Source organism: Rattus norvegicus, chromosome 20, assembly GCF_036323735.1.
Source record: "Rattus norvegicus strain BN/NHsdMcwi chromosome 20, GRCr8, whole genome shotgun sequence".
NCBI lineage: Eukaryota > Metazoa > Chordata > Mammalia > Rodentia > Muridae > Rattus > Rattus norvegicus.
The window spans coordinates 55,401,722-55,545,900 of NC_086038.1; the positions used below are offsets into that span (position 1 = coordinate 55,401,722).

General features: G+C 40.2%; 1 protein-coding gene and 1 pseudogene across 2 annotated transcripts; both read left to right on the top strand.

Moving 5' to 3' along the window:
- The first annotated feature begins 8,092 nt into the window (after window positions 1-8,092).
- Window positions 8,093-87,729, top strand: Sim1 (SIM bHLH transcription factor 1). Of its 2 annotated transcripts, XM_006256604.4 has the most exons (12): window positions 8,093-8,374; window positions 8,856-9,460; window positions 18,308-18,390; window positions 21,444-21,533; window positions 22,007-22,115; window positions 22,250-22,335; window positions 22,893-23,092; window positions 23,295-23,401; window positions 24,016-24,163; window positions 50,769-50,937; window positions 79,737-80,136; window positions 82,054-87,729. In XM_006256604.4, the coding sequence occupies exons 2-12, from the start codon at window positions 9,286-9,288 to the stop codon at window positions 82,782-82,784; spliced, it is 2,298 nt and encodes a 765-aa protein (XP_006256666.1). In that variant the 5' UTR covers window positions 8,093-8,374; window positions 8,856-9,285; the 3' UTR covers window positions 82,785-87,729.
- A 48,281-nt stretch (window positions 87,730-136,010) lies between these two features.
- On the top strand, window positions 136,011-137,552 carry Lypla1-ps2 (lysophospholipase 1, pseudogene 2; annotated as a pseudogene).
- The last annotated feature ends 6,627 nt before the right edge of the window (window positions 137,553-144,179 follow it).

The window sequence follows — 144,179 nt, forward strand, 5'->3', positions numbered from 1 at the left end:
GAGAGAAAATAAATATAAAAGCAGATCTAAGCCTTGATAGGCTGCACATTTGCCGTGCACGTGTCTTCTTCTCTTCTCTCCTATGTATCATTTTTATTTAGATCCTTAACCAAGCCATGATGGCTTTTCTTCGGGTAAAACTGCTTGATAGGATGAGGCTATCCCCTTGTTTCCTCCGTGTCCTCCGTTCCAATCATGAGAATCGACAGCGTACCATATGCTGATCCTTGAGTTATTTTTATGATGAGGTCCCCATGTGTTTTGCAAGTAAAATACAGAAATAGGTTGATCAAATGTCCACTTGGGACAGCTGAATTTCAAAACACACAGAATCTATCTAGAAATTAGGAAGTATGTTAGCATATGTACGATACAATTGACTACAATTAGTCAGAAGATCTGCTGGATGAAGAAACGCTGAAATTATGTTTGCATATTTAGCTCACTCTGTGTTTTGCCTTAAAGGATGTTGAGTGCATTGCACTTAGAAAAAAAGAAAGAAAGAAAGAAAGGAAGGAAGGAAGGAAGAAAGAAAGAAAGAAAGAAAGAAAGAAAGAAAGAAAGAAAGAGAGAAGTGGGTTGATGACTCCTGAACTTTGAACCTGCCTTCCTGTGTCTACTTGTCATTGTCACTGGCAAGCATTCCTGCCATGTATTCAAACACCTTTGTCTCAATTTAAAGCTAGGTCCTCTCTCTCTCTCTCTCTCTCTCTCTCTCTCTCTCTCTCTCTCTCGACTATGGTCCACCTAAGAACCAAGAAGCCAGCATACTTCCCTGTTTCTGAGGTGACAGTTCACAGGAGACAAACTCAAAGAGCTCTTAGACTGAATCTCTCTAGCAAATGCTGACTGATGTTTTTCATTTGCCAGACAGGAAAGAGTTAAAAAGTGGCTCATTCCAGGGTTGTGCCACTTCATTGCCCAGTGGGAGTGTCAATTAGGACAACATTCCTGGAGAGCAAGTTAGCAATGTTGATCACAGGCACAAATCTGTGTGCCCTTTGACCCTGCCCCTGTACTTTGAAAAAACTGTAGCTAGGTGAATGGTATGGCCCAGTACTGCTCATGGCAATATTGTGATAACCTGAGAAGACAAATCTGAATGCCTTGGTGGGCTACACATTAAATGATTTTTACTTATACATATCCTTAACATGAATCTATGTGGATGTTTTTTGTTTTTTTGTTTGTTTGTTTGTTTGTTTGTTTTTTGTTTTCGGAGCTGGGGACCGAACCCAGGGCCTTGCGCTTCCTAGGCAAGTGCTCTACCACTGAGCTAAACCCCCAACCCCTATGTGGATGTTTATAAAGGAAAGAATGAGGAAACTCTCTGAACACTGTCCTGGAAGGTGAAAATTTAAGGTCTAGAATGATGTATCACAATCAATCCTAATGTTTTCTTGAATATACATAAGGAAACTCCAACATTAAGAGGTTAAGTGGTTGCTTAACATCTGACACAAACTGGCAGTCTAAAGCTGCATTTGCTGGTATGCATTTTGCTTTAAATGTCATCTAATAATCTGAATTTCCAGGTAGGCTAGGTGTAAAGCAATGATTCTGGTAACCTAGTTGTCTGGATTTTCCACTCAGCTTTAGAGTGAGTGGACATTATAGGAGCACTGAGGGGCAGACAGGTTCTATCCCAGGAGGGGAGCTCTGGCTTCTGAACAAATAACCTTACCCTAGATCTCTCTAGAGGAGCCCTAAAAAGGATCAGAAGGCACAATGTGAACTGTTACTTCTTTTAAAATCTGAGGAAAAAATAAACAGAAGAATAGTAATTATATCATAATGCATCTACCCTAAATTGTACCAATCTTTGCATCAATACAATTATAAAATATAACTTTTATTTTATTTTACTTTTTTATTTTATTTAATTGGTTTTTTAAGATTAGGTTACTCTGTGTAACCCTGGCTGTCCTGTAACTTAGGCTGGCCTCAAACTCAAAGATCTATCTGTCTTGGCCTCCCGAGTGCTGGGATTAAAAGTGCGTGCCACCACTACCTGGTGTACTGTGTGTGTGTGTGTGTGTGTGTGTGTGTGTGTGTGTGTGTGTGTGTGTATGCTAGGTCCTGTCTTTCTCTCTCTCTCTCTCTCTCTCTCTCTCTCTCTCTCTCTCTCTCTCTCCCTCACCTAGGGGACTATGGTCCACCTGAGAACCAAGAAGCCAACATCCTTCCCTGTTTCTGAGGTGACAGTTCACAGGAGACAAACTCAAAAAGCTCTTAGACTGAATCTCTCTAGCAAATGCTGACTGATGTTTTTCATTTGCCAGAGAGGAAAATGAAAAAATTCCAGGGCTATACTCTCTCTACATATATCTATATATCTATATCTATATATAATGTGTGTAATATATTCTATATATGTTAATATATTCTATATATATGTAATATATACTTCAGACACACCAGAAGAGGTTATCGGATCCCATTACAGATGTTTGCGAGCCACCCTGTGGCTGCTGGGAATGGAACTTAACCACTGAGCCATCTCACCAGCCTGTAAAATATATTTTGTAACATATTTCTTAACGTCATGATGTGACAGTTGTCTTAATGTGATCTGAGATGAGACGATTACAGCCACTCCAGAGGAGATGTGAAGCCCGTGCACCAAGGCAGCACTGCTTCCTCTAGTAACAATTCCCTGCTTATAATACCATACCTGAGTAAACTTCACGGTTTATTTTCCCTTAAAATGTAGGGAAGGGGCTGGGGTTGGTAGAGTGCTTTTCTTGAATGCATGAAGTCCTGGGTTTAATTTCCTGTACTGCAAAACCTGGGCAAACAAACAAAAACAAAAACTGCTGGACAGAGGACATAGGAGCCAGCTGCTCAGCCTGCAGATCTGAGTTCAATAGCAAGACCCTAGGGGATGGAAAAAGATAGAAGTTACTCCCATAAGTTGCCCTCTAACATTTACCTGTGCACCCACCCACCCATGTACAAGAAATAAAACCATGAAGAAAAAAAAAGGAAAGAAATGAGGTCGTCCAGAGGAACAATGGCCAACTGCTATCTCTCCAGTGTACTTCGGATGGGCCTGCCTCACATTCTCTGTCTTCCTTGTGGCATGGCTGAGAATCCTGAACTCTGGGACATTCTGATGAAACCTTGAGCATACCCCTGTTTTCCTAACACCAAAGTCCCCACAGAGGAGTGATCTGGCCTGGAGTTGTGGTGCAGGCTTCGAATCCCTGAACTTTGGAGGCACAGGCAGGTGATCTCTGTGAGTTTGACATCTACATGGTGAATTCTATAGTAAGACCCTGTCAGAAAGGAAGGAAGGGAGGAACTGGGGGGGGCATGATCTGCATGGATGATGGTTTGGTACTTTTTTGCCCTTGTTTTGGGGCTTGCCTCCTTTCTGAGGACACAGTGGCCACCATCTGCAGAGCCATCTGCAGAGAATCTCTCCTTGCTCAAGGGCCTCACCAAGACAGCCATGTCATTATCCCTCAAAAAAAAAGCACCATCATTCCAAACCCTGATCCCTTATAGCTTCTCAGGAGACTAGGACAAGGAGTTCCCAATGGTGGTTCCTTTGCTAGTCATAGCAGCAGTACTTGGTAAGTGACAGTAACTTTGGAAGTGGTCTTGGCATTTAGTATTTTAGTTAAACTGTCTAGAGACTTTCAGAGATGGCACTCTCATGGTAGAGGCAGAAAGGGGGTCCCTATCTAGGAGGCACCCACTCTCAGCCCTATGTCAGCAGTGAGGTGCTTATCCCTGGAGGTCTATCTGAGGTTCCTGTCCTAAAGCAGCACACTAGTTAGGTTAAGTAATGACAGTCTCTTAGTATCCACACTGGTCCCAGTGGCCCTAAATGTGGGGATGGAACTGGTGCCCCTAGTTAAAGTCATCACTATTTCATGAGACTTACAGGGGGTCTGTATTACATTGCTTGCCATAAAATTTTATATTCTTCAATCTGTTCCCAGCTCTACCACAGGTTACCCAGAAGATTGATTAGGTCTGGAAGTAAGCCATTACTTTACTTACCATACCAAAATTCCTTACCCACACTTTCTAAAGAGCTCAGGGCTAGGCTGGCAACATAGTTTGAGGTGTGCACTGGCGCTAGCAGATAAAAGAAAAAACTGGGGCTTAGAGTAGGAGAAAACCTAGAAAGCTAGTCCAAAGACACTCAAAGCCCTGAGACGCTGACATTGAAGTTTTAGAGCTGCCTAACCTCAGGACCTCTCACCCTTTCTCAGGTTACTGACCAGGCTCAGTCTGTCCTACCTCTGAAAGTACTAGCCTGTCTCAGCCAGCTTATTTAGAGGTCTTACAATTAAGAAGAGGGTTAGGAGTCACTTCTCTAGCTTCCTGGTGTATGTATCAGTCCTAGTTCCATTTCTGTAAAGAAAGCAAGGTGAGATGTATCTGCTCCCTAAGCAGTGGGCTCCCAACAGCTTACAGCTTCAGAGCACACAGAATCCATTCACTGTGCCGCTATAGCTTTTTAAACACATTTCCTTTTAAAGCATAAAAGTGGTGCCTGCCTAGACAATGATAAACAATAGAAGCAGCACTCATTGTTCAGTAGTCGATTCAACGTTTCAAACTGTGAATGGAAAAGTACCCAGCATATTAAGAGAAACAGCACAAAAAAAAAAAAAAATCCTTACTTGCGTCCATCATTCTGGTTTTTCAAGTTGGTGTTATTTTCCAGGTTTTAGTCAGTGTACTAAACAGTTTTCTGATGTTTTAAAGGTCAATTAAGGCAGATACCTGGGTAACAACTCAGGAAACTATATCTCCATTTCTAGCTCTCTGCTGTTTTCCCCTTCTAACTTCCCAGTCCACCTTCAATGATTCCTGGTAGAGAAGCAACATTTACTGTAATTTCTAAAATATTAATGATTACTCCTTTTGGAGGTTTCTTTCTTCATATATTCTCTCTCTCTCTCTCTCTCTCTCTCTCTCTCTCTCTCTCTCTCTCTCTCATAGGCTTGTCTCATGGGAGGGACAAAGCCTTCAACAACACAGCAACTTCACCAGTGCTGTTAAAACCTACCGGTATGAGATAGAATTAAAATCACCATGAGTCTGTGAAAGGAAAATGTTACCCTTTCTAAAGACCTTAGTATTTTCCTAAATTGTTCCGTGGTGGATGGTTGAGCCCTGCCTATAACACAATCTGCTTCCTGTGGCCATCTCCAGGTGTTATATCGATCATAAGTATGCCTTTCGTCATAATCTTGCCGTTAATTAAAATCCATATCTATGTTCTTTGTACATTTGGGAAGATGGGACCTGTGAGTGTGTAACAGTGCATGTGTATCTCTGGCGGTTTGACAGGAATCCTAGGATTTAGTTCTAGGGTGCCCAAATGACTGTGGCGCTAAGGCTTAGGGGGAGGCATGAAAGAGCAAGGGTTAGCACTTCAGTGCAGGTCTGGACTGCTGCACTGAAATCCATCTCGGTCACTTGTTCTGGGATTCCCTCCTGCGTTCACTTCTTGTGCACTCTCAGATTTGGCATCTCTACTATGGACTTTTCCTGAGATCGAGAAAGGTTAGCCCGCCCTCCATGTCCAGGCTCCTCCCCGGCTTTCTGCACTTGGTTGGCAGCACAGACTCAATTTCTGAATCCACCGGGGGATCCTACTGTGCCCACACAGTCACAGCCCTAGGTGTCTGCTAACACAGCCAGAGAGCCCGCCAAGCCCCCCTTGCCACGGGCCAGCCAGCATCCCGACGACCCTGGAGAGAGGGACTCCCAGAAGAAGACTGCTAGTCATCTTGGGTCAGGGAAAGAGGGGATTAGTGCCTTTTGACTTTGAGATGGATGCTCCTGAAGTCTCTGTGCTCTGGGAGGCCACTAGACGGCTTGGCATTGGTGGCTCCTGTTTGCCGGATTCTTTCCTCTTGGAAAAGTAGTTAGGATTAGCCCTCAGACTCAGGAAACTTGTTTAAGATTTCCCAAGCCGGAGGCAAGCGTGAGCCGGTGGGTAACATGGGAGGTTCCAGTTCTCAGCTGGTGTCCCAGGCTGTGGTGTTTCGTTGCCTGGCTAATTCGGTCTTTCAGTAAACAAGGCTCTGCTAGTTATCTGTGAAGATTTAGCGAGGGGCTGTCACCTCTGGGCCGGGCATTAACTATATTAAAGAAGGTCTCCTGGCTGGGTGAACAGCTGAGCTTCTGGGGGAGGAACTAGTCGGGATCCTCAGTACAGACGTTTTGCCGTCAAGACTCCCACCCTCATTTTGTCCCTCCTGCACTGAGGCAAAATACCCAGTGCCTCTTCAAAGGCGTCGGTTGGAAAAGCCTGGTTTGCAAGACAGACTCCTCCACCAACCCCCACAGAGGGTAGGGTCAGGTTTCAGATCCCAGAGAGGCACTTCCACAGCCTGCGCTTCGTTTGAAGTAGAGATGGGGTGTGAAGCAAAGGCAAGCTGCACAAATCCTGTCCAGGGTACAGTCGGAACAGAAAACCACTACTTAACCTTAAGGTACCTACCACTGTTTAGTTTGGTGATTGCTCCCGTCCAGAGTTCTGTGCAGGTTACTGGAAAAGGGAGTCGCGAAAGGTTTTTCATACATCGCTGCTGCTGCCGCCGCTGCCACCGCCGCCACCACTACTACCCCAGTAAGAAACTTGACCATTATCCGGTCTTTCTGGAATCTTGGTGAAAGCCACAGGGTATCTGTACCTCCCATTGACAGTGTATCATTAGATGGATTCAGAACCCACCTAGAGTTAGGCCTCTAAGTGGCCACAGCCTTTCCGGATTATAACCCTGGTAGGTGGTTCCAGTTTTGAAACACCTACACAGTCTTAGTTCAGTTCTTTTCCTTTCCTCTTTCCAGGTGTCGCTCAGATGTGTAATTACTCCCCATACCCCCAGAAGGTTTCCCATTGTCCTAGGAGCACCCAGTGTCCTTACTGCCATTGGGAGGCGGGGGACAAGGAGGCGACAGATGTCTTTATTTTTCAATGAACACTCTTAAAGGCGAGCCAAGCATCAGGATGGCACACGACTCTTCAAAGAATTTATTTTCGCAGAGGAAAAAGGAGGAGCAGAGCGCACGGTTTCTGGTGCACTGCTGATTTCTAAGGCGGGTGAAGCCCGGTATGAAATCTGTGAGCTTTCATTGTCTTAAGGGAAACTTAGCCTTTTTTTCATTGCGATCTGTTTCCTCTGATGAGATGACTGAAAAAGAAGGCACTTAAAACAGGAGGGTCTCTAAACTACAGTAGAAACAGTACTTTGAGAACAGTTCGTTTGAGAACTGATGGGGAGCTGTACACCTTTCAAGTTCACTCAGTTATTCGGTGTCCTCTCTAGAAGGAATATTCGTGCTGGTCTTTTGTTTCTCGAAATAAAACCCGCAGAGTTGCCCAACAGTTTAGAAAATAACTCTGTGAGACGTCTATATATACATCAGTTGTTCCAACACTCTGGGTTTCTTCTATCACATTCTTCTTCTGACTACCCACTCTCTGGTTCCCATAGGAAACTGCCCAGCAGACCTTGAATCAGTCACAAACCCGAATCACTTCGAAAAAGTTGCCCTTTTTGGAATTAAAGGCAGGTATTTATTTCATCTGGCAATGGATTTTGTCACAGTGGTGTCAGAGTAAAATAAAAGTCCAGCGTCGGTCTCCCTCACCCGGTCCTGCAGGCATGAGGCGCGCAACCCTAGGGAAATCCTGGCCACTGTCTTGGACGCTATTGCATCCATTCCTGGAGCCCCGGCGAGCCAGCCCCGGCAAGGCCGCACGCTGTGCGCAGACACCCGAGTCTAGGGAGCGCGAGTGTCACGCGGCACGCGGAAGACCTCAGGGTTTGGAGCGGCGGCGGCAGCAGGGCAGCGGCGACCCCGTGCCCGGGGCTCATTAGGAGCGGAGCTGCCAGGCGCACTGTAGGACCCGAGCCTCGAGCCCAGTCGCCTGGGGGGGAGGCGGGAGGTGCAGGAAGCATTCGCGTCACTCAGCTGGAGTGGCCAGTGAGCGCCGCGCCTTGGGTGCCTCTGGCCAATAGGAAGAGGGAAAATTTGTGAGTGGCATTTGAGAAGGGAGGGAGAAAGGGAACCTGGGAGCGAAGTTGAAGCTAAACCGGGTAAGCTATAAAGAAGTTACAGGGGGGCGCTTTGGGCTCCCAATTAGGAACAGTACGGGCTCCCAACTACTACGGAGGATTCGGACTCCGAAAACACCTCGCCTGTCCCCAACCTGTGTCCTCCTCCCGCTGCTACCTCCCCCTCCCCCACTCGTGTCCATGGGAAGGCGGCCCAGGCACAGTCTGCGGGCTGCGGGTGATAGGCAGGAGGCTGCCGCCGAGGCTCCGCCAGCGCGCAGGCTTGAGAGCAGTTAGGGGGCGGGAGCCGCAGCAGCCTCCGCGGCTCTCGAGGACTTAAGGTAGGTGAGGAGCCAAGAGCACCAGGTGATACCCACGAGGGGCTGTCGCGCGTGCCACCTGTTAACCCTGCGCTGCGCTGCCCTGCGTGCGACTGCGGGACTCCCCGGGGGTTTGATGCGTAAGCCGCTCTTCTCAAGGAACCCCTTAGACGTGAGCCCCGCGGGGGTGAGGCAGTCGGAGTCAGGGGCAGTGGAGGAATTCTGCACGGCGGAATCCCGCTTCCACGGCCGGAGAGCCTGGCTTGGCGCGCGCGGCCCGCCGACCTCTCTGCAGACTCGCGTTTAGCCGTCGGTGCTACCTCCCGGAGGCGGCGAGCGCAACCCCAGCCTGTCCCGGGGCCGACTTCTCCAAGTTTTAAATGCCCCGGGTTGCGACTTGCAGAGGATGGGTGCGAAGGCCCTTTGGGGCCGGTTTGCCGAATTGCAGTGGGTGTGAGTCTAGCCCCAGATCTCTTATTCCCTGGTGTTCTTGTCTTCGTAGTGATCCGAAAGAAGTTACCGGCGATTCCTGTTCTCTACAAACCGGCTCAGAACCAGAGGGGCTGAAAAGCAAACGTCGGGTGTTATTATGTCGATTTCCCAAGGACCGGGGTTCCCGCCGCGGATCAGATGAAAAGGTTGGCTCCTCCGGAGTCCTTCCAGCATTTTATGCGTAGAGTCCCAAAGGATTGCCCGGATTTGCTGTGAACCAGAGCTCTCTTTTATGCTTACACCTCACATTTTCAAGAAAGCATTTTGTTTGCCGTGTTGTCCTGTTCCTAGCATCATTCGGGTCTCCTCCGAGCAAATCACAGCCTCCTCGTTTAAAGTTATGTTTCTACCGAGTGTGATCTCTAATTGAAAGTTAACTTTTTGGTTTTGGATGAGTCTGTGGAGTTTACGTTGTAAGAAGAAAGGGAGCCTGAGACACGATGAAAGAGAAGTCTAAAAATGCTGCCCGGACGAGGAGGGAGAAAGAAAACAGTGAATTTTACGAACTGGCTAAATTACTGCCGTTACCCTCAGCCATCACCTCGCAACTGGACAAAGCCTCGATCATCAGACTCACGACCAGCTATCTCAAAATGAGAGTGGTCTTTCCGGAAGGTAAGCAGCTCTGCCTGGATTGAATTTCAAAAGAGTAAGCCTATCCCAGCAGCACAGAAATGTACGCGTGTTTGCCTTCGTGGGCTACGTTCTCTGAAAATGGAAATTTACGAACCTATTTGACCAGTCAGCGCCAAAGGGCTTCCCTGCCTTTCCTAGTCTTTCTCTTCTTCCCCATATTTCCCCTCCAGCCCATTCGATATGTTTTGTTGGGAAACAACCCAGTGGTGCTTTTTATCAACATTTGGCTCAGTTGACAGTAGTGCTAATCCCAACATGACTTTTCTTTTTATTCCTCTCGTCAGAGATGTATCCAGTAGAAAGCAGGAGTGCTGCCTGATTACTGATTTTTGCTAGGTATAGATTAGACGGATAAGCATGGTGCTAGGTAAGCTCAACAATAATTTATCAAAAGGGCCACAATTCTGCGAGGGCGGGCATGTGTGCAAACAGTATGCCTTGGCTTCACTAGATTCGTGGCTGTTTATAGTAAATGGGTTCTCGATTTTAAAGATGTCAGAGATTCCTAAACTGAAGCTTGGTGAGTTGTATTTCTGGCCTTGGCGTTATCTGTAAGATCATAAGCTTGTCTCAAAATAGTCAAGGTTTGAGGAAAGCAGAGCAGACAGAAATGAATCCTCAGTGGTGGATGACAAAGTCTCATAGGGCCTAGAAGTCAGAACGACAGCAGCGGATATGATTATAAATGGGAATTTCAGTTACCAAGACTCATTGTGAGAGCAGAGCAGCCTGAAATCATTTCTACATAGTAGGAAAAGTTAATACTCGCCCGGGAAGGAACGCTTTGATCCTCCATTTGCTCACCCCTACTCTCCCAAATAACAAACAGAATAGAAAAATATTTTGTTAGGGGAGGAAGTTTTAAGAATGTAAAAGAATGATTACTAGACAAACAAAACTTCTGGAGAAAGAAGTTTGTTTATTTTCACACTAGACAAATGACAGCTTCTTTTTGGCCCGTTGTTGGTTTTGGGTGTTTGGGGGTGTTATTTTTAACGAGGGGGGTTAGTTATTACTGGAAATGAAGTTTCTCTTCACTTGGTGTTTGTTTACAAGCTTGCGAAAGGGCTGCACACTTGTCGGCCACCACACAAACCTTCTAAACAGTTTGTTTCTATCCTCAAACCCATCAGTAGTTAGGTCCTTGAACATCTCTTTTCACTCTGAAATCCAGGGAGGAGAGAAATTACAGTTTGGAATATCTAAAAGTTTTTGGGTTTGTTGGGGTTTTTTTTTGTTTGTTTGTTTTTTGTTTTGTTTTTTTTTAAGAAGAAAGGAGAAAGGCTGTAAAAACTAAAAAAAAAAAAATCATACTTCAGATCCAAACTGTACTGAGCTACACCATTATACTGCACTGCCTTCTGGTTAAAAAAGAGATCTCCCTGTCTTTTATACTGTCAGCGCCTACTTTATAAAAATAAAGCTATTTCGAACTCCGCTGCTGCGCTGTTCCTAACAGGATTATTAGCAGTGATTTGTCAGCTACTGCGGTCTCAGTGGGCTCCCTTTCTGCGTGATTTCTAGTGGGTCTCGTCAATTATCGGTGCCGAAGTCCCTCGCTGTTTGATCAGAAGCAGCATATGGTGCTGCTAGTGGGGCAGCGAATAGCCGCTGGAGAAGAATAGAGGGCTGGTTTCCCCAGCAGTCACTCAACAGAGAACCAACAGGCCAGAGGCCCTAGTCTGCTCAGTGCAGACCCGGGGTAGGCTCTGAAAGGATCCGGCTGAATATTTCTGTTTGTTTTATTTCTGCATTTTAAGAGGAGAAGCTTTCCTCTGAAGGCACTAACCCTGAAAAATTAAAAATCGCGTTATAAAGAAATAGAAGGACTCAAAGTAAATTCTCATTATGAGGTCCTCTTGACGGCTAGCTAGGCCATCTCCTTTGGCTCCTTTAACAGACAACTGTGCTTTCTACAGTCCTCTCTCACCGATCTCTGGCCCCTCCCACCCCTCCTCTCTTCTACGGATGAGTGTGAGTTTATGAGGGGCGGGGATGGACGATGTGTGAACTCTGGGCACATCATTTATTTCGCCAGCTTCTGTGGAGTTCATAACTCACCCGCAGCCTCCACTCGATGAGTTAGACAGGATCGTCAGAACAGCTGGCTCGTAAGAATGAGGTTTTAATTTCGAGATTGTTTGAGCTTCAGAAACACTAACTCGAAGTGTAGCTCTTTACTACATTAACGAAAACAACAACGGCAAACAATTACAAAACTCTGCGGTCTTCAAAGGAGCAAAATAGTGGCAAGCCGCAAAACCAGGCACTACCTGCAGGTGGTGCCAAATTTGGGTTTAGCCTTTACTTAGGGTTCAATCTAAACATGGGGGTGAACTGAACACTTTGCATCTCTGTAGTCTTTTTAGTGATGCTAAATAGAATTTGAAATTATTTTACGTGTCTTGAAGCTCTCCCAGCACATACCATCAATAAAGTTTTGTTTTAAGAATAAGCTTAGCTGTTTTATCATGGTAAATATCATTTTCACATTTAACGTGGAATTTATAAAGTATCTGATTTCAAATGGTTACATATTTGATGGCATAGTTATAAGTGTAACAATGTTGTAAAACTTGGTTTTTGTACATATCACACTTCAATTATACTACTGTGTAATGCCCAATAGTTATATGATAAGTGAACCAAAAAATTATTCCACACTCATCTAAAGGTGTGTGTGTGTGTGTATGTGTGTGTGTGTGTGTGTGTGTGAGTATAGAAAGTAAGTTGTTTCCTGTACATTTTTCCACCTTATCATTGTAGTAGCTGTTGTCTGGGCCCATGTTTTAGCATTAGTATGTTTTTTCAGAATAGGTAATACTGAGAGAAATGGGGGGAGGGGGGAAGGGAGGGGGAGGACATGAAGATGATGATACAGGCATTTGGAATAATCAAGCATTTAGTATAAAACTGGGTGTGGTACTGCACACCTGCAATCCTTGCTCTTAGAAATGGAGGCTCAAAGCAGAAGTAGATGTGGCGGTGTTGGTGGAGGAAGATGGGGAAGGAGAAGGAACAAGCACTGGATCAGCATTAGAGATTAATTTTTTTTTTTTTTTTAGAAAAAGGAAAATCAAAGAAGAGCACTGTGGGATCATTGAAAATGCATATCTTCTGTTTAATCATATTCAATCTAAAAGTAGTCTTAGAACCTTGGAACGGAAAAAATGCAGAATGTAAAAGTGTACAAATCTTGGTTGTTACCAAAACCAGAAAGATGATATTAAGGTATTAAAAAAAACCAACAACATAACTTTATTTATATGCAAATCAGGACAATTCAACTTTCAAAGAAGTACATATTTTTACCCACTTCTGCTGTAGTTTTGGCCAAGGGCATTTTGTCATGCAGAATAAGCTGGAAGATCAGATATGGCTTCAAATCTTCAACTGTTTTTAATCTTAGTAGTATCATTACTCTTCACTGTCAAAATGTCTAAGAAAAATAAAAACAACCACAAGAGTTGAAATCGGTAAACATTTATAAACAAAATTCCCAAGACCTACAACATTCATTTAAAACCTGAAATCCTTAATCATTAGTTTTAACTCAAAAAAGAAAAAGAAAAAAAAACCCAAAAAATAAAAAGAGCCCAGATTCCCACGTGGGTGTGTGATTTAAGGCTGTTTTTCTTGCTGCTCAAGGGAAATGATTGAGCATTGGGTTTCCATGTTTATTTTCTAACATAAGTTTTTCTCATTTAAAGCCTCCTTTAAACACAGTTTATGCTCAAATCTGGTTTTCTCTGCTTCCTTCCACTTTTGATGTCCGTTTTAAGTGGGTGCAGAATTAAACTGTGTGCAAGGCAGATTTATGACTAGAACGTGTAGATTCCATCAATGATTTTTTTTAAAAGAAAATGGATGTATCACAAATTAAAAATAAATAACAAACGGAACATCGTAAGCTCTGGTGGTATGCTTTCAAATGGGGCACAATCATCCATCTAAGATTAAAACCTAAACATATAAGGGTAGATCTTATTTTTAGGGAGGTTGTTTTTTTTTTTTTTTTTTCATTTCAGGGGGCGGGGCTAATGGGCGAATCTTGGTATCTTTGAATTTTTGCAATCAGATGTAAGTCCCGAACGCAAACTCCTGGATTCTTGCGGTATTCCCTTGTCAGCTTAGGTATTTCTCAAGAGAAAGAGACGGACAGTAACAACAGTATTTAGTATAGAGTATTTAGGTGGGACACTTTGCCAGTATCTTGGACCGTCAGTTGTTTAGGATCAGCCCGGTTACTCCGAAGGTGCCAACAGAATGGGTAGAATGGGGTAAAGTTTTTTCACAGGTTTGACACGCTGGCAGGTTTGACACCCTGATGATTCTGTTCAGACTCCGGCTCGCTTTTTATCTGCGACCTTGCCACACTTTTTTCCACCGGAGAAAGCTCCTCTCAACCCAGTAGGTACAAGTGATATGTCGGGCGCTCCTTTTGTATCATCTCTTCTTGAAGTCTGGACAGTTTCCAAACTGACCGGGTCTTAAGTTCTCAGAGAATTGGCGACGTCTCAACCCCTACCTAAAGGTCAGACTTGCTAGATACCAGAGTGTGACATATTCTTTGTGCTGCACAAAGCACTACCATCCTTTAGAGAAGTTATGCGCGTAAAAGCAGACCAGTCTTTCCCTTACTCCTGGGAGGGCGGGATCCGTAGATGGCCAGGTGAGGGGCTGCCTCGCTTTGGAGGCTAGGGTCTTCTACGGAGGTGGCAAGCCAGGGAATTTCTGAAGACTAAACTCCATTGCGACGACACCTTCAGCTTCCATGCAGGACAGCTGTCCCCGGTTTTAGGTTAAACCTGAGGAAATCCCAATTTCTTGTTCTGTTGGGTAATGCGCAGCGGGTGTAGGGTGTGTTATAAAGCCCGGTTGGCAGCTACGTTCCCCAACCAGAAGCGCGGGCACTGGGGTGGGATAAAGCTGGAGAAACTAGTGACCCGCGGCCTTCAGCTGCGAATGACACACACAAACACTAGAAGATTCCTGGTACAGCCATCGCTGCTCTGGCCCAGGAGAGGAGCGCAGGCAAGGGCACACACTCCGTCCATGCAGCGGTGCAGAGGTCCATGCGGACGTTGCGGAGGTGGATCGCCTGAGCCTTTGAGAGCCCTGTCTCAAGCAGTGACCTGGGACAGTTACTAGCGCGCTAGCGGAGACACTGATGCGCCTCGTTGTTGGACAAAGTGCTCTGCCCAGGAACTACACCGAGAGTTGGTCCGAGGCAAAGCACCCATTCCCTGTCCCTCTCTTCCCCAGAGAGCTCCTGTTGACCCGCGACAAACCAGTACCCAGAGGGTGCTTGATGTCACAGCCCCAGGAATGCCAGGGCAGGACTTTCAGCCCTTTGCACACACACGTGGTATTTGGGGTTTGGGGTTTTCTTCTTCACTCACTCTGCCTAAGTAGCAACCACTAGCCTCTGGGGACCTGAAGTTAGAAGGATGTGGAGGACTTGTATCACCTCTGTCCCCGGTTGTAGACGGGTCACAGAAGACCTTCCTATTGCCTCAGAGACATGCTAGGCATTGTGGGGAGGACACATTTTTATGGAGAAAATGCTAATAAGGGAGAAAGGGAAAAAAAGGGAGCCACTAAACAAGCTCTTCTCTTTCCGGACAGCAAAGGAGGCGGTGATGCCTGGCCTGTAATCTGTATTTTGTCAAGGGCATGAAATTCATTCGAAGAAAAAGCGCGATCAATTTATTTTTGCTGCCTGCAATAACACAGCTGGATGATGCTTTGAGCGCGCGCTAGACTGGGGCTCATCATTCATTCACCAAGAACGGGCCTAAATGGTGCCTGTGGGATTAGGTCAATTTTAGTGGATCTACTTCGCCTCATTTGGTTACTAATTGGTTTCTTGTTTTATAAATCGAAATCTCATTTTCAGGAAATTACAAAACCCGCGCAGTCAGTCCATTGAGGTAATCCTTGGGTCAGGGGGTATTTAAATGGAAATGGCTCAACCGTGCACCAAGGGTAAAGCAACAGTGAAACTTGCTTGGGTTCTCACATGAAATGTGAGCTAGCCCTTTCGATTCATAATAAATACACCCCTTCTAATACTACTTATGTAAATACGATAAACCAGATTTTAAGGAAAGTGAGGGGCCTGAGAGAAGCAAAATTTATCTGCCGAGGTTAATGTGGCATATCTTGGAAATCTTCCAAAATAGATTATGTTTTCCTTTGTCTTCAGCCACTTTAGCTGGGGAAAATCCTTTTGTCTGAAACCTGATTTAGTTCTCGCCTCCCTCACAGAGAGCCTTTTCTCCTCTGCAAAACCCTGTTCCCTCTGCCTCACCGAGTTACAAGGGAATCTTTAGATCCTGTTCTCACTGTAATCCCGCCGCAAAAGGAGCTGGTTCCTCCTCATTTTAAACAGACAATCAAAGGATTTGCGAATTTTCTGCGGTAGGTCAAGTGCAGAAACGAAATCTCGGCTACCCCCTTGCCAACTGAAGCTGGGTGCTGGGGAGCTTCACGGAAGGAAAGAGGGGAGAGGGTCCGCGGCAGCACTTTAAGACTTTGGGAAATGGGAACCTTAATCTGGTTTGGGGAGGTGTCCTCTACACTTTGGACAGTGAGCTCTTCCCTTGGTGAAATCCATCGGTAGAGCGGGGCAGTCAGTTCTTCATAAAACATTAACCCAGACTCAACCTTGTGACAAGTTTCCTCTGCCTACAAAAGGGAACGCAGCCTCTGTGAAAACAAGTTTCCTCCCAGGTGTGAGGGGGGCGCAGAGCGGGGAGAGAGACTCCCCTGTTAGCTCGCACCCGCTCCCGCACCCGCTCGGGCTGCTTATTAACCTGTGGGCAAGTCTTGTTTTCCCTTGTAGGCTCATGCTAATGAGGGCACAACCCCACAAAGCAAAACAGGCGTCTAGAGTTCTTAGGCAGGATCTTTTTACACGCCCCAGCCAACCTCCAACCCTGCGACCCCACCCGGTGATTTGGAGGCGGCTTCAGAGGACCCTCAAATTTTTCTATTAAAGACGTTTGTTTGCCTAAAACGCAGGTTTCGCTTGTTTGAGGGACTACAAGGACTAGTCCCAGACAATCGTGGTCTCAGATCTCTAGAGGACCAGCGGGAGCGTCCTGCCCTCTGATCCCAAGAAGCTTCTGGTTTTCTGGGCTCTGCGGGGCCCAAGGTCGACGTCAACCTAGTACTCCGCACTCTCAGCAAGGTCCTTTTTCTTTTTCTTAGTGTGGTCAATTCCAGCTACTTCTTCTGGATTGGAGACGAAATTCAGGAGGATGAGTTGGGAGGAGAGAAAGGGAGGTGGCAACATGAAGGGGTTGCGCGTATAGGTGGGCGAGACCCGACCCGTCAGTACTTACTAGCTCACCGGGATAACTGGGGCCAGAATCAAGGAGTCACTCGGGGAGGGGAGCTGGGCTGCTGGGGCGTCCAGAAGGATCACGCGGCGCTATGGAGGGAGGGGCAGTCGTAGGAGTGGAGCCGCAGTATTTGCAGAGCAGTGCGGAAATCGTTAGATTTATTTAGGTGTGCAAACACCCAGAAAGACCCCATTTGAGCCTAAGGGGCGATAACTGTTACTCGTTGTCAGGGTTTTTAATTACTTGCTTAGGAAACAGGTCCTAGCTAACACCTTAAAAAAAAAAAAAACTAACCGAATAATGTTTTATTGTGAAAACCCCCTTTTCCACATTACAAATCCGGCATGATTGTCATGGTGTATGTTTTAGAGTATTGGTTCCTAACGGAATAGATCACTTTTAAAAACATCTAAGTCTTGTTTGTGATGTAAAAACGTAAGATTTAACTAGTGAAGTAATTTTATCAGCAACAGTTAAAAGATAGCAACAAATACTTTAACCTGCCTTTACATTTCTTTTGGGTCATTTTTACTTCTTTCTTAATACGGGTAGACCATATTATATATGACTATATAAGAAGCCTTATATAACTATTTCTTTTTTTTTTTTTTTTTTTTGGTTCATTTTTTCGGAGCTGGGGACCGAACCCAGGGCCTTGCGCTTCCTAGGTAAGCGCTCTACCACTGAGCTAAATCCCCAGCCCCCTATATAACTATTTCTTAAAGCATATTAGGAAAGGTTTGTGCAAAAGGCTTGAAAGGTTAACGTGCTAAGACAAAGGGGAAGGATGGCTTGGCTTTGTTGACAGACGGTACTAGAGCGGTAGAAAAACCAATTCTACAGATTCAGAATAGAGCGAAAATAGCCAGGAAAGTCCTTGGTGTTCTTTTGGGAGGGAGATAAGGGTATGGGGTAAGGCCTGAACTCCTAGGGAAACGGAGAGGATTGCCTAGGGATTCTGTTGCAAGAGAAGCAGGAAGTTAACCACGAACAGGTTTCTCCAAGCATATTCAGGTCAAGCTGAGGGGAACCGACGTCTAGAAAGCCCCACAGCCAATCAGAAAGACTGCCAGAGGCTGAACCTAATGCGACCAGTGGCCTCTTTTTTTTTTTTTGGGGGGGGGGGTGGTGGTGACAACACACTTTGCGTGGACAAAGGGTGAGCAATCTCTCCGTCTGCTTAAAAGGACGTGGTTGAAGTCTTGGGACCAAAGATAACCCCCTCCAGAGCTAAACGGAACAAGAACCCACTCTAAGACAGCGCTGGGACTGTCCAGGGCCGGAGCCACTAGAACTTCTGCTGGGCAAGTGCTGCCAGCTGACCCAGTTCCCCATCCCCGCAGATCGGATCCAGAAGTGGGTGGTGGTGGTGGTAACCCATGCTGCTCCGGCTCCCAGGGCGAGACAATCCGCTCTGTAGCACCCCGACTGCCTACAAGGCCCAGGTTCTCTGGCTAACATTTGTGTGTCTCCACAGGGCTTGGCGAGGCGTGGGGTCACACCAGTCGAACCAGCCCTCTGGATAACGTTGGTCGCGAACTCGGCTCTCATCTACTCCAGGTACAGACGCAAGACTCCTGGCCGACCCGGCACTATCCGGGCTTTTGTTTTTCAGAGTAAAAGAAAAAGCAGCAGAGGGGGTATCCCAATAGCTCTCCTTAAATCTAGCTGGATGAGGCACTGGTGCCTGCTTAGCAAGGCAAGGAGATAACCAAGACTTTTTTGAGTTTGCAAATCAGTCTGGTAAGGTCCCAGCGGGGCTCTGTCCAGAGAAGGGGGTTCCGTTTGTCGCTTTTCGGCTAAGAAAACTGAAATGCCCTGCTCCAGGCCTGGGAGGCAGGGCTCTGGAAGCATCTGAAATGAAGAATTTGCAAAGGAAATAACCGGAATCTGCAGTAAATGCCCTCAGTGCTTTAAGCCGGCACATTCCAGATCCAGCTGCGTCTGCAACTCATTTTGTCTCTTCCCAGTAGTTCCCAGGCTTCCTCCCTTTGCCAGCGCTCCTCACTTTAGGCTGGTCCAAGCTCTGTGCAAATTCAACACACACACACACACACACACACACACACGCACGCACACACGTGCGTGCAATGAGTTTATACAATATGAGATGACCATTACTTTGTTATTTGTAGTACACAGGGGTTTTAACTGTCCATTGGCCGCTTAAGTCCCAGAAAAAGTATTTTAAATAATAACTCCCAGTGGCAGTTTCAGGTGTGACACTTGTCTTCCACCCTACATCCTCTATTATTTTCAGGTCCACTGGGGTCTTCTAGAGTGGTAGCCTGGAACTATGAAGTCTAGGGGAACCAGCCAGCAGTAAGCCAGTGGCTGGGTCCTTCACTTCCCATTGCTACTTTCCCTCTGTCTCCTAGACACCAAATAGATTTCAGTTTTAATGAACAAAGAGAGAACTTGGGTGGATATTTCCCCACTGATATGGCCTCCATTTTGAATTTATCTAGAAAAGCCCCTGGCTCTCTTCACAGAAACGTCTTACCTCAGAATAGGTACCTGGGTCTCCAATGCCATCTCTCCTTGTTCCTATTTTCCCCCTAGCCATACGCAGGGAAACAGCTTTTGATGTTTGTCCTGGGTGGGACAATTCCTATGTTATATTTTCTTTGCCTTTCCTCACTGAGCTTCCAGTAGTTCTTCCTTACAGCTCTGAAGTTCAGGGGTTCTTCACTCCCCTCCTCCTTGGCATCACTTCCCTACAGTCTGCTTTTCCCTACTGGGCTTCTCACAGGTTCCACACATCAAGGTTTCACCTGGTTTTGTTCACCCAACAGACACTGGAAGATCAACTTGTGTGCCACACAAAAAGCCCTGCCCTCCTGATAATTACATTCTTAGATGTGTCCTTTTTAGTGGTGCTGTGGAGTTTCTGGTGGTGTAGACGTTACAGAGAAAGACAAGTTAGGGAAAGAGGGGGGCTCCTTTCAAAATTGGAATGGACCAAAGTAGAGAATGCTCAGCAGCACAAGTGTCTTTTGGGTAAAGACCAGAAGGAGGTGACACTGATGTCAACTGTCTAGATGGCCCCATGTTTCTACAATAACATAACTTCCTCAATTTATCTTTTCTCCTTCCTTGTCTCTTTTCGAAACACTTTATGCCACTGGCTGTGATGTGATTTGAATAAAGTCCCAACTCTGTTTCTTCTCTCAGCGTCTGGAAGGATCTAAATTAGCACATCACCTGTACTGTTTAGCCCCTATGATCCTAGCTGGTCTCTAGACCACATCTTGACCAACTTTTGTTTCCTACTGCCAACTAGACACATTTATGACAAGAATGTCTTCTCTCCCTTTCCTGACTTCTAGTTGCACAACATCTGGATTTTCAATTGGAGAGATGAGAGGGATTCACATCAAAATCTCAATTTCTCAAAGCTTTTAGCCTTGGTAAATGGCGCTCTCTTCTGCTTAGTATCTTTACTGAAACCAGGAAGTCAACCTTACTTTCTCTGTCTGCCACAAAATTAGCATAAAATTTCCACTCAACATCATCATTAAATTAGACTCTTCCCTTTCTTAGATCTGATTTTAGTGTGTGCTACATGGACTCCTCACCCTGACTCCTGTCAGCCATTCTGCTAGGAAGGGGAAACATAAAAATATCTATTATTCTCTTGGTTAGAACGTCTGTTGCAATCACAATGTCTTCAGGAACAATTGCAGGGTCCCACTGACATTTCAAACTCTAAAACTCAACTGAGTATGGACTTATGTAGCCCTATCTCAGACCAGTTTCACCCCTTCTTAACATGTCACATCAACCCACCCCTCCGTCATTGTATCATGGCATCATGTCTTCTGCTTGAGGTGCCCTTCTCTTCAGACCCTCTTCAAGGGTCTGCTGGAACTCCAAAGTTTTCTGAGACCTCTGTCATGCTTAGTTTCTGGCTGTCTTGCCTGTTTAGCACCATCTACTAATTAATTGTGTGGTCAACACATTAATTTATGTTCCCTGAGAGCAGTCTGAGTTCTCCTAGGTCTCTGTTGCCTTCTTCACGGAGATGAGGGGGCAGGGACAGTCTAGGAAGTTTCTTTATAAAGAGCCTGCCGGCTTGATGCATCTGTGTAAACATATACAAACGCACACACTGTAACACTCCTTTACAGACTGGCTGCTCAGAAAAGCCTCTCATCTCCTAAATCCCCCCTCTTCTGACTTTGTCCAGAGTCTTCACCAGCTTGCTTCTGTCTATAACTTCAAATTGCCAGTCCTCCCTTGTCAACCGGTGTTTGTGGCCCTGGATCTCTTCTGTGCTGACCTCTGCCACTATGGAACGCTTCAACACTGACACAGGTTCTTATAGAAACTGCTGTCCTCAGGGCTGAACCTGTTTGCTGTTGAAGGCTGAGCTTCCTAGTCCCCTCCCCAGAGCTTTCGTGTGCATCTGCCACAGATTTCTTTTTCCATTTCGGGGTGTTAGCCTTGTCCATAGGCTCACTCTGAACTGTCAGTGTGCTGGATGCTCAAAGACCTGGGAGGTTCAAAAGAGGAGATTGTTCTCCTCCCTGTTTCTGGACCTCACCTCTCTGTACTGACTGTTCTCCTCCCTTCATTTCTTCAGATCTCTCACTCTGTTTCTGCCTCCCCAGACTCTGGATGGCTTCATCTTTGTGGTGGCCCCAGATGGGAAGATCATGTACATCTCAGAGACAGCTTCAGTTCACCTGGGCCTTTCTCAGGTAGGTGAGTGGTTCCCCAGTCTGGCCAGCACTGCTCACAGCTGGAATTGTGGGGGAGGGGGGCTTCCCCAACCATTTTATATCTGCATTTGGGCACTGAAAACAGACAGACAGGATGACTCAATAGCTCCACTCCCAGACTACCTCATCAGTTAGCATCTATCACAGGCTCAAACAATCACAACGTTTTGGTATTCTTACCATAAGCCAGACATGGCAGGAATTTGCATACTTACATTGTTTTACCACACCTTACAAGGGATGGGACTGTAATGACCTTTGTTCTCATCAATGCTGATACTTATGATTATTTTCCAGATAAGGAAGCTAAGTGACAGATAAGGTGCACCAGGTAGCAAATAACAAGAGCCCATTCCTCCTTCATGGTCCCACTGACCCCTTGCTCCAACTTTCCAGCTTCTTTTAGGGGTGTTTGCACCACTACAGAGATAGTGACATTCTCCTCTTTACAGGTAGAACTGACTGGGAACAGCATCTATGAATATATCCACCCGGCTGATCATGATGAGATGACAGCAGTGCTCACAGCCCATCAACCCTACCACTCTCACTTTGTACAGGGTAAGGCGGACAGGCCTTAAGCTTCCGCTCATGCCAGTCAACTTGGGGCTTTTCCCTGATTTAGCTTTCTCACTGGGACTGGTGCTTGAGGGCTGCCCCTCTCTCCTCCTGAGCCTTCCTCTTCTTTCTCACAGAGTACGAGATCGAACGCTCCTTCTTTCTAAGGATGAAGTGTGTTTTGGCCAAGCGGAATGCTGGCCTCACCTGCGGTGGCTACAAGGTGTGTGGCACAGATTGGAGGTGCAGTCCGAGGGTGGCCAGGCAGGGCGAGGTTTCTGGGGCAGGAAGGGTTGGTTTCTGGCCCAGGGACCAAAATTGTGTGTCCAAGACTTCCTACCGAGGAGGCCCTTAAAACTTCACTATAGTCTTTAAGCTTTGTGGGAACCTGGGGGACACTTAAGACTAAGTCTCTACAGGGCCAGGAAAGTTTTTGAACCCCTCAGCTATTGGGCTTCCATGGAAGGAAGTTAAGGACCAAAGCCTTAGCTGTAGGGTGGGGGGGTTCTCTAGTTGAATGCCAGCATCGTTGGAGAGCAGGATCCCACTGTGGTTCACCTGTGGTAGTTTGGTGGGAACCATGCATCTCTGTCTTTATTTTCTTTCTTTACAAGACTTCATCATGGCTGTGCAGCCACTTTTTGGGGGGGGTGGGGGCCGGGGGCGGGGAGGGAGCACCTAAGCTTTTGTGGCCAAGTGGAATCTTACCGCTTGCATTTTGATTCCCAGCTTCAGTTAGGGAGCTCTTCCCGATCTCTTGCCCCTCCCCCTCCAACACAGGTCATTCACTGTAGCGGCTACCTGAAGATCCGCCAGTACAGCCTGGATATGTCTCCCTTTGATGGGTGCTACCAAAATGTGGGTTTGGTGGCTGTGGGTCACTCCCTGCCTCCGAGCGCTGTGACAGAGATCAAACTACACAGCAACATGTTCATGTTCCGAGCCAGTCTGGACATGAAACTCATTTTCCTGGACTCCAGGTGAGTAGGCAGCCGAGGAGGAGACTGAACAACGGCAGCACTAAACAACTGTAGCATTCACAGAGGGAGAGCCGTCCTGGATCTTGGTAGCCGATTTTGCGGGTGGGGCATCTAACAAGGTTTGGAGAAATTGGAGCAAGAACCCATGTAAAGGGTGGTGGGAAGTCCTGCATTCATCCCTAGGGTGTTTTCTCCCCTCCAGGGTAGCAGAGCTGACTGGGTATGAACCTCAGGACTTGATTGAGAAGACCCTGTACCATCACGTGCACGGCTGTGACACCTTCCACCTACGCTGTGCACACCATTTACGTAAGTACCCACACTACTCTCCAAAGAGCGGCATGGGGCTGAAGTCCAAGCAGATTGCTGACAGTTCTCCCTAGAGGGGTAGAGTGGTAGCAGTAAAGAGACTCCGAAAAGGACTACTATGTCCCTGTCTGGTGATTCTGACTTAATGGAACTGCTAATACGAACGCAGATGGGGCGAGGGGTGTGGTCCCCTAGTGGGATTTTATTCTTCACCTGCAAACATCACTAAAGATGAGAACTGTTTAAACAACCCAGGCTAAGTTTCTCATGCGCATTAACTCACCTGGCTTTTATCTCCCTGGACGAGGGTTGAGGGCTGGGAAAGTCAGGAAAAGCCAGTCTGTGAAAACCCTTAACTTTTAGTGTTTTCCCTGTTGCTGGTGTGGAAGATAGGAGCTCCAGGGAGGGACCATACCAGCAATTAGCATATAATAGGTATCTGTGCTGCTCCGGACTCAACGCGGTTTAACCAGTCAATCGACTGGGATTTTGTCCCCTAATCTCTCCCGCCTGCACTGGCGCAGTTACTGCAGCACAGACCCGGTTTGCACTCAAACCACCCTGAGATGTGTCCGGACAGGTCAAGTTCATCATCCTCTGCCTCTGTCTTCCAGTGTTGGTGAAGGGTCAGGTGACCACCAAGTACTACAGGTTCTTGGCAAAACACGGCGGCTGGGTCTGGGTGCAGAGTTACGCCACCATCGTACACAACAGCCGCTCCTCCAGGCCGCACTGCATCGTCAGCGTTAACTACGTCCTCACGTGAGTGCCCTAAGCGTCCTAAGTCCCTGGCTGGGACTACCCTCTCTCACAGACAGCGTGTATTTTTGTGTGCACGTGCAGGCTATGGTTTGTTGCTGGTTGTTCTGCACAGCCGCAGGTCAAAGACTTTGAAGTCCCCCCTTCGTTGTTTTCTAAGAAAAGATTTAGGAGCGCCCCCCCCCACCCCCAATACTGTCCGTATTTGCTTTCTTTTCTTTTTTTCTCTCTTAACCTTTTCAAGCGAACCCTGTATTAAACAAAATTTAATGCGACAGAAAGAAAAGAGAGGGAGAGAGGAAAGGATCCGACGTACGGAGCCATTTACTGTTAACAAACTGGACATCTGTTTCACTTTTTCAGATCTGGGGTTTGAAGTGCTTAATTTTAAACAGAGTCTCCAATCAAAGTTAGAATTCCGAGAGAGTATTTTTCCCCTTGAACCACAAAGGGGGCCTGACTGACCAAGACAGTATAACTTTAACTTCTAGAAAGCAAAGGCTACAGGTTAAGCTACAAGAATTTGTGAGTGCATCCTCACTGGATCTGCGGGGCGTGACATTCAGGGCAGCTGCTGCAGTTGCATTGGATTCTTGTTCTTTACAGAACCACGCCTCGAAGCTGATCACGTGGTCTAATATGCGCCTGCTGAAGAAAGCATATTCTGTATAATGTTTGTGAAAGTCAAGTTGCATAGGGTTGAACTCTTTATAAGGAACTCTTTTGTGTGTACAGTTTATTTTTGAAAGGGATTGAAACCTTTTGATTTTATGGGACCTCAGAAATTCTTTACTTTGGAAGCACTGACACATCAGACACTTAGCAGAAATGCTATCTTGACCTTAGGAAGCTGGGTAAAGGATGATCTTTGGGATAGGATAGGATAGGCTTGGATTCATTCCATATTGCTTTAAATCGTCACATAAAAATAGTTGCTGGAAATATACTTAACAATGACACTCAGTGCTTTGTTTGAGAAGAAAATCTAATCCAGTAGACTCAACAAATGAATTTAGTTTAAGTAAGTATTGCTATTTAAGAATAATAGATGAAAAAAGAATAAATGGCTACTTATGTTTTAATTGTTCACTTTTTTAGTAAACCATGTTAAAAGCAATATTTGATGTTTGCAATAGCAAAAAGGTAGTATATTTTAATACAGAATACATACAATTATTTTGGGTATCATGAAATAAACCATCTATCTAATGGCCACAGTTTCTAATATTATTAAAATAAACATAAGAAATTGTCAAGGCATAATTAATAGGATGAACTTGTGAAACAGAAGTAGCAAAGGGTGAAAAATTAGGTTGGCTTACCATGGAAGAGAAAGAAAGAGCACTTTAAAGAAAGTGCTTTGTACGTCTGAGACATCACAAGAATTTTATATAACCTCTGTTCTCGGTGATGCCTGTGGCTCATACTCATTCTTTATCAAACAGCAGGGTGTGTAGTCACACAGACCCCTATAAAAGACCCAAATGCAAGTTCTACCTCCTAATGGGTAAACCTGATTTGTTAGGAGCCATTTTGAAATGTTCTGTTCTGTTTTCCAGCGGATAAGTGTTCCTTTTCTCTTCTATTGTCCATGTCATTCTTCACATAATTCCTGAGAGCTGTAGAATTAGACTCTAAACTTTACATCTGATCAAAAGGATGTAATAAGCACAAATACATGATTTATGGAAGGGAAACTAGTGAGGCACACATTTGCTGAACATTTTTTTTTACCTCAACTGAAAATAGAAGGGAGCACACAGAAGTGTATATGCACAGGCACCCAAGAGAGAAAGCGGAAGTCAGTTATCCCCCTTTTAAAAAAACGAGTCTGGCTCCAAATTCTTGTATAAAAATCCTCAGAACGATTTTTATAGCTGCAAACGGAGAAAATACCTCAAGTGAAATGTCATCAGGTGGCTCTGTGTGTGTTGACAGAATTTCCATAACGAACAGGTTGCTATATTGTTTGATGTATATATCACACATCTGGCTGGAAGTTACCAATTTACATTGTCTTGGCAAATTAAATAGATGGCTATTGATTCTTTATGATAGTGAATCACCACATTTGCTCTTAGGGCTCCTTCTCCATGAAGCCAGAGACTGGTAAAGTGAATCCTTTCCAAACACACTACCTCAAAGTGCCCTTAAACACTAAGCAAGCTCTGAAATAACTTGACACTCCAGATGTTTTCCAAATGTAAACATTTATATAGTGTACACTTTGAAGTGATTTTCAGGATATGAAAGTAGAGGGAAAGTTTAAGTAACCAATGATCAAATGAGAGTGTGATATTTTGGGTGGAAGCTATGTTTGTGAGAAGTTTCTTTTTCTAATTTCCTGATGGCAAATGTATCGTTAAAATATACTTAGGAAAATCAGTCGTCATTATTGAATAAAATCGCCAATGAACAGAAATCTCCCTATCCTCTCTTTAATAATCACCTGCAATAAGTGCTTGTAGAAAAGGGCAAATGATTTTAGAAAAGTTATTGTTTATTATCTGCCTTACTGGCCTCTATATGAACACTGTATTTTGAAGATCTGGAGACAAAGATGCAAAGACACCATAGCTACAATTATTCTTGGGTTTTTCCAGTGCCCGAGGTTCAATGGAACAACAATAGTGTTTTTGTAACATTGCCCCATGATAAGACAAAACCACAACCGGGTTCGTGATTTTTATAAGACATGCATAATCTGAGAGAGTTCTCTGCAAAACCTTATGCAATGAGTGCTCACAGCTTTAAAATGTATGCTAAGTTCTAGAGAAACCCTGTTCTTAGTATTAGGAGAGTAGATAAATTGAGAAAGTAACTAGTTACAGTGCCTGCTGGGGAGAGGCCTGAGAGAGTAAAGTACAAAAGGGATGTACATTATATGAAGACTCCAGTTTGGGATTCATACGTAATTCAGTTTAATTGGTGGTAGTAACTCCTCATAACTACTTCAGATGGAAAACATTAGTATTTAATGCGAAGAAAATCGAAAATGTGAAACACCCAATAAACTATGAAAAGTAATCTAAAGGAAAATGGAAAATTCTGGTTCTCTTTATAATTACAGACTTCGTATATTTTAAAATTCAAAAAGTACTCCTCTACCTTTAAGATAAATCTTAAAATAGTACAATGTTTTCTCCAGACTTAGATGTTGAAAGAATAGTACACTACTGATACCTGCCACTCTTCTCTTGTGTTTCATACATGGTTGATTTTTTTTAAATGTATACATTTCCTACTGAATAATTTCAAATAAGGTCATGGACATTGTGGTTATTACAGCCTTACATGTCCTGCATAGCCACTGTACCACCTATGAGGCCACATTTTTAGTATTGGAATTACTGCTTGTGGAAGCTAGCAAAAGTATAGATTAGCATTAGTTCATGCATGTCATTAAAATCAGCCTACTGCTAATATATTCCTAGTGTTCACTGATAGATGACCTTAGCAAGGCTGATAGAGAGGCAGTATTTTCAGTGTTTTGTGATGGCTTCTGTAGCCCCAAAGAGTAAAATATTTTAAACTCAATTTTTTAAAAAAGATTTATTTATTTATTTCATGTATGTGAGTACACTGTCGCTGTCTTCAGACGCACCAGAAGAGGGTATCAGATCCCATTAGAGATGGTTGTGAGCCACCATGTGCTTGCTGGGATTTGAACTCAGGACCTCTGGAAGAGCAGTCAGTGCTCTTCCACTGAGCCATCTCTCCAGCCCTTAAACTCAATTTCTAATAAGAATTATAGATTACTGCTATTCTGATATCATGCTTGGAAAATAAAAGAAAATTCGATTTTGAATGATCCGACAGACTTAATATTTTCAGCAGCCTCCTTTTTTATTGCTGGTAGAGAGGTTCTCACTTCTTCTTTACTACATTTAAACTTCACAGCACCATTTTTAGTGGACAAGTAGTGTTGCCAAGTAATTTATACATCGTATAGAAGTAAGTAGTTTTCAACTTTAAAAACTTCAATCTCGGGGTTGGGGATTTAGCTCAGCGGTAGAGCGCTTGCCTAGCGAGCACAAGGCCCTGGGTTCGGTCCCTAGCTCCGAAAAAAACAAACAAACAAACAAAAAAAACAAAAACAAAACAAAAAAAAACAAAACAAAAAAAAAACCAAACCAAAACAAAACAAAACAAAAAACCCAACCAACCAAACAAACAAAAAAAAAAACCTTCAAATGGAGACAATCCGGATTAGTGGCTAAACATCCCTTTGAGTTCATAGAGAAGTTGGCTAATGCTGAAGGAAGAGACACTTCGCATCAGAGAAAAACGTGCTCCACATTGTTCTTAGTGTCCATCCCAAGCCTCTTGTTCTTGTTCTCAGTTAAATACTGTGAGACGCCTCACAATTTTCATAATTAAAAAGGATTTTAAAAATGTTAATTTATCAGCGGGTAGAAAACTAGACATCCTTACTTTAACCAGTGAACGTTAAAAAAAAAAGCCCCCAAATTCATTTGTTCGTTCAGACAGTTCAATGGGGCTGAATTAATTTCAGTGTTAAGATTCAGATTTGTTTAAATTTATTTGAGGACCAGCGATATTCCTATCACTGATACAGTTCAGGAAATAACATTTCAAACCTGGTGAACAATACAACCATCAAAAGTTTCTCCTCTTTTCCACTGCCTGATGAAGGAAGACCTTGCTGACCTACTGACCTACAGTGAATATCAGAGAGTTTTCTCTTACGTGTCGGATTTGTGGAGTACTTACAGATTTAACCTTTTTGATGGCTCAAAACAGTCACCGTGCACTCATGCATACCTGTGAGATAGATTCCATGGTTAATTGTATTTAATATCTATCACAATACTATGGAACATTTTAATAATAATAATATCGAAATTGTTCGCAGATGATCTTTTTGAACTTTGATAGAGAAACAGATTGAAGTCCCATTGGTATTAATAGTAGTTTATAACTAACAAAACATTCTATTAAAAAGAAGACCTGAAAAAGCACCAGAGCTGTGAGATTTAGGTTTTTTTTAATGTACATAGTGCTACTATTACTTTAATCTAATTAAAATTATCTCTCTTTTTTGTTGTTGTTGTGGTTGAGTTTTTTCCTTATTGTTTTGTTTGTTTCTTTTCGCACCCCTGCCTGTCCTGGAAATTTGCTCTGTAAACCAAGCTGTCCTTGAACTGGGAGATCTTCCTACCTCTGCTTCCAGAGTGCTGGGATTAATGGGTGCAGAACCACACTCTGCTATTTGTTTTTTAACCTTTGAAAGGTAGCCCTCAAACACCCAATCTGAGTATTTCAACCTCCGGAATGCTGGACTATCAACGTGATCCTAGCCACCTTTGCTTTGAATTCACCTTTTTTTTTTTTTTAAACTTGCTTGATCTTAGCTGATTGACTTGTTTCTTGAGAGTTCTATGTAGTGGTTGAACCAGAGATCTCACTTCTCATTTGCTAAGTGAGGAAATTAAGGTTCACATATGGTAAGTGATGGAGCTAGAGATCTTTTAATCTTTAAAATTATACTAGTATTATTGTATTATCATGCACCATGTGCATGCAGTGCTCTTGTGGGCCAGAAGAGGGCACTGCTTTCCCTGGGACTGGAGCTTGTAAACTGCTATGGGAGGGTTGGGAATCATACTCGGATCCTCTGGAAGAACTATGACTTTGCTCCAGCCCTCAAAATCCAAGAAATAAAAAAGAATTTGCATTCTTTGACAATTTCTTTGATCATATTCACCCCCATTTCCCCAACTCCCCAAATCTATCCTACAATCTTAGGGTTTCTGTGTTAACTGTCACCTACTACAAGAGGAAACTTCTCAGATAAGGGTTGAGAAATGCTCTGATCTGTGGGTAGAACAATAAGTAATCAGGAGTCATTTTAATAGTAAGCCTGTTTAGCAGAATAAGGCCATTAGTTTTTTTCCCTAGGGCTTATGACTCACCTTGCCAAAAGTTCTTAGCTTTTATAACAAGGACAGATATGGGTTCCATCTCTTGGAGTAAGCCATAGATTCAATTAGAAAGTAGTTGGTTATTCCTGTAACATTTGTGCCACAACTCCACTAGTTAGAATATCTTATCAGACCAGCCATTATTGTAGCCCTCAGAGCTCTTAGCTAGATGAGCCATCTATTACCTAAAATATTCATTCTTTTTCTTTGCCATGGCAACATTAAAAATCCTATCTTAAAGAGATTTTGAAATATCAAACATATTGTTGTTAACTGTGACTATCCTATCATGTAATTGAACATCAGAATTTATTATTCCTATCTAATTATAACTTTATGCCCATAGAGCAATCTGTCCTCATTCCTCTTTTCCACCTGAAGCTAGAATTAAAGGGTCTTTGCTGGTGACAGCATCTGTACTGGCTGGTTTTGTGTGTCAACTTGACACAAGCTGGAGTTATCACAGAGAAAGGAACCCCCCCCCTTTGAGGAAATGCCTCCATGAGGTCCAGCTGTAAGGCATTTTCTCAATTAGTGGTCAAGGGTGGGAGGGGCCGATGTGGGTGGTGCCATCCCTGGGTGGGTAGTCCTGGGTTCTATAACACAACAAGCTGAGTAAGCCTGGAGAAGCGATCCAGTAAGCAGCACCCCTCCATGGCTTCTGTGTCAGCTCCTGCCTCCTAGTTCCTGCCCTGTGTGAGTTCCGGTTCTGACTTCCTTTGGTGATGAACCAGTGTGGAAATGTAAGCTGAATAAACCCTTTCCTCCCCAACTTGCTTCTTGGTCATGATGTTTTGTGCAGGAATGCAAACTCTGACTAAGACAGCATCCTGCCTTCCTCTATATGAGTATGAAGGTTGAGTTGATTTAGGGGAGAAAAAGTCAGAAGGGGAGAGTTGAGTTTCGGTGAGGAAGGCCTGTGGTGGTCAGCCCATCCAAGTTCAAAATGGGGTTTAATGTGAATTCATAATGGAAAATTAGAAAGCTGTCTTGACTTCACTTTTTCAGAACTGTCTGTTCAGATATTAGTATTTTGCTTCTAAAGCACAGTGATGGCATTTTATCAGAGATATTTAATTAACAACATATAATCTTCCCTTTAAGCCTTTTAAAAGGCATTTACAATATTATCGTAATAATGTAAGTCCAATATTTTTTCTGATTTCTTGAATCTTTCTTGATTACAGAGATGTTATTACTGCTCCTCATTTCATTTCTACTACCAGGTTTTACATTTATGTTTTTATAAAACAAAAGTGTTAAATTGTATGTTAGAGAATTGGTAGAAAACAAGTCGTCCTGTTTATCCGATTTTATACAAATTACCTTTTGTGTTGGGATATTTCTAGATTGTGTGTGTGTGTCTGTGTGTGTGTTTGTGTGTGTGTTGTGGTGTGTGTCTGTGTGTTGTGTGTCTGTGTGTGTCGCTCTGTGTGTGTCGCTCTGTGTCGGATGTATTGTGTGTGTGTGTGGTATGTGTGTGCTGTGGTGTGTGTGTGTTGTGTGTATGTGTGTGTTGTGTGTGTTGTGGTGTGTGTGTTGTATGTATGTGTGTGTGGTGTGTGTGTGTGGTGTGTGTGTGTGGTGTGTTGTGTATGTTGTGTGTGTGTGTATGTTGTGGTATGTGTGTGTGTGTGTGTGTGTGTGTGTGTGGTGTGTGTGTGTGTGTGTTCCCATTTCTTCCTTTGAGAGGAATGGAGATATGTAGTGACAGCAATGTGGAAGTGTAAGCTGAATAAACCCTTTCCTCCCCTCTGAGAGCTGGAACTTCCACGAATTCCTTCAGTGTCTGTGCTATCCTCTGACCTCTTGGAACCGCCTGTTTCCTCCTTCCCTTCTGAGTTCACTCCTCCCATTATTGCTGCTGTGATGTGAAGGATATAGACATATAGGATCTTCCTCTTCTTTTCTGGACAACGACTACTCTGTTATCTATTGGGTGATGTCTAGCCTCATCTCTCCTCTGGCTTTCTTGTCTTTTGACAGGAAGGGGTTCTAATCTTTGAGTCATATAATAGGAAATCACGTAGCATTGCCTTATTTGGAGGCTGAGACAGGCAAAAGTGGTTCAGAAATCAAAAGGATCTTTATTTCAACTGTAGGGAAGCCTGACCCTGAGTGTGTAGCTGGAGCTGGCGATCCAAGCCTGCAGCCATAGCTAGCCTAGAAGCTCAGGCAGGAACAAGTTCAAGGCCTGTCTTGGCTACAGGATGAATTCAAGTTCATCCCTGATAATTTAGAGATAACTTTTGAGATAATCATACCCCTAAATAAAGTACATCCCAGTAGTAAAGTGCTTGCCTTATATGCCTGAGGCCCGGGTTCAACCCTCAGTGTGTGGCTATGCACACATACCTTAATAATTTACTGAAAGGCACTCCTGCTGTTCTTAGTGTTTCTCCCTGTACTTTTCTCCCATTGGCTTAGGATATTTGATGTCTTTCCAGATAAGCAGGTGGTGATAGAAAATTCACTGGGTTAAAGTGCTGTCTGTGTTTATGTTATTATGCGAGGATGACTTGGCTGGGGTTTAAATGAAATGTGGAAATGCCTGATGAATACGTATAATGAAGAACCTGCCCATTCCGTTTTGGTTGAAGGAGTAGCCACCTTTCTCCATTTCCTGTCATTTGTGCATCCCAAGGACCAAGAATCTGGAAAGGAAAGGGATTGTCTATGGTGACGGCGAAGCTGAGAGCAATGACGGGGAATTATTTTTGTAGGACACTGACATTGTTTAGGGTCTGTCTGGCTTTTCAATTTTCAAGTCCCTAAAGCCACAAATTTGGGTATTTACAAACATCTCCACACTATAAAGGTTGTGCTCCATGTACGTGACTTCCACCATTCCTTTAGGCTCAGGTACTGTTCTCCTCAGGTATTCTACAGGCAGGAGAGATACCTGCTTGGAGAGAGGGAAGCCAGAATTTACTCAGTACCTCCTTTGTGCCAAGATGTCTGAGAGTAGCTGGTAGACGTTATTTTCCCAGAGAGAAAGAACATTTAGAGGAACCCAGCTCCTACTGGGTCTCTCATTGAATTCGAACCAGTAGTGTCTTGTGAGTAGCTATAACTTACTGATGTTACCTACTATAATGTCAAGTGTGTAGAACATTAATTTTTGCCTCTTTGATGGTATTTGGTGGGTCTTCTTGTCCTCGCTGATCTGTATGGCCTGTATAGCCATATGTGATAGAACATTCTGGGCATCACTCAAGCGCAAACAGTCTATAGTTGACTTAACCAAACAGAAGACACCAACCAGTTTGAGATGGAGCTAGGAACATAGATTGCAAGGGAACACAAGGTGAGAGGGAAGCTCCAGGGAAAGGGATGGGATTTAAAGGGTTGGAAACAGGATTAGGCTCTTTTGACCTGGGCCAGCGACTCCTTTCATTTGCAGCATGGCTTTTTTTCTCCACAGTAAGTATTTGGAAACTGATTACTTTACTGCGATTGCTGGAAGTGAGGTTTTTCTGCCATTCTTTGCTCTGAACTGTTTCACTGAAGCTGGGCCTTCGCTATCAGAATTGAAAGCTGTTCTCAAGGATCTTGCTTTTTCCAAATTATTAGCAGCGATATACCTTCAACATGGTCTTAGTAATAACTTTTGGATCTATGCACAGAACATAGGCTTGGAAGTCTGAGATATCAGTATTCTAAGTCAAATGTAAGTGCTGTTGGAAAGAATGTATAGCACTGCCATGTATAGTAGTTTTACATTGAAGTTACTTGTCAGAAAGAAAATGTGAGGTGTATGTTAGGACAGGGAAGTGAAAGGTCGCTGTATGACTTGATCTGGATTTGCAGGGCTGCATTTGCTTCTCTAATTCTGTTCTTATGAGACTGTGGTGCAGTCTAACCACTAGGCTTCCTATTAGGATGTTTCAAACCCTGGAAATTCCTGACAAGGCATTTGAAAAATGTGTTACAAAATGAGCTATCATTACTTATTATCATACGAGATAACACAGTAGCCAAGAGCCTAGCGGTTATTTTCAGTGCTGTCACTCACTAGTGTGAACTGGCAAACTGCTCAACTCTACTGTTTGCATTTTTAATATGTAAAATGTGGACAGTTTACCTTCTAGAGTCATTCTGACTATTAAACGAAATAATGTGTGCACATTTTGGCACTGTGCTCAATCCAAAGTAACATCGAGAAAGTGTCTATTAGTAGGGTGTTTATTTTAGTGAAATGAAAAGTATTTTTTTTTTAGCACACTAATAAACCACAAACAAACACCTGTGAGGCTCTGGTCTTTGAAAGAGGAAAGCATGAGTTTTAGGAAGGCAGGAGTTTTCTTAAGAATAATAAATCAGTAGTCATTTTGATTCATTGTTAGGTCCTTCAGCTGCTTAGAAGTCTTCATAAATGACAAATTATAAAATGTTATGAAAGATTTACTGAGCACCCATATATGACAGGTGCTAATGCCAAGTCTGAGGGACACAAAAATGAGTGGCAAATGTCTGAGGGGGCTGGGTTGGAAAGGAAAAGTTTAGGTACAAGCACTTGTTCTTGTCTAACCTCCCTGTAGGCCTGCTGCGGATGAGGTGGTTTTCTGCTATGAAAGGAGAGAACCAAAGTGCACAGGTTGGTTCATCCCTGGTGAGCACCTGGGGTGGTTAAAGTCCTTCCTGACCAGGTGAGGGGAGGAAGAACAGGTAGTGCTAGGAGTTGGGTCTATTTGGAGGTCTTTCTTATTCCTTAGACCCCCGATGATTTCTCTGCCTCTGCCTCTGCCTCTGCCTCTGCCTCTGCCTCTGCCTCTGCCTCTGCCTCTGCCTCTGCCTCTGCCTCCCCTCCTCATCCCCTCCTCTCCCCTCTCCACTCCTCTCCCTTTTCCCCTTCCCTCCTTCCCTCCCTCTCCCCCCATATGAGAGAGGAGGAGGAGGAGGAGGAGGAGGAGGAGGAGGAGGAGGAGGAGGAGGAGGAGGAGGAGGAGGAAAGGAATCGATAAAATTAAAAATTACAGATTGCTACAGACACCCTGGCAACAAGCTAGGGAGTTCAAGCCTAATTCTCACAGGGGTATTGTGGCCCATTTGTATCTCATTACTTTGGGAAAAGAAAGTCACTGTACCTGAGTTGATTTTTGTCCTTCTGGACTGTTAAGCTGATTTTTTTCTTTTAAGTGGAATTTCTCACTATTTTGTGTTTGATACGTTGGGATTATAAAAATCAATGCAAATTTTTACGTTGAAAAAAACCACTCTAGATTATCTTTGTAGATTTGTTGCATTTTCAGAATACTGTCAATTATTTTAGGTTCCTGTAATTGTTTTTCACCCTCCCCCTTTACTGGACAGGATCTTTCTAAATAGCCTTGCTTGTGCTAGAACTTGCTCAGTGGAACACGCTGCCCTCCAAACTTAGATCTGCCTGCCTCTGCCAAGCTCAGGAAGATTGAAAGGGAAAATGAAACTCTTACGGGAGTCCATGGCTGGTGCAAGGGGCTCAGTGAGACCAGCTGACCCAGTCAGTGCTTTCTAACTAACCATGGACGCTGTATACTGCCTTAGACCCTGGACTGCACTAGATGGCACTTTTGGTAGGCTTAAAAAGAACAGTGATGTATTAGGGTGAGCAAAATGCAATTGCTATTTCTACATTTAAAAGTCTAACAACTGACCTTTTATGAAGTAACTGATGATATCTTGCAGATGTCTTACCAAGGTCTATAGAATTTCTCCTTCTTTTTAGTTTAGGGTCTCTACAAAGTGAGTTATTTGGACATAATTTGTATGACCTGGGAACTAATCAGCTCCCATTCAATACAATAAAACCCTAGACCCAGTCCAATCACCAGTTTATCGACTTTAGCATCAGAAGTAATGATCTTTTAAAAATATCAGTTGATAAATGTCTCCCATTTAATATCCCTTTATTTAGAACATCTAAAATTTATCAGGATTCCATGGTAGCTGCTGTCTTTGCCAGAAGGATGTTTTCCCTTTGATTGGTTGTAAAATGGATAGAGCCCTCAGAAGGATCGTTCTTTCTTAGGGATTTCTTGTTCAAACAGAAGTTGTATCCACATCAGTAAAGCTGTGCTAACACAGACTTCTGGCCAGGTCTTGGGAATAGCTTCATTATACCGAACTGGATATAATAAAGGTATCCATTAAGGTAGGAATCTCTCAGTGTTTGTACTTTTAAACCCAAGTCCCCTGCCACTTTTTACATTCCATCAGCAATATTATCGTTCTCTGGTAATGTATCCTCAGACAGCGTGACTCTCATAGGTCTCCTTCTGAGCACTGCCAACAGGAATCTGTGGCTTGCTACCATTCAGTTACTTTACTTTCTGGGTTTGTGGTGACTGACTATAAGGTGTTCTGGTGATCAAAGGGTAAAAGTCCAGGCTATTTACTTCCTCCAGCTAACCATGTAGTTACTATCGCTGTCCAAATATGTGGCAGGTAAAGGACTTCCTTTTTCCCTCTCTAAAATATAATGATTCAACCTTCATTTTAAAATTTCCAAGCTATGAGGAAACTCACAATGTTGGAAGTCTGAGTGTTTAGCTCACTGTAGAAATCACACCGCAGTCCTGCCAAAATGAAGCATTGATTGTGTTGTCTTTGGATTCTGGCCTCAATGGGGCTCAGGAATGCTGGATGAATGAGGCAAGTTGATTCTACCCCTTCAATTAGAGCACTCGTTGCACTAGCAGAGGGTAGAGAAGTGTTCTATTGTCAAAGCTAATTGCAGAGTGGAGGAAATATTAGAGACAACACAGGGTATCTTACAATTTAATTTCTTTTCTGTTAGTGTGTTTTCTCAGTTGACTCAATAGGAATTTTAAATTTCTGTCCTAAGAATCTGCTTAATTTCTGTTGTGATAATTAAGGGGATGATAGGGGTGTTTTAGACTGAAGTGCTGTCTAAGGCAAGCCGGGGATGGTATAAACACTCAGCAAATATTTTCCCAGTGCCTGCTGCACGCCAAGCTCTATGGATGGTTCAAGTCTCAGTGTCTGTTATAGGTAGACCAGAAGGAGCTCTCAGAAATATTAGATACAGTGTGATAAAAGGAGAGAAATCAAGAACACCTAAGGCTTCAGTCTGTGCTCTGTGGACCATGTGGGATAAAGCAGTTTCTCAAGCAGTGGCAGCAAGCCCAGTTGTGCGTTGGGGGTTTCTAACTTGGAGGTGCCTCAAGAAGTCACTTAGTATGGTAGGCTGGAAAGCTCTTAGATAGTGATTGGAGATCATCCAGGTATGGAACGTAAGGTCAGTGTGGAACAAGATCACCCGTGACTAGATGACAGCAAAGGAGAGAAGATCCTTGGGGACAGAGCAGGAGCTTTGCAGAGAGGAACAAAGGTCCAGGTTCTCAGAAAGTATCTCAGAGCTCCCTTCTTGGGTACTGGCTTTCCATCTTTCTGCAGTCCCCTTTCACCTGATTGCTTTCTTTACCTTTCTTCTTTTTTTCTCCCTCTGCTCTCCTCTCCTCTCCTCTCCTCTGCTCTCCTCTCCTCTCCTCTCCTCTCCTCTGCTCTCCTCTCCTCTCCTCTCCTCTCCTCTGCTCTCCTCTCCTCTGCTCTCCTCTCCTCTCCTCTCCTCTCCTCTCCTCTCCTCTGCTCTCCTCTCCTCTCCTCTCCTCTGCTCTCCTCTCCTCTCCTCTCCTCTCCTCTCCTCTGCTCTCCTCTCCTCTCCTCTCCTCTCCTCTCCCTCTCCCTCTCCCTCTCCCTTCTCTCTCTCTCTCTCTCTCTCTCTCTCTCTCTCTCTCTCTCTCTCTCTCTCTCCAATAACAACTGGTATGGTTTTCAGAGTATTCTCCCCCTCCCAGCATCAGCACCACTGGGGAATGAGTGAAAATGCACATTTCTGGATTGCATCTTAACCTGTAAATAAATGAAAAAGGTCGAGTCCAGCAGGTTAGGTGCTTTCTGAGGAATGCTCAAAGTTTGGAGGCTACTGTGTTCAGGGGAGGAATCAAAAGCTGAATCAAACAAAATAGCAGATGGGAAATACTCTACCATCTCTTTCTGGGACAAATATCTAAGGCTAAGGAAATAACTGTATTTTAACTTTAACCACTTCTGAAACACTGTCAGGAAAGTCTCTCAAATCTTGTAAATTATAACAATAATCAACTACCTATTTATCTATTGATTGCTACATATTTTGTGTAGCATTGTAATGACTGCCTTCAACTAGACAAAATGAAAGTAAGTCATTTCAGTGGGCAGCTCAAGTTTTCCACCAATGAGTGAAACCTTTATTTAACACAAGATCCTGGCCAGACAATTTAAAACGATGCCTGAGGCACGCATTTGATGAATTATGAATTTTATTCATAAAATACATCTCAAATTTATTTTAGCTGTTTAAATAATGGAGCTTAATGTATATTTAGTCAAGCATTACAGTAGTAAGGGCTTAAGGAGATTAGAAATAAATGAATCCAATTAAAGAACATGTCCCTGAGATTTGATATGTCATCGACAGGAGTGAACTGTTTGCACAGCTACTGTAAAGAAATCATTAATGATTAACTATCTAGAAGAGGGTTAATCAAGAGTAAATGTCATAAAAGAATGACATTCTTTAAAATATTTAAGTAAAACAAACAACAACTTGTGTATCATAGCACAGCACATCATGCCATCATTTCTGCTGTCCTTCCTGCAGAGTACGAAGTTTGAGGCTTTGTAATACGCAAACTCCAGTTTTGTACTATACAGAGCAGGGAGAACCCTCCAACAGTCCCATGCACTAAGCCTCTTGGGTCTCCTCACATGATGTTGTGGGGCTAGAATTTGGAGACCCTGCAGCCTTGAATATGGGATCAAGCTTCTCAGGGTGTTGGGAAGATTATGGTCTTTTGACTAGAGGTATTTTTTTTCTTTCCTTTTCTGGAGTCAAAAATAGCTGTGCTACTTTTATGTGCTCTACTGGAGGGTACTTTTAGGGTTTAGAACTAGATAAGAAAAGGTACCTATTAGAATAGAGACTAAGCGAAATTTAAGAGGTTAGGTGATGGGGATCGTTAACTAAAACAAAGTAACTCTCACTTCAAGGGGAATAAGATATAGTTTATTTTGGAGCTAAATTTGAGCGGCCATGACTCAGAAATACAGATTTAGATTGCTCAAAATTCTGCATTCCAGTATAGTAACAATTCCATGAAGTCTTAAAGTAGCAGAACAAAGAGATACTTTTTAAATACATGTGGTATGCAGATTGCAGCAAACCAGGGGAATCTCAGCTATAGGTCATAAAATGCTACCTTCATAGCCTTCTGGTTGGTGGAAACTAGGGTCTGTTTGTGCATTCTACAGGGTTTGTTTACCTAACAATTACTAATATGTAGGTCACATTCAGAGGTGGATAACAAGCTACTACTTGAGGGTAGATTGGCCATTTGACTCAAGATAATTTGGCTTTGGATTTGCAACATTCAAATATCTCTGTACAAATTAGTTCATCAGTCTTGTAGAAGGCTCAGTGTAAGGTACACTTTCCCCAATAACTTTCATTAACAGATTTCTATTGGCCCTCTCTAACTTGGTTATGTTAATAATCTTTTTCATTTTGGCCTCAAATTCATTATCCCCCTGCCTTAGCCTTCCCAGTGTTGGAACTCAAGGCATATGTCTCCATACTTGGCTATCTTTATTTATGTTTGACTTCTTCCTAGAAGTCGATTAAATTAGGAGTTAAGGACTGAGGATATAGGTCTGTTGGGAGATGACTTGCCTACCATGCCTGAAGTGTTGAGTTTGATCCCAGTGCCACATATGCCAGTCATGGTGGTACATGCCTATCATCCCATCACAGAGGAGGCAGAGAGAGGAGGACGAGAAGTTCAAGGTCATCCTCATCCTCAGCTACATATTGAGTTGAAGACAAACTGTGTTACACCACATTTTGCTCTAAAAACAAAACAAAACAAAACAAACAAACAAAAACAAAAACAACAAATAAATTAGCAGTTACGGCAGTGAAAGGGGAGATTCTCAAGTTTTAATTTACTTCATTTTTGAAACAGGCTGTAGATATTGTGTTTAATTTGCTTTGATCTTTCTTATAAAAATCAAAGCCCTCCTTGTCTTCTAAGAAAGTAAGAAACAGAAAAGGGTCAATAGAATGTAGATATTAAACCTAACGGATGAATAGCTATACTTGAGCTTTGAAATAGGGAATGCTTTTCTGAACACAAAATAAAAATTTCTTGTAGCGAGAAATGTGCCCCCCAAATTATAGATAATTCTATAAAGTGGCAAGAATGGAAAATGTATCAGAAGAGAACAGAAGTGTTGAGACACTAAGAAAATGTGAGTATTTGGACATTTAAAAATCATAAGTGGCATTTCTAAGACGTTGAACCTATAAAAAAATAAAATTCAATAGTGTTTCATCTTTTGTATGTAAAATGTGCAAATACAAAATCTTGGAAATACAAAAATTGGAGAACTACTAATTGTATGGTAAGAATAATTGAAACTTGCCTCAATTAGTGTTTTATAAAGTATTTGTTCTGATTACAAAAGCCAAACATGCTCATTATAGAAAAATTATGATAGTAGAGAACTATAAAATGATTAAAGATATTTTGATATGTTTTCTAGGTATCTGCACTCAACATTTTAGTTTATTTTCTCTCGTTATGAATACATAGTACTTGCTAACTTAAGAAAAATATTCAGTTTATTGTATATTTCACAATCGAAGTCACATCATTTAAAGGTTATATAAAATTTTATCACAAGGTTATACCATAATTTAGTAATTCCTCTAGGTTTGGTTACTTCATACTCCTAAGTAAATAAAAGAAATTATGTCAATAAACATCTTGTATAGATACATGATGCTTATTTTTGATTATTTTCTATTTTTTATAACATATTTATATGGCTACAGGTGAAATTGCTGGACTTAAGATATGAGAATTCTCAAGACTCGTGACAGATGTGGCTGGTTTACTCTCTTACCAGTAATAATGTGAATGTCACTGGGATTTGTCATTAGAAATACCTCTGCCAAATTAAAAACAAAATTATTATGTTGCTGGATTTAATGTAGTATATAGATTCTTAAGACTAACCCTTTGAAATATTTTTAAACAATTTGTGCATTCTTTTCTTACTTTCCTATTGTGAAGATAGTGCATTCATTATTGGGTTGCAGAATTTATTCCTTTGGGGACTTAAATGTTTATTTTTCTTATTTCCTTTCATATAACTGTGTTAGAAAAAATAGTTTAGGATGAAATGACTTTAGTATTCTAGTTTTCCTAAATATTATATATAGTTGAATTACAATTTGATAAGATAATTTATTACAAGAATAAAATAGGAGTTGTCTCTTTGACTTAGTATCTCAGAGGATTGCTGAGTCATCATTATTAATTCTAACCTGGGAATTTTAAAAGGTCTCACATAAACTAATTTACTTAATAGATAGCTTGCATTTATTTAAAAAGGTAAAATAGTATTTTTGAATTTTTGATCAATTTGATTTGAGGCGAGTTGATTACAATGAGATATGTTACTAGGGTCTGTTGGTTTGGAAAAGGTTGTTGTGTGAGAAGGGAGTTAGTAGTTCATTGCCAAGATATGATATTCACCACACAGAGACACAAACTGAAGGAAGTGCCAAGGGTGATTGAGACAGTGATGGGTCTGTGAACTAAGAAGGAAAAGGAGAAAGCTCTGTGGCCTGCAGGGGTAAGAAGACAAATCCAGTGTGACGGCCGGCAGTCCTCCTCTTAACACTGCTTCAGCATGCTCCACGGATTAATTCAAAATACCAAATGTATGATCCGAAGGTGATCACTTCTCTGTGTGTTACAGCTTTTCCTGTCCCTTTTGCTTGGTATTGTTTGCCTACTGGTCATATTCATAGCTTTATTGAAATAAAAAAACAACAACAACAGCATACTTCGTTCTCAAGCATTGTCCTCCCCTTGTGTTAACATCTACTCTGCAGAGTGTTAGGTGGAACCTTCAGAGTGGTGGAGAAAGGGGTTTTAGGAAAAAGCACTGTTTGTAAAAGCAGAGTTTGGGGGAGTGACAATGGAATAAACATGAATGCACTTATTTGTATGAGACTATTTCATTTCCAATGGTGCCTCAGCCTAATTTTCAAGCAGCTTGCCTTTGTATTTGAGCTTCTCAGTACGGTATCCTCCTTATCATCTCTTTCTGTTGGACTCTGTAGGAGCCCGAATATGAAATTTAAAGCACATCTCTCTGCTGCCAAGACCTACTGGTGGCCAGGCAGCAACTCTACCGGAATACAAAGAAGGTCATGCACTATGGGTAAGAGTGACTCTAGGATTCAATTAAAAAGTTTAGTATAGGCACAGCCATCCCCACTTAACCTGATCACAATTTAATGCAGTCCCCTGCTTACTTCAACCGGTGCCTTTGGAACCAAATCAGTTGTGTGTCTCTGTTTCCACGTTTTGCCTGGGTAATTTGATCAATTTCAGCTGTTTAAAAAAAATAGCTCAGTCAGGAAATCTGGCAACGTCTTTTTAGAATTGCCTTGAAGCATAATGTCCCCAAAGAATCTCCAGGATGACCTGCAGGATGATCCAAACTTGTTGTCTCAGAGGCAAAAGTTCAGTTTTCTAAAAAGAAGATTGGGGACAGTGAGGTGTTAGGGAGAAAAATGTTTTGTAAAGAATCTAGAAACGACCTCAGTGATGATGTTGACCTTCTTTGTACACAGATTGCAAGGTTGTGACTTTTAGGTACAGCGTCTTGGCTGCAATGATAGAAATGTTGCTAATGTATTTCTCTGAGGTGGAAAGTTCCTTCCTTCCTTCCTTCCTTCCTTCCTTCCTTCCTTCCTTCCTTCCTCCCTTCCTTCCTTTCTCCCTTCCTTCCTTCCTTTCTTTCTTTAACATTTTTTATTGGATTTTTTAAATTTACATTTCAAATGTTATCCCCTTTTCTGGTTTCCTGTCCATAAACCCCCTATCCCATTTCCCCTCCCCCTTCTTCTATGCAGGTGTTCCCCCATCCATCCACCCACCCCACCCTGACATTCCCCTACACTGGGAGGTCCAGCCTTGGCAGGACCAAGGGCTTCTCCTCCCATTGGTGCCCAACAAGGCCATCCTCTGCTACATATGCAGCTGGAGCCATGGGTGTGTCCATGTGTACTCTTTGGGCAGTGGTTTAGTCCCTGGGAGCTCTGGTTGGTTGGTATTGTTCTTATGGGGCTGCAAACCCCTTCAGCTCTTCAATCCTTTCTCTAACTCCTCCAATGGGGACCCTGTTCTCAGTTCAATGGTTGGCTGTTAGCATTCGCCTCTGTATTTGTCATGCTGTGGCAGAGCCTCTCAGGAGATAGTTATATCAGGCTCCTGCCAGCGTGTACTTCTTGGCATCAGCATTGTCTGAGTTTGGTCATTGTATATGGGCTGGATACCCATGTGGGGCAGGTTCTGGATGGCCTTTCCTTCAGTCTCTGTTCCAAACTTTGTCTCCGTATCTCCTCCTGTGAATATTTTTGTTCCCACTTCTAAGAAGGACTGAAGCATCAGCACTTTAATCATGCTTCTTCTTGAGCTTCATTTGGTCATTGGATTGTATTGGGTAATCTGAGCTTTTAGGCTAATATCCACTTATCAGTGGAAAGTTTCTTTCATTAGCTTTACAAGGGTTTCAGAGTGAGCTTTTCACATGACAAGTTGGCATTGATTTCATGAATGGTTGGGGTGCATTGTGGAGGGATGGCTGAGGAAGGTCAGGTCCCATTTTTTTCTACTGAAATTTAAATTAATCCAAACATGTTCATGGTTATTATAAAGTTTAAAGTAGATTGGATGACTAGTTCTGAACATTGAATGATTTTTTTGACTGTCTATAATGGAATAAGAGGATTATTTTGGTCTGCAAACATGGGTGAGATTGACAGCTACAAGTCCAAATGACTGTGTGTTACTAATCTGGCAATGCTTTTGGAGTGTGGTACCCAAGGATGTCTATAGCTGGTGCACAAATCATTAAGAGAAGAGAAAATCAAATATGAATCATTCTCCCCAGTAGTTCTTTTTTTCCAGTATACCATTTGTGTTGGAGGTCAGTATGAGTAACTTTTACCTTAAAAAGATAAATTGTGGTGCCCCAATTATGTAGTAGTCCTCAAGAAAGTTTGAAGAACAGGAACATGTCTTTTTGTTGTTGTAAAAAAAATCACCTAACTCATATTCGTCACCAAACTCCTTGCTCTTTGGAATTTAATGTCCGTGAAGCTGAGGTATTTATTTTCTTATTTATTTATTTCCTTATTTATTTATCTATTTATTTATTGTCCTACATCAGGAAGGAAGTGTTAAATAAATGGTTGCACTAAGCACACATGTAATCTTGAGTACATGTGTGTTACCAGATTTGCCTCACTAGAGGGCAAGGAGAGAAGTAGAGCCAGACTTCTTTCGGAGCCCGAGTTTGGAGGAGGGAACTGGGACTTGCAATTCCGGTGAACAGCTATCCCTTTAAGCGGTACAAATGAAATTCTCAATTTAATAGAAGTCTAAAAGTAAAACAAATGCTTTGTTCTTCCGAAATCTGCAATTCAGAGCTACTCTTGGCAGCACATCAACCACACTGGAAACGTCTTTAAGTGGGTATTTTTTTATTATGCTTTTCATCCTAACATATCTATGGAGCTGTTGGGGTTTTGAATAGAGAAACAGGAAGGTTGAGTTACACTGGATGACTGTGTTGCTCTAACGATTCCATGTGCTTACTTAGCAATAAAGAGCTTACCTTAGTGTTTTGGCTGCATGCAGTAGAACTTAAAGACAGAAACATAGCAGACCAAACTAAAATGCGTTTGGGATGAAAAGCAAAGAGATGCAATGTAAGAAGCATTCGTTCTTTTTTAAAATTAAAACATTTTTTTTACTTATTCTTTGGGCCATATATCTTGATTATGTTTTTAAAACTCCTCCCAGACCCTCCCCATCTTCCTACACACTCACCTTTGTTGTTACTCCCCCATGTTTACAATCTAAAGCGAGGTAGAGTGGTGTGGTGAGAAGTTAAGAGATAACGCTGATGGAGTTTTTGCTGTTCCAGGCAGGGTTTTCACTCATGATTTTCCATAAATCTCATGATGTCTCTATGAATCACAGACTAGAAATGGAAGCCTCGACGGCAGGATGTTAGTAGGAGACAGAGGATGGTCTGCTTAGTTCTGTGCTCTCCGGCTAAGTCTGAGCAATTATTATTATTACTGTCTTTAAAATTTAAAAATAATTTTAAATTTTACGTGTGAGAGTGTTTGCTTCTTGTACATCTGCATACCATATGCATGCCTTGTATCTACAGAAGCCAGAGAGGGCATTAGGAGATGGTCATGAGCTAAACTGTCAGTGCTGGGAACCAAACTTGTGGATTTAAACTGCTGAGTTACCCCTTCATCCCCTGGAAATTTGTTTGTTTGTTTGTTTGTTTGTTTATATTGAGTATCAGACCATTTTTCAGTTAAATCGTCAACCGTATGTAATCCTTACATTTGACAATTATATGATTGTGCACAATTAAACTATATATTGGATTTAAAATGTTACTTAGATTTATTTAATTTGCAGTATTTCTGTTTTTGAAAGCTATGCAAGCTGAATGTGGCGCTGCATGACTTTAGGTGATTTCTGTGAGTTTGAGACTCACTTAATCTATGGAGGGAGTTCTAGGACAACCAGAACTACATAGCGAGACTCTGTTCCAAAACAAATAAACAAACAAAAAGTTTTAGAAAGACAAAAACATTTTAATTCTTCCATAAATATATGATGATTATAGACATTTATGGGTTATATCCTGATATTTCAACACATGTATGCAATGCGCAATGTAATTAAAATTTCTTTTTCTTTTCTTTTTTATATATTTGGAGCTTTTCATCTCTCTTTTTAGTTCATCATAAACATATAATGGGGTATAAACAATAGTTAGTTACTTCCCACTAGAAGTTATTTAATACCAAATTTCCAACTTCTCGTCCCCCCTCCCACACCCTTCTAGACTCAAGTAGTAGTTGTATTCTGTTCTACTCTGAGAACTTACATGTGTGGGGAGAACATGTGGTTTTTGTCTTTCTCTATCTGGATTTTTTTTAAAAAGTCTATTGTATAGCCTAGGTTGGCTTAAACTTGACATGTACCCAAGGATGATGTTAAACTTCTGCTTCTCCTTCCTCTCATCTTCCAAGTGATGGATTACAGGAATGGCCACTGTGGTTAGTTTATGTGGTATTAGGGATCCAACCAGGACCTGGCACCTGGTAGACAAGAACTCTATCCACTAAGCTACATCCCTGGCCCTGCCATTCTGAGTGTTCACTTGACGTAATGTCTCTCAGTTCCACCCGTGTTGCTTCAAATTACAGGATTTCCTTCTATATTATGGCAATAGAATACTCAGGCCAGAGTCAGAATTTAGGAATCACTTTCAAAGCCAATTTCAAGGGACCTAGTATTAATATTCTCCTGTCCAAAAGGTTCAACGATCTCCAAAACAATATCATGGTTGGGGGACCAGTTATTCAAACACATGAGCCAAGGCTGTAATTTTCACATTTAAACTATAAATCTGATTATGAATCCTATAACTTTACTGAATCTATTTATTAGTCCTATCAGTCTTCACATGGGGTCTTCATGTTTGATGTGGTCTGCGAACTGGGATAATTTGATTTTTGTTCTCCTTACTCATACGCCTTTTCTTTCTTTCCTTCCCTTGTTCTCTTGTTTTGGCTGAAATTTCCAATACTATGTTAAATAAGAGTAATGGAGGTGGATAATCTTTTTTTGTTTCCTGTCATCTACACATGAGCTAGGGCAATTGAGAAGAGGGGACCTAAACTGAGGTGATGAGGCCTCTGTAGGACTGGCAGGCTTGAGTAAGGTTGAGTAAGAAAGCTGGCTGAGAAAGTCTTGAGGAGAAAGCCAGTAAGTGGTGTTATTTCATGGCTTCTGTGTCAGTTCTTGCCTTGAGTTCCTTTGACAGTGGACTGTGAAGTAGAATTGTTAGTGAGATAAATGCTTTACTCCACAAGTTGCTTTTGGTGTTCTACTATAGCAATAGAGACCCTGTTTTTCTTTTTTAGATCTTAGGGGAAATGTGTTCAGCTTTCTCCCAGAAGTAAGTCTGACTATGTGTTTGTTATATGATTATGTTGAGAAACACTCCTTCTATACTTAATTAGTTGAAAGTATATAAATGAAATGGTGTTTAATTTCTTTAAATTCATTTTCTGCTTCTATTCAGGTGCTCATATAGCTTTTGTCTTTCATTATTTTGGTGGAACGCACTACAATTATTGATTTATGTATGCCAAACTAACTCTGCACTCTTAGACTAGTTCATGGTGTGTACTACTTTTTACTTTTTGTGTTTTTGAGATGAAGTCTCATTTTTATGTAGCCTTGGCTCTCCTGGATTTCCCTGTGTAGATGACACTGGCTTTGAATTCACAGAGATCCACCCGCTTCTGCTTCTTGAGGGCTGGGATTAAAGATGTATGCCACCAGGCCTGATTTAATTTTTTTCTTATATTTATTATCATTGTGCAAGAGAACATGTGCCAAAGCATATGTACAGAGGCCAGACAACATTTTGGGGTTAGTTCCCCACTTCCATCGTTATGTGGGTTCTGGGTTTGAGCTTAGGTTTTCATAGTTGGTATCTTCACCTGCCACACCATCTTGCCCACTCCCAAGTTTGATCTCTCTGTTATGTTGTTAGCTTGGGGTTGCTGGTATTTCATTGAAGAATTTTAGGTTTATATTCATCAGGGATCAGGGGCAGTGGTGTGTAGGGTGTGTGTGTGTGTGTGTGTGTGTGTGTGTGTGTGTGTGTGTGTGTTATTGCTGTGTCTTTGATTTGAATATCAGGTTAATGCTGGGAACACAGAATGAGTTTGGGAGAGTTCCTTTATTCAGAGAGACCTTGTATAATTTGATAGTGAAAATATCAAATTTCTTTATTCCTTACACACACACACACACACACACACACACACACACACACACACACACATCCTGTATTGAAATAGGCCATATTTGCAATGGTGGGTATTTTTTCTGTTTATGTATGTGATACAAGACAGGGACTGAATGGAATTTCTGTATCTGGTGAACAGAAGTGCACTGGACACAGTGGTCAAGAGTGGGAGCTCCACTTTCTGTCAGAATCCAGTGTGACTGTTTTCTAAAGAAAGGCAGGCCACTCAGTTCATAACCCATCAGTGTCTTCCTCCCATTGAGAAAAGTCTTCCTAAAGTTGTGTCTTTGTCTTTCTCTTCCAGTTATGTGATATACTGCACATTTGCTTTCATATTGCAGCAAAGTATCTCTTTGCTTATGTCTTCCTGAACTTTAGAGTTTACTGGGGGAAATCATAATCATTTGAAAATGATTATGCTATTATTAATGTTAGCGTAGGACATTTTTTCCTGGCCTCCTCTGTACTTCCCTCAGAATCAGCCCTGCTGCTGAGATAGAGTCTTCTGTTCATTGATTTCTACAAACCCTCTAGAGCAGAGCCCCCACTCAGTAAATATAAAATGTATGATCAGAAGGCGGGAACAGCTTTGTAGGAACAAATGTATGATGTTGCGGAAAAGAGAAAGCCCAGAAGTCAAAAACTTAGTTTAGGAACCATTGTTTAGATAAAGTGAGGGGCTGAAGATGGAGAACTTCAATATATTAGAAGAAAAACAAATCAGGAGTTGTATTGTGGACCATTTTGCATTTCTGACTGAGGCGTACCCATGGTCTACACTGTCTTTACAAGGAGATGATTAGAGAAATACTGACAGTAATGGGGAAGTCAAGGTGTTTGACTTCTTTCTGAATTTTTGTTGTTCTTGTAGAATAATATTTTTATTCTTATTGAATGATTTGAACATTGTCAGATTTCAAAGGGTTCTAGGATTTTCCTATAGATACCCAAGTCTATGAAGTCCTTTATATCAAATGGAGTATTTTTATATACTCTACATACAATTTCTTGTATGCCTTAATCTTTTCTAGATACTTAAAATTCCTAAAATAATATAAATGCTGTATAAACAGTTATTGTACCTTATTGTCTATGGAAAAATGGGGGGGGGCTGTCTATCAGGACAGATGCAATTAAAACTAATCTCAATGCAATGTTATTTGGCTCCACAGATGTGTAACTTGCAGACAAAGTTGCTGACCGTGACTGATGGCATGCTATTGTAGTTTGCTGATATATGTTACTGCACTTCCCAGGATAATACTGAGAATGGTTTAGTTGGTTTCTGTTCTTACTCGGAAAACTCTTGACCCGAATAATGAATTTTGCCTTTTTTGAATTGATAAGTAAATTTCATATATTTATAGCACATGGCAGGGTTCTTGATGTATATATACATTGTGCAGTGGCTAGATCAAGCATACTTTGCATATCTACTAGCTCACATACTTACACTGTATGTTTTTCATAGTAAGGACTCTTAAGAATCATATCCCACAGTAAGTATACTTTTCTGTTTACCTGATTTTGCCAGTCTCTTAAAAAGAGAAAATAATCATAGGATAATAACTATTTGCTTACTCATGGAACATGCCTGACCCATTATTGAATGTACTAAGATATATATATATATATGTATATATATATATGAATAAACAAACAAACAAATAAATAAAAAAAGGTTACAGTGTTCTAGAGAGTAAAAACAATTAGTTACCTTGGTTCATTCCAGTTAGTTCTTGAATTCATAAGAAATTTCTTTCACAAGTAGTGATAAAGAAGACTATTTGAAAAAGTTATTTTGAAGGACTAGTGGGACATAGATATTCTCTGAACAAAATTAGAAGTTTCATGTGACATCTGATGGTATTTGGAAGACTGACCAAGCAGACTTCATAACACAGCTCCTTGATCCCTTCATATCGGTCTGCAGTCAGTATGTATGGTTTTCTCCTGGAATTTAAGGAACTACACGTTATAGTTATCATCTTCGTTCTCATGGTTCTACCTAGTGCAAAATCTGGTTTACCTGGAACACAATAAGCGTTTATTAGATGAACGGAGGAATGGAAAAAAAAACCTGGTAGTAAAATGTACTCTGAGAAGGCTGATTTAGCTTGTTGAAAGGGACTTTTAGCTACTTCCAAGCTAGCTAGCTATAAGAACATTTAGACTTTTTATCACAATGATATTGTTGCTGATGATCTTGTATCACCAGTTGCTTATTGAGTTCACTCACATGGAAACCTTTAGCACAAGTTAAATAATTCATATCTCACAATCCAGGGCACAAAAACTCACTTTACCACTAACACCTACCTTTTTCAGGAGTAGGGCTGCCAGACTCGAGGCTTACTGGGGTAACTTAGCAGATTTCTCTTGGGCTGCTAGAAAGCCAAAGGGCTTTCTGAGTCACTATACTTACTGTTTAGGTTTTTAACTAAAAATACTTAACTGAGTCATTAAATGAGAAGTTTTTTCCTCTATTTAATAAAATTAATGGATGACAACCACATTCACACCCATTTGTTAAATGTGAATTTTTTTCTAGAATAATATAGCTGTTTGGTGACTAACTTGCTTTCTTTTTTATGTATAGAGAAAGTACTGTCTCTCCTGACGAGAGAACACATGCATATATTCCTTGTGGTGGCTGACTAAAGACTTTGTTCTTCACCTTGCAGAGACACAGAATACAAAGGGCTGCAGCTCTCTCTGGACCAGATATCACCCTCTAAGCCCACTTTCTCCTATACCAGCAGTTCCACACCCACCATCACTGACAACAGGAAGGGGGCCAAGTCAAGGCTCTCTAGTAGCAAGTCAAAATCCAGGACCTCCCCATATCCCCAGGTAAGTACTTGGATGTTTTACAATTCTTTTTCCCTTGTGACTTGGTTTGATCTTGACATGAAAGAGGTATAAAACCAAACTATTCATGCGTTGTTGATAGATTAAAACTGTTAAGAGGAATTGTGAGTTGATTTTGCTGTTTGCTGTGTTCACGAGAGTTTGGTTTTCATCATCAAAATTTCTTTGCTATTTCAATTGATTGCACTTCCTCCTTTCCCTGACTTCCAACAATGATTAACTTGGAAGATTTAGCCAACATAATAAAATATAGGAAATAAGGGCTCAACAAAAAAACTTAAAAAAGAAAAACAGTAAAGAGGTTAAAGCTAAGAATAAAAAATGACTTCAGCATGAGATTTGCCAACAGATTGCATATGGGAGAAATGGGACAGATAGAATCTTCCAGATGACCGGGTGGAAACAAGTCTCTCTACAAGGTAGTGAGAAATGGTGACACACAAAGGAGGTAATAATTAAGAGAAATGTCTTTTGGAGGGAAAGAAATATTTTTTTGACTACTGTGTGGTAAATAGAAACTAGGTTTTGGTTAGGTGTGCAGCATACAGCTTCCTGCCTTTGGAAATAGCACAGGATTGATGCTTCCCTACTCCCTGTATTCTGCAGCCACTTGACCTCCATTCCTTTCTGGAGGTGGACTGTTAGACTTCTTGTACTGGGGGTAAATCAGAAAATTATTCTTGGGCTAGTAGGAAATTAAAGGACTTTCTGAGGCACTATACAAAATTATTATTATTAAAAATGCCAATCTGGAGGCTACTGAAATGGTTATTTTTGTTCTTTTTAGAGCTTTTATTTTTGTCAATATGTATAATTGTGGACTATTTGAAGGAATGTTTCTCATTGACTCAGTCATTAAAAAGATACTATTTGCTAGATTATTTTAATGTCTGGATAATGAAGATGAGATGACCGTGACTTCTGACCAAAAGATTTAGGTCACATGGCTTGAAATCTTTCACAGAAGATGAGGTTTCTTTACTCAGACAAATGGGTGTGGTCTACATGTTTTTCAGTGCACAACTTCTTTCAGGATAGCTGAGTACTTTACTTGTGAGTCATAAAATAAGATAACCAAAGACACCGCCAATGAGACCTGCTGCTTTCTCTAGAGATTCTGTGAGGAGTTTTTTATATTGCCATCTGGTGCTTTGGAAAGTGAGTTTTATTGCTTCCCTTTAGAAATGGATTTTCCTCTGGGTAGTCCTTTTCTCAAATATACGTGAATGTTGGACACACAGATGAAAGAAGAATTTAAGTTAAGAAATACTAAATTAAGGAGTTTGTTCTTTTTTACATAGGAATTAACACACATGTGGACACACACACACACACACACACACACACACACACACACACACACACAGTCCGCTTGTTGCATGTTCTAAACTTCATTGCATGGTTTGATTTCCTTCATGCTCATCTCTTAATCTTTAAAATTTCTATCAGTTCACTCTCATGGTAGATGCTCTTCCATTAGATGACTTCTTGTGTATGATTAGCTGATGAGGAATTAATTTGAAAGTTAAACATATTATGTAGTTAAAAACGTAAATTTCCTCTTCATTATTTTCTTTAGAATTGTATATTCTTAAATGATGTTTTGTAATGTGTGAAGTCACACACAAAGACAAAGCAGAAAATCACGCACCTTTTTTTAAAGACAGGCTTTCTTTGCGTATTAATACTTGGATAAATCCAGTACTTAGAATTTTGGCTGCATGCCTTCGACTATAAACTAAGTTTACCTACTATGTATGTGCCTAGGAACACAGTATTTCTACTTTCTTTTTTAAAAAGTACTTTAATTAATGTATTTTTATTTTATGTGCATTGGTGTTTTGCCTGCATGAATGCCTATGTGAGAGTCTCAGACTCCTGGAACTGGGGTTACAGGTAGTTGTGAGCTGTCATGTGGGAGCAGGAAATTTAACCTGACTCCTCAGGAAAAGCAGCCAGTGTTCTTAACCATCCCTCTAACCCTCCACTCTTTCTACTTTCAAGGAGCCATTGGTGCAGGGTGACAATAACAGGCATTTGCCATTAATGTTTTGATATAAGAGTATGTTTCAGGAACACATTGGGAAAGTGTGACAATCAGAGGCAACTCATTATTGTTTGTGCTGGAAGAAAGCAACTTCAAAACCAGCCTATCTTAGATACGTCTAAATCCTCAGAAATCTTAAAGAAAAAATATTTAACCCCCAATTTTTTAAAAATTACATATATATACACACACACACACATATATATATATATATATATATATATATATATATATATATATATATATATATATATGAACACCCTGTTTTCAGACCCACCAGAAGAGAGCATCAGATCCCATTACAGATAGTTGGAAGAGACCATGTAGTTGCTGGGAATTGAACTCAGGACCCCAGAAGAGCAGTCAGTGCTCTTAACTGCCAAGCCATCTTTCCAGCCCTTCAAAATTATTTTTTAGGACTAGCTAGTCTGCAAGTTTTATGCAGCACTGTTCTTATAGGGTTTCCCAGTTCTTACAGTGTGTGAGAGCTGAGGATCTGTTTCAGAAAGATGCTGTGATGATCATTGTGAGATCTGGGGGGGGGGGATGGACTGGGTGAAATATAAACAAGTGGTATAACATATTCTTAAAGTTTTCAGTAAAGTTGAAGTAGTAAATTATACAACAGAGTCAGAAGTGTAATGAGAGGTGTATAGAGGGGTTTGTGAATCATGTCTGAAAAGTATGGATGATCTAACTTTGGGGGTAGAATCAGGCTTATGGAAGTGAAAAAGCAGGATGACAAATCAGACCAAGATTAAGAGAGGGAGATTGGTGTTTCTGAATGAGCGAGTGAATGTGGTTGAAATAATAGATTGGTGCCAATATATGGTAAGCCACAAAGTTTAAGTATTTTTTGGAGAAGAAGTAAAGGTTTTAGGTAGGATGTGATATTGATATGTTAAAGCCAGTCAAATTGTTCAGGGGACTAATTCACACAGTTCTGATGAGAGTTGATAAAGACCTTTTAAAGTTATAAGAATGGTTAAATTTCTTTATTCTTGCTTCTGTATCCCTTCTTGTTATAGATATATATTTGCCATATTTATATTATTGTTTGAGAATTTACTTTTACAGCTTGTTTTACATTTTTCAGTCAAATTTACTGAACTCCTCCATGTGCACTTATAAATGAATAATGGTAATGGGGCCATGGCTTGAATTACATTTTAGAAACGTCTGCCCACTTTTGTTACTTTTTACTTTAGTGTTTTATTAAAACCTTAATGCAAAGAACTTGCAAATAAAAATACCACATGCTCGTTTTTCAAAGTATTCTTTTTTCCTTTGTTCTGCAAATTCTCATTTGATGTTTCAGAAGTCTGATTGCAGAGCAAAATGGGACCTACACTGTAATAGCTTAGGCGTCATATTAGGTTAACGAAGATTTAATGATTCTATATCATTTGTTGCCCCCTTTTATTGATGTATATTATGCATATTAAAACATTCTAGCAGACGTCTAATGGAAAGCAGCAAAGCTTTCTTGAAGTATTTACATACTCTTCTATGGACAGTCAGTATATGCACAAATTATAATTCACTCCCAGCCCCTAGATTGGGTGCAGGAGTAGATGAACCCTCAGGTCCCTCTTTGGAATTAGAAACCCTTGGGAATGATTTCAGACTTGATTACACTATGACTGCTTAATGAATGACTCAATCACCCTTGCACCTCTGTGTATTACTTGAGTTGGGAAAGGTCAAAATAGAATTGCTTTTAAATGGTTTTTAGAAAAACTGTGATAGGAAGTATTATGGTGAATTTCCTGAGATTCTCTACATAGACTCAGGACTGCCGTGTGGCCAAACTCCCGTCGTGGCACTGTAGTAACCGAACATTACTGGTTTTATATATGTAAAAATAACAATGCAGTGTTTATAGCTCTTTTGAATCAGAGCTATGGAATTTACAGAATTTATTTTCAGACTTTATGTGTTATGCATTGCTATTACACTTTTCACATTCTTTTGGTAACTAATCCTGTCTACTCTAATACTAGTTGAACGTTATCTGGCCGTGGTTTACCATTTCAGCCATCAGTAAATTGCCTCCCGACTTCAGAGCTTCCTTTCAAACTTTTTATACGGGGAGGCTGATGGCTGTGATTAATACAGTCAGTGCGTGCCAGCTGTTCTCTTCTCACCTTTTCTCTAATCAGTAGTAACCAATGCAAGTGTCATCCCTAATAAGAATGTATGTATTACACCATGGATGCTTCTGAAATCTGAAAGCGTTTAATCATTTGCTATGGACACACTGTAACACTTGCAAGTTTTATTTGACATCTGTTCCTTTAAACAATTTCACAGAACCCTCTTAATTTTCATGGCCAGCAGTCTGGATTCCTTTTGGTGAAGGTAGAAACTCTCTTGGAAACAGAGTTTCTGGCCCCAACAATACTCTGGTGACTACTGCACTGGAAATCTGACATTTTACATCACAGGAAAAAAAAGTACCAATGATTTTGTAAGAAAGTAATTCCATTACATATAGCACTTTCATCATTACTATTTAGAGATTCTTCATTTGATGTTTTATGTATCACATGAAAACATGGAAATCTTTACTATTTCTGAAAAATACTAATTTATTTGTATAAAATGAAACTATCTTTACAGAATGTCTTGTCCGACAAATTTAGGACTTGTTTTCTGTAGAAATACCAGGAGATTATTATACCAATTTTGATTCTTTTATATTTTTTCATATATGAGATTATCATCATCATCATTGTTTTAGGGGAGAAAAAATTTATTCAGCTTACAGTCCGCCATTACAGAAAAGTCAAGGCAGGAACTCAGCTGTGAAGCTGGTCACTTCATATCCAAAAGCAGAGAGAGAATAAATGTACCTATGAAGAAAGCTTAATTAACTTTTCAAGTTGATAATTAAATCTAACAAGGGGCAGGGAGGGACTTACTCCCTAAAGCCCATGTTCTCAGACACACATTTAAAGCATTCAGGCCCAACTAAATCACAACCAGAACCCTCCTCTGGGGTTGGCATGAAAATTTCTAAGGCTGATATCACCACCTCACTGGAACAAAAATAAATCACAGGTGATCTCATTGGCTTTTCATGACACCAAGTCCAGTCCCAAGTGACCTCCTCTATAAGTCCCGAGTGTCCCAACAACTACCAAATCTGGCTGTTTATGTTACAGATGCTATTTTAACTCAAGACGCAACAAGGAAAACTGGCCTAATGTTTTTTTGCATTTTATTATTATTTGCCATTCACTGGAGCCAAATGTATGCTCAGAATTTCTATGATGGACTCTGAAAACAAGGTTAGGAATTGATAAGGATAGTGTAATGCCAGTGACAATAACAGAATTAAAGGTTGTAGTTAAGCCACAATGACAACCTGTACAATCTTATATATATTGCTGAATGTACACACAGATATACCTATGTACACAGCAGTGAGGTGATGTGGAAATCACAGTTACAAATGCACTATGATGGTTTGAATATGCTTGTCCCAGGGAGTGGCACTATTAGGAGGTGTGGTCTTGTTGGAGTAGGTGTGGCTTTGTTGAAGTAAGGATGTCACTGTGAGTGTGGGCTTTGAGACCTTCCTCCTACCTGTCTGGAAGTCAGTCTTCTCCTGTTTCCCTCGGAACTCTCATGTTGAACTCTCAGCTCCTCCTGTGCCATGCCTGCCTAGATGCTGCCATGTTTCTTGCCTTGATGATAATGGACAGAACCTCTGAACCTGTAAGCCAGCCCCAATTAAATATTGTCCTTATAAGAGTTGCCTTGGTCATGGTATCTGTTCACAGGAGTAAAACCCTAACTAAGACATGTACCCACATACAAACAGAAGGCATCTACTGTGTGTGGCCAAAGGCAAAAATTTGCCCCTTCTGTTGCAATGCATGTGTGCACACTGTCCTATTCTAAGAGAAACTATAAGACTCACATGCCATCAGATCCAGCTTGTGTCAGGCTGTGAAGGATTCCTTTGTCACAAACACTAAATATGGTAGAGTTTAAATTTAAAATCTGTGTGTTACTTAGAACACCTAGCAAAACAAGAAAAAAAACCCAGACTAAAATGAAGATCATTTTATGAACCTAAAGATGTTTATATGGCTGAATCAGAAACCTATAAGTCCATATACACTATAAAAGACATTCCACAATGGAGAATATTGCTTCTTGATACACAGTATTTACTATGTACTCTATATAAGCAAGAGATAAGCATAGAAACAAGGAAATAACAAATTTAGATATGTTCTTTTTTTTTTTTTTATTAACTTGAGTATTTCTTATATACATTTCGAGTGTTATTCCCTTTCCCGGTTTCCGGGCAAACATCCCCCTCCCCCCTCCCGTTCCTTATGGGTGTTCCCCTCCCAACCCTCCCCCCATTGCCGCCCTCCCCCCATAGTCTAGTTCACTGGGGGTTCAGTCTTAGCAGGACCCAGGGCTTCCCCTTCCACTGGTGCTCTTACTAAGATGTTCATTGCTACCTATGAGGTCAGAGTCCAGGGTCAGTCCATGTATAGTCTTTAGGTAGTGGCTTAGTCCCTGGAAGCTCTGGTTGCTTGGCATTGTTGTTCATAAGGGGTCTCGAGCCCCTTCAAGCTCTTCCAGTTCTTTCTCTGATTCCTTCAATAGGGGACCTATTCTCAGTTCAGTGGTTTGCTGCTGGCATTCGCCTCTGTATTTGCTGTATTCTGGCTGTGTCTCTCAGGAGCGATCTACATCCGGCTCCTGTCGGTCTGCACTTCTTTGCTTCATCCATCTTGTCTAATTGGGTGGCTGTATATGTATGGGCCACCTGTGGGGCAGGCTCTGAATGGGTGTTCCTTCAGTCTCTGTTTTAATCTTTGCCTCTCTATTCCCTGCCAGGGGTATTCTTTTTCCTCATTTAAAGAAGGAGTGAAGCATTCACATTTTGATCATCCGTCTTGAGTTTCGTTTGTTCTAGGGATCTAGGGTAATTCAAGCATTTGGGCTAATAGCCACTTATCAATGAGTGCATACCATGTATGTCTTTCTGTGATTGGGTTAGCTCACTCAGGATGATATTTTCCAGTTCCAACCATTTGCCTACGAATTTTAGATATGTTCTTTATTCTCAAGGCAATTTCTAGAGAACAACCCATCACTCAATAATACTGAATTTGCTCTCAACATTGAGCTCAACTATTTGTTAATCTATCTAGTTTCTCCAGAAAGAAATAAGACTGCTACCTCTTTGGTATCAGAGAAATTCAAATCAGAACTACCTTAAGACTACATCAGCAAACCTTTTGTTCCCAGGAAAAGGACTAGAGCTAAAGATCACTGTTTTAAACAAAATAAGCCATACTCAGAAAGACAGGTTTCTTGGGTCTTCTCTCAGTAGGATCTAGAAGAAAAAAAGTCACGGAGGCCACTAGAAAGGGGTGTGAGGGAATAGGAGTGGGACAGCAGGAGAAGGGAAGCACAAGTAAGAGAAAGGAGAAGGGGTAAAATGCAAGTACCTTATGAATACCTTATGAAAATGACATACTGTTGCTTGCAACCTCAACCAAGACCCTTGGGGCTGGGTAAGAAGGCACAGAGTCAATGACAGAGACTCCAGGAGTCAGGTAAGTAGCAAAAGCAGTTTCCTTTACTTCAGGAACTGGGCAAACTGTTATACTCCCCTCACAGCATCTCATTGGCTCTCAGGTAGCCAGGATTCTCTTTCTCTCTTTCACATTTGCTCATTCCTTAGCCTGGTCCAGCTTCAGCTGGTCTCTAGCCATGCCAGCAGATTCTAGGTTGGTTCAGGGAGGAAGTATCAGTCATTGGGCCTGCTTGGGTAAGTTCCTCCTACAACATACTGAAACACACCATCTTGTTAAAAAAATAGGACACAGCAAAATAGAGGTTTCTAAATTATTTGTCCCCATGTGCTATTTACTGAATCGTCAGAATTCAAGGAGGTTTGGCTACTAGAGGAATGACTTAGCTGTTAAGAGCACTCACTGGTTGCCCTTCCAGAGGACCCAGGTTCCACTTTGAGTACCCACCTAGCAGCTAATAACTGTCTGTAACTATTCTAGGAGATCCAAAGACTTCATCTGGCCTCCATGAGTACCAGACATGTATACACGGCACACAGATATATGTGCAGGAAAAAGCCTATACCCTTAAACTAATACAGTATTTTAAAGTGTTTTTAAATTTCAATCTGAGATGTCTGAAGTCCACATTGAGTTCTCACAGTGGTTCAGATCTCCCTTTCACCTCCTGCACATCTCTGTTGCACATCTGCTAGAGAGAAGCAACTGGCACATTTCCTGTTTTCACTGGGCTGAATATTTGATCTAACATAGACTAAGGAGAGACTTACATGAATATTGTTTGGATCATCTTAAATGCTGATTAAAGAATAGAATGTCTTCATGTGCAACAAAAAAGCAATAGCCTAATATGTGTGAGGCCAGTTGGGATTACAGGGAGACTACTTATGCTTACACTGGGCCTAGTGGGCATGAGGTCCCCCCTTTGCCTCTGTGGCCCTCTTTTCCTCTCTTTCACTATAATATAGAGTACTCCATTTCTCCTGCCTTATACATGCTGTCTCTATTAATATAACAAAATATGACAAGCTAGGTAACATATAAGGACCAGTATTATTTTAGAAAATACTTTTTCAGTATGCTGAGCCCTATGCACTTTGAGTTTCTACTTTGTTTTCTGTCAAGTTCTTTGTTTACTTAAGTAGGCAATAAAGTGCTAAAGGTGAGTGCGTCAGAAACTACGTCTATGGTACAGGTGGGTAGAGAAAACTAGCTGTTAGCAATTAAAAGATGTGGTCATTCGTGGGTTCTCAACGTTGAAGCTTCTGCCTTCTCATTCCCTTGGTAACTAACTGTCTGGCAGAGAGGAAGAGAGTTGTATTCAGGAATATTGGCCTCTGCCCGTTCTTCCCTTAATTCATTCAAGAAGCTTGGAATCATATCAAGTATCTTTTCTGACCACAATGATATCAAACAAAAAAATCAATAGCTGGAAGAAAATTGAAAAATTCACAAATATGTGAAAATTAAATAACATTCCTGAGCAGGAAGACAAAGGCTAAGAGAAATCTTGAAACAGATGAAAGTGGAAAAGAGTCCCAGTAAGCTTTACCAGATCGAGCAAGAAAAAATAAGTACGAAGAGTTTGGTATAAAAGAATGAGACTCTGGAGTGTAGCTCAAGGCAGAGTGTTGGCCAATGGGCCTATTACGCAGCCCCACAAAGCCCCAAACCAACAGAAACAAAAGGGATGATTTCAGTTTATTTTTATACCTAAAGATGAAGTTCACAGAAAGAAGTGAAGATTACAAGTAAATAAAACAGGGAAAACCATAGTTAAACTAGCCAAACTGAGAAATCTTTTTATTTTTAAATTTGATTCTATACAATATATTTGGATCATATTCTTTACCCCAAACTCTCCCAGATTTTTCCAACCTCACCCGAGTTCGTGTCCATTTTTTCACTTTCTAAAAAAAAAACAAACAAAAAACCAAAAAACAATGACACAGAAATACTCAAACAAAACAAGACATAAAACCCAAAACCCATGAAGTCTGTTTTGTGTTGGCCGACTATATATGAGCACGGGGCCTACCATGAAGTCTGGAGAAAACTGAATTTCCCTTTACCATAAGGTATTACTTGCACATAGTTTCATGGGTTTTGCTCATTTTCCCCTTCTTTGCATGAGGATTCTAAGGCTTGAATTCTTGTAGGTCTTGTATATGCTGTAGTAGTCATTGTGAGTTTCAGTCCTGTTGGATCTACAAAGCACTGTTGCCTTAGAATCTTCTATCACCTCTGGTTCTCAGAATCTTACTACTTCTTCTTCCCTGAACTTTGTTGAGAGAAGCTAAATATAGATATCTCATTAAGGGTTGAATATTCCAAAGTCTCACTCTTTGCATATTGTTTAGCTTTGGTTTTCTATGTTAATTGCCATCTACTGTAAGCTTCTCTGATGAGGACTGAGTGATGCTCTGGTCTATGGGCATAGCAGCATGTCATTAAGAGTCATTTTGTTGCTGTGGTCTTTTAGGAAAATAATCATAGTAGGTTTTTCCTTAGGGCCCATGACCTGTGTAGTCTTAGGTTCTTGGTCACTTTATAGCAGTGTTAGGTACAGTTGTCATCTTCATGAACTGGGCCAATTTTAAAATGTTGGTTGGTAACTCCCATAATATTTTTGCTGCTGTTGCACTAGTATATTTCATATGCAGGTTATTATTGTAGGTCTCAGGAGTTGTAGCTGGGTGATATTGATGATTATTTTTCTTCTCTGGTAGTACGCAGAGTACCTCCAAGCACCATGGTTGCCAGTCTTCAGCACCAGCTCTACTTCTCCATGTGCAATTATATAAGTGGTGTCTTTGTCAGCAGAGCCTTCCCAAACTGACAAATCATTAGCTGGATGAATACAGGAAATAAGACAAATAAGATTTAAATGAAATGAGATATTTCAATCAGATATTCATAAATTTATGGAAATGTCGAATACGTGAAAAGTTGCCTAACTTAGAATAAATGGATACACTTCTAGAAGACAAAACCTACCCAGAATGAGTCATTAAGAAGTAGATAATCTATGGAAGTAAGGAGATTGAATCAGCATTTTTAAAAACAATCCTGAAGGGCTAAAGAGATGGCTTAGCAGTTAGGAGTACTTATTCCACTTCTAAAGGACAAGAGTTTGGTTCCTACCACCCACATGTAGTGATTCACAACTACCTACAATCCGGGGGATCCAGTGCCCTCTACTGGTTTCTGTGGGCATACATTCTCACAAAGAGTACATACACAAACCAAATACAACGCCCCCGCCCCCCATCTCCCAAGGAAGACAAGTGTATGATTTTCTTACAGAAGAATTAGATGCGAATCAATTTAATGTTGTCTAAAAAATTGAAGACAAATTTTCAAACTACTTTGGCAGGCCAGATTCTTTCTTTACCTATGTCACAGCCAGAAAAAGACACCTCGAGAAGATGGAATTGTCAGCTCTGCTAACATACTACGTTGATGAGCAATGATAAAAGGGTCATACATGACCAGGTGGGACAAATTAGTGAATGTGATACATGGTGGAGCTTAGAATTTATATGATTATCAAAATAAGGGCAACGAAGCAATTTAGTAAGATTTAACATTTTTTTTATAAAAAAATTCTAAAAAAAAAATGGTTACAGAACAAATGTACTTCAGTATAACAAAGACAACAAACAAACTTGATAAGGCCACACCTAACGTGAAAAACCAAAAAGTTTATATATATATATATATATGTATATATACATATATATATAATCAAAGTACATGTATGAAAGTGTCATAATGAAACCCATTATTTTGTACAATTAATGCATAGGAATAAAATGTAAAAAGATAAGTATCAAGACAAGATATAAGATGAGAAACTTAGTGCTGAGCTGGGGTCACTAAAGCAAGGGCAAGCATCACACGGAGAAAGAATAGCCCAGCTAGAGGCATCATGCTTCCTGATTTCAAACTATATTACAAAGTTACAGTAACCAAAACTTTATGTCAGCATGAAACAGAGCCAAGAAATAAAATTATGTCTACCTAATTAGCTAATATTTGACTAGTATGCCAAAAGTACACACTCAGGAAAGGCCAGTGTCTTCAGTAAGAAATGTTTGAAAAACTGGATTTTGGATATCAAATTTTTTTAATTGATATCAAAACAATGCATTGGACTTCGGTTCTATCAAATACAGAAATAGCTTGACTTAAATGAAAAATCATAGACCACAAAGTGTGTAGGAGAAGTGATAGAAAACGTTGAAGACATGACTCAAAACAAAGTACCTACTGTGTGTGCCCCTAGCAGAATGCAAATTAGGACAGTTAATTTGGAAGACAGTCTAGGAGTTCTTTAAAAAACAAAATTGGAGCAACCACATCCTCTAGTAATCCCATTTCCTGGTTCTATGTATGGAAAAGTAAATCAGTGTCGCAAACTGTAATGAAACATTATTTACAATAGTGAAGAAATGGAATTGACCCAAGTGTCTACTGATGTATGAATGGCTAAAGAAATGTATATATAACCTAATATCACAGTGTAAAAAGAAGGAAGTCTTGCCATTTATGAAATATAGCAGATTATGAAAAATACTGTGTGTTTTCACTTGCATGTGGAATATAAAATAGTCATATTTATTGGAGTAGAATGGTGGCTGCCAGATGCTGAAGGGTGGGCACTGTTGGTTAAAGAGTGTAAAGTTTCAGTTCGAAGATGAATATGTCTGGGATTATAATCTAAATACGATGATTATAGATTAGAGTGTGTGCTTGATATTTGTTGAAAGAAAATTTAAGTTGTCATAACAGACACCAATAACCAAGAGAATTGACGGTTGTATTAACAGACTTTTCTTGTGGCAATAATTTTACAATGTGCACTTACCTTGTTATGTGCCTTAAATATATGATGCTCAACTAAGGTATTGAAAAGACCAATACATATTGTTTGATATCTCATCTTTACCACTTGAGTTTTCTTTACTTTTCTACATTTAGAAGAAGAAATCGTAAGCCTGCCGTTCTGCTTAAGTCTACAGTGTGGAATGAGTTAACTCGGCAGAGGGCTTTCAAACTTTAATTTCTCTTCACAAAGCTACAGAATAAGTAGAGAGTGCACAAGCTTTTGATGCCTTACCAACCTATCAGCATAGCTGTAGGGCACAGCCGAGAGTAGGTTGGACAATGCTTCCTTTCGCTAGATCCAGAATAAAGCAGAAAATACCAAGCAAAGCTTCCTTAAGGAGCTGGAGCAGGTGGTACAATCTGTATGCATCTAATTCAAATCCAACTAATCTGCCACCTACATGTGGAAGACCTGAGAGTGAGTCAGCACACGTTGTTATTCCGGCTGTCATATCCTTTACTTTCATAATTACCATTCAAATTCAAATTAATGCTAGTGGTTCTGGCAAGCCAGGATTTACTCATTGGGCTAGAACTACTTCACATTACCAGAGCAAATTGGTACAGCCTTGATCTTTACAGCTGGAGTTTATTTGATTTAAAGGCTTTAGTTAGATGTTGATTTCATGTTTATTCCTACCTGTTTAAAATTATCTGCGCAGTGAAAATGCCCATAAGTCCATAGGAATTTGTCTTTGAATTTACAAAAGGGATGGATTACAGATCTCATGTTTGGGAATAGCTCTGTACCTGATGGGAGATGCTTTATACAAAGACATTGGGGAAACAGCCTGGCATGCTGATTCCTTTCCAGGTACATATCCGGGACAGCTGACGGGTCAGCTGTTATGGCTGTTATGGTCACTTTTCTGGGACAAAGGAGTAAATGAAATCCCAGGAACAGTTTCTGTCTCTGGGGGTGGATTATGGGAAGGGCCGTGCTTGAGTGTGTGTTTCTAGTGCTTTTTTCCCCCAGTTCTTTTTCTGTTTATTTTGTCCTATTCTGGTTTCTTTATTTTTACTTTATTGTATTTTGTTTTTTCTAGATGTCTGCTTGTTTCCTAATGAGAGAGGGCCAGAAAAGATGTGGATTTGGTGGTGAGGAAGTGGGAAGGATGTGAGAGGAGTTGGGCGAGGGAAAACTGCTATGGGAATATATCGTATAAAAAATTCTATGTCTATGACATTTCACAGAGTTAAGGCATATTATAAAAAAATTGCTCTGTTTGTATTACATGGGCTGTATCCGAGAACTTACAGGTTCCTGCTGGCATTGTTTTTGAGATGAATATAAATAAAATATGGTTTAAAGTTTTTTTTTAAAAAAATCAAACAACAACAACAACAATAATAATAATAGATTATATTAGAAGTGGATCATATAATTAAATAATGAGTGAAATTTTTGTTAGGCCATTCCTAAACACTGATTTGGGGAAGTTGATAATATCTCTTTCTAAAATGAAGAAAGAAATAACCCAAACAATTAGTTTCTAATAATTTAATTTTAATTTAGTATTAGGTTTCCAATTACTTGTATCACAAATGGGTGTATTTACTTCAAATTCAAAACTCTTTTCCTTTAAAATATTTTCTCTGGACTGGTGATACACATCTCAATGGTAGAATGTTTGTCTAGCATGAGCAATGATCTGAATTCCATACCTAGCATCACATTAAAACCTTGGGGAAGGAGGGAGGGGAGGAACATAGGAGGGGTGGAGGGAGGGAGAATGCTTCTTCTTCTTATTTTTTTTATTACTTTTGACTTTTTTATAATCCAGTTGTTGCCCCCCCTCCTGGACCCCGCCCAACAGTTCCTCATCACATTCCTCCTACCCACTCTCTCCAAGAAGATGTCTCCAACATCCCCACACCCCTCCCCCCATACATAGGTAGATCTATTTCCAGTTTTCAGGGGAACCTCCAGATTGATATCCAGAATGTTTGTACCAGTTTGCAACCCCACTGGCATTGCAGGAGTGTTCCTGTTTCCCCACATCCTCACCAGCATGTGCTGTGAACTGAGTTTTTGACCTTAGTCATTCTGCTTGGTGTGAGGTGGAATCTCAGGGTCGTTTTGATTTACATTTACATTTACCTGATGACTAAGGACTTTGAATATTTCTTTAGGCACTTCTCAGCCATTTGAGATTCCTGTGCTGTGAATTCTCTGTTTAGCTCTATACACAATTCTTTGATTGGTCTGTTTGTATTTTTGGAGGTTAGCTTCTTGAGTTCTTTATGTATTTTGGATATAACCCCTCTATCAGATGTGGTGTTAATGAAGATTTTTTTTCCCAATCTGTAGGTTGCTGATTTATCCTATTGACAGCGCCCTTTGCCTTACAGAAGCTTTTCAGTTTCATGAGGTCCCATTTGTCAATTTTTGATTTTAAAGCCTTAGCCATTAGAGTTTTATTTAGGAAATTTTCCCCCATGCCAATGAGTTTGAGATTCTTTGTCACTTTCTCTTCTATTAGATTCAGTGTATCTGGTTTTATGTGAAGGTCCTTGATCCACTTGGACTTGAGCTTTGTGCAAGGTGACAAATATGAATCTATTTTCATTTTTCTATATAAAGGCTGCCAGTTGGCCCGCACCATAATTTGAAGATGCTTTCTTTTTTCCATTGTATATCTTTGGCATCTTTGTCAAAGATCAAGTGACTATAAATATGTGGTTTTATTTCTGGTTTCAATTCTATTCCATTGATCAACCTGTCTGTCTCTGTATCAATACCATACAGTTTTTATCACTGTTGCTCTGTAGTACAGCTTCAAATCAGGGATGGTGATTCCCCCAGAAGTTCTTTTATTATTGAGAATCGTTTCACTATCCTGGGTTTTTGTTTTTCCATATGAGATTGAGAATTGCTCTTTCTATGTCTGTGAAGAATTGTGTTGGAATTGTGCTGGGGATTGCTGTAAATGTGTAGATCTCTTGATAGAATGGCCATTTTTACTATGTCAATTCTACCAATCCATGAGCATGGAAGATCTCTTCATTTCCTGAGATCTTCTTCACTTTCTTTTTTGAGAGACTTGAAGTTCTTTTCATACAGATCTTTTACTTGTTTGATTAGAGTTACACCAAGATATTTTATATTATTCATGACTATTGGGAAGTGTGTTACTTCCCTATTTTCTTTTGCTGCCCATTTATAATTTATATAAAGAAAGGCTATTGATTTGTTTGAGTTAGTTTTATACCCAGCCACTTTGGTGAAGTTGTTTATCAGCTGTAGAACTTCTCTAGTAGAATTATTGGGTCTCTTATGTATACAATCATATCATCTGCACATCGTAATATATTGACTTCTTCTTTGCCAATTTGTATCCCCTTGATTTCCTTTTGTTGTCTTATTGCTCTAGCTAGAACATCAAGAACTATTTTGAATAGATATGGGGAGAGTGGGCAGCCTTGTTGTTAGTGGGATTGCTTCAAGTATCTCTCCATTTAATTTGGTATTGGCTGTCAGTTTGCTGTATATTGCTTTTATTATGCTTAGGTATGGGCCTTGAATTCCTGATCTCTCTAATACTTTTAACATGAAGGGGTGTTGTATTTTGTCAAATGCTTCTTCAGTATCTAATGAGATGATCATGTGAATTTTTTCTTTGAGTTTGTTTATATAGTATATTATGTTAATGGATTTTAGTATGTTGAACTAACCTTGCATCCCTGGAACGAAGCCTACTTGATGGTGGAGAATGGTGGCTTTGATGTGTTCTTGGATTTGGTTTGCTAGAAGTTTATTGAGAATTTTTGCATCAATATTCATAAGCGAGATTGGTCTGAAGCTTTCTTACTTTGTTGTGTGTTTGTGTGGTTTAGATATGAGAGTAACTGTGGCTAGTTTCTTGGGACCATTTGTTTGGAAGACTTTTTTCCAACCTTTAACTCTGAGGTAGTGTCTGTCTTTGTTATTGAGGTGTGTTTCTTGTGTGCAGCAAAATGTTGGATCCTGCTTGCATATCCAGTCTGTTAGCTTATGTCTGTTTATTGGGGAATTGAGACTGTTGATACTGAGAGATACTAAAGACAGATAATTGTTAGTTCCTCTTATGATTGTTGTTATAGATAGTATTATGTGTTTGTGATTATCTCCTTTTGGTTTTGTTGTGAGATGATTCATTTCTTGTTTTTCTCTTTGGTGTATATACCCTCTTTGTTTTGAATTTTTTCTATTAGAATCCTCTTTAGGGATGGTTTGGTAGATGGATATTGTTTAAATTTTGTTTTGTCAAGGACTATTTTGGGTTTTCCATCTATGATGACTGAGAATTTTGCAGGGTATAGTAGCCTGGCATTTGTGTTCTCTTAGGGTCTGCATGTCCTCTGTCTAGGCTCTTCTGACTTTTAGGGTCTCTGTTGAGAAGTATGGTATAATTCTTATAGGTCTTTCTTTATATGTTACCTGGCCTTTTCCCCTTGCAGCTTTTAATATTCTTTCTTTGTTCTGTGCATTTAGTGTTTTAATTATTATGTGATAAGAAGAATTTCATTTCTGGTTCAATATGTTCAGCATTCTGTAGGCTTCTTGTACATTTACGGCCATTTCTTTCTTTAGGTTGGGGAAGTTTTATTCTATGATTTTGTTCAAAACTGTATCTGGTCCTTTGAGCTGGGAATCTTTGCTTTCCTCTATTCATATTCTTCTTAGGTTTGGTTGTTTCATTGTGTCTTTGCTTTCCTGGATGTTTTGGGTTAGAGTTTTTAATCTTTTCAATTTTCTTTGACTGTTGTGCCATTATCTTCTTAGGTATCTTTTATGCCTGAGATTTTCTTCTCTCTCTTGTATTCTGTTGTTGATGCTTGCATCTGTAGCTCCTGACCTCTTTCCAAGGTTTTCCATTTTTAGGGTGGCCTCCATTTATGATTTTTTTTATTGTTTCTACTTCCAGTTTTAGGTCTTCAACCTCTGGTCAATTCCTTTACCTGTTTGATTGTGCTTTATTGTATTTCTTTAAGGGATTTGTCTTCTCTTTAAGGGATTCTACATGTTTACCTGTGTTTTCCTGTATTTTTTCAGTCAGTTATCTATATCTTCCTTAAAGGAGTCTATTATCTTCATGAGATAGGATTTTAGATCAGCATCATGGTTTTCAGGTGTATTGGGGTATCTAGGGCTTGCTGTGATGGGAGAACTAGATTCTGATGATGCTTCTGTTGCTTATGGTCTTGTGTTTGACTCTCACCATGTGGTTATTTCTGGTGTTAAATGGCCTGTGTATCTCTGTCTGAAGTCTGCCTCCTGTGTCCCTGGGTTGCTTCAAGTCTCCTGGGATACCTATTGCCCTGGCTGCAGCAAATCTCCTGGGAGGCCCTCAACCTTTGGGGTTCTTTTCCCTGCCTGAAGCAGATCTCCTGGGATGCCTTCAGACTGTGGGCTCTTCAGAGGGGCAGACACGCTGATAATCTGCCCTGGTAGAAGGCTCAGGCCAGAAGGGAGATGGAGTTCGAGTGGAGTGGATTGGTCAGTAGTCTGCTGAGTTCTTCAGGGGTTCCAACTGCTGTAGTCATTTTTGAAGGGTCCCTTATCTATTGCCCTGGGTGCAGCATATATCCTAGGAGGCCTTTCAGACTGTAGGAACATCAGTGGGGTAGACACACTGATTACCTTCCCCAGTATTTAAATATTAAAAAATATTTTTGTAACCATATGATAAGTTACATAATTTCTCAGAGGAATATTTCCAAAGCTAAATATTCGTAACATTTATATAGCAATGACATTACACCTAACCTTTCTATGTATATACTTTTGCAGAATTCTTCTGGTTTATTCTTATGACAATGATTTGTTGTTGAAGCAGTGGTATCAAGATTTGTCTAGGATATCAGGAATGTAGAAAGTGATGTACACTTAGTATTCTCACAATTACAGTTATGTTTTGGAGCCCTATGTTCTTTCAAGTTAGAAAAGTACTCCATGGTTTGCCTGTTGTAGAGTTATGTGATCTGGGCACATGAATTCAGTCAGCCTCAAATGAATAACTTGCATTATTTTCATTTTAAAAATTGTTTGTTCTTCATCCCAGAGAAAGCCTGTAGCATTCCCTATCTGTGAAAGCCACAGCCTTTCCTGAGAGTAAACAGGACTCTTGACTAAGAAGCATCCCAAGCAGCGGGCTTATTCTAAGTACATGCTGTACCACTTTAATCTAACTCTTTCACCATCTGTTCTTCCCATAACAGTGAGTGAAAAAAATTACATATTTTATATTTCAGGGTTACATTAGTAAAAGTAAGATAAAAGTGATTTAAAAGCATGCATATGTTCCCAATACAATGCAGTCTGCATCTGTGATTCCCCCCCCCCTCTCTCATGATTCAGACACAAATCAAGAAGAAAGCTGCTTATGCTTGATAGCGTGAAAGTTTTTCATGGAAAACAGAACTTCACCATCAGAGGGTCTCTTAATACGTTTTACAGCTAAGAATGATAAAACCTCAATGAGTTGCCAGAATAAGAATAGATCACAGTAACGTCTGTTGTTGGACCACCTGGCATTTTTTTCCTGGGCTGGGTTGCAGAGCACTTGTTTGGAAGATGCTGTGGAAGCTGACTGCAGTTTAGTACTGACTGTACAGAAAGAAACATCTATGGGTGTAACTTTTTGAGAGTGTTAGTGATGGTGGGACACCACCCAAGGAGCGTGAGGATCACTTAGTAGGGTGTACCAGTTGGAAATAGACCCTTTTGTATAAACATTAAAGGAAGGGCGTTGTTACTTTTTTCTTTTTTAATCTCCGTGTATCAAAGCGGGTAGTGGACAGATAGAGGATTTTGGGATTTCTCCTTCCCTTTTAAACTTCATAATCATGTCACTTGGGCATATATTAATTGTTCAAGCCATATTTCTATGACAATGCATTGATTAATAATACTGTAATTATTAGTAGCTATTGTAATGGGCATCAGTAAACACATGCAAATCAGAGTATGTGGTCTCTAAATCAAAGTTCATTTACCTACTGCAGCAACTCAAAGTATCAAAGGAGAAGCTATGGTTCCCTTTTTGTTTAAACTCATTTTCTCTCTATTTGGGTGCTTATCATTATCACGTATTAAGGTTATTGTCTGCATCATTGTGTTTATACTAATGTAAGCACTTTGAAGAGGGAAGGGTGACTCTTTTCCATATGAACTAGCAGACTTTATTGTAAACAGTTTTCACTGGATGCACCCAAGACTAGACTGATAACTTGGACCTTTAACCTTCTGAGATACAGTCTCTCCTGGAAGAAATAATTCTTTCTTGAGCTGAATCCCAAAGGGGAGCTGGTGGTGGCATATGGTTTCCTGTTTTAAGAGAACAAGGGTTTTTTTTCATCTGATTAGTTTACATGGGAAAATATGAATGCTTGTTTTGAAAATTAAAAAGTCTGGGGTTAATTAAGATGTAATGTACCCAGAATGACAATATGTTTTGTAAGAAATGAAAATAGACATTCCAGCAGAATTAACCCAAAATCAATTCTCAGTGAACTTTTTCTGATTGATGTAAACTAATTAAAATAGGAAATTCAGTCATTTAGATTCTCAGATTTGTGTTAAAAGAGGACATAGTGCTGCTCTTCAAACAAGAGTAGATAGATGCCCAATAGCTCATAAATCATACTTCTACTTGACAATGTATAGATACCAAGAATGGCTAGAGGAACCATCCACAAGCTGGCATGCGACCCCATGAATGTATGCTTCTCAATCCTTACTCTCTTAGTCACTGTTCTATTGCTGTGAAGAGACACCATGACCAAGGCAACTCTTACAAAGGAAAACATTTAATTGGGGGCCAACTTACAATTTCAGAGATTTAGTCCTTCATCACAGGAAATATGACAATATATAGGCAGTCCTGTTGCAGCTTTACATCCTTATCCACAGGAATCAAGCAGAGAGAGAGAGAGAGAGACAGAGAGACAGAGAGACAGAGAGACTGACTCTGAGTGGGCTTTTGAAATCTCAAAGTCTTAGTGACATACCTTCTCCAATAAGGCCACACCCACTTTAACAAGGCCACACCTCCTAATCCTTCCTTGACTGCTCATCAACTGGGGGCTAAGCATGCAAATGGAATAAGCAGGCCAATATGATTCAAACCACTACATATGCTATGTCTCTTCTCTATGTTTGCAATGTGTCTCTAGGCTTTTATCAGTGTGTAAGCTGAGAAACATTGGGAGCAAAGTACACTGTGGCAAGAAAAGTAGGTGTATGTGAAAGAAGACTGTGTAGGGGATTGGGTAGTAGTCTGATTTCTTTTCGCAGTTGGAAATGCATGTTTTAATCTTTTATATGTCTGTAATGTTCTTAGTGCAATGAAAATACACTGGATACTGCACTTTTTCAGGACAATATTGGTTGTTTGTTTTAGACCTAGCTGACCTGGAACTTACAGACCAGACACTTACAGAGATTTTTTATTTTACCTCTGCTTCCAGATTGCTGTGGTTAAAGGCATAATCCTTCGTTGTTTTTCTTTTAGATTTATTTATTTTATTTATGTGAGTACACTGTAGCTCTCAGACACACCAGAAGAGAGCATTAAATCCCATTACAGATGGTTGAACTCAGGACCTCTGGAAGAGCTGTCAGTGCTCTTAACTGCTGAGCCATCTCTACAGCTCCTTAAATTGTCTTTTTATGATCAAAGATCATAGCCATTATTGAGAAAGAAGGTATTTAAGCAATTAAGTTTAAGATTTGTTAGAACAAGTTTCTAGTCAAGAAAAAAATGTATTTTTACAAAGGACTTTGTTTCAAGTCATTTTATAAAGATAAGACATAAGATTTTTTTTGCATTTTCAAATATTTATTTTGAAATTACTGCATATGTAAAGAAAACCGACAGTGCTATTATAGTTTATCCACACACACAGTTTACATTCCCAATACCCAATTGTCTCTTCAATTTTCTCTGTCACGATTCATTCCTTTCTCTCATTTTATATTTTTTCTGGATCTTTGAGAGTAGATATATACATGATGGCATCTTGGTATTTGTGTATTTCATCTGGACACAGACATTCTTCCAGCTAACTTCAGTATAAACATCAGTCTGAGGACACTCACAGTAGTAAAATACTTAGCCTCGGCACCGTTGTTTGTCACAATGTCTGCAGTTTCCTGGCAGTGCATAATCCCATCCAGGAGCGTGTAGATGTTGCACATTACAGTTTTTTTTTTTAATTTAAGTAGATCCTTGTTTTTGCTACTTTTCTTCTGTGTTGTCAGTTTTAGAAAATAAAGCAGAATTATTTTATGTATTTTTTTTTTGAGTTTGTGCTGCAGCTCCATTGTTCACTTGGATTACCTGTTACCTCTGAAGTAGTCCCATGAGTACTCTCACCGGAGTATGTTCACTTAGAGGCCTCCAACAGCCATCTGAGTTGTTTGAAGATGCCAATGCTTATCACCTGGCCAAAGTGTAATCTGCTTTCTCTACTACATAACCACTTTTTATCTTTTTCAAATGAAAGGGAACTTTTTGGATGGACTCATAAAGACCCTAAAAGTTGTTTATTCCTCATAAAACTCTCTTGATACCTCATCTGTAATCATTTAAGGTTAAAGAAATCCTTGTTAGGTTGGTTACAAATATATTTTCTAACCTAAATACTCCTTCCCCAATAGCTGATTGTCCCTATCCTGGGGGAAGGCCCTGCTCACCACTGGTTAGCCATTTATTTGCTCATCATAAGTTCATTACTGTTTGGCGTACTGAAATCTTTTGTTACTGCATTTATGTGCCTTTGCTTAAATCTTCTCTATTTTGACAGTGGAAATTCTTTAAAATTGGCTTCTATATCTTTTTGACACATCGCCAGAATTTTATTTTTTGAGCACATTCTTACTTTACGCCTTTCCAAGGTATTTCAGACTCTCCTCCTACCTGCCCTAATTCTGGAAGGAACAATTTCTCCAACGGTCTCTGTTTCTTTAGAGAAGAATAATATTTAGAAACAAAAACACACATACTTAGTGTGATTGTTCCCTGGGAGCGTATGAGTGCTGCTAGGACATTTCAGCAGATAGTGCTGGGACTCAGCTTCTTATTTCCCTTCTGTCAGTCCTTCTTCTCCTTCCTGGTAGGAACCACTTTTCTTGTTGTTTGGTTTATACATCTTGTGTTTCTTTATGCAAAAATTAGAAGATATACATGTTTTACTTCTATGTTTACATGAAAGGTAGCATTATATATTATATACATATACATATAATCTAATATATATACAAGAATCTAATAAGAATCTAATATATATATTAATGTAATATATATTTGCATTACAGATGCTGGGTGGCATATTTTCTTATCTTTTTCTGATTTATTTTATAACTATTTTAATTAAAATTTAATTTTGATACAAATATACATTTTATAAAATTGAAGCATGTAATTGATATATGTATGTATGTATATATATACATATATTAGATTCACTTTTTGCATGTATTTCTTTTTTTTAATTCTTTGTTATTTTGTCTTTTTTTTTTTTAACCCGGAGCTGAGGACTGAACCCAGGGCCTTGTGCTTGCTAGGCAAGCGCTCTACCACTGAGCTAAATCCCCAACTCCTTAGATTCGCTTTTTAAAAGATTTATTTATTTTATATATCTGAGTACCACTGTTGCTGTCTTCAGACACACCAGAAGAGGGCATCAGATCCCATTACAGATGGTTGTGAGTCACTATGTGGTTTCTGGGAATTGAATTCAGGACCTCTGAAAGAACAGTCAGTGCTCTCAACCTCTGAGTCATCTCTTCAGCCCTATAAATGTGTGTGTGTGTGTGTGTGTGTGTGTGTGTGTGTGTGTGTGTGTGTGTGGTAGTGTGGTATATGTGGTGTGTGGCATATGGCAAATGCATATATGTACATGAATGTATACTCATGCACACAAAAAAGGTCACAGTAGTGGTTTTGGTTTCCTATTCTGTTACTCTTTCTTATTCTCTTGAGTCTCTCTCTGAACCTGGAGCAAGGCTGATGGCCAAGAACTCCCAGTGACTTACAGGCACACAGGATCAGGCCCAACTTTTATATCAGTTATGGGATTTGAATTCCAATTTTCACATTTGCACAACATGCTTTGTTTCCAGTACATGAAATATTGTCTATCATCATCATAGATTGATGTTTCGTTCTGGGAATTCAATTTAAAAATCTCATTTCTTATTTGTGATGTAAGCTGATTTAAACTTATTGTCACCATTGATATATTTTTCAACACTGTCATATTTTACATTACAGATGCTAGGTGGTGTATTTACTTATATTTTTCTGATTTATTTTATAGCTATTTTAATTAAAATTTAACTTTGATACAAATATACATTTGTATGAAATTGAAGCATGTGATTGATAAAATTGTAGATATATGTGTTATTTTAGCAGAATTGTCACAATACTAAAAGTGGTAACATCTCACTAAACTGCAGTATGTTATTGTAACTATGATAGGACATTATTACTGCCAAGGCACAGAACATTTAACTCCATAGGGATCTTAAAAGTTTCCTGTTAATAGTCACAGTGATTTTTCTTCTGTTTTGTTTCTAAACCCTAACAAGTACTATAGAATTTTGTATCTATTTTTGATCTTGCCATCAAGAATGTTACATAGCTGTAACTGGTACAGCCCTGTAAACTCCGCCATTCAGAAGGCTGAAACAGAAGGATTGCATTACCAGAACATGCCTGGACTAGAAAGTGAGCTCAAGACCAAACCAGGCAATATGAAAAGAACTTGTCTTTTTAAGAAAGAGTAAAAAAGAGAGCTAGAGATATGGCTCCTGGCATGCATAAAACCCTGGATTTAATTTCAAGTTCTGAGAAAATAAAATAATAACCAAAAATGGTATATAATTAGAATTCTACAACCCTCTAAGGTTGGATCTCTCTGCCCCAAGCAGAGATTCATCCATGTTGCTCTATTATTAATACTTCATTCCCTTATATTGTTGAATAATGTTTCAAGGTAGATATATACTGTTTTACTTAGCCATTCACAGTCTGAAGGATTACTGGTTTGTTACTAGGCTTGGGCTATTAAAATTAGAGCTATATTTTAGATACAGCCCGGTCATAAAATGATTGTCTAGAATTCTGAAAACAAAAAAAATTAAATAAAGAGAAAAAATCTGCAATAAGAACTTAAACCAAAACCGTGCAATCATTTAAATAGGCAAAATATTTGAATAAATATTTCTTCAAAGAAGAGATACAGTGATAGATACAGCCATGATAAGGTTCAATATCACCAATCTTACAGAAATTTTAATAAAGATCTCAATGAAATATAGCCTTACACTTTCGCTACAATGGCTATGATAAACACATGAGTTTGATTGTATACATGTACACATATACATTTATGAATGCACACAAGACATGCATACGTGCACACAGATACATAGAGAGGAAGTAGAAAGTGCTGATGAGTGTGCAGAAAAGTTAGAACTTTTTTGTGTGTGGCATTAGCAGGAATGCATAATGTATATAGCTTCTTTGGAAAATAGCATGACAATATTTTCCAAAAATGAAAAGCAAAATTTTCCTATAATTTAGCTGCCCCACTTTCAGAACCCTCCAATGAAATGAGCTTTATATAGGAGTTTTTGAGCCTTAATTAGAGATCTCTGTATATACATGTTTATTATAAAAGTGGAAACTGGTCAAGTCATCAGTAAATGAAAGGACAGGTAAAAATGTCATGTAAACAATCAATCAACTATTCTACAACCTTAAAGTGTAGGGAAATTTTGATGCACTCTACAATATGGATAAACCTGAGAATGTTTTGCTAAGTGAAACAAGTCAGTCACAGAGACATATTTGAGATAATTATAATTGTCAAAGTCATAGAGATAGAAAGTAGTTGTCTAAGGCTGGGGGATAGAAAGGAAGATGAAGTTATCAGTGCTTATGGAATTCAGTTTTCCAAGATGAAGAGTACAGTCATGCATTCACTACAATGGTTACGATAAGCACATGAATGTGCATATGCACATATATACACACACATACACACACAAGCACACACATACACACATGTGCACACACATGTACACACACATACACACATACACATGAACACATATACACATGCATAACACACATACATGCACACACATACACATGCATACACATGCATACATATACATACACACATATACACATGCATACACACATACACACATACACACATACACACATACATATACACACATATACACACATACACATGCATACACACAAACACAGACACATACACACATGCACACACACATGCATGCACACATACACACACAGACACACATGCATACACACACACACACAGACACACACACACACTGACAAAAGCCCACTTAAAACAAAAGAGGAGTAACTATGGATCAGAGTTTTATTTCTGTGTGCTGGTGAAAGTTCATTCATTTTCATTAAGATGCAAACATTTATATCTAGACTTCATGTATAGTATCAACGCAGTTTAAACTCATGGTCTGTGAGTGCCACCCTGCTCTGCCTGCTTGCACGGCTCAGGGCAGTGTCTTTACTGTTATAGTTTCCGGGCTATTGACAAGAGGTTTCCTCTCAGAGTCTTTTCAGGTGCTATTGAAATACGTACTTCATGTATGCCTGGGTTGCCTCCTGTTGGATTTTCTTCATAAGCAATACATAGACTATTCTCTGCTGTGATATTACTTTCCCATATACACTCAAGGAAAGCTTTTCCCACTCAACAGGGCTCAGAAATCTTGACTGGAGTACTTTAAAAAAAAAGGTCTAGTTTATACTTTTATAAAAACGAGTGATGTCTGGGTGACTCCTGGCTTGGAACAGTAGAGATGTCTGAGCCTCTCTGAGTTAAGCATTGCTGAAGAAGACACAAATGTCGCCACATTCAGTTCCCAACTCAGGAAGAGTTGTACTTGCTATCTTCCGAGAAGAGACTGGTGTGTCTGGGAGAATAGGCTTGTCGCAGGGAGTTGTGATATAGGGACCAGAACTCAGGCTGCCTTAGTGTCTTCCATGAATAGTCCTGCTAGGAGACAAATTGGACTTCTTTTTCTTAATGGAAAATGCTGACTGCTCTTATTGTCCATTTGGGAAATAATCAAAATAATAATTAGGATGGCCATTCCTAGTTCTTGGAATTCGTGAACTTGGGATTTGCATTCAGATTTGTTCTGAGTATGACCCCTATTAACATAGTTTTTGGTTGCCAGGCAAGAACCTGGGTGCCTCATCTCTCTCCCCAAGTGGCCCGAGTAGAGTCGCTTCCTTGCTTTCAGGTGGGACGAGTCATGCTCAGGGTGGACCTGTAGAAGGTGGGACATCTGCTTTGTCCTGTGAAAGGCTCAGCACAGGTTATGTGTTCAACCAACTAGTGACAAAGGTAGTGGAGCCCACTTCTCAGTATATCACTAGTCTGCTGGTGGGCTAGGAGAGAAAGTGTGCCATGGACTTTCAGCATCATAACGCAGTGCTTCCTGTCTGAATATATAACATTATATTCAACATTAGTTCTGCTTTCTCTCACCTCTTTCTACTCTTTTTTCTTTTGTTTGTGAATGATTGTGTGTGTGTGTGTGTGTGTTCAGTTGTATGTGTAGGTAAATGTGTCCCACAGTATAAATGTGTAATAAGAGGGCAATCTTGGCTGTTGGTTCACACCTTTCTCCTACCTTGTTTGAGAAAAAGTCTTGTTTGCTTTTGTGTGTGCTGGGATAACAGATATGCAGTGCTGCATGTCTAACTTTACATAAATTCTGGGAGTTGTAGCTCTGGTCCTCATTCTTGTATGACAAACATTTTAATGACTGAACCATTTACCTGCCCATCTCCTTTCTTTAGTGATAGTGTTTGATTTCAAGTATAAAACTTGGAGCAGTTTATTCACATATTAAACAGAGACGTTTAATATTTACATGAGAGTGGTTATGGAGAATACATGATAAATGTACGTAGACATTACCATACAGCAAACAAATATCAAGTTCTCAATAAATTATCATAGCATCTCTCCTATCTAAATCATGGTTCGTATTAAGGAATCTCTGTCATTTTTTATGAGTTTCTTTTTGCCATTTTCTGTATTTATTTCTTTTAATTGGAAATACATTTTTTACACACTATGTTCTGATTTTCGCCTTCTCCCAACTCCTCCCAGACCCTTTCCACCCTGCCCACTCACCCATCTCCATGCTCTTTCTTTCTCTTTAAGAAACAAATGAACAAAAACAAACGAAACAACAACAACAACAACAACAACAACAACACACACACACACACACACACACACACACACACACACACACACACTGCAAACCAAAATATACAAGCAAAGCAAAAGACCAACAAGATTAAAGGAAAGCCCAAATAAAGCAATATGCGACAAAACGTCTACAAAAAATACCATTGAGTTTGTTTTGTGTTGGCCAACTATTCCTGGGCATGGGGCCTACCCTTAAGTGTGGTTAATATAGCCAGTAAGACTGCATTGGAAAAAATATTTTTTTTCCTTTGTAAGCTAATATCAGTTGTACATAGTTTCTTGATTAGGAATGGGATCCTATGTCCACTTTCCCCTCTCAGTGCTGGGACTCTGTCTAGCTTGAACCTATGCAGGCCCTGCTGTGTGTGCAGCCATAGTGTCAGTGAACTTATATGTGCACCAGTCCTCTTGTGTCTGGAAGACGCTGTTTTCTTTGAGTCATCTGTAACATCTGGCTCGGAGAATCTTTCCACGTCTGAATAGATACCTGATCCCCTGAGGGGAGCAGCTTGATGAAGACATCCCATTTAGGACAGAGTGCTCCAAAATCTTTTTATTCTCCTCCCATTGTTCAGTTCTGTATCTTCATGTTAGTTCTTCTCTACTGCAAGAAGCCTCTTTGATGATGGTGGAGTGAGTCATAGATCTATTAGTATAATAGAATGCTATCAAGAATCGTTCTCTTGCCATGGCTGCAAATCATAGTACTTGGCTTTCCACTAGGTCCACGGTCTATGTAGTCTCAGGTTCTTAACCCCCTAGCAGTGTCAGGCATGGGCTCCACCTCATGTAAAAGGCCTGAAATCCAATCAAAGAGGGTTGGTTACTCCTTGTGCCACTGTTATACCAGAATATCTTGTAGGCAGGTCACTGTCATGTGGCCCATGGTTTGGGACTGTGTAAATGATTATCTTTCTCCTTTTGTAGCATGTAGAGTACCTTCCAGTACCATTTATTATTGATGTTGTCCCTTGTCCCTTTGGTTTCAGTATTCGGGATTCCACACTGAAAGATCAGAATCTGACCATGACAGCCAGTGGGGTGGAAGTCCCCTGACTGATACTGCCTCCCCACAGCTCCTGGACCCAGAGAGGCCTGGCTCTCAGCACGAGTTGTCCTGTGCGTACAGACAGTTTCCAGATCGCGGTTCTCTCTGCTATGGCTTTGCGCTGGACCATTCCAGGCTGGTGGAGGACAGGCACTTCCACACCCAAGCCTGCGAGGGAGGGCGGTGTGAGGCTGGCAGGTACTTTCTCGGAGCACCACCTGCTGGGAGAGATCCCTGGTGGGGTTCTCGAGCAGCTCTGCCGCTCACCAAGGCCTCCCCGGAGAGCAGAGAAACCTATGAGAACAGCATGCCGCACATCACCTCTGTCCACAGACTCCACGGTAAGAGCTCAGAGGTCGCCAGATTCCCAGCAGGAGGCTGTAAAGTGTACACTAAGTCCGTTCAGCTTAAGTGTGCTTATTTTGGTAGTTTCAACGTATTTATGACAGACGAGATCAAATTGCATTTCTCATTTTAAAAACCTACATTTATCATTTTAAAAACCCACATTTCTCATTTTAAGAACCATAAAGAATACAGTTTAAGCTTCGGTGATTTATAAATCTATTGAATTTGTAGTCATATTTAGTTTTTTTTCCCCGTGGCATTTTCCTCAGTACCCTCACACAGCAGCTCTTTGGGCACTGTGGATATGTTGAAAAAAGACAGTTTTTGCTTAGTGGAGTATGGCTTTGCCCATAGATGTTTAGCTTTTCTAGGAATCAATTACCAGAGGCCGCCTCCCATCACTATGACAACCAAAACACCAAGTTGAAAAAGGTAGAGAAAGCACCCTGATTCTCATCTTGGGATAGATGCCCAGCTCCACAAGCCTAAAGAAACGGACATCAGGGGGAAAGCATTGATAATTGGCACTGCTTTCTTCAAGCTAAATTATTCTGTAAATTACAAAGTAAACGACTTCAATAATTACTTTATTCAAAGAAAATGTGTTAAGAAGAGTCTATCCTGGTCATTCTAAATATGGATCTAGGTGGCTCTTTGATAATCTCCCCATTTATTAAAAGTCAGTCCGTTATGAAGGCCCCCTTTCCGTGCTCTTCTCTGCTCTCAGCGAGAGAACTGTACGAGATCATGTCCCTTTGCAGAGGTGCCCATTGCAGATACTTCTGTGGACAAGTTTAACTTCTTGCCTCCGTTGCCTTCTATTTTTCTGCTCTTCCTTAGAGTAAACAGTCTATTAAGCACCGAGGAACATTTCGGTAATGGAGTTCCGGGGCAAAGGGCAATTGCTTGGTAGATGAAAGCGAGAAGAAAAGCTCTGGCCTAACGCATATGGTTTGGAAGAAAATGTTAGAAATAAAACAAGGGAAGAAGAAAGGAAGTAACGGTGTATGTGATACAAGGCTCCTCTGTCGCCATAAGTAGTTTACACTGCTCGGACATCCCTACCTGCTTTTATTTTTGTTTAAAATTTTATTTCAGACTGAGGGTGATTCAGTTCATGAGATGCGTTTTGCATGCACTGCTCGCCAGGGTTGCCTCTTTGGTTCAGAATAGGTCGTTACAGGAAAATGCTAATATTCAAGAGCCTGTTTCAGAAATGAGATATGTTTCCGTTTCAGAAATAACCAGAGTTTCCCTTGTTACCTCTGAAGCTAATGTGCTTACTCTACTATTGATAACAAAGTATCTATACTTTTGATTATGACAACATATCTCTATAGATAAATCATCTATCCATCCATACATCCATATACAAACATTTTTGTGAATTCCTAATTTTCTAAAGACTAGCAGAGCTTTATTTAAAATAAACTGAAGAATTATGGCTTATTTAAAATATAATAGTTCACCTAATACACTTGTCTCCTTTAAAGTAAACTGAAAAGAAAGTTTCTATGCATCCATGTAATGTAAGAGTGCTTTAGAATATAGCACAAACCAAATTATATTCATCTTTCTTATACTATTTGTAGATATGTAGGTCTAATAGCATAAGGAGAAATATGAATGCATTTAACTGTCACTAATTGATATTCTTGACTCATAAGTGAGGCTTATCTTCTAAGAAAATTTTATAAATGTTATCTGCAATTAGAAACCACTGATAACATGTGAATCCTACTACATACATCTGAATCCTAGTGCAAATGCCAATGTGCTGCCATATAGACCTGTTTCTGTTTCCAATATTGCATTAAAATGAAAGATGTAAGGGTTTTTTTCCCTAGGAAAGAAATGTGCTTGTGTGTGTGAATTTTGACACCACCTACTTTTTACTTTTTGTGATGTAGGTCGAGGTCACTGGGATGAAGATAGTGTGGTCAGCTCTCCAGACCCTGGGTCAGCCAGTGAATCCGGTGACCGATACCGCTCCGAACAGTATCAAAATAGCCCACATGAACCTAGCAAAATTGAAACTCTCATAAGAGCCACCCAGCAGATGATTAAAGAGGAAGAGAACAGATTACAGCTAAGGAAAGCCCCTCCCGACCAACTGGCTTCCATTAACGGGGCTGGGAAGAAACACTCCCTCTGTTTTGCAAACTATCAACAGCCCCCACCGGCAGGTGAAGTCTGCCACAGCTCTGCTCTTACCAGCACTTCACCATGTGACCACATCCAGCAGAGAGAGGGAAAGATGCTTAGCCCTCACGAAAACGACTATGACAACAGTCCCACTGCACTGTCTCGGATAAGTAGTCCCAGTTCTGATCGCATAACAAAGTCCAGTTTAATCCTGGCTAAAGACTATCTACATTCAGATATGTCTCCTCATCAGACAGCAGGAGACCATCCTGCCATCTCTCCAAACTGTTTTGGCTCCCACCGGCAGTATTTTGATAAGCATGCCTATACGTTAACTGGTTATGCCCTGGAACATTTATATGACAGTGAGACTATTAGGAACTATTCCTTGGGCTGCAATGGCTCACACTTTGATGTAACCTCCCATCTAAGGATGCAGCCGGACCCAGCGCAAGGACACAAGGGAACATCTGTTATAATAACCAATGGAAGTTGATGTTTTTCTAAAATATTTTGTTCTTCAAGGGTCTCTGAAACATATTTATAGTCTAATACCCCATTAGCAACATTTACTATGCCACAGATTGTTAGAAAGTCTAAGTTAAATTTTAGGGTTACTTGATATGAGTCCCTGTAAAATCAAAGAAAACATAGCACCAACATTCAAGGTTATACACAGGTAAATGAGCCAAAAATGAATACAGAAATTGCCCACATATTATAGAGGAGCTATAACCGACATGATTGAATTGAGAAATACTAATGCAAATTGAGCATATCTACCACATGGAAGGGCTGAAGACTAGAATCATTTTGTTGTGACAATCTAGTAGAACTTATACATACAGATCATACGCTATTCACAATCTTCTATGTATGCGTCTCATGCATAAGTATTATAAATGACTACTCTTCCTTATCTAGCACAAAGAAATGTCAGTTCCCAAAATAACTAAGGAAGAATTGGATGTATCTTGTAACACAATTTCTTCTTTTTCATTTCAAACTAGTCCACTCATTTGGTTCAGGCATAGATTAGAGAAATGGTTCTGGCTCTGGTACATGAATGTGTTTTTACCTGGTATCCATTACAAACGGTCAGGAAAGAGGTGGTTTTCCACTTGTTTTTGAGTTAGACGTAGAGCAGGATTGCATTGGCACAACAGTAAGGAATTTTCTAAGTCACACCACTGATCTGTTGGGAGATACATAAAAAAATATGGTCTACTTAATTTTAAGTGGCTCAGTGAAGAAAAGGGCAGAGCAGAGTAGAGAGAGATACTGAATCTCCAAGCAATGTTTAAGGGGGAGGTAAACAACATTTTGGAGGCTAATGTACAAAAGGCACTAAATAAGAAATTTAAATCAGTTCACCCAGACAAAGTGTTGGCAAGTACAAACGGAACCAGAGATCTGTAAAGCACTAGGTGGCACCAGGATAAGCATTTAAGAACATTTCAGAGCACAATGCGTCAGTATGTGGAAAGCCTTAGAGTCAGGAGAGGTAAAAGCTTAGGCAGAAGGACAAGTGGTTCAAAGGGTGCTTGGGGAAGCCACAGGGAAAATGCTGACTTTCTTTGCTGCTTGTAAACTAAGAAAGCAACACACTTGTCCGTATGTCCATGTGGCACAGTAGAAAGTGAAGTGAACTGTATGCCTAGGTCTCCATGCTGACCTTGCTTTCACTTAATTTGGGGCTCATAGATGCATCGTTTACAGTCTGTGCTTCTTGGTTATCTGGTCTGAAAGGCAGCTCTTGTCCATGGTTCTGCGATTCATTGGTATGCTGAAAGTAAACTTGTAAGCCGTTAAAACTCTGCTGTAAATTTTCAAGACTGATGGTTCTGGATTTTCCATTCACAAGCAGAAGTCTAGATACTTTGATATTTAAGCAAAGTGTGGGCTCTTTCAGGCAGGAAGAGTTACAGGCAACTTTCTCTTAGATGCAGCCAAATATAGGTGCTAGAAATTTATGAGAGGGAAGAAAAATAGCAAAATTTATTTAATGCACTATTCTCTAGTATTCAAAGAAAAATGTCATGTGTGGTTAGGAAAGTTTCATAGACAATATTTTTTAGAATTGCCATGCCTGTTATTCTTGCCATGTTTAAGGAGGAGCATGGACTTTGATAATTATTGAAACATTACATGGCGTTGGACACTCAGGGATTAGTCCTGTATTTTCATCACACGACATGATCATTTGGTGACAGTCTTCATGACAGTAAGTTGAGAGTTGAATAATGGGTTGTTTGTATATGGGAGAAGAGGCTACATAAAACTAAACACTACTTCTTGGGTAATACAGAACAATATTGTCAATAAAAATCAGGAAACATGCAAATTAGTGAAAAGTAATTAGTTTATGTACTTAAATATTCTTTCAAAAATATTCAAAGGAAAATGAAAATTAAATTCTAACTCCATAAGAAAAATATTCGGTAATTTTGAGAAAATTGGGTCAAAGAAACTCACAGGACAGGTGGTTTGAATAAAACTTCAACATGAGGGAGGTTTTCAGGATGGTGAAGGTTTTACAGAATTCTATAGATCAGACAAATATCTGATGAATACGTATTTTGGGCAGAAAATCTCTACAAGTAGGTTCCATTGACAGGTAGGTATGCCTTAGTGCGTCAGAGGTAACTTCTGAGAGATGCTTGTCACTAAAGTAATTTTAGCAGAGTTTTTATGTAGAGAATAACTCATACAAGAATAAATTGTGACCTCCACAGAGAAAGTCTAACAAGGAGGAACAATGCTTCCCAGAATGCCATAATTAATACTTTTAAAGGAAGACAGGATTCATTTACATCACATTTTGATTAATAATCTTAGTAGACTGGCCCATTTAAAAGACATTAACCATTAAACAAATGCCAATTTTGCAGTGGCAATTTTATAATGTTGCATATAATGCCTCATAGGCTTACTATATATATAGCTTACATTGTTTTACAGAATGGCATGATTATTATAAATGACCCAAAATTAATTGATCTTTACAACTAGGTGACTTCTTACTGTTCATGTAGGTGTATAAAATGAATTTGTAACCGACATTATTTTGTTCTGTACAGGAACGTATTTGCTCATAAAGAATGTGCCATCTGTTTTAAAAAATATGGGGTATAAAATAAATACATTCCCAGTAACTCGATCAATTAATGTTAAGCTTAAATTTGCTTCCTCTTTAATCCTTGATTTTCCTATCTTTACTTAAAGGTGGAAAGTCTGAGAAGCATGTTTCCTTCTACCACTTTGGGGATTCATAAAAATACGTGACATCCAATTATACAAGAATAACGCACACACAGTTCCTTACTCTCTACAAAGCCCATTCTATCTGGAAATAATAAGAATATCTCTGATGCCCATTTGCTTGTTTTACCAAGATAAAATTTAAAACTGTGGATGACCAATGAAATACGTATTCCCCAAATTTTCCTTGGGAAAATTCTGTTAAAGTTATTTCTGAGAACATACAGATGATGTATTCTTTTTTTATATAATTTTAAGGTTAGAAATACTATAGGCCAGACATTTATGTGTGCTTCAGCCCCACAAATCTTTTGACATTACATGCAAAATCTAATGTGGTAGCTTTTTAAAAACTGTACTTGCCTGTACATGACACTATGACAGAACTGATAGACATGCAAAACCAGACAGGATGTACTTGACGATTCCTTCAGTGTTTATACAGTAAACCACTTATTATTTCCTGGTTATAGTTTATAGGGCTAGAGTATTCCCAGCAAGAACTGTTCTTAATGTTGTCTGTACCCTGCTGCCACTTACTGCCTTTGGGCAGAGAATCCAACTTGAAGTAAGCTTTAATGAGATCTCCTAAAAAGGACAATATTTCCATTTCCCTTTCTCTTATTTTAAATGAAGTTTAATTTTAGTACAAGAGTATTTGGAAAATATGAATATGCATCTAAAGGTAAAATGAGATAATTTCCCTCCACCCAACGTCTAGATAATGTACGTGGTGGCAGAGCTAGCAACACTCTGAATACAGACTTGCTGTGTTACAGCTCTATCTCTTGCTCTGTGATTCTCTGTCTGTTTCTCTCTCTCCAAACCTGCCAATGACCAAGCTGCTTGCATGACCTATTAGTACTCGCAGTATTGGGAGCGACAGAGTGAGAACTGAGCACTTGACTGGGAATCACTCACCTTACTACTGTGATATAGTAACCCTTGTTAAAAATTTTGAATGTCTGGATTTTGGATTATTAGTTCATTCAAATGATAGACAGACACCCAATTTTCTGAATGATTTAAAAAAGAAAGGAAATCCTCCAAAGACATAGTTGAGAATTCATATAAATGCTATAAATGCCAGGTTTTTTTTTTTTTTTGTCGTTGTTGGTTTTTTTGTTTTTGTTTTTTTTTTTTTTTTTTTGTGTGTGTGTGTGTGTGAATAAGGATTTCACTGTAGGTAAAAATCTGTTGGCTAGCTCTTACTGTGAAAATACATGGTGGGTAAGACATTCTAAATTTTAGGTGGGTGTCAGGACAGCTGTGGGTACATGCAAGTGTATCACAAATAGAAAATAATTCTTGGGGGAAAGTTTTATGTGGTACTTATATCTTGTGCACAAAGGTTGTACGGGTAGTGCTTAAATTCAAAAGGTAAGATGACACTCAAGTCCATATAGACATTTGTTCCAAACTCCTTCTCTAAAACTGTGCAGAAAGTGCGCGCGCGCACACACACACACACACACACACACACACACACACACACACAGGCACACACGCACACACGCACACACTATGACTTCTTTCTTACTTTGAGGATTTAAAAATGTGCTGTATGCAATGTGAATGTATGATGTTTCACACAAGAAACTCTAATTGATAATTTTAATCTAAGCATTGTAGTTTTATGTACTGAGATTTGCTGTGTGAACTTGCCTTCATAACCTAGGTAAGAGGACTTTGTCCTAATCTGCTAATCTTAGACATATCTAGTCAATTTCTACCCAATAATTGTGATGTGTTTACATTTCAAAAGAAATGAAATTGGCATGGACAAATTTTTTTTACAGTAATTGTAACTTCTTTTCAAAGGAACAGATTTCAGAAAGAAAGAAACCAGAGGCACTTCAAGAAAGATAAAATATTTTATGCTTGTTTTTTGATTGACATGATATAAAAAGGATTATATTTGTGAGAGAAGATACTGGTTCGAAATACCCTCTTGCAATGTATAGTTTTTAGGGATATTATAGTATAAACTTGTAATCTGAACTTTTACTTTGGAATGTAAGTAGGAAATAATAGCTATGTCAATGATATCTTGCAAAGTGTCCCCATTTATAATTATTTATATTGTAAATAGCTTTCTGAAGTAAAATTGAAGTTAATGTGCATAAAATGTATTTATTATGTGAGGAATTTTTGGTTTAAAATATAGTTACCAATATGCATTTTGAGTCTGAGTTACTCATTGAAAGAAGATTCATTACAGGACAAAAGAGATTTGTCAGCCAGACTGGTGGTGCTCAACAGAAATGACAGCTATTTTAGCTCTGGTTTGGTGGGGTTGGGCAACTCTTTGTAAACACACTCTGTACAGAGGTGCAAGAACACAAGCTTACACACACATAGTAACTATTCCACAAAGGGTCTATTTTGTTAGACCCCAGAGTTTGTTTTTTAGTGTGTCATATTTTCATCAGAACTTACTTTTCTGTTTTGAAAATAGTTTTTTTTAAATACAATATATTCTGATTGTGCCTTCCCCAACTCCTCTCAATTCCTCTCCATCTTACCTCCATCCAGATCCACACATTTTCTGTCTCTCATTAGAAAACAAACTGACATCTACAGAACAATAATAAAATAAAATAAGATAAACAAGCACAAGAATTGCACATAGATACAGAGACACACACATTCACATACTCAGGATAGGAATCTCATAAAGCCAGTAGCCATAATATAGGACCTATGCTATAGAGGGAAAAGCTCCCAAAAATAAAAACCAAAAGTCGAAACGACAGGAACAACAAAACACAGTGACTTAATATGAAAAAAATAAAACAAACCTGCAGCAATGCTGTGGAGTTCATTTTGTGTTGTCAATCTACTGCTGGGCGGTTAAGAGTATTTTTTTTTTCTCTTCCCAGTGAAGCTTTCTTGGAGAAAACTACATTTTCATTTGCAAGTGGTAATCAATTGTAGACTGCTTCTGGGTTAGGAATGGAGCCATGTGTCCACTTCTCCTGTAGCTCTAGGATCCCATCTGTTGCAGACCCTTTTCATCAGCAATGCTTCTTACTCTGTTTTACTTAAGTAGAAAACTCAAAGGCATAGGTTACTTCAGGGAAATTTAAGTCAAAATAATCCCAAGATTCCACCTCACACCAGTCAGAATGGCTAGGATCAAAAACTCAGGTGACAGTAGATGCTGGTGAGGATGTGGAGAAAGAAGAACATTCCTCCATTGTTGGTGGGATTGCAGACTGGTACAACAACCACTCTGGAAATCAGTCTGGTGGTTCCTCAGAAAACTGGACATAGCACTATCTGAGTGTCCAGCTAGCTATACCACTCCTGGACATATACCCAAAACATGCTCTAACATATAACAAGGACACATGCTCCACTATGTTCATAGCAGTCTTATTTATAATAGCCAGAAGCTGCAAAAAACCCAGATGTCTTTCAACGGAGGAATGGATACAGAAAATGTGGTACATCTACACAATGGAGTACTACTCAGCTATTAAAAACAATGACTTCGGACTGGAGAGATGGCTCAGTGGTTAAGAGCACTGACTGCTCTTCCAGAGGTCCTGAGTTCAATTCCCAGCAACCACATGGTGGCTCACAACCATCTGAAATAAAGTCTGATACCCTCTTCTGGTGTGTCTGAAGACAGCTACAGTGTATCTATATACATTAAATAAATAAGTCTTAAAAAATGACTTCATGAAATTCTTAGGCAAATGGATGGAACTAGAAAATATCCTGCATGAGGTAACTCAATCACAAAAGAATGCACATGGTATGCACTCATTGATAAGTGGATACTAGCCCAAAAGCTTGGAGTACTCAAAATTCACAGACCACATGAAACACAAGAAGGACGACCAAAGTGTGGATGCTTCCATCCTTCTTAGAAGGGGGAACAAAAAACTCACAGGAGGAAATATAGAGACAAGTGTAGAGCAGAGACTGAAGGAAAGGCCATCCAGAGACTGCCCCACCTGGGGATCCATCTCATATATAGTCATCAAACCCAGACACTATAGAGGATGCTAAGAAGTACATGATAAAGCTGTCTCCTGAGAGGCTGTGCTAGAGACTGACAAATGTAGGGACAGATGCTTTACTCCATAGGAAGAACAACAATATCAACCAACCAGATGCCCCAGAGCTCCCAGGGACTAAACCACCAACCAAAGAGAACACAGTGATGGACCTATAGCTCCATTGCATATATAGCTGAGGATGGCCTTGTTGCCCAACAAGGCAGTGGGAAGAAAGGTCCTTGGTCATGTGAAGGCTTGATGTCCCAGTGTAGGCGAATGGCAGGTGAGAGGGAGTGGGTGGGTGGGTGGGTGAAGGAGTGCCCTCATAGAAGCAGGGGGAGTGGGATGGGATAGGAGGTTTCTGGAGGGGAAATTAGGAAAGGGGATAACATCTGAAATGTAAATAAAGAAAACATCCAATAAAAAAAACAGAGAAAAGAAAGAGAGCCTGGCCAACTCTGTGGTCCCCTTGAACACATTCTGCCTTTCTTCTTCGATGTCTGGAGTTTTATATGCCTGTAGTCACAGATTCCCTATGATACTTGATTTAAAAAACTGTGATGCTAGGTAGAGCTTTGTGTGTGCTAAGCAAGCACTATGCCTCTGAACCATGTTCCTAGCCTTTGATATTTGCTTGTATTGGAGGGTGCATTTTCAATTAACAACATATAGTTACCATAACTAGTAATTCTGAATGATACATTTTCATGTTATGAGCTCAAATGTAAGTATTACCTTTTATGAGTGTCACTAAAGGGTGTTTTTTTTTTAAATTTTTTTTTCATGGAAAACTTTCATTTTGCTTGGGATAAAAATCCAGTCAAAGCTGGGAGGTGATGGCATGTGACTTTATCTCAGCACTTGGGAGGCAGAGACAGACAAATCTCTGAGTTCAAGGCCAGCCTGGTGTACAGAATGAGTTCCACTGAGAAACCATGTATTGAAAAAGTAGGAAGGAAGGAAGGAAGGACGGAGGAAGGAAGGAAGGAAGGAAGGAATCCAACCAAAGTGACATGGATCAGTGTGGTTAAATTTCTTCTATTCCAGAGGACTTAAGTTCATAGGTCCCAGTGCCTATGTAGTACAGCTCACAAGTGCTTGTAACTCCATTTTCAGGACATCTAATGTCCTGTTCTGGCCTCTGCAGGCACCTGCACTCAAATACAGTTGCAAAGATACACATACACACATAGGCATAATTGAAAGGGATTTAAAAAATCTCTAGAAATCAAACCAAAGCTCATTCATTCAAGAACTAGATAAATCAGCATCAAATGTATAGATCATACCTCTCTGTCGTCTCTGTCTCTGTCTCTGTCTCTGTCTCTGTCTCTGTCTCTCTCTCTCTGTCTCTCTCTCTCTCTCTGTGTGTGTGTGTGTGTGTGTGTGTGTGTGTGTGTGTGTACACCTGCATGTGTTTGTGAGCACATCTTTGCCTAGAGTGCATCCTTGGATGCCACCCACCTGATCTTTATCAGGGCGTCTTGGCCTTTGGCTTGGTCATTAGGCTAATTAGAGAGCTCTGGAAATCCTCCTGTATCCACCTCTTTAAATGAAGAGGGTGCGAGTGAACACTAGCATGCCTAGTGCTCTTACGGGGATGTTAAGGATCAAACTCAGGCCTTCATGTTTATATGACAAGCGTTTTACCAACTGAACCAACCCCTCAGCACCAATACTTGGTTTTGAGGCTATATCTGTAGACAGATCTTAAGAGGCTGCTGCAGCTACCACATTATATGCACTCTCAGTACGAACAGCAGTGACCTTCATGTTCCCTGGAGGAAGGCTGACCTATGAGCACAGACACTTCCTATAAGGCGTCTTAAAGCAGTGATGAGCATCTGCTGAGATCAGTCTGTGGCCTCTGTAGTGATCATGGCAGCCAATGGTACTAAGAACCCAGGCATTCTTCCAAGCCTATGGTGCTATGGTCAACTTCCTGTGTTTTTGACCTTTTTCATAATTGTGCCTTATAATTCACTATGCGCTGTATTTATAAATGAAATGTGAGTCAGGGTGGGACGTGTGTAAAACAGTTCTGATTTGGGAGTTTGTAAATGATCTCTTTTTTTGTTTGTTTGTTTGTTTTTTGTTTTCTTTTTTAGTTTCCTTCAGATCAGATTCCTGTGTAGGGAGTAGTTCCTGGGTTTCTCACTTGAGTGCCATCTAAGCAATTTATTTATTTATTTATTTATTTATTTATTTATTTTTATCCTTATTAACTTGAGTATTTCTTATTTACATTTCGATTGTTATTCCCTTTCCCAGTTTCCGGGTCAACATCCCCCTAGCCTCTCCCTCTCCCCTTCTATATTGCTGTTCCCCTCCCCATCCTCCTCCCCTTACCACCCTCCCCCCAACAATTACGTTCACTGGGGGTTCAGTCTTGGCAGGACCAAGGGCTTCCCCTTCCACTGGTGCTCTTACTAGGCTATTAATTGCTACCTATGAGGTGGAGCCCAGGGTCAGTCCATGTATAGTCTTTGGGTAGTGGCTTAGTCCGTGGAAGCTCTGGTTGGTTGGCATTGTTGTTCATATGGGGTCTCGAGCCCCTTCAAGCTCTTCCAGTCCTTTCTCTGATTCCTTCAACTGGGGGTCCCGTTCTCAGTTCAGTGGTTTGCTGCTGGCATTAGCCTATGTATTTGCTGTATTCTGGCTGTGTCTCTCAGGAGAGACCTACATCCGGTTCCTGTCAGCCTGCACTTCTTTGCTTCATCCATCTTATCTAGTTTGGTAGCTGTATATGTATGGGCCACATGTGGGGCAGGCTCTGAATGGGTGTTCCTTCTGCCTCTGTTCTAAACTTTGCCTCCCTATTCCCTCCCAAGGGTATTTTTGTTCCCCTTTTAAAGGAGTGAAGCATTCACATTTTGATCATCTGTCTTGAGTTTCATGTGTTCTGTGCATCTAGGGTAATTCAAGCATTTGGGCTAATAGCCACTTATCGATGAGTGCATACCATGTGTGTTTTTCTGTGATTGGGTTACCTCACTCAGGATATTTTCCAGTTCCCTTCATTTGCCTACGAATTTCATAAAGTCATTGTTTTTGATAGCTGAGTAATATTCCATCTAAGCAATTTAAAAGGAATCTTGGTAGTAACTACAGAGCCTTAAGGGACTGTTCACAGTTTTTGGAGAGGATTATCCTGATAGTTTTGTTCGGCATATATCCTTAAGAACAAACAAACAAACAACAAAAACCCTCAAGAGACTTATGGGTAAGGTCTCCAGAGTTCATGTACAAGTGGGTAATTAAAATCTATGGTGGTTTGAATATGCTTGGCCCTGGGAAGTGGCACTATTAGGAGATATGGCCTTGTTGAAGTAGGTGAGGCCTTGTTGGAGGAATGGGTCACTGTGGGGATGGGCAATGAGACCCTCCTCTTAACCACGTGAGAAGCAGTCTTCTCCTGTTTACATTCCGAACAAGATGGTGAACTCTGAGCTCCTCCTGTGCCATACCTACCTGGGTACTGCCATGCTCCCATTTTGATGATTATGGACTGAACCTGTAAGGCGGCCCCAATTAAATGTTGTTCTTACAAGAGTTGCCTTGGTCATGGTGTCTGTTCACAGCAGTAAAACCCTAACTAGTACAGAATCTAATGTGGGAAGAAATAATCCAGACAGTAATCAGGTTCAGTATTCTGTGTGTTTTTATATCTCTTAATTTCCACCCTTTGCCCTATGTTAATCATAGGCTTCATTAGTTAGGCTAGTCAGAGCTTGTTTATGATACCATGCTAAAATGTATACACACACACACTTAAAATCAGGGGCACAATTTTTTTACACACATTTGCAATTTTGTCATATAATTAAAAGTTGTTCACTGCTAAGGATTTTTTTCATGGTGGGCAGGAAAAGAAGTTTATTTGAGCAGACATATATATTGATTGCAGACATCGGCTGGCCATACCTATTCCCTGATTAGATACCTATATTTGCTGTATAATTATCTTTGATGTTTTTCCTAATTGAAGCTAAAAATTCTTACTTTATTTTGCATTATTTGTGTGTGTATACTACTGGTTGTGTGGGTAGGTGCATGAGTGTATATGTGTGTGGAGGTCACAAATTGACATTGATTGTCTTCATGAATTGTTATCTATTGTATTTTTTGAGTCTAGGTCTCTCATTAAACCTGGAGCTCAGCCATTGCCTAGACTGTCTGGCAGTGACCCCAGGGATCTCCAGGCCCTGCCCTGCTAACTGCTGGAATCAAAGGAGCCCATTTCACATCTTGCTTTTAAAAATGGAGTCTGGGAATAGGAAGTCCAGTCTTTTTGCTTTTGCAGCAGCCCCTCTATTGATTTGGTTATAACATCAACCCTGAAGATGTCTTTTAGCATAAAGCATAGACTTTACTTTTAGAATTTGTTTTTCTTTCACAGACAATGTTAGTATATTACTAAATGTTATCAAAACATAGGGTGGCATTAAAAAAAGAGAAAAGAAAAATGTAATAAGAACGTGTGTGTGTGTGTGTGTGTGTGTGTGTGTGTGTGAATGTGTGTGTGAGTGTGTGTGTATTTATACCCATTTATACCCACCATAGCACACATATGGAGGTCAGAGGACAACTTATAAGTTAGTTCTCTTTTTACCATGTAGTTTCTGGAAATTGAAATTAGGGCATCAGGGTTGGCAGTAAGCGCCTTTATCTATTGGGCAATCTTGCCACCTCTTTCCTATGCTTTTGGATCAATTTTGGCTAGATCTCCTTCTTTAGAAATTTTGTATCCTATTGCATTATTGCAATTTTTTAAATTCTTTGCCCAAGTATATACACACATACATATATCATGCTATCCTCACACTGACCACATTAAAAATAACTTGTGATCCAACTCATTCCATGTGTCAGTGTATCTCCAGCAATATGAATTCAGCCTCCTCTGATGTCCTGTTTCATTTAGTATATTTTCCTTATGCAAAGTAATGGATTTCATCGGGATATCTTCATGCATGTGTACAGTGTATTTTGATAACATTTGCTTGCATTATTACCTTGTTATTTTATTCCCTGTCACCCTTGTTCCCTTTTATATCTGAAACGGTTTATTTACTTCCATGTCATTTATTTTTCCCCTAAATTTTACATATGGAAGAAAACAACTGATCTATTTTCCTGTAAGTAATTCATTCTTCTTTATGTTGAACAAAACTTCATTGTGTGTCAATACCCGTTGTGTGACACTATTCCTGGTGAGACCTAAACAACTGTTTACAGACACCTAATTGGCAACAGAGAAAATATGGACATCACCAAAGTCCAACTTGGTAAACCTAAGAATATTATTAGAGAATAATATTATATAATGTTATATAGAATAATGTTATAGAAATATGCAAGAGGGGTTACTTACAGGAGCAGAAATGCCTCAAAGACAAATGTATCACCAAAGCCCACCTGAAGCACAGGTGACAACTCACAAAACTTGGAAACCAAGATCAGACCGAGTAAGCCTGTAGGCAGCCCAGCAGTTTGGGGAGTATCTTTTCCTGGTGGTTCAGTTGGTCTGAGCCTCTTCCAGGCACCTGGCCTTTACTGAGAGTCTTTGTTGCAGCTTGATTTATTTAAAAAGGGTCTCTTTATTACTTATATATACACTTGGGGAGGAAGGGGGCGGAGTGAATCTGGTCAGTTTCAGTGAATTCTTGAAGCTATTTTGTTTCACCTCCCCTTAGAACACACCATTGTTTCACCTTCTGGGTAAACACTATGCGTTAAATATGATTCACTTTCCTTTTTCTATCTTATATCCTAAAGAGTTCTCTCTAATATGCAGGGTTTTAACCTTGCAGAAACCTGCCACACAACATCACATTTCATTCTTTACCCATTTATATGTTATATGTTAATGAACAACTATAAAGAGAGGATTCAGGTCAAGCATGAAACTTTGTGGCATGAAATCCTGATGTCTTTATTGTACTTTCTCAGCTTCTGACTGTGTGTGTGTGTGTGTATGTGTGTGTGTGTGTGTGTGTGTGTGTGTGTGTGTGTGTGCGCGCGCTCGCGCGCGCATGAGGCGCACACACGAGTGCTTGCCTGTGCTAGTGTGTGTGTATGTGTGAGACACAAGTTAACCAGGAGTGTTGCACCTCCTTAGGAGCTCCCACTTTGGTTTTTGAGACAATGTTTCACTGAGCCTGAATTTATCAGTTTGCCTAGACTGACGTGGTCAGAAATCCCAGGGATCCACCCATTGGTCTTTCCCACCGCTGGGATTGCAGGCAAGTATACAATGGGTCTAGTGGGACCAGTTCAGGTCTGTATGCTCAAATGACAAAACTTCCCTCATATGAGTGATTTCCCAGGTCCTTCTTGGTGCTTTTTTCCTCCTTTGGCCATCTTAATTTCTCCCCAGATTTAAAGCCTGCCAGTGTCTTTTTATACATATTTACACTCATGACAGCATGCATAGGCACACACGTGGAGCCCCGTCTCCAGCCACTGAAACCTGTTGGTAAATGTTTCAATTTGACCTCATACACAGCTGTTTTAAGTCCAAAGAGCAACATGAATTCTGTTCTTAGGATTCTCCAGTCTTTATGGCTCTTATCTTCCTGAAATAATTTAGTATCTCAGTATTTAAAAATATCCAAATAGCCACCCAAATAGGATATCTCTCTTTCTATTATCAACAGAGTTTGTTTTTGTAGGACACATTCTATCATCTACTTCAGTTTTTATACATTCAATTTTCTAAGCTACAAGTTTTCCTAAAATATTATTTTATCTGGATAGCCCCTTGTATAAAAGTCATCAACTTTGCTGATAATAGGAAGACCAATATAGAAAAACAGAATAATTGGACTCAATTTTCTCTTTTTTAAAAATTATTGATTTATTCACTTTATAACCCAATATCAGCCCCTCTGCTCTCCAGTACCCCCTCACATAAGTCCTACCCCAATTCTACCTTCTCCTTCTCTATTGATAGGGGGTAGCTCCCCTCTGTGTGTCAACTCCCCCACCCCTACTACTTGCCACCCTCTGTATTTTACAATCTTGCTTGATATTATCTCTGCTTGATATTCCCAGAGGATTTCCCAAGGCTTTGAAGGAGAAATTATATAGATGTTCTTTCTTTTTAAATTGGCTATTTTATTTATTTACATTTCAAATGTTGTCCCCCTTCCCGGTTTCCCTTCTGCAGAACCCCTATCCCATCCCCCTTCCTCCCTGCTTCTATGAGGGTGTTCCCCACCCACCCACTCCTGCCTCACCAACCTAGCATTTCCCTACACTGGGGCATTGAGCCTCCACAGGATCAAGGACCTCCCCTCCCATTGATGCCAGATAAGGCCATCCTCTGCTACATATGCAGCTGGAGCCATGGGTCCCTCTATGTGTACTCTTTGGTTAGAGGTTTAGTCCCTGGGAGTTCTGGGGTGTCTGGTTGGTTGGTATTGTTCTTCCTATGGGGTTGCAAACCTCTTCAGCTCCTTCAATCCTTTCTCTAACTCCTCCTTTCTGGACCTGATTCTCAGTTTAATGGTTGGCTGTGAGCATTCACCTCTGTATTTGTCAGGCTCTGGAAGAGCCTCTCAGGAGACAGCTATATCAGTCTCAGGTCAGTATCCACTTCTTGGTATCAGCAATAGTGTCTGGGTTTGGTGACTGTAAATGGGATGGATCCTCAGGTGGGGCAGACTCTGGGTGGCCTTTCCTCCAGACTCTGCTCCACACTTTGTCTCAGCAATAGTGTCTGGGTTTCTTTTTACAGCTGAGCACTCTGCAGGCTCTTACTCTGCATGTTGACCAGTTTTGCTCTCTGTGTTAATTGCTATATACTGCAAAAAGAAGCTTCTCAGATGAGGATTAAGATATGCCCATGGGTTTAAGGGTAAGTGCATTAGGAGTTAGTTCAATACAATATTCATTTTGCAGGATAATTGCAGTAGGTTCCCCTGTAGGGTCTATTACTACCTAGGTAACAATAAGTTCTTTGATAACAATGTTAAGCATGGGATCCATCTTATAGAGAAAGAGGTAAATCCAATCAGAAAGTGGTTGGTCTTCCAATGCCATTAATGCCATCATTGTTCCACCGGGTGTATTTTGCCAAACTGATCGTTTTTTGGAGCTCACAGTTTTGGAGCTCTCAACTGGGTAAGACTGACGGTACATTTTCTCTTCTCAATAACACCTTCCAGCACCATGAGATCTAACAAATGGAGATGAAGCTTTGAGGACAGCAGCAGCTCGATTTCTCCATGCTCTGTGATCCAAATATAACTTATCTTCAGTAATAGAGTTTTATTGTCAAGTTTCAGAGGGCAAACAAAAGCAGGGTGGCAATAGCCTATAATGTTTGGGGGTTATGGGTCTCCACTGGTCAGCAACTCAAGAAGACATAACCAATTTGTAGTACTGTTTGGTTTTATTTGCTAACATGTGTTGTCATGTTGGGGAACTACCCCCTGTTATAGGATAACTCAGTTTAACCGTTTCATGTATTTTTATAAATATATATTATAGGAAGCCTTTAAAATAGTAGGCTTCCATAAGTCTTTTTAAAAACTGCCTTCAATAGTATCTATTCCTCCCTGTACCCCTCCTCTACTCTGCATTTCCGTAGCCCAACCCATTTAACTCTTACTGTTTCATTAGTCCCTTTCACTGTTTTATGTATGTCATTGTGTTCTATCTCTTGGGAGTGAGGCCATTCCCTGGATAGTGATCAGCATACCAGGAGCCACACCCTTCCTAAAAGAAAGATTACTCTTCTTCCCCTGGAATCTATCAACTGTCTATAGCTCCTTAGTTAGGGTGATGCTCACAAGCTCCTTCTCAGTTCATGTAGAATGTTGACCGGATTGATCTTGTACAGATTTTGTGAAAAGCAATCAGAGCTGCTGTGAGTTCATGAGTGCAGAGTCCTGTTATGTCCAAACGACACAATTTGGGTCTGGTCATCTCTAAGCTCTGGCTTTTTATAATATTTCTACCGAAGGTTTTAGTACATTTTAGTACTTTAAGATATTTTTCAGATTTGGGGAAGGGATACGATTTGGGGAAGGGATACGATATAGATGTCTTGTTTGTGGCTGAGCACTCATTTTTCTGCACTTTGACCAGTTGTTAGTTTCTATGCTGTCATCCATTGCACAAACTTCTCTGGTGGAGATTGAAAGCTGCACTGGTTTACAGTTGGAATTTTAAAGGGAAGTCTCCAGAAAACTCTTGTGATAAGTGATTGGCTTCTTGTTTGGTTCATACTTATATGCATACATATGTGTGTATTTTAAAATTTTTATGTTGTGTGTATGAGTTCACCTACATGTACATGTATGCACCACAACATATTTGCTGCATGCTTGCAGAGCCAGAATATCGTGTTAGATCCCCTGGAACTGAAGTTATGGAAGGTTTTGGGCTGCCATGTGGTCTTGAGAACTGAACCCAGGCCCTTCACGAGAGCAGCAAGGGTCATCAAGCCAGAGGATACTGAGTCATCTCCCTAGCTTCTGTATTATTAAATTTTCTTCTAAGGTATTTACTAAGATCACATAGATTTTTTTGTATCTTGGGTTTTTTGTTTGTTTAATTTGGGCTTAACACAGAAAGTTCTTTTCTTTGCATGACTAACTTACATTAATCATATCTGTTAAAAATTATGATTCCTAACAGTTTCATTTGTTGATTTTTTTCTTCTGTAAACAGCAGTGCTCATTTCACAACTTTAAAAAGTACTTCTTTAATATTTTTAAATTACAGATTCTTTTAGATTGTTGCTAGATGCTTAAATTTTCTGAAATGCCTTTTGGCATACAGAATAGTTATTTTTTCTTAACTTGGAACATATTTTTCCTAGGCTGAAACATTCTTGCTTTGTGACATAAACATGTATATGAATACGAAGATCTTCAGATAAATACATACATATATACAATGTATACTTCTACATTTCAGTGTGTAAAGCTTAACTGTATATTTCCCACTACATTGCTAGTTGTAACTCAGTTCCTTGTTATTGACTTTATTTTCACACAGACAGGCTGTTATATTTAGCATTCAGTCACCAATGTGTCACACCACAAATAATGCTAGGAAACAGTAGATGCTAAAGACTGGATTTCAGTTTCTTACTGACAAGTCATTTACTATACCTGTTTCTTCATGTGTGAATTGTGTTACAATTTCAAAGGCATTCATAGGACATAGAGAGCATTTACTGTTGGCTCGTTTGCTTTAAATAGAAAAAACAGTTTGAATTTTCTTTTACCAGAAAATTTGTTAGCAAAGCAAGTCAAGAATTTTTAGAACCTCTGCTATCCCATAATAAAAGTCTGTGAATATCCCTTTCATCACTGCCATCAAAAAAAGCTTTGTTGGGTAGCTTATAATTACAACTTCCAAAAAAAAGTATAGATGCAGTGACCAGTGAGAAAAAATTATATTGAAATCAGTATGTTCCTTGTTTAAGTCAGTTGCACATATACAGGCAGGGACAGAAACACAGACAGACAGACAGACAGACAGACACACACACACACACACACACACACCCCTTTTCAGCATTTCTTCTTGAATGTCATATATGTCACATAAAGGTAAAACTGATACTGACTTGCCACCAGGTCAGCAGCAAGCTTGCAAGTTTTATGACTGTAGTTTAATGTTGACATTATATTTTCCTAAGAGAAAAAAAATTCATTTGTTAAATCTCAAACCTCCTTCCACTAAACTTAAATATGGACATTTTCTCATATATAGGAGAATAAATTCTATTACTCATGTATGATTCACGCTCAATCAATGCCTCAGTAAAAGCCTCTGGTGTCATCTCATGAAATGGTTTCAAACAGGAATACAAAGCCCAGATGAAGTGAAGATGAGATAGTAGAATTGTGACAGGGCTATTTTTGAAATGATGCTCTTAGGAAAAGCTGCTGATTGAAATCAATACCTCAAGACCCGGAATTTGAAAAGACCATTTCTGAGACCTGAGAGGGTCACTGACTAGAAGTGTCAGTTGATGGTATTCAGACCATGCAATTGCTTTCACCAAGGTGCCCATGTGTTTACTTAAGTGACTTTCGGTAGCTGGTGGCTGAGCATACATTGAGAGAGTCTCTCTGGATTCAGGCTCCAGGGAGGAAGAGACTAGAGGGGACTTTATCTGTGGTTTAAATCAGTCAGTCCAAGAAGGCTATATTGGAAGAAATGAATTGAACTGGGTTTTCTGTTTCATTTTTCTCTCAAAAAAAACTGAGAAGGGTGTGATAAATATAAATCTTTTAAGTATTAAAGAATTAGAATACCATAAACCTTGACATATTAATTTCAAACCAAATTTCATTTAATAAATTATAATTGATCAGAAAATCATTCATTTGTACAGATCTGTGCTAATGTTTCCCATTTTCTTCAAGGCACATGGAGTAATTTTCTTTTTGTTAAGTGTGAGATTTTGTTTGTGGTGATGTCCTGGGGTGTGGGATAACATAAGTGCTATTCATGTAATTTCAGGTTGCTTTATACAGAAGATACTAGATAACTTAATTATATCAAGTAAGATTTAAGACAATTTTTGTGGGGATAACTGTAGTTTAAATGATGCTATTAGCTTTTCATTTTTTTTATAGCATCAGATTTTAAATTTTAAATTATAGGGAAATATGATCTGTCATTTTTGGTATATAATAAATAACAATTGCACTCTAGCATCTTCAGTATGTCATATTTATTAATGTGTTTAGGTTCACTTGAATAAAATCGAATCTCCTACTCTGAGTGTCTGATCCCAGCACTGACATTCCCACCAACTCACAGGACTTTCCGGACTCATATTCAGGTCTCATTACACGTGACTGTTCCTATAGAGAACTGACAACACTATTCTCCATTCCAGGTGCTGCCATAGGCTAAAGGTTCACACATGTTCTTTAGAACTGTACATTCTGCACAACTGCATGTCAATTAAGCTTTGGAAGCTGAATTAAGGCTTTAAAATGTTTGGACGGCAAAGTGGCTCTTGGGTCGCTCTAGTCATGAAAGACCATGTTTAGAGGGTGAACTTTGTTGCTATGGTTACCTTTCTAAGAAACCCTTAAGCAGTGAAGTTGTGGTTGAGGCGCACGTAAGGAAGAGCTGGGTGTTAGGTCTATTGCGAGGGTCTTGCAGGTGGTTTAGAGCAAAGCTGCTAAGCTGGACTGGAGAACAATGCATAGACATTTACTTTATGGAGTTGACATAAGGATTCTGCCTATAAAATCCTCTAGTGGAACTCTTCTTACTAGGTCGTTCTTGTTTTTATGAAAATTAAGCGGGGTTGGTGGGTAGTAGGCTGGGAGCCTAACTATGGAAACTGTCTACTGTTTCTGTTTTTGGGACCTTTGGGATCTGCGAAATTAGTTTGCATACCATAAATGCATAAGATCTCAAGAGCACATTACCTGAGAGATTATAAGTTCTCACGCAGTAAACAACATTCATTGCAATAACTGTTTTAATCATTAGAATTATCGTTTTGACTTTTTTTTTTTGGTCTGAATTCTGTGATGTCTGTTTCTAGTGCTGCCCCGAAAGAATTGAAATCTGTAGGCTTGTTAAGGATGGTGTAGAGGACACTGCGTTTTATTGAAAGCATTCTTTGTATAAAGGAAAACAGCATTGAAATGTATGTGATAGCTTTATTTTTATTGCAGTTCTTTAGTGGAATCCCAGCATTATTCGGCATGTTTTATGCTTACAGAATTATTTAGGGGATAATCAAGGATACCATAATGCTGTCTTCATAAATGGGGACTGTTTTACAAACTAGGCATAATTAGCAGGAAGATATTCATAGTGTAGGTCTGACATTATTATGACTGCAATATAAATTCCACGAGGTGGAGAAGACTCAGGGAAAGAAGCCTACAGATTTATCATAGCATGATGTATTTGCAATATGATTGTACTTATCTTTTTATTTGCCACAGACAATGTAAATTAGCAACATCTGAAGAAGGATTCAAACAATTTAGCATCTGTGGCTCACTATAAAATATGCTGCTCTGGAGCCCAGAGAGAAAGCAGAAATATACCATTTCCTACTGATACATTTGACTTGGAATCCCAGAGGAAACTGCAAACCCAAACTCTCTGAAGGGAAACGGGGAAATAGCAGTGGGGTACAAGATTGGTCCTTCCAGGCTTCAGTGCAAGAGTCCTCTAAAGGACACACTGTTGTTTTAGTTAAGATGTCATCAGTGGATAAAACCCTTTATAGGGAGTAAAGTTTGAAGGAATGATGTCATTAGCCTGTCTTCCAATTTCATGTGATTTAATCTCTTTTGCTGAAATCGTGACCTTTAGGACAAAGACATCATGAATTTTGCAGGCAAATAGATGAAACTAGAAAATATCACCCTGAGCAAGGTAATCCAGACACAAAAGGACATGCATGGTATGTACTCACTCATAGGTAGACACTAACTGAAAAGTACAGAATGCCCAGGATACAACTCACAGACTGCATGAAGCTTAACAAGAACAAAGACCCAAGTGAGGATGCTTCGATCCCACTTAGTAGGGGGAAGAAAATAATCACAGGAGGCAGATGGAGGGAAGGACCTGGGTGGAAGAGGGGACGAGAAGGGGGCACGATCAGGTATGTGGGGAAACAGGAAAGAAGCCCAGAGGGCCAGGAGTGTGGAAGGAACTATGCAGCTGTGGAGGTGGGGTAGGGGTAACGGCTAGAAAGTCCCAGAGACTTGGGATGTGGGAGCCTCTCAGGACTTGGGATGAACTTAGCCAAAATGTCCAACAGTGGGGAGATGGAACTGGGAGAGACCACCTCCAGTAGATGGATGGGGCCCCCAGTGGAGGGATATGGTTACCAACCTACCTGCAAAATTTTTGAACCCAGAATTGTTCCTCTCTGAAAGAATTACAGGGACAAAAATGGAGCAGAGACTGAAGGAAAGGCCATCCAGTGACCGGCCCAATCCATCCCATGGGCAGGCACCAAACCCTGACACTATTACTGATGCCATGTTGTGCTTGCAGACAGGAGCCTGGCATGGACTGGGGTTGGGGGCCCCATGAAAGAGTTAGGGGAAGGATTGAAGGAGCTGAAGGGGATGGCAACCCCATAGGAAGACCAACAGTATCAACTAACCTGGACCCCTCAGAGCTCCCAGAGACTAAGCTACCAAGCAAAGAGCATACATGGGCTGGCTAGTCCATGGCCCATGGCACATACATAACAGAGGACTGTCTTGTCTGGCCTCAGTGGGAGAAGATACACCTCATCCTGTAGAGTCTTGATGCCCCAGGGCATGGGTATGCTGGGGAGGGGTATATGAGGCAGCAGTGGGTGGGAGAGGGAAGTGAGTGGGTGGGTAGAGGAGCGCCCTCTCAAAGGCAAAGGGGAGGGGGGACCAGGAAGGGGGCAGCGTTTGGAATGTAAATAAATTAATTTTATAAAAAATGAGAGAAATCAATGATCATTTAGGTCCAAATAAGTAGGCAGAATTTGGTTAGTGTCTTTAATGGGGCTGGGCATTTTGGATGGATACATTTCCCAGCATATATGAACACCAATGTTCAGAACATGGAATTAGCAACCCTGGCAACGGACAAAGGGACAGGGGTTAGGACACTTTTAATATTTGCTCTTCCCTGTGTCTTCTTATCCCCCTTTGACCTGATAGAGACACTTAAACTTTAGTGTTTTTCAACTACAAACCCCAAGTTATCTGAGTCATGAGTCAGACTTTTCATCGGCTAATAATAGTGTCAGATAATTTGGGGTAAGGCTCTGGGCATAGATCAAGTGCTACGCTTCTGTGTGAACACAGTGGGCAAACCAAGTCTAGCATAGCAATTGTGGTACAAGGAGCATATGTCAAGCATGGTACTACTACAAGGACACTATTAGCGCTGGAGTTGTTAGGGGGATGCCAGAGAGTTTCCAGGGAGAGAATGGGGTTGGTGAGAAAACTTGAAAAGATTATATTCTCTTGCTATGTAGCCTGCTTAGCTACAGGAAGTAAAAGGCACCCAGTTTTCAGACATGATGGCCTGGAAACCCAGTGGAAGCAATGTGAATGTACGTGTGCATGTTTAAAGTCGCTGCCCACAATTTCCTCATTACCTAGCACAAGAGAAAGCTTACATAAAAGCTTCAGAGTCTCTGAAAGAGAGCACATCACTATTTGCTAATCAGAAGTCTGATTGAGGCTTTACCACCACTCTCTGATAGTTCCACTGGGGGCAGAAGGGCCTCTTCTCTCTGTACCCATTTAGCAACAAACACAGCTGGGTAGTGTTGATCCAATTATAGACACTAATTTGCAAGTGACTCTAAGCAGTCAGGAGGAAGCCCAAGACTTTCCCTTAGCTGGGTGTGTGTGGAGTTCAGAAAGTGGAAACATGACATCCCTCTGGCCTCCCAGGCTACCACGAGAGCCTCAGCTTAATGCGGAACTGATTTCTTTCTTTGAGCAATAATAGCAAAGCAAGCACTTCAAAAAGACCAATCCATCTTCTCTCCATAAAACGTTAATACCCTTCAGCAGACTAAAAAAAGGACAAGTTTCTCACCCTTTGCATGGCAAACACCAACTGAGAAAAGTAAAAAGAACGGAGAACATTTGAATATCCTCTTTTGCCATCCACCCGTTATTCATTTATCCCATACTGCAAGAGAAACATATCCTTTCTTGCAGCTTGCCTGTGAGCTGGAGTTTTGCTGACACTTAGGGCTGGGGGAAGGGACAGAGTGTTTCCTGGAGCAGCCATCCTGTCCTCTCAGCGCCTGAATGCTCATTATGCCCCCATCAAGTGGAGCAAGGCCAGGCATTTGGGACTGGAGGTGCTGTAATCACGATTATGTGGGCGTGAATCTCTGATGTGATTGTTTCACTGCTATCCTGTCAGCTTAAGGTTACTTCTCTTCCTTTCTCTGTAGTCCCATAAACCTGTTCTACAATTCAGAGTTTGTCACTTTGTTTTGTCTGCCATCTCCAAGGTATTTGACTGTTCTTCGGAGAACGGGAGATATACAGTCTCATTACTGACTCTGGCTAAAAATTTTGAAATAAATTAGAGATTTTAAATGTTTGAAATAGATTTTAAGAGACAGAAATAATGACATGTTGTGCTAATTTCATTATAGATTACTAGCAGAGGAAGACCTTTCAATATTTTAATCTAACCCTTTAATAAATAGTGATAATTATCAGATGCTAACTGTGTGGAAAACTCTGTGGTGAAGACTTTAAGGCAGTGTTCTCAGCTCCTCACTATGGGCCTATGAAGATTGAAATTGTATAGACCAAACACACCAAGGAGGTGAGGCTAGATTCTTGTTTGAATTCTCACAATAGTTATCAATGTGGTTGAATTTCCAGAACTGATGCTCTGCACCACCGTTTTGCAGAAACCAAATCCCAAGTTTCCTATACTCAGATTCCAATCTCTATAAAACTACTACTCTAAATTTCCTCCTGTACTTTTGTGAGGGAGACGAGAAATTTTGTCAGTGACATGAAATAATGTTAATGATACATGCTACCAAAGAAAAAATTATATTGTTTGCTTGAATTATGAATAAGACAGAGCTTTCTATCTTGCTTGGCTTCTTGTTTTAAAAATTTGTCTTGCTCTGCAAGCTGGTGTACATCTATAATCCAGAACTAGGGAGGCAAAAGAAGAGATAGAGGCAAATACCATAAGGCCAGTAAGACCATGTCCTCAAAGTCTAAGGGCTGGGTGTAGAATAAAAGACACACACACACACACACACACACACACACACACACACACACACACACACGCTCCAACACACACACGGCTTTAACCTTAGTCCTAGAAAACTACATTTGTTTGGAAATTCATAATTAAAACTATTATATGTGTGGTGCATAGCTGGGGGTGTGAGAGAGAAAAGCAGTTCACACAATGTGCTCATTCTAGAGGTCTTTGAGGAGTAAAAGCATGGGACCTGTGCATTGGGCATTGGAAGGTCTAGACAGACATTCTACCTGTTCCTGTTACTAGGACCTGAAACTCCAGCTAGTGGGTCATTCTTAGGAGCTATTATAGCAAACAAACAAACAAAACACACAGTGTTATCAAGCATTTGTCCCTGAGGGAGAATTAATTCATACTTCTTTCCTTTCCACGGAAAAGTTTGATAATGTCCTCAGGAACTCAGGACATGTAGTAGAAACATAATAAATGAAGAAAAATGGCTGGGAGAAGGACTTATATGGATCCGTTTGTGTTGGGATGTGCTGAAGACTGCGTTGCTTTGAAAGGGCTAGGCCTGTGAAATTGGACCTCTTCCCAGAATGTGAACCAGTCTTTTGGTTAAGTTCGCAACAACAGAAAACTGTCTACTACTGATCTCATCTAATACTTTGAGGGCCTAGCCTTCCTTTTACCAACTGTGTGGCCAGTCACTTTAAGATTTCTAATAAAAACACTGAATGCCTCAATGTTACTCAATGTTACAAGGTAGCAAATTTTCAAACCCTCTGAGAGGAGATTCAAGGGCTGACTTAATGTGTTACAAAATGGTGGCTTTGAAACTTTCTTTACAAGGCAGAATTAAAGATGTGGACCTAACATCCAACAAAATTCCCACCCGCTGGTTACTTGAACAAATCTACATTCTACTGTAAAAGGGATTTTGCAGGTGTAATTACAAGTCAATTGATGCTCACATGATAGAGAGTTTGGTGGTCTGGATACACTCAGACCACCCCTTTAAAGTTACGGTTTCTCTCTTGCTGGTGTCAGAAGAGGAAGGCAGATGTTCAAAGCACAAATGAGTTTTGTGTGCCATGGCTAGTTCGAGGATGGTCAGAGCTGCATACCAAAGAATGAGAACAGTTTTTAATGAATGGACAGAATCTATACTGATGGCCAGAAATATAAACTGGAATTTTAATTTTACAACAAGAAGGAATCCGTTATATTCGTAGTGGATTACAGAAGTAAATCACATGATGAATCAAACTTCAGTTTTTGACCCAGTCATTTAAAGAACCTTGAGATAAGTAGCCACAAAACACTATACATGGCTACAAGGGACGACAACTTCCATAACTGAAAATAGTTTATATAATTGAGTAATTATTGCATCACTGACGATGAGGTAAATATACATCAGATCAAAGTGTGAGGGCTAGGGTACCATAGCTGAGACAGCATCTTAGGAGTTTCTATATTTTTTATTTGTCTGACTTACTTTTGAAAAAAAAATTATACTGGTTCACACCATTTACCTTTCTTCCTGAGCTCCAGTTGTCACAGGAAATGGGCTGTGTGAACGTGGGTGAGTAGCAGAAATGCCAGAAGAGGCATAGCCGTCGTATAGACAAAACACACCCCTCTATGTTTTTAATCCATAGAATTGTTTTCCTCACAGGTCATGTTTGTTAATCCTACTGAAGACCGTTGTTTATCTCCTTAGGAAAAATATACTTGCCACGATGCCATTGATCTTTTTTTTTTTTTTTTTTTTTTTAGCAATTTCAGAAATAGCCTTTATTGATGGAATTATAAGCTTGTTAAAAAGCATAACAAATGTCAGAAGTGGGCTCCTATTAATAACACACACACACACACACACACACACACACACACACACACACAAACCTTCACACCCTCGATGCGGACAATAAGTACAATACAGATTCTCCCTTCTCTTACCAAACAGGACAGAAGAAGTCCCTTATGTGTGGCTAGGGGGCCATCTGGGATTACCTTTAAAGACACTCACATCCCTGGTGAGATGGCTATCTGTCTGGCTGTCTGGTGTTAGTTATTCTGGAAAGCAGCACCATTCCTAAGGAACATTACTTCCTTGTTGTCTTGGGGTGTCATAGCTGTGAAGAGACATCGTGAGGATAGGAATAGTTCGCCCACCTTGACGATGAGTAAAGCTGAACCTTTTCTGACAACACTAATAACAAATCCAGAGGTGTGTTTCCATGGGAAATCTAAATCCAGTGAAGATTAATCAACACAGTACTCATTTCTACTATGTCTACACCGAGGGAGAAGGAATGCTCTCCCCTAATATACACAGAGGTGCTGAAATCTTTTTTTTTTAAATTAACTTGAGTATTTCTTTTTTTTTTTATTTTTTTTTTTATTTATTTTTTTTTTATTAACTTGAGTATTTCTTATATACATTTCGAGTGTTATTCCCTTTCCCGGTTTCCGGGCAAACATCCCCCTTCCCCCTCCCCTTCCTTATGGGTGTTCCCCTCCCAACCCTCCCCCCATTGCCGCCCTCCCCCCTTAGACTAGTTCACTGTGGGTTCAGTCTTAGCAGGACCCAGGGCTTCCCCTTCCACTGGTGCTCTTACTAGGATATTCATTGCTACCTATGGGGTCAGAGTCCAGGGTCAGTCCATGTATAGTCTTTAGGTAGTGGCTTAGTCCCTGGAAGCTCTGGTTGCTTGGCATTGTTGTACTTTTGGGGTCTCGAGCCCCTTCAAGCTCTTCCAGTTCTTTCTCTGATTCCTTCAATAGGGGACCTATTCTCAGTTCAGTGGTTTGCTGCTGGCATTCGCCTCTATATTTGCTGTATTCTGGCTGTGTCTCTCAGGAGCGATCTACATCCGGCTCCTGTCGGTCTGCACTTCTTTGCTTCATCCATCTTGTCTAATTGGGTGGCTGTATATGTATGGGCCACATGTGGGGCAGGCTCTGAATGGGTGTTCCTTCAGTCTCTGTTTTAATCTTTGCCTCTCCCTTCCCTGCCAAGGGTATTCTTTTTCCTCATTTAAAGAAGGAGTGAAGCATTCACATTTTGATCATCCGTCTTGAGTTTCGTTTGTTCTAGGGATCTAGGGTAATTCAAGCATTTGGGCTAATAGCCACTTATCAATGAGTGCATACCATGTATGTCTTTCTGTGATTGGGTTAGCTCACTCAGGATGATATTTTCCAGTTCCAACCATTTGCCTACGAATTTCATAAACTCGTTGTTTTTGATAGCTGAGTAATATTCCATTGTGTAGATGTACCACATTTTCTGTATCCATTCCTCTGTTGAAGGATGCCATTGATCTTAAGGAATTTTCAGTAATATGATTGTTTATAGGACCCTTATAGAAATTTATCTTTAAAATAGAAAAAGGTGAGTTATTTTTTTTCTTTGAAAAGCTAACTTGGAAACAAAAGGATGTGAAAACTCTGGAACCTATAGTTATAGAAATAGTTGGCACAGACATATGTTTTCCTTTGTAACACAAATGTGTTAAAAGACCAAATATCTGCAAAAATAAACTACAAAGAAAACCATGTGAGTTAATGCATATCAAACCATCCAGTCATGAGAAAAATTTGGAGAAGCCAGAAGAAGGTCTGTCCAGATTTATTCTCTGCTGTGGTGATTAAACCCCAGATGCTGTACCAGCTTCCTGTGTGGAGCACCCCGCCCCCCGAATGGAGACACTCCTGGGATGTGTGTGCATGGGGAGAGGGGCCAGTTCAGCTTCACTGTTTGAAAGCTTCACACAGCCTGCTTAGAATGCTAATGGGTTATGTTATCTGCTGGGGCAGAAGGTTCATTTTTCCCTCCTGCAAACCATTAGATCCTCTCTTCTTCCATGATGTTTAATACTCTATCTGATTCTGTCAGTTTCTGTTCTTGAGTTATTTTCACATGCTAACTTAACAAATATATGCCACCGTATATCATCATAGGATTATAAGAGAGGCATAATAAGAAGTGCTAGCCAAGTTAAAAAGTAGTAAGATGGCTGTGTGCTAAAAGGGTAACTTAAGAACCTGTTGGAACAGAGGGAGCAGAATGGGGGTGTCATCTATGTAGTCCTGCAACATGGAGTTCCTAACACCTAATGGGCTTCGCTTAATGATATGGTAATGTCAATATTAGCTGTGGTTTAGACTTCTGTCATAATATGTTAATTTATATAGAGAACACATATTGCAAACAGTGGAAACTGTTTTTTTTTCATATGACAGACTGTCAAAGGGAATTGTGTTAACTGGCAATTTCACACATCTTCAACTAAATGATAAATGGTGCTAAATGATGTTGTGCCTGCCACAGAGTGAGATCCTCAGAGGCCTCCCACACCAGGAAGGAAAAGAAAAATGTAGTCACTTTAATAAACGTAATACATGCATGTGGCAGAGGCTTGAAATAGTTTGTGCCAACTCATGTTTAAGAAAGATATGCATTCACACATTTTAAAACTTGTAACATATAGCATACATAATTAACAGTATTTTATTAGCTGTGACTAATTTGTTAATTTTATTTCTAATAAGGCTATGGAGAATTTGTACTCAGTGAACTCTTGAGTTTCTGACTTGAGTTCTTTCTTACCTCATCTCTAAGTAGAACTTTTTGGCAAAGTTATCTGGGCTGTCTGGGGAGGATGTCAAGACTTCTTCGCTGACTTCAGAGAGAGAAAAAAACGTAGTTTAGGGTTTCCCACTGTGCATTCTTCTCCTTCGAATTCCAGGCAGCCACTTCCCACAGAAAGCCCTGAGATAACCACATTCAGATTTCTCTTCCACCAAATGCTTATGTTCATTCCTACAGGACTCCTCTTGCCTTTGTTTTCAGCTCTAGTTTACCCTAATCTCTGAACTTGTTTCACATCTGTTGACATTGTTGTTACCTTTGCAGTTCCATTCAGAGTGGGCTCTGTAGCTAAGAGAAGTCTCGCCTCTGTGGAAATTGTGTGTGGTATTTGAGAGCATCTCGAGGCTTTACCAAGTCCTGGGGAAGTGTGTCTTGGAATAACAACAGTGAGTTTGAAAGGCACAGGGTGGCTCACTAACACTGCTGTGGAACTAAGGGAACTCCTAAGGTGTAGAGAAGCTGGTAATGGGTCAGGGCTGAGACGCTGGTGCCTATCAGCGCTGATCAGTATACGTAACACTTCTCTAACTATATAACCTTAGTTCTGGAAATCTCTGGGTTCTATACTTACATCAGACCTGGAACTGTGCCACTATCACACAACTGAAGCATTTTATTTTTCAAGACAATTTTATATCACTTCCAGATTTTAAAACTTTTTCCATTTTACTGAATTCTTGGTTCACTTGTTGGCAGATCAAACGCTGCTCTTAAGTGCACATATTTTAAAATTAACTGTTCTCTAACTTCAGTGAGCAAAACCTGGTTGGAAAGCTTTTTCCTCTAACAAAAAACTCTTTTACTCCTTTCTCAACTTACATAAACGAACGAAGAATTTAACTCCTAGAACCTGGGTATTAAGTGTGTCTCTTGGTAAAGCACATATGGCTGACTGCCTTTAAGAGCCATAATTTTTTGTCTCGAATTGTTGGTGAATTTTGTGTTTTGTAACTTTTGTTGGCACATTAAGTTACGGTGTGTGTGTGTGTGTGTGTGTGTGTGTGTGTGTGTGTGTGTGTGTGTGTGTAGGCCAGGGCAAGATGTTAGGGATCTTCCTCAATCATTCTCTGCTATGTTGCCTGGAGACAGTGTCTCTCACTGAAATGAAGGCCACCATTTCCTGTAGATTTAGCTGGCCAGTCAGTTGTAGGAGTCTGCCTGTCTCCATCCCTGTGGAGGCTGGAGTTATAGGTACATGTAGCCAGTCCTGGCTTTTTACCTTGCTGTTGAGAATTCAAAGCTATGTCTTCATTGGTTAAAGTGCAAGTAAGCAGTTTTTCTTAGTGAGCCAACTCTCCCACCTCTCAAGTCGCACTTTTAAAGTTTAATATATTTACATTATCTCACAAGGAAAGTCAGAAATATCCCAACTCTTTTGACTTGCTCAGCCATGTGTGAGAAGTGTTGCGCTGCCCTGCTCTGCTTTGAGAGGGAATCTGCAGAACACACAATATTTCTGGGACAACTACAAAAAGTCAGGCATTATGGGTAGATCCTTTAAAAAAAAGTGGATTCATGAAATCAGAAGCAAAGATGGTGGAGCAGAACAACCCGCTCAGCAGAGAATGGCAAAACTGGAGATGTGGCTGTAAAGGGTGTGGAAGGCCACAGCAAAGAACATGCCATTTCTGAATAGAGATAGTTCTTGGCCCTTGGCTCAAGCCAGTCTACAGTATGAAGCTGCTACTGCCTCACCCTGCTGGGAGGAGAAGGAGGAGCTGCAAGGACAGTGGCAGTGCTCAGTGAGTTTTGGGGCAGCAGGCACTGAGAGCCCGCCACAAGGTGTGTGGAAGCCTAAAGCTTGCACAGATCCTGCCCACCCCTGGAATATCACCCTAACAGCAGGATATCAGAGATGATTCTTGGTGATGGTACAGTACTTATGGTGCTTCAGAAAGCAAAAAACTTGAACCAGACTAATGACTCCTTGCAGTGAGTATTTGCGTGTACAGATGGTTGGGAAAAAATAGTCTTTCTGACACACTGTGATTTCCAATGCCACTTTGATAAACAACCATGGGATGGAGAGGCAGTTGTGCCATGGTAATCCCAGCAGTGGTGACCAGTATGGGAGAAGGCTTCAGTGGACAGACGGACATGTCATTGTTGCATAGGGCTGGCAAGGTGATGTGTGGCAACCTGGGCCTCTCACAGGCTCTATTCCAGAACATGCTGCTGAATGTGCTATTGCCCAGTTCTGAGCAGGATGTCAGAGAAGGAGATTTTTCCAGACTAAGCCTCCTTGAAAGACCTCTATGGTCCATGCTGCCCATGGAGACCATGTTGGTATCCATGAACCATGCCACAGACAGGAGACCTGCTGGTGTCCAGGGTCTATGCTGCTGCCCCAGGCTGTGCTTATGCTTGGGGTCCATGCAGCTGTCTTTGGTCTGTGTTACCACTGAAGGCCATGTAGATGTCCACGATCTGTTCTGTTATCTCAAGCCATGTTGATGTCGTTAGTTCATGTTTTCATTGAAGACAGTATTGATGTTCATGGTCTGTGCTTCTGCAGGAGGCCATGTTGATGTCTGTGGCCTGTGCTACTGCTGAATGCCTGGTGTCTGTAATCTGTGCTGTGGATATGGGCCATGTTGACATCTGTGGTCTGTACTGCCACTAGTGACCATTCTGGGGTCCCTGGCCCATGCCAGAGGCCAGATGTCCATGGTTCATGCTGTCATCAATAACAACATAGAATCAATGCTGCTGGTGATTGCAGACTGACAATAGAGAATGAGAGACAGTAGGCTTCTGTGACAAGTTCATCCTCCCCCCCAAAAACAAAAGAGTGTAGACAGAAAGTCATTGAAGAGAACTCTTAAAATTTGTGATAGGGATGCTGAACGTGTAACTCTTCACAGTTGATGGTTTCCTGCCAGGGGTGGAGAAGGACTCAGTGTTTTGTTTTTTTAAGGGGCTGATCAATGGGAGTGTGAACAACACAAATTGGATTTAGTATTTTTCTTCTTTTTTGAGGGAAGGGTCTCAAGGGTGGGAGCATGGACCTGAAGGCTGGGAAGTGAATGTGATCAGGGTTCATTATAGGAAATTCTCAAATTATTAATAAAACTAATATGTTGGGAAAAAGTAATAAAAAGAAAAAAGTATCTGAAAGATACCCTTTCTTGCTACTTGAAATTCATTTATATGGTCAGGCGGGATGAACTCTTATCCATGTCTTGATGACACCTTAGCATCCCAGAGACTATTGCAATTTTACCATCAGTAATTTCGTACTTGGAACTTTTCAATATTAGTGTTAGCAATATCATGGGTCAATCTTCCTACATCCATGGTATTTATGCCTTTCCTGTTTTCTGTAGAAGAAAACTTTTTAGATTACAGCTATAACACCTGTAGTGAACACTTGTGGAGACTCCTTCTCTGTATCTCTCTCACTGTCTCTGTCTGTCTGTCTGTCTGTCTGTCTTTGTCCCTCCCCATCTCCTGCTTCTTCTCCCTCTCTCCATCCTTCTCTCCTTCCACCCCCTGGCTTTTTGAACAACTGACTTAAGCTGAACCAATAATATTCTTTCCCCCAAACAATTTGGCATTGAGTCTGAGACTTCTAGCTAGTGCATGAGACTGGAACAGTATTTGTAACCAGGTAAAGCTGGGAGCCTGGATGGGGAAAAGTAGAGACATTCTATCTATAAAAGAAGAAATGAACGGAGCAGGCAGCAGACAGAAATAAAGATATAATTTTGAGAGTTTTGAAGTGAGTAACCTTCAGGGTTCTTGCTATGGCATTTCCAGCTCATTCTTGCCCTTCAGTTTTATGAAGTATTCTCCATCTGCATAATTAATTCACTTTGTATTTAATATGCTAAGTAACAAAAATTTCTATATTTCTGGTTCTCATTAGTCATCATAAAAATATCAGGAAACAAGTTCATCCACCCCCAAATATCATCTGTCTTTGTGTTGTTTGATTTCTATGCACTCAAACTTGGTCTTCATTTTAAAAAAAGTTATTTGTATAAGCACCAAAAATACAGAGTATTTCTACTTTAGTTGTACAAATCTAGAATTTGTCTAATTTTATAATTGTATTAGAAGGTTAAGAAATGATAGCCGATTAAATTCATTTATCTTTGATGTAGGTTATGTGAGTACTGTTATAGATTTCTCTGTTCTTAGGGCTCTTGTCTTGTGGGCAAGGGCTGAGTCACAAGAACAAGAATAAATAAGCAGTAGATAATAAGTGAAAGACCAAAGAGAGGAAGATCCTAGCTGGTACAGAAAGGTCCCAAGAGAACTTTACAATCTCACATTGGAGTTTTAAGGGATATATGTATATATGTATACACACACACACACACACAAACACACAAACACATACACACACACACAGGTAGAGAAATGGGCTAGTTCTACACAGTAGCAAGGTAAAAAGTCTTGGAGTTTCGCAATAGAATAAGGATCTGAGTGACCTCATAGTCATTTAGAAACCACTGTGTGCAATACCTAATATACATAGGAATGGAGAAGTACAACGTATGGATGTAGTTGTACAGTTTAAATTGGTCTACATGCCACAATTTTTGTGGATACAATTCTATTGGGTGAATGGATGATGCTATTCCAAGCAGAGATCCCTTTTCCCTCTCTGTCTATTGTCAGAATCTGACTGTTATCTGTCTCAGTGCTACACATTCCATGAAGAATATTTAAAGTTCTTTGCACCAACACATGTTTGAGAAAGAACTTGCATAATTTTCTGACAGAAATTGAAATTGAAGCTCAGAGGTAAAGAATCTCTACTTTGGTCAATCCTAGCACTTCATCCCCGAAGAAGAAAAACCCACCCCACCATGCAGGAAATCCAAAGGCTTCCAGAAGCTCCATGCCAGATCTGAGGAGGAACAAACCATGTTCTTATGTCACAGCAGAGACCCATATTGAGCCACCTGGACACTGCTGACTGAGCCACAAAGAAGTTTCCTTGGGGTGTTGCTTAGAACCGTTGCTTTTTAGAGACATTAATGGTGTAACAAATCAATCAGTTAATGTAGGGGCTCCATACACAGATATGCTGTGAAATGTTCAATTTAAGCAGAGTTAAGACCTTTCTTTTATTGTCGAGACTTTTTAGAATAGATTTTATACAAAGACACAGTGTGGTCTTGTAGAGATGTATGATTATAGTGATTTTGAACAGAAATGTTTGGAGAATCCTTTTTCTTTAGCAAGCATTTTCTAGGCTAGTGTCCCACAGAGCATGGTGTAAGTGTATTATCTTAAATGATACCTGGGGAAGGCTGACATTTTCTGGCGTCTAAGGTTTCCTTTATTCTCATGTTGTTTGTATATGACTCTTTCATGTGCATATGGTGTCAAAAGCCCTCTGAATAAGCAGGTTTTAAAATGTTTTTGTGGTTGTTTATGGCAGAGGAATAACTGTACTGTTGTTGAAAAGGCATTACTTTTCTGTGAACATCATTTCTGAGATAAAAATCTGTATGGTTTTCTCAGACTGAGCCATTCTCCCTTTCTCTGTGACAGGGTGTTGTACAGTACAATCAATGCTGATATGGTTTACCTAGACTCAGTGTCAGGTCACATAGTTCAAAGGGCTCAATCTTAAAGACTGCTTCTATTTCAGCCACCAACCATAAGTCCTAGGCTGCCATTCAAGCTGCTGACCAGTTGCCTATACTAACAGTTTCTACTTCAAATTCTGTTATTTGCTAGAGCGGCTCACAGAACTCATAGATACTTTATTTATATTTAAAATTTATCACAGAGAATACAACTCACGGACAGTCAAATGGACAAAGTGCATAGGTCGAGGTTTGGTAGAAAGCTTTCTGATAGGTTGAGGTATAGTAGAAAGCTTCCTGATAGGTCGAGATACAGTAGGACGCTTTCTGATAGGTCGAGGTATAATAGAAAGCTTCCTGATAGGTCGAGATACAGTAGGACGCTTTCTGATAGGTCGAGGTATAATAGAAAGCTTCCTGATAGGTTGAGGTATAGTAGAAAGCTTCCTGATAGGTCGAGATACAGTAGGACGCTTTCTGATAGGTCGAGGTATAGTAGAAAGCTTCCTGATAGGTCGAGATACAGTAGGAAGCTTTCTGATAGGTCGAGGTATAGTAGAAAGCTTTCTGATAGGTCGAGGTATCGTAGAAAGCTTCCTGATAGGTCGAGGTATAGTAGAAAGCTTCCTGATAGGTCGAGATACAGTAGGACGCTTTCTGATAGGTCGAGGTATAGTAGGACGCTTTCTGATGGGTCGAGGTATAGTAGGAAGCTTTCTGGCCTTTCCCAGGGCCTCGGTGTGTTTGCTCATCAAATCTTACTCAGGAACCAAGAAATTTTAGTTTGATCTCAGTTCCCTTTCTTCTGCCTGGAGCGTGGTGAGTGGGGTTGAAAGCTCCCATCCTCTAAAGGCTTGATCTTCTTGCTGACCAAACCAGTCTCAATCTCAGTCCATCTAGCGTCTATAGGTGAAATCTCATTAGTATAAACTTAGGCATGACTGAAGGGGCTCAGAATGAATAAGAAACACCACTGAATCATGAAGGAAATTAAGGCTTCTGGAAGCTCCATGCCAGATCTGAGGAGGAATTAGCCATGCTCTTGTGTCACAGCAGAGACCCACATTGAGCCACCTGGACAGCCCTGACTGCATTTTAAACTTTCTCAGAGTGCTTTATTTCCTTCCCTTTGGTGTTTGCTGTGAGGCAACTTGTTATTAATTATAATGGCTAAACTGAATGATCAAAAAGTTACATATTTTCACTCTTTTAATAATTTTAGCTAGAATATTTTATTCTTCTGCCAAGAATATTCTCTTTTAAAACATTTATCCGAACGTAATGAAGGCGTAGCTGAATCGTCTCCAAGTAACTGTGGAAGTCACAGAAGACTGCCCTATTCAGCTACAGATTCCTCTTACCTTTAGTGAAATATCGCTTACCTTTTGCTCATGAGATGGTACCATTATCATTATTGCCAGAATTCAAGACAATAATAATAGAATGTGAAGCAGAAAAGGTCATTTTAAGAGCTTGTTATTCTTTCATCATTAATCACAGAAGACTGCCCTATTCAGCTACAGATTCCTCTTACCTTTAGTGAAATATCGCTTACCTTTTGCTCATGAGATGGTACCATATCATTATTGCCAGAATTCAAGACAATAATAATAGAATGTGAAGCAGAAAAGGTCATTTTAAGAGCTTGTTATTCTTTCATCATTAATAGGATTGAGGCTGTCGGTATGAAAACAATCTGGGCAGAGTTAAGATGCTTTAGATTATGTGGATACTCGTACTCATAATGCATATACCATATGCATTGCATTTTAATTTATGGGCTTAAGGGAACAGTGATTAAGTAGGAGAGAGAAGAGCTTTTTAAACACCTTCTGGAGAGTGATTTCTATTCTTTGCTGTCACATCTCCAATTATTCTTTCTCTTCGAATCCTTAAATCCTTACCCTCTTTCTTTGAGTTTTCCCGGTACAGGTGGCTGCCATTTGTAGAGCTATCAATTTTGCTGCTCCCTTTTAAGGCAGCCATTATTTGTGCTAGTTCCTGCTTATTCTTCTTTTGATTCATTTAGACAAGAATAGCTACAAAACATTTTAAGCAGCCTGAGAAAAAGATTAACTTTAGGGATCACATGTACCTGTGTCCGTCCAGTTCAGCTCTCAGGGATTGACTTTAAAACACTTTTAATTTGAGCCACTCCTTCAGATGCCAGGAGTGTGGGGTACTGTGCCCTCGCACCAGAGCTATCCCACAGTGTGGCCAGAAACGCAAGCTTTCATAGAAAAGTCTTTTTCCCTTGAAAAGTCAACGTGGTGCTCATATTATTCAGAATTGTTTTGCTTCTCTTCGTTGCTGTTGCTTATTCTACCGTTTTTCCAATCCTTTGGTTTAAAGTCTGTATGTTAGAATTAATGGCAGGTTTTGCAGTCTGTTAAACCATAAATTACCACTCCTTGTCTTGGTTCTGAAAGAGATTACTTACCCATTCACAATTTTTCCATGGGATGTTCTCCAGATGTGTGCCATTTGAGACTCCTGACTTCTTTTTCCAGTGGACGGAGCTGACCTCTTGTTGAGGAAACAAAGAACTGGAGAATATATACATCAATGTTCAAGCATGCAGGTCCTTAGGCGATGTTAAGATGCCGTCACACTTGGAGTCCATTTGCGTTCACTAACAATGCCCCCACTGTGGTAAGCAAGTGCACGGCTGGTCTAACCCTCCTGTATAATTTTATGCTAATCCTTCAATTGTTCAAGGAGTCTTTAACAATTCACTGTCCTTTTCTGTCTTTTGAGGCATCAAATAATGTTACAATTTGGAAATTCCATAGATGTGGGCAACTGTGTCTTTACACAATTCTGGACTATTAGGCTTCTAATATGTTATATGTTAAGGATGTCATCCTTTCCAGCCCATTCTGGTCTGCTGTAGAGATTCTCAGTTTCAAAGTGGTCCAAAGTAGATGACCATTAATACAATGTTACCTCTAATCCAATTTTCCATAATCTCAAACTATGCAAAGGCAAATGTTTGAACCTGTGGCTGAACTCGCTGTTTTGAATACCAAATCAAGACCCTTAATGTATTATCTTAACTATTTTAGCAGAAGACTGATTGTTTGCAAAATATCTTTGGGTTGCCATTAGTTTGGATTTAATCCTTTAGAAATATTCAGCGCTCAGGTCTATTCAAGAGCTCAGAAAACTGGCCCATCGTAGCAGCTCAGCTCAGCTTGTGCGATTGCTTGTGTACTTAGACTCCGTTTATTTTGTTCAGGTTCACGATCAGGCGAGACAGCACTGTCAATTCAAAAGGACATTCTTTTTTCAAACTATTGATCTCCATTGCTCTTGCAAATCCTTTAGTATTGGCTCTCAGGATTACTATAATGCTATAATCATTCTGTTAAGGATTCAGATTTGTGGTGAGCTAAAAGATGGGAACATCAAAGGATTGAAATGCCCTTGAAGCAATCAATTTTTGTTCATCAAATACAAATGCTGAGAAGCTGCTTTTGGCTAATAATTTATAACTGAATTAATGACACATGGCTTTTTTTCTTGGATCATTTTTCTCCTCTTAAATGATCTGATTTTACATTCTGGGAAGTGAATTTAAATTGCAGAGTGTTTTAAACAAGAATTCTTTGGAGGGTGAAAGCTTGTTTCACTTGCTTTCAAGCTATAAAGGCAAAAGAAACCCCTTTCTTTGGGCTCTCAAGGAAGCTAAATCCTAGCATCATATCTCTTCTGCGTTCTCTGGTAACTACACATGTGATTGCAGTTTGCATGTGGGTAACATTCTTGCAGAAGTTTCCTCCAGCAAAAATTTCTGTTAAGATAATGAATGCCCTGATGTGGCTCAATTGCTTTCATGTAAAATGGTCCAACAAATAAAAGTTTTCTAATAATTCAATAGTAAAATATCATTAAAGTCAGGTATATATTGCTGCTAAAAGTATGATTAAGGATTTTTTTTGTCAATATAGCTATTCAGAGCACTGAACATTTTAAAGAAATAAAGTCCTTGGAATTATGTTCATTTGCATTCTTCTCTTGGGCTCTTCCATTTCTCTGAGAATGTCAATATTTATATTCTGGTCTATGAGGAAAATCTTCCATTTGGAGCACTGAGTATTTCCATGTGCCCAGGCCTCTTCAAAGCTAATCATTAAGACTAAATAGAAAAGCATTCTAGATGAGATATGACTATCATTCAACATCAGAATGGGAAAAAAATGCACGAGCTTGACCTTTACGTAAAAGTTTTTATTATTTAGAGAGAAACTGAATTGAGGAAAATTAGATCTTATTAAATTGTCAGATACCAAACAGCGATGACATGAACAAAAATTATGGAAACTAGTTGAAAGGCAGGATTTCAAAAGCCATCTTAGCAATGTTTATTTACAGGCAAAACCAACTCCCTTAACAATATGTCAATTTATTGAAATTTGCTTAATTTTGTCAATAGTTTGGTTGAATGACCAAAATTTTGTTTTCTTTGTGTGACTTGAGTTATTATTTCACACTAGAAAGACTATATTAAAAACATGCTAACAAAGACGTTTTAGCTAGTGGCATCTCTTTGTCTGTGTTTCCATTATCCACGCCTGGTTTTGGGATACAGCAAGTTCTCAGACAAATACTTGCTGGGAGGTTAAAAGTAGATCTCTGATATGCATCAAAACATGACACGATTTTGAATTAAAGTACTATTTTAGATTTTTTTCAGGCCACATGGATTCTAGAAGGAAAACTATCCTTAGTTGGTGTGAGTCGGTGTGAATTCCCGTTGACAAGTGGAGATCATGGATCTGCGGTTCTACCTTTGCTGTGGGCAGGAAGAGAAGTCTAGGCTGTGGTTGTTCCCTTGCACCGTGAGGAGAGAATTCCCAATTGTGTTTTTGGGTATTAAACTATTTTTTGTTGGAAAGATTGCTTTTAGATTTTCAAAGTTTAGATTTTAGTGCTCCTAAAATCTTATTCCTCCCTCTCCAGTACTTGCAACTATCAAATTTTACGTCATTTTAAAGGCTGGACTTGTTTTAAATTTGCATTTTTTCTAAAACAAACCCCATGCTCAGAGAGGGCTAATTTAACACTGATATGCATTCTTTTGATATTTACAACTTACTCTGATCGTGTCATTGTGTTTTACAAGTATTTACTTGTAAATACTTGTCTTTTTATTTATTTATTTTTCATCACTTCCGACTCTTCTGAAGGTATTACCTTCCCTGCTTCTGTGCTTGCTGAGTTCTGAGGTGTTATCTGCCTTAATCTTTGTAAACTCAGATTTATCTAAGACCCTGGCAGAATGTTGATTACCCTTTGTGTCATGTGTTATTTATCTAGCTTCAGCAGTTAATACTGTTGGTGTTAGGAAACAAGTACAAGGCCACTGCTTTATAAAGACTCCTGACACATTTATGCAGGTGTTGAGGATAACAGAAGGCTTCCTATCTTGGGACAACTCAGTTATCTTTTCAATAGAAACTGTTGGCAGCTAATATACTTACGAGCTTACAACATGCAGATGTGAGTGAGTGTGTGTGTGTATGTGTGTGTGTGTGTGTGTGTGTGTGTGTGTGCGCGCGCACGCGCGCATGTGTCTGTCTGTCTGTTCGTGTGTGTGTGTGTGTGTGTGAGAGAGAGAGAGAAAGAGAGAGAGTGAGACAAAGAGAGACAGAGGACAGACAGACAGAGACAGAGACAGAGAGACAGACAGACAGACAGAGAGAGACAGAGATATAGAGACAGACAGAGACACAGACAGGGAGATAGCAAGGCAGAAAGACGGAGACAGAGACAGGATGAAAGAGAATTACTTTTGCTTGTTGTTTTTGTTGGGACTGGGCAGCACGTATAGATTACATATTAGAAATTGGCTCCAGTACAAAATGGTGTTTTCTTTCTTATAAAGTAAGATCCATTGAAACAGAGGAGAAAAGCATACGTGTGAGTCACATATGTTGTAGCTACAAGAAGCTGTTGTCTTTATCTTTTAACTTATATTGATTTGCCACCATCTAGGAGCAGAGACTTGATGAGAATGATCTTAAATATGGTTTCACAGATTGGCGCTGACTCACCTCCAGAAACAACTATAGAAGGTGAGCATCTCTAGCAAAGAAATACTCAATCCATAACTATTAGATATCAAGCCTAACTTTTCAGGTCTTCTGGACCCTGGCGTCTGATCCTGTGTCCTAGCATGTTACATGTGTCTTCTAGTTCAATGCTGTGTAGTTGGTATGGTTTAAAGTAAAGTCTAAAGTGACTTAACTGAGCAATTTACTGTGTACATACATGTATATATAGTTAGTATATAGATTAGTACAACAACCTTAATATACTTGATGTTGTTAATGTTCCTTTATGGCAAACACTGTAAATCTGTTCTGAAAACATTATTTAAGCAGAGTGAAAAAGAGAAGAAAAAATGGGAAGTACATTTTTTTTCTTTCTAGTTTGAGATTTCTTTTCTTTTCTGGTAGTTGATATCAGAATTTTATTCTGGAATCTAAAACCTTTTCTTCTCAATATTAGCAGATTTTATTTCTATAACACTCATTTCTGTGAGAGGGAGAAATGACTGTATTATGCTAAGAAGTTAGAGAAACAACAAAAAATTTCACCTCACAAAAACTAATATATTTTATCTTTCAAGTTGCAAGGGCATACTCTGGAACCTCAGTGGTGGAGTTTTCCTACAACACCAGAGAAAGATATGTAGCTTGGGAAGGATTGAAGAACCAGCCCTCAGTGAGGACTGGACACTCTCCAGGGCAATGGGGAAGCTGTAGTACTTTTATATCCCCCCCCCCAGTTCACTGTTCTTTTCTACTTTCTCTTTCTACTTTACTCTTTTTAGAGTATAGCTCGTGGCTATTAATCAGCTGGTGTGTTAAATGTAATTATGTCTATATTTTTATTTCTTTGTATATTTGTTTGTTCCCTCTCTCCCTCTTTCCTTTTTGTTTTGTTTTTCTAGACAGGAGTTTTCTACATAACCCTGGCTGTCCTGGAACTAGCTCTGTTGACCAGGCTGGTCTCTAACTCACACAGCCTGCCTCTGTCCAGCCTCTGTCCCCCGACTAGCTCCCTCTTAAGTGCTGGGATTAAAGGTGTGCACCACCCCTGCCCAGGAAATGTCTGTTTTTCAAAAGTCGTGCAAACATTTTGGAAAGCTTACTTCTTGTAAGTACCTGAATAGGATGGTAAGTTCCACCATCTAAGGTCATATGTCCAAGGAGGAGTAGAAAAGAACTGAGAAATATTTCTACAAGATGAAGTCAGAATTCTGTAAGGGTAAGATGGAAGATGGAAAGAAAGAAGAAAGGACTCAGGGAAGGAGCGTGGTGGCAGAAACGGGTGGCTCTGGGGTTGGGTAGTCAGCTTTGCTTCCTGTATGGGTGCCATAGATATGGAAAAAGAGGACTTTACTTTTAGTAGAAGGGGTTTAACCCAGGATCTCATGGATGTTAGGCATGCACTCTGTAATTGATCTGTATCTCTAATCCAGGACGTATTTAAGACATTTTATTGTACAATATTTTCCCAAACTCTCTGTGCCAGATGTATTTTCTGAATATACCAAATGAAAGGTGGGCTTTTAAAATTTATTCACTGGAGGATGGGCTCCCAAACTATCTACATTATTCAAGTTATGATACCTTTGAAACTATGGCTCTCTGAGCCAAAAGACAGCAGTTCAATATCTATAGTATTATACTTCTGACATATTACTTTGAAAAATGTATCTGGCAGCATACATGTGAGGATCAGAAAGAAACACTGTAAGCTTTAGAAACTTCAGATTGTAGAGTGATCTGGAACATTTCTCAAAGCTTACATTGCTGGGCTAGATTCTGGACGTTTCTAACTCAGTAGGTTTGAGGAGAAGCCTGAGATTTTACAGCATTCTCTCAGGATCTTGAGCTATTTTGCTTTGAGAATTGCTGGTTTGGCATTCCTTTTATTGAAGCACAGAAGCCAAGATTTTGAACTGGTTTGCCTGGCTACAGAACCCATTTTTCTTTCCATTGGATTGTAATGCCTCTGCAATCTGTGGCAAGAGGAACGTTTAACCTTGATGGTACACTGGAGTCAATAGAAGTGGTTAAGAATTTTTACCCATATCCCAGGGGTTCTTGAAGTTTTCAAGGATCAGATAAGTTAAGGTCAACACTCACAGTTATAAATAAGCAGGCAACCCCAGGTGTGCTGGTAGACACTTGTCTTCCTATGGCTGGGGCTCTTTGCCCAGCTGGCATAGACTAACCACTAAGCTCCAGACCAGTGAGAAACCTTGTCTCAAAAACAAGGTAGATGGCTCCTGAGGAATGTTACCTGATAGTGACATCTGGCCTTTACATACATATGCATGCACACACTACATACAAGTACAAGTGCACTCACACAAAAATGTATTCCCTTCCTTCTGACACACAAACCATGGAGTAGAATTTAAACATTTCTGAAGCCTCAAAGCCTCAACACACACACACACACACACACACACACATATATACATATATACACACACACACATATATATATGTCTCACATACACACACACATATACATATATACACACACACACACATATATATATGTCTCACATACACACACACACAGACACACAGACAATCTCAAAGGCCTAAAGCAGCTAATTTAAAAGAAAATCATTGGTGTTCTTGTGTGGCTCATTTAGTTAAGGATTACATTGGTGTAATAATATGGTAGTTCTTGGTTTCCAATGATTTCAGGAGTCTTGGGTAGTTGTCTAGATTTGTTGAGTTGGTCTTTAGAGCAACCAGAAAGCTGTTGGTTACTTCTAGGGTATATGTGCCACTACTACAGTCTTAGCATTACCGTGTCATGCTGGTCATGTTGTTCACTGTTAGTTACTTCTATCCTTTGGAAGCTTGCATGGTTCCTTCTGGTACCATGAAAGCAAGTACTCAGGGAGGAAGTTTCCAGGTCAGTTCCAGATCAGGGAACTCTGGGCCCTGGGTCTGAAATACAGGGTGCTTTCAGCAACAGGGACCTACCCTTTAGCTTTGGGGAACAATTAAAGACGATTGCAAGAGTTGGCAATATTTTGTGAGTCTCATGGAAAACCCTTACCAACAACTCAAGAGAGGGTTTCTCATGCCTCTCTTGTTGGGATTTTTGTTAGATAGTCTTTGGATATTGGAGGGACCATTGTCAGACCAGACAGATATTTTTTTATTTAAACTACATACGTATATCTATACATCAACTTGTTAATATTATAAGTATTTCTAGGTAGAAGTTAATAGTATGATTTACTTATTTTCCAGACATCCTTACTATCATTTATCTTCTTCTTTTCTTTTGTGTTTCTCTCCTTCTGTGTCCCTAACTAGAATTCCCTCTTTTTCCATCTCCCTAGTCAGATTATTTGTGGCCTGCTATTCCCTCTACCCCCATAATGGATTCTTTTTATTTGATTCCTAACTACATTCTAAATGTTTGTCTCGTCCAAAGATAATTCAGTCCTTACCCCATATCAAGAAAACCTTTTTTTTGCAACAGATGGAGACTATTACAGAAAACTATAATCATTCAAAACACAGAGTTGTGGATCCCAGACCCAAATGCTACATCTATGATCCATGATACAACATAAGGTTCAGGGATCATTGCAGAAGAGGGCATAGAAAGACTGTAAGAGTTAGATGAACAGCAAGTTTGCTGTAAGGTTGTGCCTCCTAGGAATATCAGAAACTATACTCATAAAATCTTAACAGTGTTACCTCTTAAGCATGAGCTAAACAAGAACAAAAGACATATTAGCATTGACAGGGGAAATCTCTGGAGGCCTCAGCTTTAAACTAAGAACTACAGGCAACTGAGTAGTGATGAGAGAAGAAGAAAATCTTCCCCAGGAAACAACACAATTGTTTATCTGGAATCAAATAGTCAAATAGTTAGCCCTGAATATATATTGAATATATATATATATATATATGTGTGTGTGTGTGTGTGTGTGTGTGTGTGTGTGTGTGTGTGTGTACATAATTATATAGACTTAATAGGTTGTACAGTTAATGAAAAAAAGAGGCCATGAATTGAGAGAGAGCAAGAAGGGGTATATGGGAGGGTTTGGAGGGAGGAAAGGGAAATAATATGATAACCTCAAAAGTAAGATAAAAATTAATAAATTTTACTGATATATATTCATTGAATACAATAATGGGTTATATAAGGACAATTTCATACACATACACAAAGTACTTGAAGACATTCCTCTTCAAAATCTCTTACTCTCCTCTACTTACTTTGCTCATTTTCTGTCAATCCTTTTTATTCCCATGATTTGTTTCTACTTTCATGCCATATATATATATGTATATATATAATTTTATTAGTCTATTTAAGATCTAAGAACTAAAAAATAAGAAAAATGTGTATATGTCTTCCTGTGAATGACTCAACTCATATCAATCATCAGTTAAGATAATTCCTCACAGACAGAGCTATGATCCAACATGATCAAGGCAGTTCTTCACTTGAAGCTTCTGTTTCTCAGGTGGCCTCAGATTATGTCAAGTTGGCAATAAAAATGCATCCATTCAATTTTCTTGTTTTTAATTTTAAATGGCAATTCTTAAAGTGTAAAATATTAGGTGCATGTGTGTTTTGTCTGCATGCACGTCTATGTACCATGTACATGTTTGGTGCCTGAGGAGGCCAGAAGGTGTTGGAGCCTATGGAACTGGAGTTATAGACAATTGTGAGCCTCCATGTAGGTGCTGGCAACTGAATCCTCATCTTCTGGAAGAGGATTTAAGTGCTAAATCAACCCTCTAGCTCCTTTATAATTTCCTTTACCCATTTCTTTGGTGATAGACACATGGGCTGGTTCTTTACCTCAGCTATTACGGATAGTGCTTCAGTAAATACGGATGTACAAGTTTCCTTGTGGTATGTTCACTGTCCTGGGTGTTCTGATAATAGGTATGTCTGTCCATTTTTGGTCTTCTAAGAACCTTCACACTGATTTCCATTGTGGCTGCAGTAATTTACATTCCTATCAGCAGTAGGTCAGGGTTTTCTATTGCTGTACCTTAGCCAACATTTATTTTTTAATGACTGCCAAACTATCAGAATTAGTTAGAATTTCCCTGTAGTTTTTACTTGCATTTTTCTGATGGTTATGACTGAATATTTTTTGATGCGTTCACTTGCTATTTGATTTTCATAGACTGAAAGATATTATTCTTTTCAGTCTCTTTTGAATAGTTTGATTTCTTGTTATTTAAATTTTTAAAAATTCTTCATTATATTATAGATATTAATTTCCTCTTAGATAGCTAGCTATCTTATCCTATTCTCTATAACGTCTCCTCCAGGGAGAAAAGAATGAAAAAGGGAAATTCCTTAGAATGCAATCCCTTTTTATTTAATCCTACCTGAAACCATTGCTGCTTAAATTTCCTCACTTTTGGAAGCAGTTCAAACAGTTTTGGATAACATTTGACTAAACCACTCTGTCTATGGAGCAGCACTGTAGGGAGAGACCGTGCAATGCTTAGACTTTATTCACTCCATCAAATTCATGTCATATAAACAACTTAACAGCATTAATAAACAAACTTCCCTTAGGTTATAAAGCTAAAACACTATACCTAAAGGGGATTTAGTTCCAGCGAGTCTGATGTCAGAGTCTGAGATCACTGAAAGTGGATGAATAAGTGAAACTGTTAGGAGAGAAAGAAGGGAACAAAAAACACTTTAAGGCAAGGGCATGGGTGAGGACTTTCTCAGTAAGATACTAGTTACACAGAAAGTCATGACAACAATGGACTAACGGGGCCAAGTGAAATGTAAAAGGCAAACAGCAGAGGAAACAGTCCAGGGAGAAGACGGCCTTGAGAATAGGGTAAGATCTATAAAATGTGTTTGTTTTTATGGGTACTCTCTGCTTGTGGTGCTGATTTTTCCTTTTTGTAAAATTCTGTTCTCTTCTTTGAATACATGGACGTTTTCTTGAAAAAGTATAATGTTTTCTAGAAAACAAGTTTCTGTGACTTATAAAATGAGTTTTATTCTATCGTGTAAAACAGTAGTATGTGGCATTCTGAGATTTTTGGAGAAAGCTAAATCCAGGCTTCGCGCCACAGGACATGATGCAGTGAGCTGATGTTCACAGATCGTGCACTTCTGGAAGGCAAGGTGCCAGAGCACTGGCAGTGAATTTCCATTTTGTTATTTTTCTCCATCACTCGTCTGCTGGTGTGGGTGATGTCATAGCTTTATACCTTTTCCTTTAGACTTTCCTATACTTATTTCCTTTTCCTTGGCTTCTGGTCCACTGAGGATGACAAAAGGGTTCTGGGCTCATAATGTAAGGAGAAGAACCACCCAGCTGCTGGAGACATTTTATAATTCAGCCTGTGGCTTACTTTCAAATGGAGATTTACACTGGGAGAAGAAAGGGGAAACAGGCCTCCTGAATACAGAAGAGATTTTTCAGAATACTTTGTATTAAGCACAGGCACACTATGGTTCTGGGCAGTTCTGTATTAGGTTGGATAAGACTACCCTTATTCCAAAGTTTCAGTCCCCTGAAGCTTAATGCTAAAAGAGAACCTCTCCCTAAATGTGAGATTATCTTGGAATTATTGGAAGATTATCTTGGGTTATCTAAATGGCTCCAATATACTCACAATGGTTTTGGCAAGAAGCAGTTAGGGTAGAATCAGAAAGATAGTTATTTAGTGTTTTCTCTCATATGCAGAATTTAGATTAAAGTTATACATATAATATGTATTCATATATTTGTGTGGATCATAAAGCTAGAAATGCATTCATAAAAGAAGAGGAAGAAATCTTAAGAGATATGAGAAATTTGATGATCGTCAAACACATGTAACAAGAAAGGAAAGGTTTGGAATAATAAAAGAAAGAAGGAGAAAAAGAGAAAGCACGAGAAAGGGCAGTGGTGGGGGAGATTAAAGGAGAACAAAGTATAATAAGATATATATGAGAATGCCATGATAAAACATTACTCTGTGTACTAATCTAAAATATTAATAATAAAACAAGTGAGTCAGCACACTTAGTGACAAAGGTGACAAGAGGGATGAAAAACTATGAACTAAAGATTACAGGGAGTCTCTAGGAAAGTGAAGGATGTAGATTCTCCCCTGATATGGACTTGCTCCCTCATTTAGACCTATGACTGTTGAAACTATGAGTTAAAATATCTTCAATCGGTTGAGGATTTAGCTCAGTGGTAGAGTGCTTGCCTAGGAATCGCAAGTCCCTGGGTTCGGTCCCCAGCTCAAAAAAAAAAAAAAATCTTCAATCATTTGTTACAGAGGCCATGGGAAATTAAGAGGTGGGTTTCCCTCAGGAGGGGGCCCTGGTGGCACTGGAATCCTCAGATTCTTTAAGCAGAGTGGTTAGAGCCTTCACAGAAACTCCTGGTGCTATTGTTTTAAGTTGTTTGGTTCTCTGTACTTGAGGTTAATGGGTTCAGATTCAGCCATGTCTTAGAAAAGAGGAGGTTATGCCTGTTAAGGCCTAAGCAACTGTTATCTGTCTAGTCAGCCATTTTGTGCTGTTACTAATGTCATAAAGAAACCTTCTCATATACTGTTACTGCTGTTACTAGTATGTTCTATGCTTTGGTCTTCTTAGAATCCAATCACAATAGAACTGCTTTGTATAGTTAAGCTTAGACTGAAACCCATCCAGCAGCACTTCCCGCACCTATGTATGAACTTTTATGGCTTCTTTTCATTGTAAGCTGCCCCTGGAATGGACCCCAGCATATGAGAGACACCTGTACCAATATAAGAACCTATTTGGAGAAAGATTTCCAGTTTGCATAGGGGTCAAGTAAAGTTTAAGTTCTCAAGAGGGGTTGAGTAAAGTTTAAGTTCCCAAGACCTCCCTGGGAACTGACATCTTGATTTGCAGAAAGAGACGTGTACTTGGGTAACTGACATCTGATTGGCAAGTTAAGACATGAATATTAGGCAAGGCAAGTCCCCTGCCACAGTTGAATACCCCAACCAATGGGAACAGAATAAGTGTACTACAAAGACATGTTCTAAGGAAATCCCCTATCCCTAAATCCTGATTGGTGAAGTAACTAGGCACAGATGTTTGTACATTTTGGGATTAAAAGCCTATAGGAACTTAACTAAATGTCCCACCCACATCTAGAATCTGGTCTTTGGCCCTGATCAATCTGTCTGACTGAACCATCCCTGTTTGACTAAGGTCAGTGTCTGAGTGGTTTGTCTGGTGATCCCTAGACCCCAACAATAGCTGAGGGCTAACAGGACCAGGTCAAGTAAGGAGGTTTGTAGCTGGAGGCTTAGATGTGTTCATTTAAAGTGTTAATGTTTGCTGACAATCTGATTTCTGTTTTTCCAGTTTCTTACCCATGCAGAAGTTAATTTATTCAGTTCTTCCGATCAGAGATGTTCTGCTAGGGAAGTATCTTAGTTACTGTTCTCTTGCTGTGGAGAGGCACTATGACCAAGGCTTTCTTATAAAAGAAAGCATTTAATTAGGGACTTGCTAATGGCTTTAAAGGGTTAGTTTAAGATTACCATGGCAGGAAGCAGACAGGTATGGTGCTAGAACAGTAGCTGAGAACTTTACCTACTGATCAGCAAGCAGCAGGCTGAAAGCTGGAGAGATACTGGGCCTGGCATGGGATTTTGAAACCTCAAAGCCCACCTCCAGTGACACATTTTCACAACAAGGCCACACCTCCCAATCCTTCCCAAGCAATTCCACTGACTGGGGACTAAGCATTCAAACATATGAACCTATGGGACCATTCTTATTTGAATCACAGCAAGAAACTTATCCCAGATAGAAGCAAGTAAAGCCTGATTAATTAGCCATTCATGTGACTTTTCCTGGTGACTGTTACTGATGATCTTAGAAATTCAGTAGGACTAATAAAAATATTATATGTATAGAAAAGAGGTTTCCTGGCCCATGAAAAAGAAAGTACAGCCTATCAGAGTGGCCCTTAGACAATGAAAGAGACTAATTTTAGAAGGAAATTATTACTGAAAACAACAGAGCAGGTGGACAGAAAGAACTTGCATCATAGAATCGACACACAACTGCTTGTTACACAAGATACCTGTCTACAGCCAGGATAATTTTGTTAAAACAGTTTTCTCACGACTGATTCCTTGGTGGACAGTAAATATGGATTTAATGACAAGGAAGGGAAACACATTTTAAGCAGGGGACACTCATCTTGGACAAGTGACATGCCACCTATCGATTAACACTGAGTCGCTCTCAACGTGAAGACTTTAAGAATTCTTATATTGCAGCCTTACTGTGATGATTCAGTTCATACCTACCATACTTTGGAAATTCAGAGGTGACAACAAGCTAGAAGATAAGGACTTTATCTTCCTGGTACTGTGTTTCAAACAGTTTCAGTAACTAAGAGGAAATATATTTTTCTCATTTAATTCTGTCTGTTAAAAGTCAATTAATGCTCTGAATAATATCAAATATTGCTATTTCTTCAAGATAACAAATGCATGTTCATTTGGATTAAAAATGGTAGACACACAGGGGCCTGCCTGCTGCTCCTTCACACAGGGCGGGCAGAGGAGGTCACCTAGAGGCCTGCCTCATGGCCAACCTCTACAGCTGGAGCCACAGCAATGTGGAAGTACGTGGTGGACAGATGGGAGAGAAAGGGCAGCAGAATAATTTGAACATTATGGAGGGAGATGAAACTGGAAATGGGATGCTAGAGAGCAATAGCTACTTGTGAGAAGCCAGCACCACCACCTGAGGCCATGGTGAAGTACCAGCCTATGTTTCCACTTGTCTAGGTCTGTGGCCACAGAGCAGCAGGAAACAGTGGGTAATCTATGGCTGATATCATTAGAAACTGTGAGGACTCCTTGGTCTGCAGCTGCCTGGGACCAAACAGATGTGCAGAGCTGGCCCCGCCCCCCTCTGGCTCTAGCATTTGAGGCCCTGCATCTTGTCTGAGTATCAGAAGAGAGGTGTCCCTGGTTGTTCTGGGGACTCAGGTGAGCCGACCCAGAAAAATTGCCCAGCCCCTTGCTTTGCAGGCTGCAGCACTTGGGAGAGTGAGCCCTGCCCCTGGAGTGGGCAGCACAGTAGAGCTGGCTCTGGAGGCAGAGGTGCCTGTTAGTTGGCCCTGAGAGCAAGAGAGCAAGAGAGCTGACCTTGCTTCCTGCCAGTGTTCAATAAAAAGTTGAAAAAAAAATCCCATGTGGGTTATAAATATTATTTTAGCAGAACAAGAACATAAGCCCCTTGAAGTCATTTTGCCAATCCGATATGCTGTTCGAGTTTGAGTGGCATTTTTTTTGAGTAGTTTCATTTTATGTGGGAAATCTGATTGTTAAGGACTTCTAAGGAATCGTGCTGAGGAGGAGTAGTGTATGAACAAAATGAGGAAATCTATAGGATCTGCAGAAACTTCTGATGGTATCCACTAATGAGTTTCATTTTAATTGAAGATCATGTCACCTGAGTGAAGGGAACTCTTTCTCCAAACAAATTGTTTGTAGTGGATAAATTGGGGGATTAGATTTAACCTCTGTTTGGATTGTCCCCTATTCACTCTAAATGTAATATATAAATATAAAATTCACTCTAAATATAATGTGTAAGTAAAGTAATATAAGCATCCAAGCAGACTTGTAAGAACCTAAGATTCCTGTCCTTTGGCACTCAGATTTTATATAATTCCATTCCTCTGCATGCAGAAAGGATTTGCTAATGTATGTGATGTGATTTAAACTTGGAATATCCCTTACACACTTGTGTCTGAACATCTGGTCCCCAGCTGGCAATGCTGTTTTGGGATCTTATGCAAGCTTTAGGATGCAGGACCTGGCCAGTAGGAGTAGATCACTAAGGGAAGGTCTTTGTGGAGATATTATCTCTGGTTCATCCTTGTAACATCTCTGTGACTTCTGATCTGCCAAAATGTGGTGGCCCTCTGGTACACGTTCCCCCATCATGCCTTTTCCACCCGAATGGTCTGAAAGCCATGAGCTAAATGTGTCTTCCTTTCCTTAAGTGGCTCTGCTCAGGTATTTTGTCACCGTGATGAGAGAAATGTAATGAATACAGATGTCATCCCTATGATGGTATTCTGTTGTGGACAAAAGTAAAGTGATTTTGTCGATGCAGTTAAGGGTCAAAATCTACTGGTGGAGTTAGTACAAGGCAGGAGATCTTATTTAAGTGTATTAATGGTTTGGATTTGAGATCCGTACCCTCCCTCCCAGTTCATGTTGTTCCGTTGTTCTCACATGTTGGTACTATTTTGGGAGACTGTAGAACTGTGGGGGCTGTGGCTTCACTAGAAGGAAGAGCTGACAGTGATGAACCTTGAAAATAATAGCAACTCTGCCTCTAGTTCCTGCTCTCGGCTTCCCAATTTAGCAAAATCTAACAAGCTGTGTTGCCAGAGTCCCATCCATTAATGAAACCATGCAGCCACCACACCATCCCAGCAGGATGGACTGGTTCTGCTTAAACCAAACTGTTAGCTAAAAATGATTCCTTTCTCCCTTAAGTTGCTGCTGTCATAAATTTGTTCATAGTGATATAAAATGACCTAATACAAAGTGAAAGTCCACATCAGAGAAACTAGAGAACTGGATCTTTCCTGAAGAAGCAGACTGCTGAAATCAAAGGAGTCAGCACTGTGTTTTGAGAGGACTTGCAAGGGAAAGAGATGTGCACCCCAAAGGCAGCCTCTAGGATTTGAGAGCAACCTCAGGTGACAGCCATTGGAAAAACAGGGACCTCGGTGTGGATTTTAGGCCTGAGAAGAGGAAAGCATGGTTCACATTCTCACTGAAGGCTGGGTGATGCCTGACATGGCCTAGAATTAAACTCTGCCTATAGATGTGTGTTATGGTTTGTATGTGCTTGGCCCAGGGAGGGGCACTATTAGAAGCTGTGGCCCTATTGGAGTAGGTGTGGCCATCACTGTGGGTGTGGGCTTTAACACCCTCATCCTAGCTTCCTGGAAGCCAGTATTCCACTAGCAGCCTTCAGATGAAGCTGCAGAACTCTCAGCTCCTTCTGCACTATGATTCCTGGATACTGCCATGTTCTGTGAACTTCTGAACCTGTAAGCCAGCCCCAATTAAATGTTGTCATAAGAGTTGCCTGGGTCATGGTATCTCTTCACAACAGTAAAACCCTAAGTCAATGTGTAAACTTTGAAGAGAGTCCATGCTCCAGAAAATGGCATAGTGCACTTCTTCATTGTACCACTCACAGGAGCCCAGCAATAGCATGCTTAGACTTCTGACCCATGGGAATGGGGAGATTTACCTCAGGTTCAAATTTGGTGTTCCATCAAAGAAAACTCACGTAATTGCTAAGTAAATAACACAAGGGAGAGAGGAAGAAACAGACATTCTACATGAACTTTAGATTGATGAGGAGAAAACCCTGGCTTACATTTTCACTTAATAAGTATGCACCAACTGTATCCTAAATCCACCCATGCATCCATCTGTTTCACCCCTGCTAGTATGAGCAGACAGCATAGTTGCTTATGATTTTTGCCACAGCAAAGACATTCCTGGCCATGTAAGACTTTGTTATTTTTTTCTAAGAAAAGCATGATAGTACACATCAGAAGTAAAACTTCCTATGATATTAGTTATTATTTATTGATATTTCAATCATTAAATGATATTGTTAGTGAATTGACACATTAAGATTTCCATAGAAGTTTTCTATTTTTGAAAATAATGGAGATGATTTATTTCAGGAATTTTTGTCTGCTACTGTAAATAGCATTTATTCTTGACATTGAATTTCATGTTTTTCTAGTTACATAATGATTTCAGGATGTGCTTCTGATAATGGTACTATTAATAAAATGGGTCTAATCCGACCCCCATTTTTTTCAGTATTCACCCCCCCCCTCTAGTATGTTTCTTGTACTGGCTAGTTTTGTGTTTCAACTTGACACAAGCTGGAGATATTACAGAACAGGAGCCTCAGTTGTGGAAATGCCTTCATGAGACCCAGCTGTAAGGCATTTTCTCAACTAGTAGTCAAGGTGGGAGGACCCACGTGTCCCTGGGCTGGTGGTCTTGGATTCTATAAGAAAGCAAGCTGAGCAAGCCAGGGAAAGCAAGTCAGCAAGAAACATCCCCTGCAACCCTGGCCTCTGTATCCTCCTGCTTCCTGACCCGCTTGAGTTCCAGTCCTGATTTCCTTTGGTGATGGAATAGCAACATGGAAGTAAGCTGAATAAACCCTTTCCTTCCCAACTTGCTTCTTGGTCATGTTTGTACAGGAATAGAAACCCTGACTAAGACATTTCTTAATTTCAACATAATCTTGCCAGTTTTAGAAGTTTATTTGTACGTGTAGGTCTATATTACTTTTCAAAAGCTAGCTTTATCGAGGTATACCTCTAACAAGATACACTGAGATCCATTCAAGAAATCTTAACAATTTTTTTTAGCAGCCACACAATCAAGTTACAAAGTCTTTTAATAGCTCTCTTTATTTTCTTGTGTCCTTGCCAGATGAAAACACCAATATCGTTTGCTTCTGGTGCATTGTCCACCAGCTGGTGGATGTGCGTCAACAGGTCTGCCCTGATACCTGCCATTGTGCCCACTGCCTGGAAGGCCACGGTCGAGGTTTTTTTCCTTTTCAGATTGGGAGATACTGGGCACGGATGGGCAGAAGCCTTTGGAGGTATCAAAAGTTCCCACATAAAATACATCTGTTCACATGTGCCTGTTATGCCAGTCACATTAAATATGAATATGGCGATGCCTTCCTGGTTTGATATTATTGGACTTTCACCAGCTTCCCAGGAGGATGAGTTTGGAATTAAACAGGAGGCAGCAACTGTAAAAGTCTTGATAGATCAAGAAGTGAAGAATGGCATTCCTCTAACAGAATTATTCTGGGAGGATTTCCTCAGGGAGGTGCCTTATCTTTACACACTGCTCTCACCACACAGCAGAAACTGGCTGGTGTCACGGCACTCAGTTGCTGGTTTCCACTTCGGGCTTTATTTTCACAGGGGCCTCTCAATAGTGCTAATCGAGATATTTCTGCTCTCCAGTACTGTTGAGATTGTGACCCTTTAGTTCTCCTGTTTGGTTCTCTTACTGTTGAAAGACTAAAAGCATTGGAAAATCCAGCCAATGTAACCTTCAAGGTCTATGAAGGCATGATGCACAGCTCATGCCAGCAGGAAATGATGAGTGTCAAGCATGTCATTGATAAGCTCCTACCTCCGGTTGACTGATATCACTAAGAGGCCTTGAGTAGAAGTTCACCAGCATCACAGTAGTAGAGTATAAACCTTTTCCCATGACTGATCATAAAACCTCTAATGTTTGCAGCGTTAAAATGTTTTGCAAATACATACCAATGAGACAGACAAAATGATGTCTTCCTCATGAGATATGTATGATCCGTTTAAGTTTCTATGCATATATTTGTATTATACAGTTCAGAATAAACTAGCATTATAGTAAGTAAGTGAAGCAACTAGCTTCTTTGTCTCAAATTAATTCAGCAAAATAAGATAACAAAAGCAGAGTTTTGTTACATCATTTAAAAATTACTAGTATGTTCTCTGAAAATGTGTTCAGGTTTAAAGAAGCTGTTAGGATGTAAGTGACTCCTTAACTCTGTGAGTTAGACTATAGCTTTACTCCACAAGTTTTCAGTCACCATACAGTGTCTATATTTTTATGTTTGTATTCACACATATGTGACTGTAATACCTAAGATGGTATTACGTTATCCCTATAATAGGGATAATGCTTTTAAGTGTCAAAAAGTAATAATGCTCTCTTCAATGCCCTGCTATTGGGAGACCAGGGTTTCCCCCACTTCGATGTAATTTTTCTCCTCTCAAGAAAAAAAAGTAGGTTCTTTCTTTTTTGGTTTTCCATAGAAAACTAATATTGCCTCCCTGTCATAAAAAGCAAATCTGTCACTATATATTATTTTGACATTCTGAAACACAGACATACAGTATTTCCAATATAGACAATGTGAAAAGAAACCAAACATTACTTAAGCTTACGTATTTCAAATAACTACACCTTCGTCCAATGTTAGGCTGAAGAGTTGCCAGAATCTTCAGTTCTGGTAATAATTCTGTGGTTTTATTTTTCTGTAAAAACTATATAATATATAATATATACAAAGTATATATAATATACATACTATATTATATATAAACTATATATTGTATAATAAGAATATAATTTCTTAAACATCTTTTTTTTAGTTTCACAGCAATACTTTATAATTTAAATAAACTTTCATTTTACACCTTCACATCAGCATATCATCAACTGTCAAACAGAGTTTAAGTTTATATTTTCTGTACATGTTACGCTTAAAAACCAAATACTGTCCAAGATGAGCAATCCAACTTTTGTTTTTATCTGGGTGACATACTAGTCTGAAATTTTCATCTTAAGTAAAGGAGCTTTTGATAATCAGTCTCCTTTGCAAACATTAAAATAACAGTCATTTGATTTTAAATCAACAAATTCAAAATACTGGAGAAAAAATTTTAATTTATGGGTAATAAGGGCTGGATATATATATATAAAACCCATATTTATAATTGTCACCACGCGGTTGAATATGTTGCAAAAATTATGGTTATTTCTGAATGGTTGCTTTTCCTGCTGTTTTCCAACAGACCAAAGAGAAGCATCTTTATAACAGGAGCTGACTGATAAGGAGATCATTAGGTATGTCCTGGATAGAGTGGTAACAATGAAGCTGAGTCTTTGTTTGGATTTAAAAAAACTAACAATCACTTGCTATTTTGCTTTACTGTGGAGAACATAAATTTACTTCAGTTATTCTACTTGTAGAGATTTATTTGGGTTAAGAAATAATGAATTCGTGTGCTGTCATGTGGGAAAATGTCATGTTTTCACAGTTTCTATCAATGTGAAATAAAATTTAATTTTGGCTTTAAAAAAAAAAAGGACCAATAAAAGGACCAATATGTTTTTTTGTTTTACCAAAACAGATAGTCTGAAACTGTCTATATCTTTTTGTGTCTGTTACCTTGTTTGAAAAAATACTTTTTCTATGTTTCTTGTACTGTGTGTATTTGTAAGCTGGCTCTTCATACGCAAAAGTGCACACACAACAACTTGTTTGTTTTTCTGATATCGAACATGTCAGATGTTTATGGCTCTAGGGTATTATTAATAAAGTTGATCCAGACATTCTTCATGAGAGTAAATGTTTTCAGTTCTCTTAGGTATTTTTTTTAATAGTAGATGGCTGGACTATATGAAGAACAAGTATTTACCTTTGTAGAAAAGGGACACACTATTAACTAGAGTTTCTCAGCTTGTTCATATCATAAAAGGCATGGGTCAGAGTTCATTCTTGCCATCCCACAACTTGGTATCATCAATATTTTACTTTAAATATTCTAGTAGTCAAAGATTAATGTCTCATTATGGTTTGTTATTTAATTCTGATATTAATTTTAGAATGTTCTATTATATATTAATTGTACATTGCATAGATGTACATAATGTATATTTTTTCCATTTTTATTGGGTATTTTTTATTTACATCTCAAATGTTATTCCCTTTCCAGGTTTCCTGTCCATCAGCCCCTTAACCACTCTCCCTCCCCTTCCAAATGCGTGTTCCCCTCCCCATCCACCCCCCATTACTTCTCCGCCCAACAATCCCCTACACTGGGGGTCCAACCTTGGCAGGACCAAGGGCTTCCCCTTCCACTGGTGCCCTAACAAGGCTATTTACTCCTAAATATGCAGTTGGAGCCCAGGGTCAATCCATGTGTAGTCTTTGGGTAGTGGCTTAGTCCCTGGAAGCTCTGGTTGGTTGGCATTGTTGTTCATATGGGGTCTTCAAGCTCTTTCAGTCCTTTCTCTGATTCCTTCAACGGGGGGTCCCATTCTCAGTTCAGTGGTTTGCTGCTAGCATTCGCCTCTGTATTTGACATGTTCTGGCTGTGTCTCTCAGGAGAGAGCTATATCCCATTCATGTCAGCCTGCACTTCTTAGCTTCATTCATCTTATCTAGTTTTGGTGGAGATTATACATATATGCCACATGTGTATAAATGGCAGGCTCTGAATGGCTGTTCCCTCAGTCTTTGTTCTAAACTTTGCCTCCCTACCCCTCATATGGATATTTTTGTTCCCCTTTTAAAGAAAGAGTGAATCATTTCCATTTTGGTCATCCTTGAGTTTCATGTGTTCTGTGCATCTAGGGTAATTCAAGCATTTGGGCTAATATCCACTTATCAATGAGCGCATACCATGTGTGTTTTTCTGTGATTGGGTTACCTCACTCAGGATGATATTTTCCAGATCCATCCATCTGCCTATGAATTTCATGAAGTCATTGTTTTTGATAGCTGAGTAGTACTCCATTGTGTAGATGTACCACATTTTCTGTATCCATTCCTCTGTTGAAGGGCATCTGGGTTCTTTCCAGCTTCTGGCTATTATAAATAAGGTATATTGCCAGGAGAGATATAGCTGGGTCCTCGGGTAGTGCAATGTCCAATTTTCTGAGGAACCTCCAGACTGATTTCCAGAATGGTTGTACCAGTTTGCAATGCCACCAACAATGAAGGAGTGTTCCTCTTTCTCCACATCCTTGCCAGCATCTGCTGTCACCTGAGTTTTTTATCTTAGCCATTCTGACTGGTGTGAGGTAGAATCTCAGGGTTGTTTTGATTTGCAATTTCCTGATGACTAAGAATGTTGAACATTTCTTTAGGTGCTTCTCAGCCATTCGATATTCCTCAGCTGTGAATTCTTTGTTTAGTTCTGTACCCCATTTTATAATAGGGTTATTTGGTTCTCTGGAGTCTAACTTCTTTAGTTCTTTCTATATTTTGAATATTAGCCCACTATCAGATGTAGGATTGGTAAAGATCTTGTCCCAACACTTCTGGGTGTTCAGCTCTCTCTCCCATGGGATTTGGGAGCAGGGAGCTGTGGGCCAGAATCAGAAAAGTTCAGGCCACAACCAAAAACCAGAAGTGCCGGGTCCCAGAGGACTTCTGCCTTTGTGTGTCCCGAGTCCACCAGGCAGGACACTTGGAGCAGAAAAGCTGGCCTTATCTCTGCTCTCAAGCATGTAGTGGCTCTTGGCAGCTGGCTTTCAGCTCTCTCTGTGAGGGCAGCAACCCGGACTGCTTTTTACAATTCCTTTACCTGTTTGATTGTGCTTTATTGTATTTCTTTAAGAGTTTTGTCTCCTCTTTAAGAGCTTCTACATGTTTACCTGTGTTTTCCTGTATTTCCTTCAATATCTATTATCTCTTTAAAGAACTTTATTATCTTCATGAGATAGAATTTTAGGTCAACGTCATGGTTTTCAGGTGTGTTAGTGTATCCAGGGCTTGTTGCGGTGGGAGAACTGGGTTCTGATAATGCCCAAGTATATTGTCTTCTGTTGCTTATGGTCTTGTGCTTGCCTCTAGCATGGGGTATCTCTGGTATTAATCAGCCTGGGTATCTCTGTCTGGAGCCTGCTTCCTGTGTCCTTGGGTTGCTGCAGGTCTCCTGGGAGGCCTGTGGCCCTGGCTGCAGTAGCTCTCTTGGGAGGCATTCAGACTGGGTGTTTTTAAAGGGGATACATGCTGATAATATGTTCCCTGGCTTCAGCAGATCTCCTGGGAGGCCTTCAAACTGTGGGATCTGTTGCCCTGGGTGCAGCAGATCTCCTTCTTGGGAGGGAGGGCTTCAGATAACGAGGTCTTCAGAAGGGCAGACTAACTGTTGATCTGCCCAGGCTGAATGTGTAGGGTAGAAGGGGGTTGGAGCTTAGTCCTGTATCTCCTGGGATCCTCAGTGGGGCCCTGCTGCTGAAATCATTTGGGAGGGTCCCTTACCTATTGCCCTGGGTGCAGCAAATTTCCTAGGACACTTTCAGATTGTGGGGTCTTTAAAAGATACTTCAGACTTGCTGATTATCTGCCCTGGTTAAAAGTTTAGGTCAGAAGGGTGATAGAGATCGAGTGGAAAGGAGACATCCCTGTTGTTGTAAAAATATAAAAATAAAATGGTATAGTTGTCTTTTACCCGCTAGGTCTGCACTGCGGTGCCCCAAGATATCTGCTAGATATCTTGGCGGAAACACATCCCAGCCGAACACTTTCCTACACTCAAACCCCCACATAAAAGAACACACAACACAGTAATTTTAGGTCCAATTGGTAAGATATAATTGCCCACTTAAACATACAAAGCCCGGTACCATCCATCCCTTAGGAACATTGATAACAACCTGTAAATACACAGAGCAGAATCTTAACATCACCTGCCATGGCTTCTCCCCTCTCTCTCCTCTCTCCTGTCTCCTTCTCTCTCCCCTAGTCTCCTCCTCCTCCTTCAAACTTCTCTTCCGCCCATCCTTCCTTCTCCTCTAATGAAAGGCTTCCTTCTCTCTTGTACCTGCCCATCACCTGTACTTTACAAATTCAATGGGGAGGTGGTTCTGGTGAAGTCATCTGACTTCTGAGTAGGTGACTATGTAGCTGTCCTTGGGGCAGTGGAATTAGCATCAAAATACAGATAACTTCAGGGCAAACCACAACACATCTGCTGGGATCTTTGGTGGTCCCCAATGCTAAAGTTATCTGGACAGGTTCCTTTCCTGCTGCTGTGAGGGTAGCAGATCTCCTGGGAGGCCTTCAGACTGTGGAGTCTTCAGAGGGTCAGGCACACTGATGATCTGTCCTGGCGGGAGGCTCGGGGCTGAAGCTCTGGTTATATTTTTAACTAAAACAGAATTCGAGTTATATATCTTGGTCTTAGTCTCTCTGGGGGGCTACAATCAAAGGCACATGGATTTCATATGACTTCATTCTTTGTTCTATTGGGGTATTTTCAAAATTCAATCAGATGAATTGTATATTCTTAAGTTTTTTAGATCTGTCCTTCAAGTAATCTAAATAAAAACTTATAAGCCCACTCTATCTGTTCCCTTCAAAATTCATAGTGTTCATTTATTTAAGTGTTGTAAGGTGACTGTTTTAAAAATATGCAGAGTGTATACAGCCACCCAATTAGACAAGATGGATGAAGCAAAGAAGTGCAGGCTGACAGGAACCGGATGTAGATCTCTCCTGAGAGACACGGCCAGAATACAGCAAACACAGAGGCGAATGCCAGCAGCAAACCACTGAACTGAGAACGGGACCCCCGTTGAAGGAATCAGAGAAAGAACTGGAAGAGCTTGAAGGGGCTCAAGACCCCTTATGAACAACAATGCCAAGCAACTAGAGCTTCCAGGGACTAAGCCACTACCCAAAGACTATACATGGACTGACCCTGGACTCTGACCTCATAGGTAGCAATGAATATCCTAGTAAGAGCACCAGTGGAAGGGGAAGCCCTTGGTCTTGCTAAGACTGAACCCCCAGTGAACGTGATTGTTGGGGGGAGGTCGGCAATGGGGGGAGGGTGGGGAGGGGAACACCCATAAAGAAGGGGATGGGGAGGGATTAGGGGGATGTTTGCCCAGAAACCGGGAAAGGGAATAACATTCGAAATGTAAATAAGAAATACTCAAGTTAATAAAAAAAATTGGGTTCACCCCCCCAAAAAAAATATGCAGAGTGTAAAATAATCGTAAGGTTACTATATCTATATCCCAGTGATACTTTGTATCTTTTTGTATATATGAAAACACTATTTTTACTTCAATCTGTTTTACAGGCTCATATGTCTTTCTTTTCAACAGCTGATGAGTGTTTCTCACCATAGATGGACCTTATTGGATTTAACCAGATTCCTATTGATGTATCATGGCACAATTTTTCAGCTAAAAGAAATAGTACTTTATTGCTATTTTTTCAACTTTAAGGAATTTCTCCTGAAAAGCTAACACCATACATATGATCTCTGTTTTAAATATGATATTCTTTTTCATTTGTAGTGTTTGAAATGTCCCAAGGTTCCATAATATAGTTCTGTGTCTAATCCCTCTAGAGTCTTCTTCAAAGTATTTATTACTCAGAGGCACATACTTCAACTTATACATTTGCTGGCAATAGTAATTTTACAATTGTCTCACAGTTTTCATATTTTAAAAATGCATATCAGTGTATGGACTGCCACACTATCTATTAAGGCTTTTTTAGAAAAATTTTAGAAAAATATGTGAGTATGCAAAAAGGTGTGTGTGTGTGCGCGTGCGTGCACGCCTGTGCGTGTCTGCTAATCTATGTCTGGTAGGTACATGGGAGGTAGCTCTGTATGGTTCTCTTTGAATATTTTACAAGATTATACTATATTACAACAAGCTGCACATTAAACAAGAAATTAAAAGGCTACAATAGATGTATTTTCTTTCACACAGGTTATAAAATGATAGTGGTAGGATATCTGAAATTTGCAGCAACTCCTTGAGGAAGAGAAAAATGTAAACTCTTCACTACCCATTGTGCCTCACAGAGTCCCAGAATAAGGCAAGGTTGTACATTTTTTTGATTTGTTAAAAGGCTATGGATTTTGTGCCTTAAAATGAAAATGTGGGACAAATGATACTAGTTAGCATATTAGAGACGCAGTACGGATTTTCTACATGGGTTATTTGCTTGCCTCAGCAAAGATAATCAGATCAGCATTAGTAGCTGAAAGTGCCTTGTGAGACAATCAAGTGTGAGAAAATGTAGCAACCATCTCCACACCAAATGGAGGC

What these genes read in the sequence shown, in the direction of transcription:
- Sim1 (XM_006256604.4), top strand. Translation starts at nt 9,286, where the DNA reads ATGAAAGAGAAGTCTAAAAATGCTGCCCGGACGAGGAGGGAGAAAGAA. An exon ending in TTCACCTGGGCCTTTCTCAG is followed by an intron (nt 21,534 to 22,006) that starts GTAGGTGAGTGG and finishes TCCTCTTTACAG; the next exon opens with GTAGAACTGACTGGGAACAG. An exon ending in CTCTGTCCACAGACTCCACG is followed by an intron (nt 80,137 to 82,053) that starts GTAAGAGCTCAG and finishes TTTGTGATGTAG; the next exon opens with GTCGAGGTCACTGGGATGAA.